General features: G+C 41.5%; 2 protein-coding genes and 1 long non-coding RNA gene across 6 annotated transcripts; 2 read left to right on the top strand and 1 right to left on the bottom strand.

The window, feature by feature from the left end:
• The first annotated feature begins 8,891 nt into the window (after positions 1-8,891).
• gabrr2a (gamma-aminobutyric acid type A receptor subunit rho2a) lies at positions 8,892-62,467 on the top strand. 2 transcript variants are annotated; one of them, XM_071471447.1, is made up of 10 exons: positions 8,892-9,264; positions 12,172-12,278; positions 31,255-31,322; positions 36,024-36,247; positions 43,088-43,170; positions 47,648-47,788; positions 49,091-49,243; positions 50,915-51,123; positions 58,008-58,296; positions 58,677-62,467. In XM_071471447.1, exons 1-10 carry the CDS (start codon positions 9,143-9,145, stop codon positions 58,718-58,720), a joined length of 1,440 nt encoding a protein of 479 aa, XP_071327548.1. In that variant the 5' UTR covers positions 8,892-9,142; the 3' UTR covers positions 58,721-62,467. The 2 variants fall into 2 exon arrangements, with proteins under 2 accessions (XP_071327548.1, XP_071327547.1); XM_071471446.1 differs by having other exon boundaries at positions 58,008-62,467.
• On the bottom strand, positions 48,955-59,389 carry LOC139614257 (uncharacterized). Of its 2 annotated transcripts, none has more exons than XR_011686954.1 (4): positions 59,250-59,389; positions 51,007-51,147; positions 50,652-50,831; positions 48,955-49,239 (listed from the first exon to the last, which is right to left on the bottom strand). It is a non-coding gene; the product is annotated as an uncharacterized lncRNA (long non-coding RNA). The 2 variants fall into 2 exon arrangements; XR_011686955.1 differs by having other exon boundaries at positions 51,007-51,134; positions 59,250-59,388.
• A 5,321-nt stretch (positions 62,468-67,788) lies between the features above and the next one.
• On the top strand, positions 67,789-133,194 carry syne3 (spectrin repeat containing, nuclear envelope family member 3). 2 transcript variants are annotated; one of them, XM_071471445.1, is made up of 19 exons: positions 67,789-67,937; positions 69,749-69,906; positions 78,891-79,063; positions 81,404-81,713; positions 83,404-83,559; positions 84,725-85,084; positions 92,666-92,802; positions 97,146-97,320; positions 102,264-102,446; positions 103,732-103,875; positions 104,176-104,310; positions 106,314-106,475; positions 111,505-111,677; positions 113,724-114,273; positions 115,413-115,556; positions 123,042-123,227; positions 123,321-123,364; positions 123,856-123,906; positions 128,361-128,510. In XM_071471445.1, exons 2-19 carry the CDS (start codon positions 69,763-69,765, stop codon positions 128,371-128,373), a joined length of 3,240 nt encoding a protein of 1,079 aa, XP_071327546.1. In that variant the 5' UTR covers positions 67,789-67,937; positions 69,749-69,762; the 3' UTR covers positions 128,374-128,510. The 2 variants fall into 2 exon arrangements, with proteins under 2 accessions (XP_071327546.1, XP_071327545.1); XM_071471444.1 differs by lacking the exon at positions 123,321-123,364 and having other exon boundaries at positions 67,790-67,937; positions 128,361-133,194.
• The last annotated feature ends 10,985 nt before the right edge of the window (positions 133,195-144,179 follow it).

Raw genomic sequence — 144,179 nt, 5'->3', positions numbered from 1 at the left:
TCATGGACCACCGTCTCACAGTAAGAGATGTGTTCCTTCTGCTCTGACAGGTCAGATAACAAACAGAACCAGAACTAGAGACCACCTGAACTTGTGGTGGGTTTACACATTTTTTCACCAGGACATTTGTCATTTCTAATGAAGGGTTAGACCAGGGGTGTCAAACGTACGGCCCGCGAGATGATTTTGCAAAGTATAAAAATGAGCTGCAATTTTTCAATGAAAGAAACTGCTGTTCTAAATGTGTCCACTGGATGTCGCAATAGCAATTCTGTTAAGCAAGCAAACTGTTTATACTGGGGCTGAGCAAGTAGGCCAAGCAAGTACAGCTAGTCCGGAGCTACCTTCTTGTTCTGCCTGCCCTACTACGTCTTCTACTTCGAACATTACGTGCTTTGGCAGCCTCATTGCCCCAAAATGTCTCTGTCAAAAAAGAGAAAAGTGGACGCAGAGTGCAGAGTGTTCCAAGAAAAGTGGACATCCTCCTATTTATTCACGGAAATGAATGGGAAAGCTGTGTGTTCGGAGTGTTCATAGCATGTTTCAGTGCTGAAAGAATATAACCTTCGTCGCCACTATGAGACTCTTCATTCCGACAAATACAACAACTTTCAAGGACAACAGAGAAGAGAGAAGGTGAATGAATTGTTGGTGGGTCTGAAGAAACAGTAGTCTATGTTTACTCATAGCCAAGAAATCAGTGACACTGCAGTGAAAGCTAGCTACCTTATTGCTAATGGAAATACAGTGGCTTCAAAACCATTTAGTGAGGGTGAATTTGTGAAAACGTGCATGTTGAAGGGTTAGGGTTAGGGTTTTTACTGCACTTGTCGGCGCGCTGGACAGGGTCGGAGTGGACTGGTCCCGTGTCGTCAGCCTGGCTACAGATGGTGCACCCTCAATGATCGGGAAAAAAGCAGGTGTTGTTGACAATGTTCAGAAAGAAGGTGCAGACTGCAAATAGAGGACGTGATTTTCGGACTTTTCACTGTATTCTGCATCAGGAGGCTTTGTGTTGTAAGTCATTGAAGATGGATAACGTCATGAAAGTGGTCGTCCAAACTGTTAATTTCATCCGATCCAGAGGCCTGAATCACCATCAGTTTGACAGCTTTCTCAGAGAGAAAGACCACAACTATGGCCTGCCGTACCACACCGAGGTGAGATGGTTAAGCCGAGGTGCTGTGCTGAGGCGTTTCTATGATTTACGAGAGGAAATTGAACAGTTCATGGAAAAAAAGGGCAAATCAGTGTTAGAATTTCAGTCCACAGAATGGATGCAGGACCTTGCATTTATGGTGGATGTTACAGAGCACTTGAATAACTTGAACAAATGCTGCAAGGCCGCAACAAAGTTGTCACGCAGTATTATGATAGCATATGTGTGTTCAAGTTGAAGCTGTCATTGTGGGAGACGCAACTGGCAGGTGGTGATGCAGCTCACTTTTCTTGTCTGAAAGATGTGTGCACGACCCAACATGCTGTGGACATGAAGTGGTTCAAAGATAAAATTACGTGACTATTGCAGGAGTTTGAGCAACGCTTTCAGATTTTTGGTGAACTGGAGAAAGACTTAAAAGTTTTTTGCTCGCCATTCACAGTGAATGCCTCTGATCTGCCCGTCAACATCCAACTTGAAATAAGAGACTTGCAGTATGACTCAGATTTGAAGGGCAAATTTGCCGCAGCTGGCTTGGACACACTTTATCGGTATCTATTCTACCCAACTTGACAGCCCTTGCTGCAAAAGTGTTATGCATGTTTGGAACCACATATCTTTGTGAGCAAGTTTTCTCTGTAATGAGCATCAATAAAACAAAGCTGTGCTCAAGGCTCACGCACAAGCACTTGAATAACATCCTGAAATTGGCTGCCACTCAGGATGTGATGCCCGATATTGATGCACTTGTAAAAGCTAAAAGATGCCAGGCTTCAGGAGCAAAATAAACAATAGGTGACCCCACTTAAAATGCTGCATGAGACACTGCACCCTGATATAGTTCTGGGAAAATGATTGTCTTCTGTGGAAATTTAAAGAAAGTGAACAGTGTGTGATTTACTGTAATAATATCAGTCACTTCAGTTCATAAGTTTGGTTTGTTGAAATTGTTCATGCATTGCACAGCTTTTATTTTTCTATCAATTAATAGTGTATTGGTATGTTGGTTGTGGCAAAATGTCATAAAATGGCGAATATGCGACTCACATCTATGTTGATTCAGATCCTGTAGTGACTGAGCTATTGTAAGTTTTTGCTATCGCTACATAGCCAATGTTAGCATTAACAGCTGTTTACTTACCAGTCTAGAAGAAACGTGAGTTCAGCATCAATTTTAATTCCTGTACTCACCAACAGCTGTCTCGAGAGGTGGAGAGTAACAAGAGTGAACTCTTAATTTGCTTCTATTTCTATCATGTCTTTTCTTTAACTGAAGTTAGCATGCTAACCAGCTAGCCCCGGTCCATCACGTCACTTTCTGATAGCGAGTCACCATAGAGTCCAGTCCGTTCTGAAGAAGTAGCTTCTCAGGGGATGTATTATAACCTCTGGAGCTTTTAGCAACCTTTATTTTTGAAGCATTGTGGGACGTCTTGGTGGGACATTCAGGCAACAGTCATAAAACGACTGTTTGTTGTGTACTGAGGGCTGAACACAGAGAGACTTTTAAAAACACAGCTTCCTCCAGCACAGACACACAGGTGAAGCTGCTGAGGAGCAGTTAAGGGTAGCTGGACTACTACAGCCTTAGCTGGGGACAGATGTAAGGTTGTAGTGGATACACATATCATCACATCCTGGCTCGGCACAGTGTGGCTAAAGCAAACCAACCCGGATGAATGGAAAAACCTGAATCGGCTTCATGTCAGGATGGTCATGTGATATTGAATGTCAGTTTGTTTATTGTAAAGCTGAAGAGATAACTGTTCATGTGCTGTTGATTAAAAAAAAAAAATCTAATGCGTAGACGAAAACTAACAACAAACTAATCCATTATGTCTTATTCCTCTAGACCATAGAGCTCTATCATTGTCTACAATGAAAAACATATCAATGGGCCACACTGTTGCACTGGGTGACCTATTCTATTAGCATGAACCTGGCTCCCTAATCACCTTTGCACCTGCCTTCCATCAGCTCATCCACCTGCAGTATATCTACCCTATCGGCCCAATAGTTGTTTTGAGCCTCAGTGAAACTAATCATTATTCCTTGTGTTCTGTTCTCCTCGTGTGTTGTATACTAACCTGCCTCTCTTGTGTCCCAGGATCATCACTTACCTGCCTGCTTGCCACTTGCCTCCTTGCTCCCAAGCTAACCACTGGGAGCCGCACTTCCCCTCACTGGGTTCTTGGTGACCTCCGTGACAAAGGTCCTTCTTACCCAGTTACTCAGTTAGGCTGGATGGCCAACTCTAGCAACACTCTGGTTCCAACAAACTCCAATGTCAAAATGATTGAGATCATGATTCTCCTGGAGACATTCAAAACTTTAGAAATTGTTTCATACCTTTGCCCTGATCTACACTATATTGCCAAAAGTATTCACTCACCCATTCAAATAATTGAAATTATGTGTTCCAATCACCTACATGGCCACAGGTGTATAAAACCAAGCACCTAGGCATGCAGACTGTTTCTACAAACATTTGTGAAAGAATGGGTCGCTCTCAGGAGCTCAGTGAATTCCAGCGTGGTACTGTGATAGGATGCCACCTGTGCAACAAGTCCAGTCGTGAAATTTCCTCGCCGGTAAATATTCCACAGTCATCTGTCAGTGGTATTATAACAAAGTGGAAGCAATTGGGAATGACAGCAACTCAGCCATGAAGTGGTAGGCCACGTAAACTGACGGAGTGGGGTCAGCAGATGCTGAGGCGCATAGTGCATAGAGGTCGCCAACTTTCTGCAGAGTCAATTGCTACAGACCTCCAAACTTCATGTGGCCTTCAGATTAGGTCAAGAACAGTGTGTAGAGAGCTTCATGGAATGGGTTTCCATGGCCGAGCAGCTGCATCCAAGCCGTACATCACCAAGTGCAATGCAAAGCGTCGGATGGAGTGGTGTAAAGCATGCCACCACTGGACTGTAGAGCAGTGGAGACGCGTTCTCTGGAGTGACGAATCCCGCTTCGTCAATCTGATGGACGAGTCTGGGTTTGATGGCTGCCAGGAGAATGGTACTTGTCTGACTGCATTGTGCCAAGTGTAAAGTTTGGTGGAGGGGGGGTTATGGTGTGGGGTTGTTTTTCAGGAGCTGGGCTTGGCCCCTTACTTCCAGTGAAGGGAACTCTTAATGCTTCAGCATACCAAGAGATTTTGGACAATTCCATGCTTCTTTGTGGGAACAGTTTGGAGATGGCCCCTTCCTCTTCCAACATGACTGTGCACCAGTGCACAAAGCAAGGTCCATAAAGACGTGGATGAGAGAGTTTGGTGTGAATGAACTTGACTGGCCTGCACAGAGACCTGACCTCAACCCAATAGAACACCTTTGGGATGAATTAGAGTGGAGACTGAGAGCCAGGCCTTCTCGTCCAACATCACTGTGTGACCTCACAAATGCGCTTCTGGAAGAATGGTCACAAATTCCCATAAACACACTCCTGAACCTTGTGGACAGCCTTCCCAGAAGAGTTGAAGCGGTTATAGCTGCAAAGAATCAGAATCAGAATCAGGTTTATTGCCAAGTCTGCGGCGCCATTTAAAAAGGAGGAATGGGGAAAAAACTAGTGGAGAGGAGAGGAGAAAAAATAACAGAACCCAAACTATACTCCTGGGGGAGGGGAGGGGGGGGGGGGGGGGGGTACAGTGTGGGATTCGGGAAAAAAACCTCAGCAACATAGGCATATATAAACAAACACATCTTACAACACAGTGACTCAAGACAATTTGCTCCAGGGGAGGGGGTAAAGGGGGGAGGAGGTGGTTCCAGTACAGACAGGCAGCCAGCCGCAGCCGCTGCCATTAAGGCGCAGCTATCGGACCCCGCCCGCCGCGCTGGATGGGAGGAAGCGGCGAAGGCGTGGGATGGGGTTGGGTTGTGAGTTGCATTTGTACATGTAAGAGGTGTCCGTGAATGTGTGTGTGTGCATAGGCCTGGGGAGTCGCTTCGTCTAGTTCACAATCAGTGCCTCAGTTCGCAGGGTGTCATCGCGATAACACAGCAAGTTGCCATGGAGACATCCTTGATCGGTTCCTGGACGGAGTCAACAATCCACAGGTGTCCGTGGAGGAGGAAGGGGGGGGGGGGGGGGTAGGAGTAGAAGCGTCTCACTGCAGCGATCTCGTGGGGGAGTTGTTCCAGCACCGGTCTTGGCCAAGGCCGGTGCTGCGGGGGCCGGAACGCAGATTAGATTATGATTGTTTGGGTTAGGGCGAGCAGTCATATTTCAATAGACACGGCTTACTCTGTTAGTCCATTCTGGTCATCTCCATCCATTCTCCTTTTCAAAGCTGAAAGCTTCTCCAAGATGTGACCCATGTTGCGATTTATGACCACAGTCTGAGCATTAACAGCTCCTTCCAAGGTGGTTCCCAAGTTGCGGTTCACAATCACAGTCTGAGTGCTTACAGCTTTACTCACTCCATCAATTATGTCGGGCAGCGTGGGGATTTGGACTGCTGTCACCGTCTTCCGAATTTTCCGATACACCAGGGCAATGCCTAATCCAATCAGCAGAAAGCCTGATATCACAGTTCCGAATATATAGAGATCTTCGATGTCCTCAACGGAAAGACTCGCCAGGCACACGACCCTCCACTGCTCCCAGGAGTCCCTCATGTAGCCAGCGGGGTACGTTCCGCCAGGGCAGACAGGTTCCCCTGAACCCGGGCTTCTCGTCGAGAAGATCCTGTCAATTGCGTTGAGAGACCAGTTGACCAATTCCATGATTTTAGATTTAGAGAGCAGTGCGGAGAGAGGCTTCCAAGGTTTAGACAAGACAGGACGAGACGTGAGATGCAAAGCAGGGAAAAAAAGGGAGAGGAGAGAGGGGGAAGATGCGTCCGCCTTCGTTGGGAGCCGGAAGAGAGAGTGGACCAACCTCATATAAAACCCTATGGATTAAGAATGGGATGCCACTTAAGTTCATATGCAAGTCAAGGCAGGTGAGCGAATACTTTTGGCAATACATGTCTCAACACAATTTTATCGTCGGTTTCTGACATACAGAGTGAATTGTGGGACCTTATTTACAGGACAGGAAGTGCCTGACCATAGTTTGGAACCACACCAATTGTAAATGTAAATAAGAGATTTAAATTGTGATTCCTAAAACTCTTAAGATGTTGTCAGCTGGAGAGAAGACATCGCACTCTGTTGGATTTGCTGGAACTAAGGAAGTACTCTGTCGACACATTGTTCACAAATTATCTTTGATGAGTACAGACGTAGTTAAGTTTAATTTCATCCTGTTATAAAGTTACTGTGATTAACTGGCTGGAGTGTTTGTCATTGTAAATAGTGAGCAATGGTAAGCCCAAAACAACAAACTGCTTCCTGAATGCTTTCTATGCTGCTCTTTGCTGAAGATAATTTGCATCAGAGCTTTGGTGTATTTTGCCAACCCAGGAATAAAGTCATTCGCATTCACACACTCCAGTTTTCATTCTGATATGCAAATGCTGCACTGTAGGTTGTCATAAGGAGAGCAGGGCTGCAACACCACTGAGGTGAACTAAACAGAATAAAGAAAGGATCAGTTTTACATTTGGCAATATGCCTGAATCAGTCCAGATACCAGAGTCTGAATTATTCAATGGTCAGCCATTATACGTCCACCCCTAAATGTAGGAATGTCATTATAAAGTAGAATAAAATGGAAATACTTAAGTATAGTACTAACATCTTAAAATTGAACAGTACTTAGACTAAATGTACTTAATTACTTTCCACCACTGCTAATACATTTACTTAGCTTTTAGCACACATATTGTTCAATGAGCCAACAGGTAAAACTCCTGAATTCCTGAGTGAAAACAAAGGAGGTGTCTGTTATAGAATCTGATATCAAAAAGGTCAAAGACTAACTAAACCACCACAGACACATAAAAGACTGTTAACATGAAATAATAAACTGTATATTGATGTCAACATGTATCAGTACAACAACTAATCCTCAACTGTCTCACTGCTCATGACTGAGCACCAGTGTTTGCTGTTATATCATATGATATTTTATATTTGTAATGAAATAACAAGCTAACACTGGAAATGAAAGGGTGTGCTATTAGCAAGCTAACATTCATTGCTAAACCATGACATAAGACTAAAGGTGGAAACTAGCTAACATTAGTTAGCTAAACTTTAACTAAAGGCAAAATTTAGAAACTACCTAACATTAGTGCTCATATACTTGCTTTATACTTGACACAATCTAATTCAGAAACTCTCAAGATAGGAAGGTAAAGTGTTAATAAGTAAGTAAATATGCTAGATAGTTAGTGCTACTCACATTTACCTACAGTGTCTGTGTGAAGCAGGAGCAGAGGCTTGAGGACAGACCCACTGATGAAATGAGGCAAACAGATGAGATGCTCAGCTAATGTCAAGGTTAAAAAATGGTATGGTCCACATTTGGGGTGTCTGAAATCATATATAAAGGTTCTTCCAGGTGTGAATATGCAAAATGTATTATAATATTTATAATTGCAGGTAGGAATTTGGGTAAAATGGGGGACGATGACCCCGTACTGGGGAAAGAAGCCCCTTGGGACCAGCTTGCTTCACGAGTCATTCTGATCTATACAAACTTGGTATTTATGTATAAGATTAAGTTTATTTTCAAATTTTCATGTTACTCTGACTTTAACTGTAACATAAATGTAAAATAATGCATTTATTTTTGAACAGTTTGATTATTTGCCATTTTCATATTAATGGGTCGAGTACAAAGAGATTTTAACAAAAACATTATTTCAACTTTATTATCTGAAATTTAAATTACTGACATTAAAATCCTGTTACATACAAAAGCAAGTGAATAATTAATGCCAGCACAGATAAGTAGCCTACACTAGTGAAGAAACTTTAATATTAACAGTAAAAAAAAAAGTTTGTATATGTATAAATACTCACAGATGCATATTTCCCACTGTCAAAATATTACATCAGATTACTTCAAAACCATTTCTTCAGATTTTGATGCTATTCAAAGATTAGGAAGGTCACTACCATCCAAGAAAAGAGCTGAAACAAAAATTGGTTAGTGTAGTCAGGAGGGGAAGGAGCGGAGGGGAGGTTAAAAAGTTTTACAGACCAACACATTGCGTTTGCTGGCAATGTAAAAAATACAGAACATTGACATCTTTTACATCCTAAACAATTAGTTTTGGTTAATAGAGTGATGATATTTTATTGACTGTTTTTTGTATAATGCACACTGTCTTCATCATGAGAGAATTAAGTGCTTAGTGCTTTGCATCTATATAGGCACAGAGGTGCAGATGCCATACCAGCCCTATAAACTGGGCTTCAGTGTGTTGCTCAAGGACACTCTGACATCTCTAAAGTGGAACTGGGAATCAAACCAGCAGCTGCCGCCAAATGCCTCCTCTTCTCCTGCGCTAAGTGAAATGGGGGTTGCGTTTAAACTGCTCCACCACGTCCCTGAGTGGAGTGAAACGTGATTCCTGTGATGGAGGTTTTATTTACAAGAGGGAGGAATAATCTGCCTCGCTTGTTGTGCCATGTCAGGCTGCAAATAATAATCCCTGTGTGTGTGTGTGTGTGTGTGTGTGTGTGTGTGTGTGTGTGTGTAAGTGAGTGAGTGTGTGTGTGAGTGAGTGTATTTTCCCTTGGAGCTTGTAGAGTACAGATGTTCAGTTTTCTCTCTCTCTCTCTCTCTCTCTCTCTCTCTCTCTCTCTCTCTCTCTCTCTCTCTCTCTCTATCTATCTATCTCTCAGTGCGTGTGTGTGTGTGTGTGTGTGTGTGAGTGAGGGGATAGGTGCAGACAGTGTATAGGATCGCACACACACACACACACACACACGTTCTCTCCCGCAGCCGTGGCAGAGTCTGATGCCATGACCAAGGACGCGTCCCTCCTCTGCTGAGAACCATGCGCTGCCGGCTGACCCCTGCTGGAATGAACCGACGGAAGGGGGCTTTCAAGGGACTCACCTGTGGATTTGCGCCGTCACGATGCCTTATTTGACCAAACCTCTGATTTTACTTCTGTGTCTGCTCGTTACCGGTGAATGCCGTAAGCACGGCCACCGGGTGCGGAGATGGACCGGTACCTTGGAGACCCAGAAGCATGGCACGTAAGTGCAGCACGCAGGGCAAAATAAACACTGGGTGATAACAGATGGCAGATAAATAACATTTCAAATGTCATTATCACAGTATTTATCAGATACATCAGACAGTGGGTGAGTGCTGGGTGATGACACCGTGACAGGGTCTGAGCAGGGATGGGATCAAGATGCTGGAGACTAGAGGAGCTGGTGGATCGTTGTCATGTTATTTTAAATGATTAAAAATTTCCAGAACAAAACAACCACTGAAGAAGAACATTCACTATGAGCCAAATCACAGTTTCTCTATCTGGCAGTGGTTAAAGATGCATCAGGGAGCATTTGTTGAGTGAAATGTATGTTTTATTAAAATGGAGTAAATTTCATATATAACTTTTTTGACCACTTAGAATTTTCGCTGGATGAAATCCTGAATGATGCTGTGGCTCAGCGAGAAGCCACAGTTCAAGTGTGAACCTGAGGTGTGGTCTGCTTTATCGCAGAAGAGTGTCCTGTTCAAAGACATGCAACAGTTTGTTAACACATGTCAACACTAAACAACAAGATGATTAATGCACTGATTGGGTGAGAATCAAAAAAATCATACGACAGGTTAAAATGAAGCAAAAAAAAAAGCAGTGTTTAAATTTACTGCAGTTACATCTGTGCACACATTCACACACACACACACACACACACACACACATCCATATACTGATGGTGGAGGATCTGCCTGTGAGACCTGCTCCTCAGTTGGAGGTGTGGGTTCAGGACTCTTCAACAGAACAACTGCAGCATCTGCCTGAAACAACCAGACAAAGACCTCTAGTGGCTGTGTGAATTATGACTGGTGTCTGCCAGGAGAAAGGTGGAGGTGACATGATGCTGATGTGGAGCCTCAGCACTCTGTAGGGTGGAGGCCAGGGTGGATGATGAGGGTTTCTGGAGACTTCTAGCCCAGACCTCCTCCACCAAGCAGTTTGTGTGTTTTTTTTAATCATGTGTGGTATGAGCTGTGTTAACACCGCTGGAAGTGAGTGACACCAAACCTCCAGTGGTTGTGTGAGTTTAGACTCCAGTTTGTCATGAGCGGAGGAGGACACAGTGAGATGTTGCTGTGGGGACACACAGTCTGCAGAGGGAGGGTGGGGGGTGAAGGACTTTTGCTGAGGCTGAAAAGAGCCTGGTTTTGTCTGAGTCTTAGTTAACCAGGTGCTCCAGTCACTACAGACAGGTAGACACTATCAGCACATATTATAATACATCATTTGATATTTGGTGCAAACCAAAACCTTTCAGTATTTGCGGTTCTGTTGCAGTTTTGCACAAAATAGATAAAATCATTTTGCACAAAATAATAACAATATATATATATATATATATATATATATATATATATATATATATATATATATATATATAAGGAAAGTCGACAAACACAGTTGTGAATGGTTTGTGTTTCCACTGAGTGATGTCCTGTGAATTAAGCTGGGTTCTCCTCTCGTGATCTCATTCCAATTAAATGTGATGTCAGATTTTCAGCATCTGCTCAGTGTTGGGACAATTGTATCCACAGCAGTAGCCTTCATAGTATTTAATCAAAAACGACACTGGAGAGTTCCTGTATTTCCATTTCTCTTTTTTTTTTTGTTTGCAGTTGCAAATTGTGCATTAAGCAGATTAATGGAAACACAGCTAATGATTCCTTCAGTATTATTTCTTTTCCAGATAAATTAATTAACAACATTTCAATATTCAATCATGTTGATAGAAAAGATAATTATGATCCCTCCCAATCTATGTGCTGTTTGCAGATTAGTTAGATGTACGTGCAGACAGAATTTGTGCAACACAGGCATGAACCTAAAACCACTGATGCTGATTCATGTCTGAACCAAACTATAACCACAGCGCTGTCAGAGCAGATGAAGGCTGTCATTAATATGTTTTGTAAGGTTTATATTGAGTATGTACGGTGGCCCTGAAACTCATTGCAACTTAAGACAACACAATCAAATTCAGAAAACATCTCATCAATTTGACACATGAGCTGCAAACAGTCACAACACAACCAACTACACAAACGCTCTGCAAGCAGCACAGGTGACAGGGGACACAAAAAAAGTGATGAACCTGACTGAGATGCACTTGTTGTTCAGTGATCTGTGAATTATGAAGGTAAAAGAAATTCCACAAGAAGTGCGTCCCTCACTTTTTTGTGTCCCCTGGAAACACTGCTGTCATTGTCTGTGCTACTTGCAGCATGTTCCTGTATTTTCATGTGCTTCGTCTGTTTGTATGTTTTCAAACAATGTTGAGCTCTCAGGGCCACTGCAGCGATGCAGTGCATTGACAAAAAGTGTTGTGCTCCCGATGAGAAACATTCACATGTGTCATTATGGAGCAGTTTTCTGTCGTTTGTCTGGATGACAACATGATGATAAAGGGCTCATGAGTTCAATCAGAAAACAGATCTGTCTAGTGTAGTTCTGCCACCTCAGAGGTGATTTAACTCAGCATGTGGTTTAAACAGCCTCACCACCATCACTGTCTCACATGCACACACACACACACACACACACACACACACACGGGGATAGTTTCAGAGTTGCTTGAACACAGGGTTGATCTCCACCTTTCTAAAACACATTTCCATCTTCTCTTCCGTGATGTGACGGCCGGTCTCTGACCCTTCACGTGTGGTCCTCTGAAACTCTGAATGAAAGAGACTGATTCTTTGATCTCTAATGCACTTGCGCAGTGAAGGTGAGAGAAAAAGAAAGCCTGCATATAAATGATCGATTGATGCAGTTCTTGTTCTCAGTTGTGTCTGCAGATTGAATCAGTATTCTCCAGTGTTGCTCTGTTGCCTTTTATCTCTTTAAAACCTGTAAAGTGGCTCATCCTCTGACGGAGAGTGTCCTCTTCCTCCAGCTCCCTGACAAAGAAGCCTCCAGATGTGACCAAGTCTCGCAAAATGAAGACAGAGCATCTGCTCAAAGTAGATGATCATGACTTCACCATGAGGCCGGCGTTTGGAGGTAGGTCACATCATTTTCCTCTTGTAAACATACAGGCATTTATTATTGATCACAAACACACAGACCCATTTACCAGCTTTCTCTGGAGCTTTAACCACAGCTCATCTGCTCAGTCAACTCCACTGACAACAACCTTGAAAATAAGTTATCACTATTGATTTCTATGTTTCCAGTGACACCAGTTTTTTAGGGGTATAAATAAAATTGATTTGACTTGATTTTGTTAAGCTTTGCTGTCAATTGTGTTAATGTGTGAGTTCACAGACAGAAACAAAAAGACAGATTCAAACTCCTTGTTCTGCCATGACAGTGGATAATGCTTCAAACATGGATGTTGCTACAAAGAAGCTACAGTTTCTAAACGTGGCTGCTGTACACACATCTTCAGCCCAGAAGCTGGAGATCTGTTCAATCAAACATCAGTTTGAAACAGCATGAAACAGCCTCTGGTGAGCGTTTCACATGACGCTGTATCTTTTTTTCTTTTCTTTTTCTTTTGCATTATTTACATAGAAACAAATATGTATATAAGTCTATATAAGTATATAATCCATGTAACAGAGACTAAGTCATATAAACTGATCTCATTTTAAATTTATTGTAAAATTAATTTTGCAAAACGCAGTGTTGTTTTCACAGTGGAGGACATTTCCATGACCGCTCCACTCATTTTATTATAGTAGCCAATACTAACCTGCAGATATATTGGCTGAGAAGATTTATTTGAGCTGCACCATGGAGCACTGACATTTTCTTAAACTGTAAAAAATCATAAACACAACAAAAGCAACAACAAAAATGACAAAATCAAGTCACGTGACCACACTGTAAACCAGCACCGGTTCTCCCAGAGACACTTTTAAATAAACTGCAACAGCAAATTCGTGTTGTAGTAAATGTAGAAGCTACTGGATCACATTCTGTTAATAAGATGAGGAAATGGTTTTAATTTGTCTGTTTTGAAAGGCTCAAATTTGCTGATACTGAATGTCTCAGTAAAATATTCACAGATGGTTTATGGTCCTGTTTTATGACCCTGGTTGTGTGTTTGGACTCATTGTCCTGCTGCAGGATGAATCCGGAACCAATCAGATGCCTCGTGATGGTGTTGCATGACGGATAAGAATCTAAGCATCTGAAGTGTCTCAGACTGTGTACAGGCTGAGTAAACTGACCTTCACGTGTAAAGTCGGTGAACTTTTAACCTTGTGTTGGATGTGATGCCAGGAGCCAGAAGTGGCCTGCATGAGGACAGGGATGGGGGGACAGGGGGAGAATTCATCCTCCCTTCAGCCTTGAAAAAGCAGTTGCATGTCAGCACCTGCGTCTGGCCTCCTGTCTCATAATTGATTGGTCTTCGGTGTCCAAAGCCCCAGACATGTTGTGCTCTTTGATGTTTAACTGTTTTGAAATATCTTTCCACATTAATCCTGCTCCATCAGCAGGTCGGCGCTGTGGCATGCAGACTTGTTTTTTGTTGCGCTGCATCACAGGAACAGCTCCATCTGAGGCTTTTGTTCAGCCTGACAATGTCACTAATCTCCTGTCCCAGGTTTTTAAGATGAGTTTCTCAGTGTGGCAGATGCTCCTGCATTAAGAAGTTGTCCCCCAACTTATAAAGCTTTTCAGATGTCCCACTGGTGCTGTTCAGTGAATGATCTAAGCCTGCTCTTGACTGGATGTTTTATATACTTGTGTTCAAACATAGTTTCTTTTTCAGGCCCAGGTTAAATCTAGAGATAGCAGTGTTTTATCACTGGACTGCCTCAGAAAGGAGCTCAAGGCCAGGTCTTTGTTGATGTGCTTGGAAGTGTTCGCCTCTTTTGTCCCTTTTGAGCAATCAAATGAAACTTGTTGGATCTGCTCAAAACTCAACTGAGCTTTTATAAAGGCATTTGGAAACTAAGATACACCCACATCTCTGCTGTGTAACACAATGGAAAAAGAATAAATCGTCTTTTGACTCGTCCTCTGAAGTTTTACTTTGTTAGGGAAGAGGATGAAACCATAATTAAATGAGTTAGTGGCTTCTCCCCCGTCACAGTGATTGTCACTTTGGAGGAAGGCAGAGCGTTTAGCAGGAGGTCACAGTGGAAATGGGACTAAAAATAGCCCAGCAGAGGATACATGGCTCTAGTCACATTAGTATAAAGAGTCTCTTACTCCCCCTGTTTCCCTGCACAGAGCTGCTCCCTCCAGATGTGTTTAAAGCCTCAGCCTTCTCTATATTTAACAGCACTTTAACATCCAGCAAAACAGAGAAGTAAGTGACTGGATAAGCTGCATCATAGTCAAAGAGGCTGAGAATTGAAAATGCCCCCCCCCCCTCCAATCAGGCAAGTCAATAACAGACTCAGCCCACAGAGCTGCTGCTCTCCAAATTACAGACTGGATGTTGGTGAGTCCAGATGGTAACCTAAACAAACAAACAAGCCATTAAAAATTGAAGATTTTTTACATCTTGTGTTTTACTTCATGACCAACAAACCTTTACCTCAATTAGAATCTGATCATAACATCATATGACATCATCCCTTATACCTTTTTGTTAGAATCGCAATCCACAGTCTGGATCTGCATCCTGTTTCTGCTCTGATTTTATTGTGAAAGGAAGTTGTGATTCAAGTCTTTCCACCACTTTGACACTTTTTTCACGCTTTTGTCACAACCAATCACACATTTAGCTTAGTTCCTATGGAGTATTCATTTGGACAGCGCTATTATTTATTTATGAGGTGCTATATGTAAGTACTTTAATTTGAAAGTTCAGTTGGTTCAGGACTGTATCTGCACTGTCCTGGACTGCAGCTGGTGACGGTGGTTCTTGTTCTGCTCAGCTAGCTGTTAAATTGCTAATAATGGGCTGGTTACTGAACTTTGGAAATTAAATATCTAAATATAGAAACTTTTAATAACATGATCTGTAGGATTTATTTGAAATGTAGCTCATATGACAAAGTCAGATTGTTTGATAACATCAGTAAATAGATCTAAATGTTATGCCCCTAGCTGCTTCCTAGACAGAGCAGTTTCAGGGACAGACACACAAACACACAAACTCTCCCGTTATAGTAGTGAGATAACGTTATATTCAGTTACTACTGAGACCTTTGAATCCAACAGCATCACTGAGAAAAGTCCAGTGGGGCAGAAAAGAACGAAAAACAAGCTTTACAAAGATCAGACAGGTTTTAAACAAACTGTTTATCTAGATCATCTGACCCACTTTATTTGAAGGTCAGACTGAAACTGATTGCATTCATAATGTCACTAATATTCACTCATTGCAAAGGGGTTTGGCTCTGAGCTTGTCTTCTGACTGGCTTACTATTTTCTGAGTGATCCAATAAAAATTTTGTAGATTTCAGGTAAACACTGAAACCAAATCCTGCAAGGTTGGATGGTGGGTCCAGGTGGGAGGGGCTCGGAGTGTGGCTGAGAGCAGTGATTGCTTTGATGTGACATCACAAAGTTCCAGAAGTCCTGACAGCTGGTTTTAAGGCTCAGTTTCTAAATACAGGCTGTGTGCATTTCTCTGTGGACTGAGGCTTTGATACTTTCACAGTATGAATATAGAACCTAGACCTGCTTTATAATCAAAAACACATGGACAGCTACCTTTAGACTGGATGGACCTTTAACCTTGTTTGTTTATTTGATGACTCGTCTTTTTCTTGTGTTTCTTTGTGTTTTCATACCCAATAAAACCACTGGAACCACTAAAATAAAACCCAAGTTGAAATAAACCCTAGTTTTCCTTTAACACTCACTGAGGTTGTAGTCAACACAGCAAACATGAAAGAAATGATGATGTAACACAGTCAGTGTGCTGTATGTTCGTGAAAGGGTTTATCTGCCAAATAGATTGTTAGATTTCTTGAGCCGAGGTGGAAAATGTGAATCGTGGAAGGTGCTCAGTGTTCATATACTGCATAATCCCTGCTGGGTACAGATGAAAGCAGTATATACCCCGAACAAGAAAACAAGCTGTCTCTTCATTAGATAGGCCTATTGCAAAATGCCAACGTGTTGACAGTCAAGGTTTGTCTAACAAAGACTTGATGGTTGAGACGATGCCTCATTAAACTCCAGGGAGCTTGAAATTCATAGTGAGTGAACTCTGTTTTTTTCCATTAAATGAAAAATGTGGTCTAACGGTGATGCTAAAGAAAAAGGTCAGAATGTCTCATCCTCCAAATGTGAGATACTCTGGAAATTAGGGCATTAGTTTTCAAGATGTTGGTCAAGGGCAGGTTGTGGCCTGGTGACGGTGCTAGTTGAAAGAACAGGGGTCCACTCAGCTTTTTTAGGGAACCATGAATCTCTGCACAAGATTTCATGACGATCTGGCTGTTGGTTGTTGAGTCATCTTGCTCAGAATAAAATGTTGGCCGGTGCTCCATCCTCAGGACCCACTTCAGGTCTAAACCTTAAAGACATAGCCCCCCTATTGAAATCACTTTTTGTTTTCATTTGAACACAACTCAGTGTCAGAGAGAACCTCGGTTGAAGGGGCTCTCTACCATAACTGAGGATTCATATCAAAAAGGTTCTGCTGGGACCCACAGTTGCAAAATGACATCATCTATTTAACATGGATAACTTGTACCTAATTCTGACTAAATGCAGACAAAAACTACAAATACCAACAGCCCAGACTCTAAACTGTAACATTGCAGCATTTTTGGTGGGAAAATATGGATACTCTAAGATATACCACGTTCAAAGATCAAACAACATGGCTGCCTCCAAAAAACCCCCCACCTTGTGCTGTATCAGACTGTTTCATGTTAATAAGGTTCATTTTAAGAACCAAAGAACCAAAAAACGGGGAAAAAAACCTCAGATTTTCTTGGTCAGAGGCTTAAAAACAGTTTAAAAGGGAGAAAAATGTTTACATCCATAACATCAGTGCTTGGGTTTCAGAGGGTTAAGTCCCTTGAGTGGGTCAACCCCATGGATGTATTATAAGACCTGGATGCCAGATCTTAAAATGGCGTCCATTCAGTTCACTAGAGTTGCTCGCCTGGTGAATATGCCGAAAAAGTTTCTGGCTTCCGGGTTACTTCCGCGTTATGCGGCCCATAGAGACTGCGCAGTATTGTCACTCCCATCGTGCCTTTGGGCAATGAGAACGAGCGAAAAACGTCCTCGATCTGGTGCTGCACGTTCACGAGTGCTCTGCTAGCGGACTTTATGATGTGTAATAGACTTCTACAGGACTGGCCCGGGGCTTTAAACCATGGATTTAAAACAGCAACAGCAACAAACAGTGAAGATAATGTTCTGAAAAGTAAAGTGGTCCTAAACCTGCAGTTGTCAATATCATGGGTAATTCATGTGTAAAGAGTTAATTTATTTGTGATGTTAGAGGGAAATGTGTCAACATTCAGTCTGAAGCTTTAGAGCCTAAAGTCACATTGGAATCAGCATTTTAAAAAATCATAACCAGGCAAAAATATTAAGTTTAAATTGTCTTTTAGGCAATTTTAAGATATGGATGCTGCATGTGACAGATAACTACAACTCACCAGATAAAGTTATTACGTTTACTTTCTCTCATTGAGAAGCAGATTTATACGGCATGCATTCTTTAAAAACAAAAAACAAAACTGTGCAGTGCTGTAGTTATGCTGTATGTCCTATCATTACTTAGCCCTCTTTCTATTTTCCACTGTTCTCCACAGCTATATGCTACAGTCAGGACTGGATGGATGTATTAAAACAGGCCGAACCTCCACATGTCCTGTCCCCTCCAATCTCTGCCTGTCAGGAGAAAACATTTATTTATTTATAGTGGAGTAAATCAAACACCTGTTGATTATTTGACTGTGTTGATTTTTCTCAGTCTTACCACTTTGAGCCACCAAAGCTTTTCAGTTTTACTTGTATTTAAATATATATTTATTTATTAAGTCACTGTTAAATACTTAATTGTATGTAATATTGTCAGTAGAATTTTATGCAAATACATGAAAGTGAAGCTGTTATTTGTGACGACTTTCTGTCAAACTGAGCCACATGTAGTTTGTAACAGCCAAACTAACGACCCCACTCTTTAACATGTTATCCACTGTCTGTGCATCCAGGCCAAAGTCAGTTATAATTTTAACACGCTGACACAGTTAAGGTCATTAAATAATCTATAAAATAATAAGGCGGTTGTTGTGAGCGGATGACAGGCTGGTGAACTGCAGTCAGGATGAGACACTGCTGGCTCACACATCACAGAAACTATCACATAGAAGCTAAATGACTCAAAACTGTTAGGGAGGTAGTTAAGAAAAATCATATCGGTGTCTTAGTGAATCCAGTTATGCGGCGAATATATCGATTAAAAATCAACATTCCTGAAAAAAAGTGTAAGAAGTGACGAATAAGTGCGTCAAAACAATCACAAAATCAATTAACCTTGATGTGTGTAGAAGAAAACTCGCCTTTGTGCCGTTTATTCACTTTTCATACTAACTTTTTCTCATCATTACGATGCTAGCAGTCACCTAGTAACCATCCTCGTTCCCGAGGCACAGCACGACCGCGGCTCGACCGTGGCTCGTGTGTGGGGTGTATTATTGCTCTTAATCCTCAGTAAAATAACACATTAAGCTTGTTGTTAATCCACACAGAAGGGGACGAGAGAGAAAGCCTGTCAGCCAAATCATTTGATGTATGGGCTGTGAGCGACTCATGTTATGATCTGTTAACTGCACCAAAGCCACTGTGTGCTTTTCAGAAAATGTGGTGGCTTAGTGGTGTTGTGGATTTACGGCAGGTCACAAAGTCAGAGGTGGGGCTGTTTCATGCAGCCTATTTCTTTTAAATATCCTCCCCCCAGCGTTTAGCAGCAGAATCAGTGAGTGTAGATCTGTCTCAGGCTGGTAGATATCCCAGAACACAGAAGGTTTAAAACCCAGAACCAGAGTTCAGGGTGCTTTCTTTCATTCAACCCCAGAGCTTTAATCATTACTTTTCTTAGGAACAATGGATCAGATTCCTGTTTCAGTCACACGAGCAGGAGGTGCAGGGGTAGAACATGGATCAGAGGGTGGAGGGATCACAACACTAGTCTCATTGCTCTGAACAGCCGAGCCAATCACAGCGATGCTTGATGCCAGTGACTCAACAAATGCACTTCAAGAAAAAAACATGAAACACCAGTTTTACTAAAAAGACAGTGCTTCAAGTGATTCAACATCTCATACACGATTATGGACAAGCTATAGAGAGCTGCAGGGAGGTCATAGGCCACCCAGGAAGTTAGCGTCACCCTGGCTCCCTCCACTAACAGCCAATAGGATTTCTCCGTTGTGTTTTGGATGATTAGAGAAAATCAGCAACAGTTTCTGATCCTGACAGGTTTTGTTCAGCAGGATAATCTTCACTAATGACACCACTTTATGATGTCTGAAGTCTAAATACAATCAGCAGCAGTAAAAAGCTCATGTTAGGCTATAAACCAACTACACCACGGTCACATGACTTCACCGTCACCACCACTAACCTTCAACCTGTAGTTTGATTTAGCTCTGAGCTCTTCTACAGAAGCCTTTCCTCTGACAGAGTTAGTAACAGTTTGTAGAAGCACAACGAGGCTGTAAAGGTGGACTGGTGAGGAGATCGGTTTTCATGTTGGACTGATGACGTTTAATGTCCCCAACAACCTCTGTCGTCTCATTTAGACTCTTGTTAGCAACCGGCCTTTTTTAACAGATGGAGAAGCTTCAAGAAATCAGGACTGAGGGATTTACTGACAGATCTGATGTAGGAGAACACAGAGACTTTAGGAGCAGGGAACAGGAAGTGATAACATGTGACTATTTTACAGGTTTTAAGACTCAGTCTACAACAGGTCAAATTGATCTATGTCTGAGTAGTTTGGGGTTATTTTAGGAGCCTGGTATCAATTACATGTGATTTAATGTGAGGGTGTAGGTTTCTGATTGTTTCAGTTTGTTCTGCTGCCCCCAAGTGTCCAAAAAACTCTACTATTGCAGCTTTACCTATTAGTGTCGACCTGAATTACTGGTTGTAAGAAGGTAAAACTGCCACAGAAGAGTTAAGTACTTTTATGGTCTTTATTTAACCAGGGGGGAGTCGACAGAGCTCTGGGTGTTTTCCAGAGATCCCCCGCTGCACCGTCATCCACTCAGTCGTTCTGGGAGTTCTGCCATGGAGCGGTTCCTAATCTTTTAGGCTCGATGAAGAGGTTAAAGGGCCACTGGTGCATCACTGAAATGCACATAAAGCCATAACAATTTCTATATTCCACTCAGAGGCTCTTAAATGAAGTGATTGAACATCCTCCCGTGCGAGTCTTAAAATAACACGGCTTGGTATCTACCAAACATCAGGGCAGAGACTGCTGCCTGATGTCAGAACAGTGTAGATTCAATTAGACGATTGTATCAACCCTGCTACATTATTTCAAATCAAATGAAATGCTGTCAGTTTCAAATGTGAGCAGAAGTGAAGGGATTTTTATGTATCAGCACAAGACAAAGCTTAGCTTATGAAACATCACGAACAGGAGTAACTTGTCATTTGCTTTATCCCTATGCACCAAAGTGACAAGCTATCCCTCTGTAAGGGGATGTGAGCTCAGGGGAACAGCGCAGTAATCACACACACAGTTTTCCTGTTTTCTGTTTTTGGAGCAGTACTTGTTGATGGCTGGGTCAGTAGCACCCAGATACCATCTGGAGAGGCTTAATTTAAGGTGACTGGAGTATAGCATCAGCCACTAGCTCTGCCCAGTGTAATTCAGCGTGCCTGCAGTGTCAGTTTAGCCTCTGCCTAGCTGCATGGCAGACCCCCTCCATCAGTGAATAGCAGATTAAGCTGGCAGCAGCTCCTCCTGCTTACAGCGTAGATTAGCACAGGCACCGGTCTGTTACGCCATCAGGCAGCTGTTACCCAGCAAATGACACCATGTCCCAACTCACACAGAGATCACAAACAGTCCAAAACTGACTGTAAAAGTACATCCAGTGTTGGCGAAGGTACGTATTAATCAACCTGGGTGTTAAATTTTATGTTTGTCCATTGTGATAATTGGTCATGCTTCTGTGGTCCCTCCTGTATTTTATTGAGCTTCAGCAGATGGGGATCTCCCGGGACTCTGTCCTGTGCTTACGTGTCTGTTTTATTACCAACAGTCATAAAGCTGGAAATGTAAGAATAACACCCAGACTGACAGATAATAAAGTTCAGCTCAGCTCTTCAGAGCCTTTTAGCCTCTTCAAGCTCAATCTCTTGTTTTTATAGCCCACAGCTCCATTCTCATCATCCTTTACTGCAGCAGATAAATCCACTGTCCTCTACCTGCCCAGCTCCAAACAGAAAAACACAGTCAGAGGTGTACCTGTGGTTGTTTTACTTCCTGTCTTCATCCAGTTTCCCTCTGTTGTGATTGTCTGCCCCATCCTAATGTGTTTCACCTGTGTCCTATCATCCCTGCCTCCCCCGTGTATTTCAGTCTGTGTCTTTCAGTCCTTGTCGGTTCGTCTGTTTTGTTCCTGTTGAGTTTTCCTTGTTTCTCCCAGTGCTTCTGTGTTTATTCCCATGTTTCGCCCACATGTTGGATTTTCTCAGCGGTGCTTCTCTAGTTTGTGAAGTCACTTTATGTTATTATAAGACCCTTTTCCCCATCAACCTTTTTTGTGTTGTCTGCATTTGGGTTCACTTTTCCTTCAAACGTGACATGATCCTTTGTGGATTTCTGTAAAAAAAAACCCAATGAAGTAGCCAGAAACCGCTTTTTTTAAAAGAGGCAGCTGCCTGCTGTTGTATTTACATTATGTTTGGTGAAGTGGCAAAGTGATTTAATCATACAGCTTTAAACTACATGCAACATGCACTGAGCAACAGCAAAGCCACAGACACAGGATGAATGGATGGATGGCTACTCACGAAAGATGAGCATGTGATGTGTTTCATACACTGCTTTGCTGCTCACGAGTGTTGAAATTATGACCTGAAAACATCACGTTGTGTAATTAAAAGTCACTGTTGTCTCAGAGCAGGCTGTGTGCTGCTGTAGAAGTGGCTCTGCCCCCTGACCCTCAGTATCTTTACCTTCTGATACAGTGCAGCTGAAAAAGGTGCTGAGTTTCATTTAATCATCAAACTGCAGCGACAGACGTAACAGCTCTGTTCAATCATTCATGTCTGTTTTTGTGTCCACACTCACCCCTCTCCTGTCACTCCCAACTGCCCTCCAGTAACCCCACCATGCCAAGTCACCTGATTACTCACACCCACTTATCCATTACCTATTCTCTCATTAGTTCCTCGGTACTTATACCATCCATTTATTCCCTGGCAGGTTATCTACTGTGCTTTACCTGCTGTGTTCAGTCTGTGGTTTGAACTTGGTCTTTTGCACTGTTTGATTTGTTCGTCTGTGAATCCTGCCACACTTTTCCCCTGGCCTTTCCCCCTTTGCTTGTTTTTGTCTGCAAACTTAAAGTAAAGGTGAACTTTTATCTGAATCTGACGCCTACCATGACAGACTCAAACAGATGTTAACATGGCCCCAGGGATGCAAGGTGGTTAAACCCAGCCTTTTAAAAAAAAAATTTTAAACTCTTCAACCATCGAACAGACTTACACACAGGAGACCAGAGAGTTCAATAATAAGACTTTACTTGAAAGCCAGAGTTCAGACACAAGAAGGAGCAGGCAAAAAAATCTTACACAATGAGTTTTCAACCAGAAACAAAGACGACTGGAAACCTGACTAACTGGTAGTGCAAAGATAAATTGGCATCTGAAAGGGGAAAGACTGGACTATATGCTGTGTCTCATTTACCGTGGAAGTCGGATAGTGGAGTGACGTCACACCGGGGTTGACCGTGTTCGGAATTCGGAAGCTTGTTATTGTTACTGTTGTTGCTTGCTTGTTATTATTAGCAATACCAGTTGATAACAACTCATTCTGTGGCTCTCAGTGACTGCACTGACCTTGGAAGGGTCCTACTGGACACTGCTGGCCACCACAAAGAAACCAGGAATCACACTGTCGTAACAAAGGTTTATTCTCCAGAATCTCCCGGACAACACAGTGGACACGCTGGACATACTCCGGTTTAGTCCTGGAAAAAATGAAGGTGTCATCCAAATACACAAACACAAATTGATTGAGTGCAGAGCACACTCTCTGTTAACAAAGGTCTGGAATACAGTGCGGTTGTTGGTGAATCCGAATGGCAAAACCAGGAACTTGTAGTTGGGTGTGTTGAAGGTGGTCTTCCAGGTCAAGTTTAGTTGAGTAAATATTGTGGCTCCTTCTAACCGATTAAATGCAGAGGAGATGACCATGATGTTATTCAGTAGTTGATACAGGGGTGCAGGGACATGTCCTTCTTGTCAATAAAGAAGAACCCCGATCTAACTGAGGACGAGGGCAGGTGGATGATTCAGTCGGCCAGGGAGCTCTGTGTGTATTGCTCCATGGCCTCTCTGTCCAGAGCTGAGAGGGAATGAAGGTGGCCTTTGTGTGTTTGTGACAACCAGTGCCAACAGTTGTATAGAGGTTTTGTGCCAAAAACACAATCCTATCAACGACTTCTGGCTTAAGTGATGCCTGGTGGCATGTAACTATATTCCCACTGGTACAAAATATTCTTTCCGTTTGGAAACTTGTGGCAGGCACACACAGATGCTCTTTTGCCAATTTTTTCAGGTTTGGGAGCATTTTCTCATGGTCCTTGCACCACTGCAGGGGATCTGATTCACTGTCAGCACCAACAGACTCTCCCTTTGTGATAGTGTGACTGTGGCAGAAGATATTGTTGCCTTTTTGAAGGAGCTTCAAAGCAGTGTCATCCTGAATCCTCCTGAATTGCCAAGATCCTGGAGTGGAAGAGTTGGAGGACTTGAGGACTTCAAGGTCTTGCCTGGGCAGATGGCTCGCTCCTGCTCCAGCACCTGCTCAATCATCTTCTGCAGGGATCCCCACCTGGTCGGAGACTCAACTGAATGACTAAAGCAGCTCACAACCTTGTTGCAAACACCAACAGTTATGGTGGATCGGTCGCTGATCTGTAGAGATGTGGGTCACATTTGTTAGCTGGTGGGCCACCTTTTATTTCACTGAAACATTCAACTCTGGCAGGACTTTCTCTGCAAAGAAACTGCAACCAAGCGATTCATACCTTGGATCCAGTGTCTTAATGAGTTTTTTTAATCCAGGTTTTCCATGTCTTTGGTTTGTTACTGTGGCTGTGATTTCTTTCCACTTTGGACTTTTTTATCTAATGGAATTGAATTGGTAAACAAAGAAGCCAGAGTCACTAAGAGACTAAGTACAATCGATTTGAACAATGTGCCTGGCACTGCGACTGTATTTTAAAATGGCAAAAGTGGATTTGAACACACCCTAACTGCACTTGCTCCATGTGCTTTACACCATGCACTTAGATCATTAAAATAGGCAGGAAGTAAAACAACCATGAACACATAAGGTATGTGATTTCAAAATAAAACAGGAAATACAACATACATAGAGTCCAATCAGGACATCACAAGTATACATTAGACCATTTTTATATATGGGGTACCAAGACTTTCAGCTATTGTACTTGTATTTGGCTTTTCAATATCTTTTATAGTTTTTGATTCATCACAGTTTAAGTTTTATGCTTTTTTCTGACAGTGTTTGAGTTTATAATGGGAGTCTACAGGAGGAGGTTAGAGTGGAGGACATCACAGGAGAGTGGAAGAGGGTGTTAAACTGTAAAATCCTCTTTAACTTGTCCTAATAGCCACAAATTTCACTCTTCACTTGTTTCATACAATGTGACAACCAAAGCTCAGTGACTTACAGAATTTGAACTATGCCCTTCAAAAGTACCATCCACCTGCCCTAAATTCACTCTAATGTAAAATAAGAGCAGAAAATCAGGAGGAAAACTGGAGGGAAAGCATTTTTATAAATCACTACACATGTCACATATTTGACGCCACAGACAAATATTTTATATCCCTGTGTTCAGCAGAGGCCCCCTTTCTCAGAAAATATAGAGCTTTAGGCAATAGTAGTTATGATCTTTTACTGAGTTTTAGAGGTGCATGTCTGTGGTGTTTATCAAACACTTTACTGACATTTCTTTCAAAGTCCAGTGACACACTGCTCCAACACTACATACAAGACAGATAGATTGAATCACTCTTCATCAGTTTTCACTGTAAATATATTTTAGTTCAGTGTTAGTCAGGAATAATTTGGCTGTTAAATTCAGTTTGTCATTCTAACTGACAGAGAGACAGACAGACAGACAGACATTTAAATGTAGGTAGCTGGAATTTCAAACAGCGAAGCTCAGCTTTAGACTTTTTTTAGCAGCCAGCAAAGCACTATAGCTTCAGCCTTTCCAGAGTCCAGAAATCCACTGTTCTTCAATGTCTTCAGCAACTGCATCATCTAGTTTATATATGCAAGTTCACAACATACATATAAAATTCCATAGGCTGGGGCACCTCTGTGGCTCACCTGGTAGAGCATGTACCATTAAGGTTTAGTCCTAACTGCAGCAGCCCGGGGTTCGAGTCCAAACCGTAGCCCTTTGCTGCATGTCATCCCCCCTCTCTCCCCAACTTTCCTGTCTTTCTCACTGTACCTATAAATAAAGGCATAAAAAGCCAGAAAAAAGAAAATTCTACAGGCTTACATATATTTTTCTCATTAATCTTCCCATTCTGGGAAAGTGGTCTCAGACTTTTGGAATCAACTGTATATAATAATAACACAGATTTGATAGGTTTTGGGATGAATTTATCTTTATGTAACATATTACTACAGTATAGTCCTAAATAAATGTACATATTTGTATGGACTAAACATATATGTCATATTGAATTATTCCAGTTTTATATATATTTTTTACATATGTGTTTTTATTTTATATGTACATATATTACATTTGTATATGCGTACATCACAGTGAACAGTAAGGGTTGGCTGTTTTGCTGCTGCCATGACAGTGCTGGGTGAAATAAAACAAGGCTAAGTGGCAGGGCTGTTAGCTTTCATAAGTCTTGAACAAACACGGCCTCATAGATATTCAGTGGTACAGCAACACTTTTGATAACATCTTTGTTTGATTGGTTGTATTAAAAAAATAAAATTAGACAGTCAGAGGAGACAGAAATACATCAGTTGTGTTTATGAGAACAGTGAAAAAATAAAGCAAACAGACAAACATCATTTTCCATTTCACAAAAACTTGTTAACACTGAAACCCCTAATCAATGCTGAAACACTGGTTTTGGGCAGTCACCGAACTCCTGCCAGTTAAATTTTCTTTTCATCAGGAAAAACACTTCACAATATGAAACATTTATTGTCTGATGAAAAGTTTTATGTCTAAGTCATAAATCAAGTTTTAGATATTTTTAAAAAATCCATCTTATTGCTACAGCTTTATCTATGCAGTCATCTCTGGGTCTGTGGCAGATTACCTCCTTGAATGCAGCGCAGCCTGATGTTTATTCTCCAGCTGCAGACAGATGTGCAGAGGTTCTGGTTGTCAGTATTGGACAATGAGACACACTGACACTAAACCTTAAACAAAATCCAGGAGATCAGCAGCTTCAGAAACACTCAGACCAACAATCATGTCACAGTCACAGGGACTCTGATGTGAACATGAACTGAAGCTCCTCACCTGGACCTGAGTTTACACACCGCTCTGCTGTTTCTAATAAAGTGAAGAGAGGCAGGACAGTCTGTATTAAATTTCATTTACTTTTTAAGAGGTAGCTATGTTTTACAGGTTGTATTACAGGTGTATCTTTTACTGCACCCACTGTCAATCAGAGGTTTTCTCTGAGATCTGTTTGTGGACCTTTGAGTATAGAAGATTTTGTCTCAGTGTGGAAGAGCCCATCTAAGCCAATCCTTCTTAAAGATATATAGTCTGGTTATGAAAGTCTGTCTCTGCACAACATCCAAACATCTGGCTTTTCCACATTTCGGCACCAGTGTTGGTCTATAAACTTTGCAGAGGGCTGTCAGGCTAGTTGATGGAGGCACACACACACACCGATACACACAAACTTCTCAGAATCACACAACACATTTCCTGGATGTTGAGTTTTCTTACAATTCCACTTATATTACAAATTTAAATGTCCATAAACCACAACTTTTAATGTGATTACTTGAGTGTGTAAAAGATGAGACAGCTGTTTATAGGAGTCTTCAGTCCTCTGAGTTTATTAAATACCTGTCACTGTCAAATAGCAGGAGTTGTTGTGTGTAGGTGGCACAGTGGCAGCGACTGTATTAATCATGTATAATCATTCATTATCCTCATGGAGACTGGATCAGCCATGATCTGGTGACCTATAATGTCATTGTGTTCTTTTCTAAAGTTGAGGCAATAAGCTGTCACACAAAGACTCTTTGTGAAAGGCAGATACAGTATTTGGTCTTTTTGCATGGTGGAGGCTCTGAATCAGAGTCAGATGATGAGGTTTGATCTCCACCAAGGACGTTGGGTCAGGATCAGGCAGAACTACTGTTCTTAAAGGTTCTGTAACATTCTCAGTCAGCAAGGTGTTAAAGAGTGCAGTGAAATCAGTCACTAAACACACAAGTGGAGGCTCAACTGAATAAAGTTACCATGTGTACAACAACAACAAAAAAACAACAATCTAACCACAACCATTAGCCTATGCTATTATTGCTGTGATGGCAGTTAGCCAGCTAGCAATAGCAACATTTACCGAACACGTTCATGATAAGGGTAACAGTAAGTCAGCTAGCATTATCATCAATGAAAATAGACATGTAACATTATGTAGCATCAGGTTTCTGACACATGGAGGAGAGTCCAGCTGGAGCCTTTAGCAGCTTGTAGCATTCTCCATCTCATCCATCAGACAGACCAGGACTGACTCCACGGTCAGACTGAGAAAGTGAATCAGACCTGGACTGATCCACTGGGACCAGCTGTGCAAATGACACTGATGGAGCTGGTAATGACACTGATGGAGCTGGTAATGACACTGATGGAGCTGGTAAAGACTTTCTGGATGTTTTGACAGTCCACTGGCCAACCAGGATTTGAGTCAGTATTCCCCATGTCCATCCATGACCTTATCTATTTAAACACGGTTTCTTCTTCAATGGAGGAAATTCTGGAAGGTCACTCACCTGAACGCTCCGTACTGCACTGTGTCTCCTCACCTGTGGGCGGGGCCTGTGTGTTTATAAACATGGGGAGGACTAATAGTTTAACATGCACTAACATGCACTAACATCCACACAATTTTGTCTCGGCTACCCAAACAAAGACCAGAGAAACTCAGATTACATCACACATAGAGGGGGTGTGGCTTCATTCCCTGCTCAGGACACCATGACTCCACTAGATCTTTACACAAAGAACAGCTGCTTGCTGCTGTTTTATTGTGTAAAATCTTGTTTACACCACAGGACCTTTAAGTACAATTTTGAATATTGCACTTTATTTATTTCAGTTTTATGCTGCTTTATATTTCTATTCCTCTACATATATTTGACAGCTTTAGTTGCTAGTACCAGTAATAGCAACTAATACATTGTTTCCTCTAAACTTCTCACATGGTTTAATTTCAATAAATGATCAAATCTAATGATGTCATATATAATAATATATAAGTCAGAGGGACCAAGCTAGTATTTTTAACTACTACTACTACTTTATACTTTAGCTACATTTTGTTGCTTAGACCTATGAACTTTAATTTAAGTAGTATTTTTCATGCAGAACTTTTACCTGTAATGGAGTATTGATGTGTTGCTATTGGTACTTTTTATTTTAGTAAAGGATCTAAATGCTTTTTCCACATGATCTCACCTGGGACAGGGGAGACAGGTGGCCGATGACGTCATGTCTGGGCGGGGCTTTTCAGAGAAAATGACCAGTGGTCATGACAGAAACGCTAAAGAGATATGAAACATTCACAGACACTGAGGTGCAAAGCAGAATGAGACATAGTAAACAGAACAGTGGAGCCTCCTACAGGTTTATGTCTGTGAAAGGATGAGCTGGAACCAGGAACCAGCTTGAGTGGACATGATGATGCAACAGAAAAAAAGCCAAGCAGAGCTTTCACTACAAAGACAGAGACAAGCTGTTGGTTTTTTGCTTGACTTTCCTCTTTTCTATCAAAAGGAGCCATTAACAGAATTCACCTTTGTACCACACCTTTGATCACTTGTACCACATCTGTGGACACACTCACTACTGATTCCTGGTTTCTTCACAATATAAATCAGACTGATGATGAGCCGAGTGTCACCATGAATTCACATAGAACTGCATAAAACTGGTGTCACTGGTGCTTTTTTTATTTTAATCCCTAAGTTTGGATCCATAAATCTGAAATTTAACATATTTCACTTAGGATCGGCTTCACTAGGAAACAAACCAGCTTTTTTCTTTGTCCATTTAATTTACAGGAGACATCAGTGGCCTAACTCAAAGATACTTTCCATATGTGTTCTGTAACTGGTCCTCCCAGTTACATCCTTCATATACAGTCTGCATCATTTTAACAGCTCACTATTTTAAAAATGCATTACTTTTGCTACATCTACACCTGGTGTCCGCATGACTCCAGAGTTTTGGAAATGATGACGTGGACACCCACAGTGTTTCCTGATTGGCTCTTATCAGCCTGGACTACCAGTGGTGAAAACAACATGGATAATGAATTAAAGTGTGACTGACCTTGTTTCATAGGAGACGATCTGCATCCTGTTTACACCAGCTCACACATGCCCAGTGTATGAATGGTCATGTGTGTGTTTTCAGGTGTGTCAGTGTGGATGGAGATAATTTCTGATACAGAGCTAAAATGCTCTGGATGGAGATCTTTGTCTTTTTAAAACAGTGTTTTAAATTGAAAATGTATTAGTGTGGATGTAGCCTCAGGTCATGGAGAGGATTTAATCCTCTTGGGTCATGGATGTGATTATAAAACACATGACAAAAGCATCAGGATTCATCCTCAGTCTCCATTGTAAATAGTGTTGTGATTCCCTGAACCAAACTAGGGATCGTTCTGATTGGACGATGGTGCGGCAGAGATCCTCAGGAGGACACCACAGACATGAGGAACACTTCTCTGCAAACTATGAATATCCATGAAACTGTCTCAGCAGCAGGAGTTGGGATTTCTCGCTCTGGACTGTTGGACAAACATTTCCATCCACAGGATCTGCCACATAATGGAAATGCAAATCACACCCTGGAAACATTCAGGATGTTCCCCCGAGGTCTAACAGCTTGGTTATTGTTTCATCTTGCAAACAGTTTAACACAACATCAGCAGATTTGGATGTTTCCAGTGAGAATGATATGAATTGTAAAGATTTTGCTTCGCTTCAGTTTAGGTTTGGATAATCAGAAAGTGTCAGACACCAACATCAAAAATTGCTGCAGGGGAGGAAGAGGCATTTCAGAAAACTAAGCTTAGGTTGCTCCAGGTTCAGGACATTGGTGAATTACTCTCTTATTTATTTTTCTCTGCTAATATATATTAATATAAATCCCCCACATACGCTATTCACTGTTTCCTATCATTTGACTCTAATGTTCCTAGTTGTTTCCAGGGGATCATCTCATTGGAGGAAAGGAGAACTGATGGTTGTTAGGTTTAAACAAATTTTCACTGTGTATTATTCACATACAGAATATTAGGAACCTAAGACTTATAGGTTTCCCATAATAAAATGATAAACAGATATGTAGAAGCATCAGGGAGGCACTTTTAGGATTTTAGTGTGTACGTACAATAAAAAAGTGCAACTTGGTTTTAGGTAGACTTAAGTAAAAGACACTGAGGAGTTCAAAAATCTTCACTGAACTGACAATTGAGAAATTCAGAAAGTTCCTTTATAAACCAGCTGGGCAGCACCGCCTCCTGTTACATGACTCTGTACTTTCACATGCATGAGTTCAAGATATGACCTTTTTTTCTCCAGGACCTGCAATCCCTGTTGGAGTGGATGTTCAGGTGGAGAGCTTGGACAGCATCTCTGAGGTCGATATGGTAAGAAAACCTGCATTTATCCACACCTGATTACAACAGACAGATTATTAGACATGATGAAATAACCAAATGAAAATAACCTTACACGTCATTTGTGCAAGCAACTCATTATGACCCATAGCTCAGGCTTTTAATTGCTGACTGACATCTCATGGTTGTGTGAGACAGCGTCAGTCTTTTCAGCAAATCTCCCCAAATGTTTTGTTCAAGTGACAAAGCCCTTCAGCAGCTGTGATGATTATGACAGCAGTGGAGGAGGAAGTCAGGTGATGCTGTCTAATTTCAGGTCTATTTTCCTGTGTTTTATGCCTGTAACTATGGTAACTATGATGATTGCATATTAGGCTCTTAGTTACTTAGAGTAACCCCCCCCCCCCCACATGCAGGTGATTTCATCAGGATGGGAGACAGTTATCTCAATTCCATGGACGCAATGAACACAGCATTAGCCTCATGGAGCTCTTTAGAAACAATGACTCTTCAACATGACAGCTAACCATTAGCATCCTGACAGGTTCTGTCAGAAAGAGCCGTCAGCATCACAGCCTAGCAACAACCTTGACTGCGACACATTGATTGATACATACAGGCCAATCCGTGTTGAATTCATCTTTGAATTCACTGTGCGTTGTTTATAGTATTTATATTGGGTTAGGTATCATTCAGAAATCTTTGATATTGGTACCGATGCTGATACCTTGACTTCGATACTGATTCTTAACGATACTTTTTTCAACAATTTAATCAAATCCATTTTTGCAAGAAGAAAATGGCAACACATAGTCCAGTAGAAAGTGTAGTTTTACTTTAGTTGTATTTTTAAGCTCGGTCTCTTTACACACTCAACCGTGTTCATGTAAATAAACAACATGCTTGGCCCAAGATCTAATAATGCGGGTGAATGACTAAGTGCTGATTGGCTCACTGACTCTGAGGAGATTTACTTGTCCTTAGGTATCGAATGACAAGACATTTCTCCATCCTCGATTATATCAAACCAATTCGGTCGGTGCATAAAAGTATTTTTCTTTTCTTACCCGGAATGCACTGGGTACCATACACAGCTTCAGCGGGAGGACACTGTTGGGAACACAGTAGGTCTACTAATACTGTGAAAACAACAAAAATCATTCACAGGAAAACCAACAGGTTCCCGATCAAGGGTCTCTGTGCAGACTGAGGGGGGAGCATCTCAGATATAGAATCTGGGACCATGAAGTTAAATCTTAAAATCTATTCTATATCAAACTGACATAATTTTTTGATTCATGTGTTTAAAGTTGTCCAAACATGAGGAAATGGAAGCATGCATGATTTAACAGTGGATTTCTGAAGCTCAAAATTAAAAGGATTCTAGTGATATTCCTTAGATGTAGAAGAAAGACTGGATCACCCTTGTTAATATCTAATTGAAGTTGATGCTGGAATCAAACGTCAGGTTTCTGACAGAATATTAAATGTGTTGCACACTGCTGTGCGAGAAGAGGATCTGGGCCAATAAGAATTTGTGGTTAATCTTTTGGAACGGGTGGAAAAGTCAATGTAGCACAACAGCATTTTAAAGAATCATACACAACATTCATATGCAGACAGTCATCTATACAATCACATACATTTTCTTCCTGTGCAGTGAAGAGTAAAATCATCTGGAAGTTTCAGTAAATTCAATATTTTGGCTTGAAGTGAGTTCAGCTCCATCCAACACAGAACAATGGATTTTTCTTTAGTTAAACTCTGAATGGTTCACTGTCTGAAGTCTTTCAGTTTGAAGATGATGTGCAGAGCTGAGAAGCTTTGAATGGATGAAATTGTTTTTGTCTGTTGGACTGTTGCCAGGCAGAATAACTGCTCCTGACATGAAGTCAGGAGGAAGGAAACAGGAAGAAGAGGAAATCTCATTAAATTCTTGCAATGAATAGACGAACAATAGCATGAGAATAATAAGTATGCTGCCAATGAGAAGGAGAAGAAAGGAAGAGGATGAAACAAATGACATGCAAACATGCAGGCGCACACACAGACACACAAGCAACAACAAAAACAACTAAATAAAAACTAATGGCTTGGTAAATAGGTAAATTGTCAGCAGTTATCAGTTGTAAAAGAAAACCACCACACAAGACTGTATGTAGCATCTGAAATATGAAATGATCATAATAAGCCAGTGGTTCTAAACCTGGGGATCCCGACCCTGACAGGGTCTAGAAATTAGCCAGTCACCAGATGGTTGTGAAGAAAATAATGAAATAACATATTTCAGACTGGGGAAATTTTTCACATCACATGCACCACTGATTTGCCTTAGAATAGATTTTATGGACTATTTGTGAGAGTCAAAGTGTGGACACACACATACACACACACACACACACACACACACACACAAAAACCCACTTTAAATAAAGATGGGTGGAGCCTCTGTGACATCACAGGTTTCTGAAGCCCCACTGTCGCCATCTTAGCAGTGCCTGACTCCGCCCCTCACTCCCAGCTGATCAAAAAATGAACAAAGAGGTGAGAGTTCACACTCACCCACCTGTCACTCAAAGATAAAATATAAACAGGTGATATATATATAAAACTCAGCCGTACAGTTGTCATGAAGGAGGAAATTAGCTCTAGAGACCAGAACAGTTTTTGTACCAGGCTGTAAACATGCTTATTTCATGTGACAAATTTATAAATCAGGAGGAACAGTGACAACTATCATCACAAACAAATCATTATTGATCATCCATTTATTAATCAGAGCATTGACAATAATCACTCAAAATCAATCTCTCTCTCTCTCTCTCTCTCTCTCTCTTTTTTATTGACTGTCCCTTCACTTCCCTGTAATGAAGGGAAAATAGAATTAGGGCCAAACCTTTCATTTACAGCCACTGTGACTATTCTGGTGGGTCGTGACTCCAAAAGGTTGAGAGCCACTGTCATAAGAAATAACACACCTCGGCTCAGTTCAGTACACTGAGGGGTTTCACAGCTACAGTCACTCAGACAGGATTTCTCACTTTATGATCAGTAAAAGTAGTGTACTACACCTGGACCTCCATCTGTTTTCTCCTGTGACGACCCAGAACTGGATGAGCTCACATGAACTCGAGACACTGATAAAAAGTTCAGCTTTATTCTTTATCCTTGGAGGAAAAACAGGAGGTGGAGTCAGGGAGCAACAGGCAGAAAGAAGGTAAAGTCCAAAAACAGGTAGGAGGTCAAACCAGGCAGACAGACACTTGAAGTGAGGCACAATAGACAATGTGGCAGGGTAAAGGTGGAAATGAACAGGTATATATCCTAGGAAGTGACTGGAGAATGAGGAACAAGTGAGCAGGTGGGCGGGGAGGAGTCAGGTCAGGTGGGTGGAAGAAAGGTTGTGGTTACTGCAGAAAGGCCAAAAGAGATTGTGATATTTGGCAAAGGCAGTATGAGAATGAAAGAGTGACTGAATGAACTGTAACATTTTCCTGCTTTTTGTTCCATTCTGCTCCATGTTAGTCAGGTTGCCTAGCAATGACTTTTAACTTTTAAGCAACCGACTCACAAAAATTTAGGGAAGTGATGGGAAATTGATTTTGCACCACTATCCTCAATTCATTTAATTATCAATGCAACACACAACAAAAAACCCACAATAAGAACATCAGACACTAAAAACACAAAAACACAACACCCTATAAAGTGACAATTTACAGGTGCAATTTGGCAGGTTATTGCAGATAAAAGAGTTTTAGTCCTAATGGTTTCAGCTCACTGTCAATGACTGTTCCAAGATATTTATACAGATCAACTGATTTAGTTGCAATTCCATTGATGACTGTCTGAGATGGGGAGTGAGACATCTTCCTCCTGAAGTCAATAACCACGTCCTTGGTCTTTGAGGTATCCAGTTAGAGGAAGGCCTCATCACACCACTCCTCCACCACTCTTCCATGATGTGCTTCAGGATGAGCCTGTCATCATGTCGGCTTCAATAGTCAATGGTGTAAAGAATGTAGAGCAAAGGGAACAGGACACAACTTTGAGGGGAGCCAGTGCAGGAGGAGCATTGTTCTGACAAACTCTCCCCCTCTGAGACCTGCATGTTCAAAAAAATCTACAGTCCAGCCCACAAAATGTACATCAAGTTTACAATAAGTAATTTGCTTCTTAGCTAAAACATTAGGATGTATGGTGTTAAACACTGATGAAAAATCCAAAAATAAGAGTCTGGCATATGCGTCAGACCCCTCTAAGTTTTTATACGTGAAATTGACTAATGGGATTGTGGCATCCTCTACTCCCATCCTAGACCTATATGCAAATTGAATGCAGTCCAGAGCATCCCCAGCCCACTCCAACAGTTTCCCCTTAACCAGCCTTCCTAATGACTTCATGATCAGTGAACCACAGAGTCCAAGTGAAAAAGTGGTTAAGGTACCTTAAACTTGGATGTGACATATTTCTAAATGAAAACTGAGTAGGTTGATAGTTTCATCAAATCCTCCAGAGATTTGATTTTAATACTCGAAGGTGGAAAGTAGTGAGCAGGAGGAGAAGCAGAACAGCTCACACAGACGCTGCAGGATTAGAACCTGGAAAATGTATTTTTTGATTTCTTTGGATCTTGAAGTCCTTGGTTTTGACTAAATGATTTTTACCGAGTAAAAACTCAGTGTTGTGTGGATGATGATATTGTTGTCTGCCTTCCACACTCTCCACCAGGACTTCACCATGACACTGTACCTGAGGCACTACTGGAAGGACGAGCGTCTGTCATTCACCAGCAGCACCAACAAGAGCATGACGTTCGACGGTCGTCTGGTGAAGAAGATCTGGGTCCCTGACGTCTTTTTCGTCCACTCCAAGAGGTCCTTCATCCACGACACCACCACCGACAACATCATGCTGCGTGTCTTTCCTGATGGACACGTCCTCTACAGTCTGAGGTCTGTAGCATTTTAGCATCACTTGAGCAAACTTCCTCGGCTCATTTATAGACATTTACATTTATTTACACACTTATGGAGATTGTTCAAATCAAATGGGTGAGCTGACCCAGTGGGGAAGACTAACTGCTACCTGCTGTGTTTGAAATGCGTTTCATCTATAAACACAAAGGACTAAATCATTTAATCAAGAGGTTTCCAATTCATTACAATTTAGTTCCAATAACAAACAGATTGGTGCGCAACCCTGTCATTCATTTGCATGCAACAGTGTTGCATATTTGGCTGCAATCCAGTATTGTTAATGAGGGGTTATCTAGTTTGGAAGCGCATGGTGCATGCTATGTCTGAACATATTTCACTGTGTACTGAAGATAAATTATATGATATTTAATATTTCTAACAACAATGTTGGTAACAGGGTAAGATTTATGACAGCGCATAACACCAACATTTTTTATTAGAATAGAGAAACTGAAGAGAGGGTTCTCACCTTCGTCCTGCTCATGCTGCAGATGTGACACGGCTACTTCCTGATTTCTGGAATGTTCCATTTGTGAAATGGGAGGGTATTGGTTTGATAACAGGGTTGCACTTAAAGTGTGGGACATAAGTTAACTTTTTAATCCATAAAGTAAACTTATTCAAAAATAGTATTTAAGGGCTCATATCTGTGAAACAAGTATTTAATTACTGATGGTCAGGTGGGACACATCAAACTTTTAAGGAGTACAGACAATGTGTGCATTGTTTTAGTTAATTTCCATCATTATTGTATTATTAATGTCACTCTTAGAGTTGCTCTTCACACATTTGTTTATTTGACATTTTGCTTTAAATGACATTTAAAGAAGTGATGGGACATAAATGACCCTCTAATTGTTACACTTTGGTAATTTAGTGGTGATTCACTGCAAGTTTGGTTTTCAAAGATGTTTGTTCCTCCACAGCTGAGTGAGTCACTTGCAGGCATGAGTGTATTTTGTGGCTTCAGGTGGTAACGGCATACAAATAGAGATATATGTGAATGATATGGTGGCTGTTATACTTTAGTGTAAAACTTCCACTCGACATAATTACAATCATATTTTGTTATATTTGAATGTTAAGTCAAGTACAAAACACATTTTGTTTGCAAACTATTTTTTGTGACTTCTAGGCAGAACTCCACAACAAGCTGAGCATGATGTACATTTAAATATGTTTTTATGGTTAATATGTTAGCATGTAGTTTCCCATTTACACATCAAGCAAACGCGTAACAACGTTAGCATTAATTTGAAATCAGCTGATGAGTTTCAGTTCAGTGTTCCCTCTCTTTTAGCTCTGCATTTGGTCTCCACCAGCTCCTGATGGTAACATCTTTCTCTATAGCTGCTAAACGCTCCACCACGTTCTCCAGCTGCTCCCTGACTGTGGCTGGAGACCAGGAGCCTGTTCCAGGAAACAGGTTTAACAAACTCACCTTGATAAGTTGATGAACCCTGAGACAGGAAACTCTGGGCTCTGGTTTCCAGACCAGCTGATCAGGGCAGTCAGCTCTGATTGTGTTGAAAAAAAAGCCATCATCAATGAGCTCTTATACTACAATTCACCATGGCAACAGGAAAATAAAGAGCAGAGTCTTCATTTCTCTATATGGACTCTATATAGTCCAGCCTAAGTCAGTTCAGAAACACTACAACCATCTTATTATGATTGGACAGTTCCGTCAATGTTGACCAATCACAGCATGAGAAATGATTATTCATTGATCACTGTCTTGTGACAGATTTTTGTTTTTAATTTTCAGTGATTAATGCACAGTAATGTTTCATGACCAGTTATCTTAATGTCCACAGAGTAACAGTTATAGACACACTGTGATTTTAATCTGAGCTGAGGATGAACCCACCATGTTTAACATTTGACTGTTCTGTTGGGACAGATATAAATGTCTCGGTAACAAATTGATATTTAACCCGGATTTTGATCTGCTGTCATTGTATTTAAAAAATGAGCATTATGGTTCTCTGATATGAGCTTTCAGCTTTGATATTGAGGAATGAAAGAGGAAATGAAGTGCTGGGTCAGAAGCTTAATTCGGAGGAGACAGAGAGAAACTTAGGGTTTGTTGAAGAAAACTGAACCCGCTTTCTGGAATCCCCCCGAGGATGATGCAGGCTGCACTGTGAGACAAAAACAAAAAGCTGAAGAGGCTGAAAAGAGCTGAGGGAGACCATGAAATACACCTGTCACATCACACATCTGATCCAGCGGTGATATAAAAATACTGATTATTGCAGCTTTAACCTTTTACCATGTGTTTATTGTTTGAGTCACTGCTGCTGTGCAGACAGCACAGTACAGATGTGTTTCAATATCTATAAAAATACTGATTCTTGAAATGATGTGACTGGTTCTTGGTAGATATTGGAGGAACATGTATTGATAGACATGAACTTCAAGAGAATCTGGTCTTTTTACACCACTGCATAGCATTATGGGAAATAAAGGCTAAGGATATCTTAGTCTCTGCTGCACAGATCTGATTGTTCATTTAATCTGTCTGACTCCCCAACTTCATAGAAGTGTTATAATAATAAGTCATTGAAGACCCCCTTAAAGCTAACTTGCTCTTGTAAATAATAATAATAATAATAATAAAAATAATGATAGTATATAATAATATAATAATAATTATAATAAATAATAACCAATTTATCTCAAGATTTTTAGATAATAAAAGATTTACCATAATTTTAATCTTAAAGGGTATTTCCTATCATGACATAGCCAAGGTATGGAAGCCCTGAAAGGCCCTGAAAGGCCCTGAAAAGGCAAAAAAAAAGTTCTGTGAAAACAACCTCCAAGAGACGAGTGGAAAAAAAAAATCTTGTTTTACAGATGAAAAAAAAAAACTAGTCTAAAAGAAACACTGTGAGTTCAGCATCAACCTTATTCCAATCACTTCTAGTCTTTGCCGCTGAACATGGTTTCTTGCTGGGGACAGGTGGTGGTGGTGGTGGTCGCTTGCCAAGAGCTTCAGCCATCATTGTGTTTACTGTTCCACTCATTGACTCAGAGGTTAGACTACGTGCTCTGGGCAGCTCCACCTCATGTTGGACTGAGACAGATTCAGTTCTATTTAAAGCCTCATGGCCTCTGTTATTGGTAAAAATGTCCTGGTTTCACAGCATCACTGCTGGATTTGGACTGAATTCAAAAGCCAATACTGAGGCCCAGCAGGTTCCATCAGATGGGTTAACAATCAGTCAGCTGCACAACTCACTAGATTTAGTCTATATGGACTTTTTATCTGTGGCTGTGGATAATTAAATGATTTGTGACTTCACATGTTATTCTTTAAGTCAAATATTCTCAGTAAGAATCTTTCCAGAAGGTTAGAAATCTGTCTGATCTGCAGTGACACAGCTCATGGACATTAAGATAACTGAAAAATGCTTTTCACTCAGCCAAATCTGAACACAAGCGACACATAGTTTTATATTCAGTGTGATATCATAATGTCTGACATCCATTATTCTGATTAGAAACCAGAGAGAAAAGACTCTTTATGAACCAGAGAATCATCAGGTTTTTAAGTGTTCTTTAGTGTAATCCAGTGACAGTTGTCTATGTATCCAGCTGAGTTGTCTGAGGGAGGTCTCACACTGTTAGACTTTGGAAGCCCCTGTTGAAGAGGTTAAAACAGTGTTTGCTTCTCTGAAGCTAACCTTGTTTTTTCATCCAGCTTTTATTGAATCTGCTTTGAAGGATGACTGAAGGCCTTTTCACCCTGGACCTGATTTTCCCTTTATTGCCATCATGAAAGTTAAAAATGGTTTCTTCAGTGTAGAGCTGAAAGCTGAGGGGCCTCTACTGCCACAGAGTTCACCGTGCCTCTGTTAAAGAATCGTTTTCTTCTTTTTATGCTGATGTTCCTGTTACTGCTCAGAGTCATCAGTGGAGTCACTGTAAAACACTGATGGGTGGCAGCAGTGACTGCAGCGATAATAACACATGAGAAGAACACCTGTGTCTTGAGGGACACGTGGGTCAGAGAGGACAAAAGACAGACGAGACGCTACACACTCTCTAAACCTGTCATCCAGTTCACTCTCACACACAAACTACGATTCACTTAGAAAAGATTCTACTAATAGAAATTTGGGACTTTTTAAAGGTCCATGTTTTACACGTCTCCAGTGTTTTATCTGAAGTGTTGATCTCCATCAGAAGATATATTTGTGGTTTTAAGAACCAAAAACCATCTCAGTGTAGTTTTACATCTCCTCGCTCAGGCTTCTCTCTAGAGTTCTAGTAACAACAGGTCAGTCAGCCAATCATAAAAGAGGCTCAGATCCTCTCTTCAGTTTGGCTGACTGTTTTCTGTGTGATCTAATAAGAAAGTAGCAGATTTCAGGTAAACACTCAGAGAAACCAAATCCTGCGAGATTGGATGGTGGGTCTAGGTGGGCGGGGCTTGGGGCATGGCTGAGAGTGGTGACAGCTTTGTTGTGAAATCACAAAGTTCCAGAAGTCCTGATAGCTTGTTTTAATGCTCAGGCTCTGAATACAGGCTGTGTGCATTTCTCTGTGGACTGATGCTTTGATACTTTCACAGTATTAATATAGAACCTAGACCTGCTTTATAATCACAAACACATGGACATCTACCTTTAGACTGTATGGACATTTAAGCCTAATAACCACAATACAGAAACAACAATTTATGTCATTATTTGAAATCCATGTATGAGACCTTCATTATTTCAGTTTGTGTTGCATGTTCCTAAATGTGTTTACACAAACCTTCATCTTAAAGTCTGCTCACAGCTTTACATTAGTGTGTTCAGCTGTTGCATCAAATGCAAATGTCCCCACTGTGGACTAATAAAGGCCATCTTAAGTACAAGATACAATGCGAAAAATAGAGTTTTTGAATAAAGTTGTTACTGATGCTCTGCAGATGTTAAATCAATGTGCAGTCAGATGTGCATATTCTGCCAGAGCAACCAGAGCAATCGGTGTGCTTTTCATTTATGTGTTAACTCATCCACTTATTTACTCACAAACTTGTTTTTCTCAGATTTACTTTCATATTCATCATCTTGTCAGACAAATTATGTCTGTGTGATGCAGCTGAGGCTACAATGAGGAGCACAGCCGTCTTCTGCTGATGTTTGAAGTTCTGTTTGTAGTTTAGCTCAAGTCCAAAATCCCCAAATCTTTGACATAGAAACTCATGAATTATTTTTTAGGCGTTTCACGAGTCATATTTGAGTCCGACAGCTCACTTTAATGAACACTCAGCAAACACCAACCTGCGAGCTCATTCAGATCAGGAATGTTTGCAGTTTAGAGATTAACTGATTATAATCCAGACCAGCACACAGCTCCATTTACACACTGTCAACATCACAGCAGCCTGTAGCATCATGCCTCATCCTATGACACTTTATTAGGAAAAAAAACATGAAGTAGACAGATTAAGATGGAACTACTTTACCAAATTCAGAGTCTGGGTCAGACTTTTTTAAGGACAGATTGGAGAATGGAGGAGGAAGAGGAGGGAAGAAGAGATCTATACGCAAAAGAAGATTTCATGGGGAGTTGATGACACCTTTAGAAAGCAGCAGAATAAGAATATTTGTCATGGTGAGAAAGGTGCAGTTTTTTAGGTGATGCATAAAGGCGGGACTTGATTGACTGAACAGTGCAGCCTGTTGCATCAGCTGAGTACAACTTTTTATTTTCTGCATCTATCAGCTCAGAGAAACTGAGCAAACTGAAGCTTCTCATCGAACCGGGTGTTTTAAAATATGTGTCATGGGAGGTTGGGGTGGATGGATGAACACCACTGTGGGTTGTATCAGAGGGTTGATGGTTGTTCAGGTTGGAGACTGGTTGGAATTATTTGGGAGGACCTTATTGTGCCTTTATTAAAGATTCTGGCAGCAAATGATCCAACAAGATGGACTTGTACTGGTGGCTGGACACTTCAACCAGTTAGAGGGTCACACTAACTTAACTGAGTCAATCATAGTCAGAAGTGTTTAGTTCTGACCTCTGGTGGCCAGAATAATCATCACATGAGTGAAGCAGGAAGTCAGGACAAAGTATAAACATGACATTAGGAAGAGGTTGACAAAGATGTTGTTGTTACCATGACGATCCACTTCACGTGCTTCTGGTACACTCCTCTGGATTGTATTATTGTTACCATGACAACAAAGGTCCAGAGTTTCTGCTGCCAGTACACTCCTCTGGGTCATGTCCAACGGGACGGACAAGCGACCTAAAGGTTGTTTAGGTTGAAGGATCACATCATCAATTATTCAACATAATATAGCATGAATGCAACATCAACTTGAAGCATCGGCTGTGCATGGTGTTAACTCCTCCTCTGTACCGTTTCCCAGCTGGTGAAGAAGAAAAGTAGAAATACTCACAGCTAACTCAGGAAACACGAGTCGTTCACAGACAGGTCATCCAGATGATCGAAACCACTTTATTTACAAGTCAAACTCAGTGTTAGGCCCCTGAAATGTTCTGTATATCCTTAATGTCCTTAAAGGCACCACCGTCACCATCACCGTCCATAGAGCCATCTGATGGGTGTAGACTGCTTCTCTGTGTGTTCATGTATTTAGGAGAACAACTGTATTTTTATCACATGACAGGAATCATATCATTCACCATGAGAAGCCACCAAAACTCCACCAGTGATTAGTTTGTCATTTAATTGCTCAGAAGTTATAATATACAGCGCATAAATGTTGATGTGATCTTTGACTGTGTGCAGCACCATGACTGTTCTCACCTGTTGTCTCTCTCTTTGTCTCTATGGTTGGACAGAGTGACAGTCACAGCAGCTTGTAACATGGACTTCAGCCGCTTCCCTCTGGATTCTCAGACCTGCTCACTGGAGCTGGAGAGCTGTGAGTAAACCTTTCACATCTGCAAACCATGAAGTGGTCCACAACAAAAGTAGAAGATGTGTCAAATGATCACACTGTTGTATCAGATATGTCAAACATTAGACAGAATTTTGGGAAAACTTGTCAGCCTAAGAATTAGGTGTCATATGAAACCAGAACACACAAAACCCCATGACAGCAAAGACTGATGGAGCAGATCACAAACAATACAATAATAAACATGCAGTTAACCTTATGTCTTGGTTAGGTTTAGGAAAAGATTGTGATTTGGGTTAAAATAAGTTCTTCCTCAACATTAGACTATCTTCATTGTCATGGTTACAATAATAACAATGAATGTTCATGGATAACAGAAACAACATAAACTGCTACTTTAACATGGGACTCGAACACCGCTCTCCTATGTCATATTATATCCCACATCACTGCACTTTTCCCTTTGCTCCTGTCATAATTACTATGACCATTAGATGTTGCCTAGCAACAAAACCTAAGTATGGGTCATAATAACCTGCTGCAGATGACTTGTGGGCTCATTTGTTACAGGAGGACATAATTAGGGAGGTCCAGAGCTCATCTAACTCTCTGGTGAACAGTAGGACATCTGGGCTTCATCCACTGTCACTCTGTAAATCTTCTTACTAATGGAAGAAGATTGTTCAAAAGTTTCCACTCAGAGAGCCCGTCACCCAAAAGACTGAAACAAACCAGGAGTCATTAGTATTTCCTCAACAAAATTAGAGTCAAGCTCCTTTGAGACACCCCCACAAACCCAGTCCCCAGCTCATTCTCACATACGCATTTAATGCTGCCAGTGCTGACTTTGGTGATGGATTGTCGTCTTCCATCAAGGTGGGACATGAAATATTTGTTGCAGCAAAACAGTAACAAAAAAGAGATGATGATAATTTTTCAGCCTCAAACGAATCACTAATGATCCTGACACCCTTAAGCAGAAACACAGAGAGCAGCTCTCCATAAATGTTTTTTATTGAAAAAAAAAAACTGGAGTAAAAGTTTCACAGTTAATCCAGATAAAATGTTGACAAAAATAGAAACTGAATTAAGGCCTGAGGCAGCAGGACTCAGTGAGTCAGTCACCGTCCACACACTGAGCAGCAGAAGAGCAGGCCATCACACTGAGGTCAGACACAATAAGACGTAAAAACTTTTATTCAAAGACATCGATTTAAATTTCAGAAAAAAAAACCCTTTAAAAGCACAAGCACACATCACAGCACGCCTCCACTGCAACATGCCAGTCATCACATGACCATCAAACAAGACCTCATTATGTCACATGTGTTACCAGGGACGTGTCACACTAGTTTATACACAGACAGTTCTGACAGTCTGTCGTACTGTTTGAAGGAGGGACACCTCCACAGGCTTCCTGATCAACAACCATTAGATAATCACTTAGTGCTATACCAGAGGCTGGTTCCTGTTTAGTACTAATTAATTAACTGGGGCCAGTTGCACAAAACACCTTAAGCTTCCTAGATTAAAGTAAGTATAACACTTAAGGTTGAATTTCTCCTCAGCTGAAGGAGTTATTTAAAGTTGTTGCACAGAATCTAAGGATTTAAAGGTTCCAGCAAGGTAACAACAATGAAAGAGATTTTACAGCTGAAAAATTCTACAGAACATTTGTTTGCTGGCATTAGTGCTGGTGATACCGGTTACTGTCTCACACAGGTGGTCTGTAGAAAAGAAAATGGCAGAAGAAAAGGAGGAAAGAAAACCAAACTGTTGAGAGGAAGAAAAGGTGAAACTTCTACAACAAAAGAACACACAGTGTTCAACAGACAAGTAAGAACAATACGGCTCACAGCTGATCAATGGACATGAAATATTTCACCAATAATTGACTCAAAAGATCCCATTACATAAAACTGCAGGGCAATCGTTCACTGCAAAACTGACTGTCAGTCAAATCTATAGAGTAAAATCAATTCTTCATCGTTGAGGGTCCATCAGGTTGTTCTGGTCTCAGAAAACCCATGTGTTCATCCTCTTCATTTATCACTTAAAACTCAGACATGTTGCTGTTCACATACAATTGGAGGTACCTCTAGTTTTTTTTTTCCCTTAGTTTGGTCCCTGAGGTCTTCTGTTACTTTAAGTGATTCATTAAGTATAAGACCAATGTTAAGAAGAAAACCTTAACTTCTTCAGTGAACATTGTAAGGAAACCTTAAGGAGAAGACTTTACGGACTTTTACAGAAACCCTAACTTGGACTTAAGGAAAATCTTAAGGTGTTTTGTACACCATCATCATCATCATCATCATCATCATCATTATCTCTGTCTATAAGACTGAGCTTCTTCACTGAGAACAACATCAGAGTCCCACAGGTAGTGATAGTCAACCTTTTCTTCTTCAGCTTATTATTATGAACTGATGCTGCTGTCCCAGTGAAGACATCACCAGCAGCAGGTTTATCACACTGCCTCCCCAGGTTGGCTCATCCGGGCTACCATACCTGGACCACTACTTCTGTCTCTCTGTATTTGTGTCAAACTGTGACATCCACTGTGTGTTGTACTTTATTATAACCAACAGCAGGGATGGCCCAATTATGGTCCAAGTTGTAATAAAGCAGAGTTATCCTTTAATGAAGATATGTGTTGACAGTTTTTGTGCTTTAATCATTGTTGAAAATAAATGTAAGCTGACAACATCAATTTCACTTATTAGACTTAGTGTTACTTCATTTTTCTTCCCTTCAAATAAATACAGTGAGTGACATGTCCTATGTAATCATCTTTAATGATGTGGGTAGTTAGCAGACAGATGTGAGTTTAATTTATTGAAGTTTTTCAATTCAATTCAATTCAATTTTATTTGTTTAGCACCAAATCATAATATACATTATCTCAAGGCACTTTACAGGGTAAGGTCAAGACCTTACTTTGTTACAGAGAAAAACCCAACAGTTCCCACAAAGAGCAAGCGCTTGGCAACAGGGGGGAGGAAAAACTCCCTTTTAACAGGAAGAAACCTCCAACAGAACCGGGCTCAGGGTGGGCGGCCGTCTGCCTCGACCGGTTGGATTTAGGAGAAGATAAAAAAGGGGGGGAGGTGGGAGGAGAGAGGAGAAAAGAGAGAGAGAGAGACCAGGAACAGCTGTGTAGGTAATCGTGTTATCAGTAATGATGACAGATAACAGTGGTTAATAGTAAAGATGAGTAGTGGTGGATCTGGATCCTGCTGCTCCAGAGGCAGAGAGACCTGCAGAATGAGGACAGAGAGAGGGAGAGAGAGGAGAAGCACAAACTACGGGAGAGAAAAAATACAAAGTTAATGGCATAAAGTAATCGAGAGAGAGAGAGAGAGAGAGAGAGAGAGCACAGTGAAGTCCAGATAACTGTCCCAGTCTCTGGTTCCTGTTCACTGCCTCTGCAGACACCTCCCCTCAGTGCTGAAGTGTTTTCAGGTGACAGACCTGAACCAGAGGGAGGAGGGGTGGGCTGGACCTGAACACAGGCTGAGTGAGAGGGACATCTTTTTTTTATTTCTATTTTTTTTTTGATCATTTGAAATGTGAAAGGGACAGTGAGAGGGGCAGACATGCAGCAAAGGGCGCCAGGCTGGATTTGAACCGGGGGCACTGCAGTTAGGACTGAGCCTACCTGGTGAGCCACCAGGGCGCATTTCTTTGTTTCTCAATTCTGTGTTTTTGAGACATCAAAGATATCCAGAGGAAGGGCCCTGAACACACCAGGGGCCATTTCACAAAGCGTCCCCATACATTTCAGATGAAAGGTGCCCCCTCCTCTGTTTCATTACTAAACTGTGAACTGTGAGCAGCTTCAGACATCAACAGTTAGGAGAAAGACATTTGGTCAATGGGGGTTTTGTACAGTGTAAAGATGAAAGTTATTCACAAAGGTACAGACCTGCTCACAGCAGGGGGGGTTTAGGATCTGTGTTCCGAGAAGAAAAAGTGCAGAAACAAGTTCATCAGATTGTTTCTTTCAGATTTTAATCAGGTGTTTCACCATTAATGTAACTAGCTAATAGAATAATCAAGTAAATATCTTCACAATAAAGATTTGGATACACTAAGACAGTTGCGTTAAATTACCAAATAGAAGGTGAAACTTGCGCTTTTCTGTCAATATATATCAACAATGTCCTTGTCCATCTCTCTGTCTGACCTCTGACCTCCCCCCTGTCTAAGACGGGGTTAGAAGGGTTAGGAGCGTGACAGCTACCCTCTTGAACTGTTGGGGCGGAGTTTGCCTTTGATAATAGAAATCAATAATCAAATATTTGATTTCATTTCATTTCCCTAAAAAAGAAGAGATGTAACCAGAGAGCAGTCACATGATTTAGTTCACTGTTGTTCAGTCCCAGGCTCCTGTGTTGTGTCATTTGTTTCACTCTTTGGTTTTAAAGCTGCGTCGAGGCCATGACTTGATGTGATCGTTGTGTGTGGTGTTGTGTGTGATGTGTGTGATGTTCGGCAGATGCCTACACTGATGAAGACCTGATGCTGTACTGGAAGAGCGGTGATGAGTCCCTCAGCACTGACGATCGCATCTCCTTATCACAGTTCCTCATCCAGAAGTTCCACACCACGTCTCGCTTGGCCTTCTACAGCAGCACAGGTACACACATACACACACACACACATACTACTATAGATAAAATGCTTTATAATATTATATGTTACTCTTGTGTACGCCATCATGATATAAGTGTAAAATGAATCATGTACAAGGACAGGCCTCAGTCACTGAACATACAATAGGTAGAGAGGAATGTTTGTGGCTGAAAACAGGGACAGACCATGAACCTGTTTTAGTGAAAGGACAACCTTTCTTCTATGGACAGCTGAAACTGCCAAAATCAGAAATGATTAAATACATACTTGCATACTTACATACATTGGGATGAAGATTATATTCTCGCTCCACAGGCTGTGGGGAGACCTCTGTGGGTGCTTTAACGGACAAACTGAATTTGAGATGAATTTGAATTTGAATTTGAATTTGAAAATAAATTTTTGAATTTGAATGGAAGAGAAGTGGCTTGAAAGCTTTAAAACGCGCCTACATTGTATGTAGGTGATGTAGTTACAGGCTGCTGGTGGGGGTTCATTGAGGTGACCGGGGCAGTCTGCGGAGGAGGTTGGGGTGAATGTGACAAAACAACAGTAGGCTTGGGCTGATATTTGATCATATGGAATATTATGATATTTCTCACCTGCTATGAAATTTTTCATAATATGATTTTTTTTGCTGTCTGCCCTGCTGCTGAGTCACACCCTCATTTTACTGCTTTGCTTACTGTACATTGTATTTTGGCATGTGAAAAAATAAAACTTTGTTCTGCTGTTTACTGGCAGCGTCACTACCTGAAACATAAAATGCAATACACATAATCACATAATTATATGTAATATAATTAGATGTTATAATAAAACACCTGAGACATAAAATACAATGATTATATAATTATAATAATTATATATTATAAAAACATGAAACATGAAATAAAACAATTTTTATTTTTTTTTTAAACCTGCGAATATCATATATCGCAATATTTGGGCTGGACTGTACCAAGATATTAGATTTTGGATATCGTCCAGGTCTACACAGCAGACAATTTTTCCAAGTTCAGCAGCAGAAAACACATATAGACATAAGAGACTTTTAATTACTGTATGAGAACAACAATTTAAAATGGACTTGGAGGTAAAAACAACAAATATACAGAGTTTGATATTTTAGCTCACAGTCTTTTATGGACTTAAGGACTTCTTCTTCTGTTTCATCATTGCCTCAGTGGTTTGTGTCAGTGCTGTAGTAATAGGATTTTTCATATGTTAATAAGTGATTAAATCAAATCTTGACAGTGTGTTGTGAAACCAGTGTGTGTGAGCCTCTCTCTTGCTGTGTTTGCAGGCTGGTACAATCGTCTCTACATCAACTTCACGTTGCGACGCCACATCTTCTTCTTCTTGCTGCAGACGTACTTTCCTGCCACGCTCATGGTGATGCTTTCATGGGTGTCGTTCTGGATCGACCGCCGAGCTGTGCCGGCCAGAGTCTCCCTGGGTAAAAAAAAAAACAAAAAAACAACCCATTTGAAATGCCCTTTGAAGAGATTGTGCCTGAGGAAAATCTGTCTGTGTGAAATGATGAAAGCTGGCTGTGACATGGCTCCACCAGTTGGGAACACACACACACACACACACACACACACACACACACACACGTGAATACACAAACCTCCCACACTCTACCACTCTTACTTTTCTTCTGATGTATTTTCTGTACTGAGGCTGTTGCAGCACTTGTCATACTGAGGTGCTCTCATGGCTTAGCTCATTGCTCTTATTACATTCAGCTGAGAGGATGGGATGTTTTTATAAAACCCTCTGACAGGTTTTTATCCCTCAACTACACATTGTGTGGTGTTTCTCTTCTTCTTTGTGCATCATTTATAGAGATGTTCCAGTGTCATTTTTACCTCCCAACACCTGAGCTTGTGTATCAACTGATACAGAGCACTGACACCATTTTATCAGACAAAATATTTTAACAGCTGCATATACGTACATATATGTATGTGATATGATTGCTGTCATTGTTGTATGGTATGGCCCAGGTTAAAGGCGTGTTTTATCTTAAGAGTTGATCTCCATCAGAAGATATATCTGTGGTTCTAAGAACTAAAAACCATGTCAGTGTAGTTTTACATCTCCTCTCTCAGGCTTCTCTCTGGAGCTCAAGTAACAACAGGTCAGTCAGCCAATCAGAGGAGAAGCCTGACTGCTTTGTTGTGAAATCACAAAGTTCCAGAAGTCCTGACGGCTGGTTTTAAGGCTCAGTTTCTGAATACAGGCTGTGTGCATTTCTCTGTGGACTGAGGCTTTGATACTTTCACAGTATTAATATAGAACCTAGACCTGCTTTATAATCACAAACACATGGACATCTACCTTTAGACTGTATGGACCTTTAATCCATTTGTAAAACATGAACAGCCATAAAAAGTAAATATAGGAATAAATAACACTTCCTATAAGAGTAAAGCCTTTCATGCTGTACATGTTGCCTTTTTACTGGTGGGATTTTACAGTGTAACATGTTGCTAAATTGCTGACATTTTGCTAAAGGCTAATGTAACACCATTCTCCAGCAATCAGTTCTTCTTTGCTGCTCTGTAACAGTAGCTTCTGGTGGTTGCACAGCACAGCATCTTAGTTTTAGAGCAGTGAAGAACAAATTTCTGAGAAAACTCCCATCAGTCCCCACTATCCAGGTGTGAAACTATAAAATTTAAAGTTTATTAAGAAATTACATGATATCAGATGTATATGTGTATATAATAAGTACTTTTGCTTTAATTACGTGAATATATTTTGATGCTAATAAGTAAAATGACTTGAATGCATGACTTTTACTGGACACAGTATTTCTACTCTGTGGTATGTTTCCGCCATCACTGATGCCCTCTCACCTGCAGGTCTCTGACTCCCTGCTGACTGGAGGTTTTACAGGACGCTGCATTACAGGGCTGCTGGACCACATTGCATCATGTTGTATAAGTGCTCATGTTCTTGCTTTTACCCCCTGCAGCTTGAGCTACTCAGCATTGGCCCAACTCCCTGATTCAGTTCAGCATTACACTGTGTCTTCACTGTCAAAGTAAAAACAGACAAACACATTTTCAACCTGCAGTTTGCCGTAGTTTAACCACAGTGTTGTGTATCTTGTGTATAGGCATCACCACAGTGCTGACCATGTCCACCATCATCACCGGAGTGAACGCATCCATGCCCCGGGTGTCCTACATCAAGGCCGTGGACATTTACCTGTGGGTCAGCTTTGTCTTTGTCTTCTTGTCTGTGTTGGAGTACGCTGCAGTCAACTACCTGTCCACCGTCCAGGACCGCCGAGAGCGCAAGATGAGAGAGAGGGCACGGTCTCAGGTTTGTTTCTGCTGAACAGAAATACTAAGAGATGTCATTTTCCCTGCACAGGAGCTGGTGGAGACCAAACCACAGCTAAACTATCAGACTAACATCCATCAGACAAACATCCATCAGGTGGACACAAACACGATGCTGGATGTGTAGCAGGCAGGTTAGCTGTTTGCTAACATTTTAGCCACACCAACTTTCTAAGCTGATGATAGTCAGTTTTGCTCTGCTGCCAATCTCCAGCTTCTAAATCCAGTTTTTACCACTGTTATCTCAGTGTGAGCCTGAGGGCTCACAAAGGATTGCATTTGTCAAGGACAAAAGAATCTGATAGGAGCCCAGCAGAGGGAGGTGCAGGTAGTGGTGGCGTCAAATCAACAGTTTCTTTCTTGCTGTTTTAGCTTCACTGCAGTAAAACATCTTCCCTCCGGAGCTTTAACAGTCCAGTATTTGTTTCCTTCTAACCAAACTAACTGGACGAGCCCTTGGACGACCTGGAGCAGCAGGTGGGAGGTCTGGTGATGGTCCATGTTGAGAGGAGGTCAGGGGGGATGGAAAAACAGGAGACTACTGTTGTTTTCCTGAGTGGAACCCAGTCAGTGTTGTTTGTTTTATTTGTGGCTGCTCCACAACCTTAACCTCTTGTTTATTATTGTAACCATGACGACAAAGGCCATACATTTACCCAAACCACCATCTTTTCCTGAACTTAACCAAGAAGTTTTTCTGTCTAAACCAAATGAAACCAAGACTGCTGCACAACCATAACCACATTTAACATGGTTACCATGACAACAAAAATCACCTATGCCTGTCACTGGTATGTTCCTCTGGGTCATATCTGAGGGCGGGGACAAATGATTCTAGGTTGCAGGACCCTGTCGTCCTGAGTCCGTTTCTTTCTCCACATCTCATAAGAATCAAAGATGTGACATCTGCAGCTACAGCATGACCTACGTGTTAGCATGACCCACATGTTAGCATGACCCCAGACCTTCTGCTGAAACTGGAAACAAATACATTCTATAATGGAAAACATATACTGTATATAAAACATTATGCACACACACACACACACACACACATAATTGTGTAAATATGTATATACATATATATATATATATATATATATATATATATATATATATATAAACAGTTTATATTATCTCCTTTTTAATTGTGTATTTATGTGAGTGCATAAGTGTGATGCTAAGAGAAGATGAAACTGTTGTTTAAAATTTTAACACCAAACTGTGGAAGTCAGATCATTGGCTGATCACTGATTCAGTCTTGTGTGTCTCTGCTGATATTGATTGTGGTATTAGAAATGAATGAGCTCTTGTTATTGGTTGAAGAAGCCTCTGTCCTCCTCATCCTCTTCATGTTTAAAGATGTCCAGACCTGCACCTGGTCTGGATCTTTATGGGTCTTTAGGTTGGTCTTTATCTCTAAGGTCCCACTGAGATTTTTCAAAGGAGCCACTTTGTGGGCATCTGGAGTCAAAATCTGTCACGTGATCACAGAAAGGCGTCGTGAAGTGATTTGATCCTGTTACCTCATCAGCAAGGAGTCATCTGTGCTGCTTACTCATGTTACACAGAGAAACACAGGCTGTTACTCTTCCTTAGTCCTCTCTCTATCGTCTTCTTCTTTCTCCAGACTGAGGTATGATGGAAACTCCCACACTGAGGAAATCCAAAGTTCATGGTCACGTTGCCTTATCATAACCTTACCTGTCACAATCAAATGCATTACGAAATCCTTAACTAATGATTTTTATTCAATTTATTATTTAATGATGGTTCTACAATGTCAACAGACTAATTATTCTTATAAGAAATCTACTTAATATATATTCAATTTACTACTATTTTTAATAAGAGGAAAGAGAATAAAAATGTATACTTAGAATCTATACAGTCAACACAGAGCTGCAGGGATGACGTATTTCTGTAGTCCAACCCTGAAGTCGTCATCACCTGGTTCCCTCCACAAACAGCCAATAGGATTTGTTGTTGTTCGCTGTGTTTTGGATGATTAGAGAAAATCAGCAACAGTTTCTGATCCTGACAGGTTTTGTTCAGCAGGATAATCTTCACTAATGACTCCACTTTATGATGTCTGAAGCCTAAATACAATCAGCAGCAGTAAAAAGCTCATGTTAGGCTATAAACCAACTACACCACGGTCACATGACTTCACCGTCACCACCACTAACCTTCAACCTGTAGTTTGATTTAGCTCTGAGCTCTTCTACAAGAACCTTTCCTCTGGCAAAGTTAGTAACAGTTTGTAGAAACACAGCGAGGCTGTAAAGGTGGACTGGTGAGGAGATCAGATTTCATGTTGGACTGATGACGTTTAACATCCCCGACAACCTCTGTCGTCTCATTTAGACACTTGTTAGCAACCAGCCTTTTTTAATAGAAGGAGAAGCTTCAAGAAATCAGGACTGAGGGATTTACTGACAGATTTGATGTCAGAGAATCAAACCTTAACATCCTTGAGTTGCTGTTAAACACAGACCAGATTTCAGTCATCACTCAGAAACACATTCAAACAACCAGAGACTTCATGACAGGGGAACGAGCGGAGCTAAAATGCAACTAATTTCCAGATTCTAAGAATCATTCCTGCAGAACTCTGTCAAAGTTACCCAGAAATAAAAGCTTCTTTTATCTAAAGTCAAACAATAACAGAATCAATGGTGCACCAACCAAAAAAAAAAAAAACCCAGTTGTTATAACACACACACATAAGATACACAACAGAGCACCAGCACACAAACAGACACACAGACATGAGCAGAGGGAAGGGGTATCTAGCCTCACTCACACACACATCAAAGTGTCTGCCAGTGCAGACGGGGGGGGGGGGGCAGAAACCACTCCCTCCTGTCACTGTTACAAAAAACAACAATCAATGCAGCCACTTTAACATTTCCAGAAATAAGGAAAGTGACCAGGTTCAGACTAACATGCCAGATTAAATCCCTAAAATCCACTCAGAACCAAAAGTTCCTGAGTGTGAACCATTATCTATGAAGAGAGAGAAAGAGGCTGCAGGCGTCTCTGAGGTATCATCAGTTTTCTTTCAGGAGAAACTGGCAGAGAGCTGTGCTGTCGTTTCCGTAGAAACAGTCGACAGGTTTGTTAGCATCCCTGTGGGACCTTCAAAATAATGTCACAGAAAGAAACGCACAGACTCTGATCGACCTGAAGATCAATAAGATTATTATTCATCATAAGAAGAGGAGGAAAAAGTCACTTCCTATTCCACCAACACACAGCCAGGAGAGACTGGGCTGCAGGGTCAGATATTTTGGATCAAGCATTTTACTGATATGTTCAGTATCAGTGTATTTATGACTTTTCAAATAAATGAATTAACAACATATGGAGCGTAAAATTCAGTTTGACCTGTAGTGGACTCACCATGTGGTGTGATGTGCATGTTTGGTTTCTGTTTCACTGGTGTGTAAAGTTGTGGTTCCCAACCTGGGGGTCCAGATGTCCCAAGGGGTCCTGGGGGTCCAGTCAGCATCAATTGTCACCCATCATGTGATTCAGGGGAAGCTGCCCTCTCTCTCTGGTGTGAAGTCACCATCATGACATCTCCACAGTAACCAGCGTCCAGCAGAAAGTGCAGTTCATTTTAGCAGAGTTGAATGAGAGGAAGGTCTGACACCATCACTGAATCAATGTCCACTGATGTTCCCACACCCACTGATCCACTGTCTGTCTGTTTAATGCTCACTAACTAACACCTCCTGAAAAACTTTGTCTGTGTTTATTATTCATGTTAATTGATCAAAGAGCGCCAAAAAAATCAGTCTAAGCAGCTTTAAATTAATAATGAAGAGCAAAATGAACTTTCTGTGCTGTGATTTTCTGAATACCAGAAAATGTTTATACAGCGATAAATACACAGTGCTTCATGATGAATGAGCTTGTGTCCCTGTGTTCATAAAACCAAAGTGAAGAAGAGCTTTTAAAAGATGAGGCAGAGCAAGAGTGTAGCCAAGGCTGGGCCTAGATAGGCCCAGACCTGGCCAGAGTGACCAAAGCTAACATCAAGCTTTTTAAAGAAACCATGGTTGGAGGATCCTCACTTGCCTAAGTGAAGCTAAAACAGCAAGAAAGAAACTGTTGATTTGATGCCACCACTACCTGCACCTCCCTCTGCTGGGCTCCTATCAGATTCTTTTGTCCTTGACAAATGCAATCCTTTGTGAGCCCTCAGGCTCACACTGAGATAACAGTGGTAAAAACTGGATTTAGAAGCTGGAGATTGGCAGCTGCTCCAACCACAGAGAAAAGAGGAGCAAACAACACACATCTGCCCTCTGTCTAAATTGAAGCTTACAGGGAAAGCCACGGGCCACAGAGTCATGGCACTGTGTTAAACCAAATGATGATGCAAGGAATATAGATTTTTTGGAGAGAAACTGTCAGCATGTTAAAGTGTTGCTGGTTGTTGTTAAGCTAGGAACCAGACTCAGGGAACACAGGGAGACAGACAAGGCTCTAAGTGGAGGGAACTTTTTCTCTGAAAAACACCATCCTGAAATAAAGAGCAGACGTAAACAAAGGTCACTGTCATGAACCTGGACATTCAGAATGAACTGCTGCAGGGTGCAGTCACTTTGTTTAGTTGGAAGTTAAAAGCAGAACTGCACAAAACCATACACTATGTAACTGTTGTGTAACACTACAACTGTATATCTGATGATACTCCTGCAAAACAAAATGACCTATGTATTCAGGTTTTTGTCTCAAGATTTATCCAAATAAAACAAGGTAAAACTTGAATTACTAGAATTCAAAACTAGAATGACACAGACTAGATTCAGATTACATCCCTGTTCATCCAGAGTCATATAAAACATTCCCCATTTGTGTGAAATTTTGTCAAAATTGCTGTGTGAAGTCTTGAGTAATGGCTAAAAGTGTTTTGTGAGGTCACAATAACCTTGACCTTTGACCTTTGAGCACCAAAACCTCATCAGTTCATCCTTGAGTCCAAGAGGACATTTATGCAAAGTTTGAAGGGAATCCCCTTTGAGGAGTTCTCAAGATATTGTGCCCACTTGGCCAATACTATGTTTTGTGAGGTAACCATGACCTTGAACTTTGACCTTTGACCACTGAAATCTAATAAGTTCTTCCTTGAGTCTAAGTTAATGTTTGTGCCAAATTTAAAGAAGATCTGTCAAGGTGTTACTGAGATATCGTGTCCACGAGAAGGGGACATGAGACGGACAACACGAAAACAATATGCCTCCACCCCTGGCTGTCGCCGGCATGGAGGAATAAAAATCACTGGTTGACCTCAACACATAAACATATATAAACCGACAATGTGCAAAAGGTGCAAGGAAAGGTTCAGGGGGCAACAGTGACAGTGGACTCCATCCTCTGGGAGGGAAGTTTCATGGGAACACATGAACCCCCTAGTTTTTGATCATTGGTCAAGTAGAAATTTTGATGATGGTGTCTATTAATAGGCCAGGTGGTCATTTCAGTTTAACGGAATTATCCCTTAGGAACAGTGACATGGCATTGACTGTAGTTAAGAATTCTTGAAATCACTGTCATCATCCGCCCGGCTGTTCTACAGGAAAGGTCAGGGTGTCACCAGTAGCAATAGATAATCATATCTGGTCATCTTCCACAGCAGATTTTAGGGAAATCCAGCTGACATTTTGTGATGGACAGTGTGTGTCAGTGTGTGAAAAGTGATGAAATGTTGATGTGAGGGACCGAGTGGTAAGGCGATGAGGAGTCACAGGTATTTTATCAAAAAAAGGTTTATTTACTCTAAATTAACAAACTTCCAAATTACAAAAAATAAACCAAACCAGTCTGGACATATAAAAGAGGTCAAAGTAACAAAACTAACTGAGGCAAAATAACCTAGAGTTCAAACTAACTCAACTGACCTCCAGACAAAGAACACAAGGGAACATATATACTGGCTGATCAGACCAGCTAAGACACACAGGGGGATAACATAAAAACCAACAATTTAACTAACAAATAAACAAACAGGACAGTTGGTCTCAAGCTTAACATAATATCTAATAAGCCTACACAACAAAAAGAAATACCCTACTGTCAAACTAAGATCTAAATAAGTAAATAATCAAACATAAGAACTCCAATCCCCCCCATATTGACAGACACTTAGTTCAGTCCTAATTAACACATCCACTATAAAAGTCTCCAGCTTCCTCAGGAGCGTCCTTTGCTCAACCCCAGCCAGAAGACCCAGGCAGCAGAGGTAAGGAGACCCCGAGCACCGGCAAAACAGAAAGAAGAATTAACACATCTTAGGGCAACTTATATAAATAAACACAAATGTTAAATGTAGAGAAAACTAACTAAACCTGTGTACTGCCAATTAAACTAAATAATAAAATAGGAAATAAACCATAAGTATACCATATGAAATAAAAAACTATGTGTCCTTCTTTACGTGTTCACATGTATGTGCTATATGAGTAAAATGTAAAGAAAACCTAAAATAACTAAAGAGATGTCAGTGCATGGGGTTACTGACTTTTACTGTGTGGCTGCACGTGTGGCCATCACAGTTGACCTCAAGGTGGTAAATGAAACCAGGTCAAGACAGTTGGGATCATCCTCTAAGGACAATGAATATTCGTAATTATTGTTGCCTGGACTAGTACTGGAGAAAACAACAAATTAACAATCACTGTTAGAATTAGGATCCACACTTATCAGACCATCTGCTAAGGACACTGATGAACTTTGATGACTTAGTTTAACACTTCAGGAACATGATGCCTGATAACCTCCCTGAACTTTGGTGCACTCCTTTAAAATCCCATACATGACACTGATTGTATTGTATATTTTCTTCCCTGACAGTCACTTCCCTGCACCTGTGGCATCTCCCAGACACGAACCATGACCATGTTAGACGGCACCTACAGCGAGGCAGACACCAACAGCCTGGCCGGCTACACTGAGGAGCCTATGGTGCCTGAGGAGGAACATGAAGAGATGCACGAGGTTCCAGAGAAACCTGAACACATGGTGGTCCATCTGTCAGTGAGCAGCGAGTCCACTACCACTAAGAAGAAGAAGAGCCTGCGTGCCCTCAACATCATCCAGAACACACACGCCATTGACAAATACTCCCGGATGATCTTCCCTGGTTCGTACATCTTCTTCAACCTTATCTACTGGTCCGTCTACTGCTGAAAGACGCTACTGAGTCAGGACTGAGGCAAGAGAGATTCATACAGAGACGATATGAATGCTGCATCACTATTGGATATTTCTGGACAAATCACAGGGGTCACGTTGTACTGTACGTGGCGGTAGATCATTAGGTTTAAGGCCTTGGACAGTAAAAGAGCAACAGTTAAGGACTGAGACGTCAGGACTGATCAGAGCACTCCTTTTTGATTTGTATTCCTCATCCAGCAATTTGAATGTTCAGTAACACACTAAGCTAAAACATATACAGTAATCATTTTTAAAGTGTTTTTAAACCACTGATGCTAATTCTCTCAGTCTGTTTCTCTTCGTCAGCTGCCGTGGAAGCTCTCTCCTCATCACTACTGTTCCTGAGATGATTCCCTCTCAGTTTTTGTATCTGACTCGTAACATTGATGGATAAGGATAAGGTACACTTTGCTTGTGTTCATGCTGTGGACTACTACTCAGTTATAAGGTTTCTGTCATTATTTTTGTTTGTAATGATCATCAAGCTGAAAATCACCATGATCATAAAGTTTTTAGACCATTATCTATCAGTCATGACTTAGTTGTAAACACTAATTACTATTTAATTTTGTCAAGGTAACAAATATTTTTTAAGCCAGTTACCTCAAAAAATGATATTATGAAAGAATTTTATTAGCTCTGTGAGGGTGAACTTAGTGGTACTTTGCTAACACTTGCATGCTGACATGCTAATGCTAGCTTGTATGCTTACCAAATTTCCAGAATGTTTCCATTTACTATGTGAATATTCAGAGTTAAAGGAGCTATTTGTAAGTTTTGCTATTACTACATAGCTAATGTTAGTATTAGCAGCTGTGTACTCACCAGTCTACAAGAAATGTTGTGAGTTCAGAAAACAGACTTTATTCCTCTACTCACCAACATCTGTCTCCAGGTGGAAACCATCACCAATTTTAACTCTTGTCTCTCTCACATCTTTTCTTCTTCTGAAGTAAGCATGCTAAGCAGCTAGCCCCAGCCCATCTAGTCACCTGAGTCCCATAGTGACTCACTGTAGCCTCCAGACTTATTAAAACCTCTTGTACACACAACGATGGCTGACGGTCTTGTCAAGTGACAATTACCACCACCTGCTCGTGTCATGAAACCACGTTCAGCATCAGAGAAAACTTACAAATAAAGTTAATCAAGATTAACAACAGGTGGGACTAATTCACTTAAGTGACATTAAATCACAAGAGGGCGCAACAATATGATGTCATTAAAAGAGGGCCAGGTAAACCTGAAAAGATGGAAGTCCATCTGTTTAATAAGACATCTTAGAATTACTATCCTCAAAGTTGATCTCTTGAGTAAATTGGATAATTAAATGATGATCTCGAGACAGACCTAAAAATATTAACAGCTGTGGCCAATCTTGACTTTTGACATGTTTAAAATGTAAATCCCACTTTATAAATGTTGTCAAGCTGTTCTGTAAAAAGACTACAATGACTTTTTGAGAAAGTGGCTTCTTGGTAAACGTTTGTGTCAAGTTGTCATTTGCACAACACAGCAGTGGATCACTAATAGGACCATTTGATTTTAGTACTAGTTGCCTTAGCATGTGACAGATACTGTATGAGAAGCACTAAACATGACTGTGGTGATAAAGTGTTTCCACTCTGTCATTTATACTGATCACTGTACTTGCATTATAATATCTAAGAAGTTTGTTTGCCAGTGGGACATTTTCTCCTGAGGTCACTGTAGTGATTTATCCCAGTTAGCAAACAAAATAAACAGAAGCTAGTGTAATGAAGCCCACTGATGAATGCAGCCGTTCATTCAGTATCACTTTGACATTAAAGTTTCATTTCATACAGATTTCAGACACTTGAATTAGCTTCTTGTCCATATTGTACTTATGAAACTAATTACTTAATTACTTAACTAAATATAAGTTGTAATTACACCTCCCAAAGTGTGAAAACATGCTTGTAATGATTGATTTATTGTAATTATTTTTTTACTGATTTAATCTCATAGCAAAACACAGACTTACCTTGTGAGCTGGATGGCCTAACGGTGACTGTACTGGATGAGACTCATGTCTCATTAACAGTGTTTACATGGCTTTCTGATTTGGTTTATCACAGTGAATCTGAGTGTAATGAACATGACTCCCCAGACCAACAGTCATTTGTACATTTGTGAATTCACCTGTATGTGCATTCAAAAGTGAAAATGTTCCATAGAGAACCAGCATTGTTTCATTTTTTATGGCTTCTTGCATCATTATTTCTGAAAAGCTCAAAGACATTACTGAGGTTTTCTGACCGTGAGTGTCTGCTGCTGTGCTGTTTGGTAAAATCTGAACATCTCATCATTTAACAGAGATAAAAGACTAATTATTTTGACAGCAGCAACCACTGCTACAGCTGAGGTTCATGGAATATATGAAGGCATAACAAACTAATCATTGTTCTAATGAATCAAGAGTGAGGTGCTCGAGTTTTATCAACCAGTACATTGATATTTTATATACTAATTTGTATTATTGTATTATTTGTATTATTTTTCAACTTTTCAACTTAGAAAGATTTACAACAGAAAGCATCCATAAGAAAATTAGTTAATAAAAATAACACTGTCCCACCAGTGGAAAAGAGTCCATCTTCAGATAGGGACAGAGGTCTGAGTCTGTATATGGTGGCCCAGAGGTGTAAAACACTAGAATTCTGTTTTTCAGAAAACATGACATTTCAAAAAGGACAAAAAATAAAACTTAATAAAACACATCAACATTTCAGAAAACTAAACTTTTATAATTCTGGGGAGGAAAACAGAAAAAAATGTTTTGCCTCCCATTAACTGTCCCTGTTTAAAGTGTAGCCAGGATGTTGTGAGTATTTAAAGTTTTATTCACTGCCATACTTGACTTTTTATTTATTCCCTTTGATAATGTGGTGCCATGTATCCTGAGTATTTGATGAAAATGAACCAAGTTCAATCAGCATTAAGGATGAGACACACAGCAGCGACGTTCCTGCTCTCATTTCCTGCTGTCATGTTCAAATGTTTTGTTTTGTTTTTTTATTTTAAATGAAAAACAAAACAAAACAAAAAAAAACACCATTATAGAAAAAAAAAGTGGTTGCAGAGCTTTGGGACCCCATTTTCTATTTTCTATGTATCAATTTTCTGTCACCACTTACCCTCTGTGTGATGAAGTTGGACATCAGCTGGCTGTGGACTCAAACTGAGGACACAACAGCGCTGAGCCTCTGTACCAGCCGAGCTGTCTGCGCATGTTTCCTGGCATTTTGTTTTGCACCGCAGGGCCACTGCACTTCTACCAAAGTGAAATGTCAAAAAATTAGAACATCCTCAATCTTAAAGCTGTAGTTTACGTTTACATTAATAGACTCCAGCTGCTCAAAGTTCAGTACAAACTGAAATGGTTTTTTGACTGGTAGGTTACAGATTGACATTTTCATGGGGTGGTAAAAATTGTGAAATTATTCCTGTAAATTGTAATATTTTTGAATCATGTTTTAAGTTTAACAAACTTATTTAAGGCTGAGCCCTTTGGAAACAAATTACACTGAACAAAAATATAAACACATTTTTGTTTTTACTCCTATTTTTAATGGGTTGAAATAAAAGTTCTATAACTTTCTAACAACACAAAAGACAAATTTCTCTCAGATCTTCTTCATAATATGTTTAAATCTGTGTCAGTGAGAATTCCTCCTCATCCACCTGACAGGTGTGGCATATCCAGATGTTGACTACACAGCAGGATTGTTGCACAGATGTGACGTGGTCACAATAAAAGGCCACTTTAAAATGTGCAGTTTTATTTTGAAAAAAGATTTTTATTAGGCACTAATAACAGTTCACTACCTAATAATAATAATAATAATTCAAAATAAAACTATACATAAAAGTAAAGTGGACTTTTATTGTTACCAGGTCACACCTGTGCGACAATCCTGCTGTGTATTTGTGAACAAAGTTTAAGGGACATAAACCCTCGGTGTGTGTGGAAAAAATTGAGTAAAAACGAAAGTGTTGCATTTATATTTTTGTTCAGTATATTTATTTAATTTATTCTTAAAGTCATTTCATATTAAAGTGACGTTTGGAACATACTGGTTGTTTTAAAGAATGTATTATAACAATGTATATATGAGCTTTAAAAATGATTTGTATATTAGTGTAGCCATTTCTAGATCAACCAAATTGCACTATGTCTAATTCAGACAAATACAGCCATTCAATTGATTCTGTAATTGATACATTTACTGACAATTGCTTAAAACTGAAAATCAGATAACATTTGATGTCTGCAGTGAAGCTTTATTCATACAAACTGTCAGAGTATGCAGATTTATAAAAGCTGTACCTTTTTGAGGCTGTTTCCATGGGTTGAAATGTACTGTAGGCCCATCACACATCCATGAGTTGCTGTTGACACTAAAGAATGTTGCAATGTATTTACTGGGGGATATTAAATATAATTATGATGAACTAAGTATGCATTTAATTTAGAGTTATTTAAATCCTATGTACAGCACACACACACAAGGCACTTTCTGTCTGTAGATTTGTAGAGTTCAGTTTCCAGACCTACATCAGGATGCTAATTGGACAAAAGGGATATATGATACAATGTTTTTTCTGGCAAAAGGCTGTTTCAGTGCCACACACTGAGGCTGATGTGGAGAATGCATTTCAGATCCAGCTGCCAAGCTGCCGTCAGCAACACAAAAATCTCTCATCTCATTTTCCAAATCATCTCCACAGAATCAGCATGTGGTGAGGCCCGAAGCTCTGGGACAATTAGGGTTTGACTGATCTGATGCCTGTACTGAAAGCTGCACAATTCAGGGTCTTATCACCAACAATGGGTCAAATGTGTCATGTGAAAGAAAAGTCTTCACAGTAATAAGCCCACAGTTATCATCAACTCTACATTTGGTGGCACACTACCTGCCCAGCACCAAACAGCAAACAGACAACAAAGCAGCTGAAGAGCCAGATATTTCCGTCAGGAGACCAAACCAGAGCTGAATGTTGGGTTTCCATTGATCAGATACATAAATATGACTCTGGGTGAATACTAATGTTGCTCTGTGTCTGTGTAGTTGTTTGCTAACATGTCAGCCACATCAGCCTCAACATTAACAAACATATCACTGCTTTTCAACTTTATCCTTGAAGACCAGTCCTTTAATGTCCTGTCCCACAGGTCACTACAGGTCCCACAGGTCCAGATCCAGACCCAGACCAATAACCACAGACTGTAAATAAAGATGGGCGTAGTCTCCATGACAAAGCCTCCTTTAAGACCAGTTCTGTAATGGCCTTCCCTTCAAGATCATCCACCTCAACCTCCTCCTGACGTGCACTTTGTTGCTCTATAAACTACATCACTGCACTTTTCCCTTTGCTCCTGTCGTCATTACTATGCAACAAAACCTAACTTGGTCATAATAAGCTGCTGCACAGACGATCTATGGGCTTGCTTTTTACAGTCTTGTAGATGTAGTTAGTTATTTTCCTACACTGTTGAAGACCCTCTTGGACATATAGTCCTGAGAGTTTGTATCAATGTTGCCTAAGGGAAAACCAAAAAGCTTGATTAAACCCAGCACTGAAGAAAGACTGGTCCAACCTGTAATAGAGAAACAGCTTCAGTCCTTTCTTTATACTGGTAACTGGAACTGAGTAAAAATGCTCGATGCATTCTTGGATCATTTTATGTTTCTGTTGTTGGAGTCCTGAAGATGGAGGCAGATGATGTATGAGAGGCTTGATATTTGTATGATGAGTGTCAGGTGAAGCAGGGTTTACCTGGCAGGAGAAAAAGTGCTGCAAACCTGTCCAATGTGAGAAGAAGTCACTACTTTCAGAGTCAATGAGGCACAAGCAGCCCTGTGATAAAGGCTGACAGAGTGTGATGATGCTTTACCATGCAACAGAGACACAGCGGAGGAATATGTATCACCTGAACACACATGGCTCACAAACAGATGTGCTTGTGGGCGAGCTGACTGGAAAAAATGCTCACTGTCTGTAAGGCAGCAGCAACAGTCAGCACACCTACACTAGAAGGTGAGATTCACCTGCAAAGTGAATGTCCTGACATTTTATTAGACCTCGTTAATATCAGCCTCAGACGTTCAGGTTTCACTTTTCACAGCTGATGTAGGGGAAGTGATGAGGATCATAGCTGAATCTTTTAAGGTGGCAGGTTGTTTGTGGTCAGTTCAGTAATTACAGTTTGTGTGCAACCTTGAAGGATTTGGTTTCTCTGAGTGTTTACCTGAAATCTGATATATTTTTATTGGATCACTCAGAAAACAGTCAGCCAAAAGAGCCTCTCATGACTGACCTGTTGTTACTAGAGCTCCAGAAAGAAACCTGAGAGAGGAGATGTAAAACTACACTGAGGTGGTTTTTAGTTCTTAAAACCACAACTATATCTTCTTATGGAGATCAACACTTCAAATAAAACACAAGAAAAGTGTTCGTGCCATTACTTATGAGATTTAAAGGCAAGACTTTTAAATATAAATGAACATCTGCTACATTCAAGTTCTTTGTCAAATCTGTCAGTATTCCGAGTTTTAAATCTCCTGTGTGAGGAGATGTGTTTCCTATGACCCTTCAGAATGTTGTCCTGTGTTGCACTGGGGTCACATTAATAGAAGTCTGGGAAACAACCTGCAGCTGTCTGTCGGCTGTGTGTCTTGGGCGTCTAGATGTGTTTACAGTGTACATACAGAAACCAGGACAGTGAGTCAGAAGGAGCAATTGTAGTGATGAGAGATGGAGAAGCTACAAGATCAGAAGTGTAGAGGAGCCTAGGGCAGGAAAACCTAGGAAGCATCCAAGAAAAGTTTGATGCTCCAGATAAAAATGAAACATACATGGATCACCACTGGTGTGGCTTTTCCTGATGGGAGACATCGACTGTAAATAAAGGTGGACGTAGCCTCTGTGACATCACCCAAAGGTTTCTGAATAGCACTTTTAAATCTCAGAGTGAGCTGCTCTGCCGTTGCCATCTTGGCAGTGTCTGACTCCACCCTCTGCACTTCAGGTTTAAAAGTTTGCTAACGTTATACTGTCTGGTAATTGTTAAAATAGTTGCACGGTATTAATTAATATTTCAGATACAGAGTTAAAACAAGACTAAGAGTCTACATGCATGATAGCAGCTGTATGAGGCTGAACTTAGGCAAAGCACTTCTCTGAGCTACATGCTAATAGTATGCTAACATTCTCAGTATCACCATCTGATGCCATGTAAACACTACGTGAACGCACCATTAGTTTGCTAGGCTGCTAACATTTGCCATTTAGCACTAACACAAAGTACAGCTGAGGCTCATTCGAACAAGATTACTTTGTGTGAGGATGAGACAAACTAAAATTGACTTGATGATGAAGTTGTATGAAAAGACACAGGCTCACCAGAGGTATTACAATTCATCCTGAGGAAAATCAAATGTGTACCCAACTCCATCCATCTGTCAGGATGATTCAGTCAAAACAACAAATCTCAACCTCACGGTGGCGTGAAAGGAAAAGTCAGGAGACCACCAAATTCAGCTGTGGTTCATCATCTAGGCACCATGGATATCTGTACCACATCTTCTAGCAATCCATAGTTGTTGATATATTTGACCAAAAGAAAATCTAAAATGTTGTCCTCTTAACGGCACCAGAGAAAAAAAGGATCAATAACATCAGTAGGAATCAACCTCTGGTGACCATGAATGACTCAATCTTATACAGTCGTTGTTGGAACAACTGACAGACACACCAACACTGTCATCCCCTTGCTGCTAGCAGGATTAACAAACTCATCAGTGCCCTCTGGTGGACAAACTAATGGAGACACTGTTGCTAATTACACCAAACGTATCTTTGTCTCGACATATACACTGAAATTATGTCTGTGATTGGTGATTAATATTGATCAGGTTCCAGTGGAACCTAAGAATATCTACGTGACCTGATGGAAATCCTTTAACCCCTTTGTCCAGGAGTTTGGGTCTATTCCTGCCTGATTTTACAGACTTCTACTTACTGTTTAATAATGGTAATTTGATGGAGACACTTGTACCATTAAATGTATAAAATACAACAAATTACCTGAAATTATAGGAAAATATAGGACTTTCTTCTGGAAAAAATAAAACCATACTTGAATGTTTTGTTTTACATGAACATACTAAAATATGAACAATAACAACTTATAATGTCACGTAATGTCTGCACCCCTGCTCTCCATTCAGTTTCCCTAGCCCGGTTACACCAACATGTTTTCATGTCATGTTCATTCTGTTTCACGCTGTGTTTAATTTTGTACAGAATTTAGTTCCAAAGGGGAAAAAAACAAAAACAAATGGCAATCCTTTTGTTGTGATTAGGATTACAACTAATTACTTCGACTTCTTTGGAGAGTGTGATGCCAAATTCTTAGTGAACTGAGAGTAAACTGTCCTGCTGCCAGTGAGGTCAGAATAATTTATTTTCCATGTTGGCAGCAGGGTGAGTCCTAATCTATGTAATCTGAGTGTCTGTTACTCCAGTCAAAGAACTGCTGTTCCAGATTTTTTCTTGCTGTGAACAAATGCCATAAAAAGACCAAAAACAGGAGTATGTTAGTCCGTCTCTCAGATAATTAATTTAACATCATAATAAATGTCAGTGGACATAATATAATTTATAGAAGGCTGGCAAATACTGCTAACTGATCTGTAATCCTATATTATCCATTCTTGTAGCACGTTCTAGTTGTGATTTAGTTCATGTTTATCGTATGTTTAAGTGAAACCCTGGATAAACTCTGAAAATCTGAATGAAAACTGGGCGGGAACTATTGCAGAACTATTGCAGGACTATTGCGGGTGGGACACGCCCTGCAATTTGAATCAGTGACTGAGAAGCTGTGGGTCAGCAGCATGGATGTATTATAAGACCAGCTGCTGTGGATATGCTCCTTCTTCTGGCTCAATCTGGTCTGCTGATGAGTTCAGGTGCAGTCGGAAACACTGAAGAACAGTATGAGAATGAGTAAAAAGTATGTACCAAAATTGTCACAAAGACAGAAACCATTTGAGCTGGACTTAGATTTAAATAAGAATAATAGCTCTTATGTATGGTTTTGATAAATGAGTGTGTTCAATGAAAGCCTTTGTAGTGTCACAGCAGATTGACACAGATTTATGAGTAAATGGATAAAATAAAATATGTAAAACCACATTATTGTTGAAAATACCACAAACATTCGTGTTGCTCAGAATTCCTGGGTAGCTAGCTGTTTGTGTTTTTCTGTAATTACATAATTTTTGTTTATTCTAAAATTGGATAGAATATACTTTTTTTTGTACAATTTTATTATACTACCCTTAGCATTTTCTTTGTATTTCCGGGTGGTTTTGTAGTTTACGAGGGGTCCTTGAAGGCAGCATGACAGAAGCTGTGTGTTGACTCCAGCCCCCGGCGGCCTCGGCTCCACTTCCTGCCTGCCATAACTTTACTGTACACAACACAGCAGGACGGCGTTGACACCAGCGGGTCATCTCACCTGATGAATACAAAGCTGTGAGTGTTTTACTGTTCTTAAACGGAACTTGACCAATAAATCTGCACCGTTGTTTAGCTTAGCTCACTGATAATAGGCCTACCTCCACCTACTAACACGGATAACTCCCTGTTGGCTCCCATGCACCCACCAGCTCTACATTAGATTACTGTGCTATAATGAGCTGCGCAGATCTACTATTTACCCATATGGGTTACGTTACCGTAAACCTGTTCGGTGCTAACGTTCAGTCCTCACTTCTAAACTAGTCTAGCTGGTAGTTAGTTAACACCAGACTGAACTTACACCTCTTAGTTAGACTGTGTAAATATGTACAAGCGTCCTTGAATTAAAAACGAGCAGGGTAACCACAGTTAGCACGGTAAGCTAACAAAACACTGAACATGACCGCTGTCAGGGGGACGTGCGAGTGAAACGGATGAAGCTTAACGTTAAAACCAGTTTACTGGGCGAGCTGTCAAACCGGGGAGGGAGGGGCTTCCCTGTCTGCACACGGACTGCAGCGGCTAACCACAAACATGTGAGTCTGTTGGGAGTCTGTTAGAGATAAAGTGGAGTAGAAATAAAGAGGTGTAATGACAGAAATGGAAACATTAGCTGCAAGAGCAAGTTAGCTGTTGAGCTAATTTGCAGTGCGCATTGTCTGCTGCACATAAACATGGCAGTATACTTACGTATATATATATATATATATATATATATATATAAATCATTTTAGTGCCATATGTCCAAGTCCTGATTGTCCATTTAGAATTTAATAATTATAAAAAATTCTAGAAATCTAACTATGGAAACATTAGAAAAAGAAATTTGCTAAAGGGGAAAAACTACAGTCAAGCTCTATCTACTCTACCTGAATGCTAGCATACCATTTTTTTTTAAACCTTTTGAAATGTAAAGATGTTTTTGTCATCTTTCACTCAGGAGTTCTAAATATTTACATGTTTTAAGAGTGTGAGGCATATCGAGCAGACACTGGGTAGAAGGAATGTTGTGTTGGGGAGAAATGAGTCATTCAGGAAAATGGCCCGTGCCATCTGCGTTTTATTTCCCCTCTCAGATATAATGTGGTGCCTCTTTGTGCTCCTGCAGAGCCAGGGCTCCTCCCTCCATACGTTCCATTGCAGACTCTTGAAGATCTCTCAGTTGTTTTTGCTCAAGATTTTTGCTCCCGGCTGTGTCTTCTGGGAGTACATTCAGTTTCTGCACAATGCAGCGCTGGCCTTAATGCAATGGACAGAATTTTGCCAATACCATGTTCTTGTTAATACACATGTATGAAATAGAAAAAAACCCCAAACAAATAAATAGAAATGGAAAAAAAATGTCTTGTCACAGGGTCCATATCTAGGAATTATGAACAGTTCAGAAGCAAAGATAAAAGGAAAGCCTCAAAAATACCAAAATTTCTTTGCGGCAGTATTTAATTTTTCCCTCCTTACTTTTTCTATAATACATCTCTTGTCCTTGTTCAAATATGTAAAGAAGTACAAAAAGCTATTCAATATGGCATGTGCGGAGAGCTGGGGACAAACAAGAGACAGATTCTTTGAAAGAAGGTCAAAATAAAAGCCAAGATATCCTGACTTTTAGGTCCCTGATAGGGCCAAGTTCCGAAAACACAGGTTCCTACATTTCCCATGATGCAATTAATATCATCTTTTTGTGAGACCACGCCTACCTATTAAATGCCCATGTCATTTAAAACGTCATGCTCCAGTTTGGAACATTGGCTTTCTTTTAGAAAATAGTTCCTGTGTACCAGGAAGTGTCAGCTGATGTAGAGTCTGACCTCTGCTCGTCTCCTCAGGCCTGGGACCGATCATGACACAGCAGGAGCAGCAGGAATTTACAGAGAGCCTGGAAGCGGCCCTCTCCTGGATGGCCCGCATCCAGGAGAGGCTGAAAGCCAATGACAACACCCAGGGGCCCCGTGATGCCCTGGAGGCCCGACTCAGGGAGACAGAGGTGAGTTACTTCACTGACCGTTTGACCCTTCATCTCTGACCCCCTGCTACTATGTTAGTCCTCATACATTAGACTCCAGACTGACAACAGCTGCAGGTTTAGGTCTTGGAGCAGGGTCCAGTATCTGTGGATCCTCTTTCAATGACATTCTAGTAGATACACAAACAAAGAAACCACACAGTGACACATCAAAAACATGATGTGCTCAGTCATTAGACATTTGAATAAACACAAATAAACACCTCAGTGCTCAGACAGTTCCTTCAGAAACCAAGTAATTGAAGATCTGTAGTGTGATATTTTAAATAATTATTAGATTATTCTTTTTTATTTGAAATCAATTATAACTAAGTGAATACATTTTAGTAATTTAAAGTATTACAGTTTCTTGGATATAGACTGTACAGTGTTTCCTGTAGGACGGAGTTGAAACAGTGGAGGTGAAACACTGTGGTGGGAGGTTTGTGTGTATCTGCTGCACCAGAAGGGCTCACGAGGTCTAAGTAGATACATTACATTTGTGCACAGTAATGAGCATTAGGAATGTCTGTCTGGCTCACACATGAGGTTTTATTGAACATAATAAAAGTTTAATCAACATTTATTGAACAGAAAATGTATTTGCTAACAGCAAGGTAGCTGTCATTCTTTCTTTCATTTCTCAATTGTCCATTTTTTCCAGCATTAACCTGCATCACCACACTGATTTGCCAAAGGTAGACTGTCAGGAGAGGCAAACCAGGCAAATGCTTGGGGCCCTAAGGGCAAAGGGGCCCCCAGTGGCCCCTCATATTGGGAGATTTATTTATTTCAACTATATACCCCCTTAAACCTCTGATAAAGACACTATACAGTCCACTGCCGACTGTGGGGCCCCTGATGACTTGTACTGTAGCTAGCATCAATGAACTGCCTGCATGTGAGGCATTCAGGGAACATCTGTAAATTGAAGTGTCTACGGATAGTCTGCATTTTACTTGTTACAGGACGTCTATAAATTGTATGTCTGCCAATAGTCTGAATGTGGGAGGGGTTTTTGATGGGCTTCTTTGCCTGGGGCCCCCCAGAGTCTAGGATCGCCACTGCACGGTAGTGCAGTGTTAATTTACTTAAATGTAATGACATTTCCATTTCCAGGAAGAAATAAATTACATTTATGATGTTTCTTTAAGGGAATCCAATCTAAATAACATGTCATGTAAATATCTCTGTGAAGGAATCTGTCAGTTGTCTTTAAGATTGACAGCTTTCGCGCATCCTGGTGACCCTCGCACACAGTAAGGCCACGAATATAACACAATCAGTGCAAGTGGAATACCTGCTATTGTTGTATCAAGATCTTCCAAATGCTGTTTATTTTTGTGTTTTCTTGTGTATTCCTATGAAATGAGTGTGTTTGCCAGGGCTTCAACGTCCCATAGATAGAAGATGTGTTTGGGACAAACAGAGATCAAACAAACAGCAGTTTGTTTCCCCACATTTGTTTATTGGATTTTCTTCAACACAAAAATTGCATTACAAGTTGCATTGTTGTGTCAAATATAATATTGAAAGTAACAGGGCATGTCTATAAAGTGCAGTGCAAACACAGAAACACTGTTAAAGCAAAAGACATAAATGATTTCAGATTAAAACAAAATTAAACTAAACACAAAATGTACACGTTGTAGTCATGTAGTCAAGTAATCGTTACATATAAATACAAAATTCACAAGATAGAAGAAAAACTGACATTGGTTGAAGCATTTGATTAAAGCTGTTACTCTGAAATAGGCACAAACATCAACCTTTCAGCATGTGTAAAGACAGTGAGTAGCAGGAGCTTGGTATCATCGGTCACATGTCGGGTCAATGTCATTATAAATCTTAGAAAACCTGACTTCAGTGAAGTGTGTATGGTGAAGGACTTTGCATCGGGTCAGACAACAGAATGACATCCCACAACTCCTCTCAAACCTCCTCCCCCAGATCTTCCTCTCACTGAGTCTTTATATTATATAAAGAGGCTGGATTCCCTGTGTGAATAACATATAAACGTGATATCAAACCCTTTGTGGAGGGGAAGGGGGTTCAAAGGCGAGGGCTCCAAGAAGGCGGCTTCTTAGCTGTAGAGACAGGGAGACGGGTCAGAAGTGAGGGAGGGATTCAATTCCATTCAATTCAGTTTGTAAAGTGCCAAATCATAACAGTCATTATGTCAAAGCACTTAATACAATCAGGTCAAGACCTGACAATATAATAGAGAGAGATCTGCAGTCCCACCATGAGCAGACGAAAAACTCCCTTTAACAAGAAGAAATCCTCCAACAGAACAAGTGTCAGGGATGGGGGGGGGGGGGTTCTGCTTCGACCAGCTGGTTGGTAATAATAATAATAATGATAATAATATAGATACCTGCAGATAAAGGGCAGAGAGAGAAGACACAAAGTTAATGACATGCACTAGTATGATGAGCGAGAGAGGGAGAGAAGAGAAAAGAAGAGCTCATGCATCATGGGAGTTCTTCCAGCAGTCTGGGTCTATAGCTGGATAACTAATGGATGGTTCAGGGCTCACCTGAGCCAGCTCAAACTATACAGTCCCTGACAAAATTCTTGTCACTTATCCATTTTGTAGAAACAACAGCTTATAACCTGACTTTTAATTAATCCATTGGTTTTAGAAATGGCTCATATGAAAGCTAAAACCCTCGCAAATTATATTTAATATACTAAAATAAATTTGCTTCACTGAAGAAAGATTGATCATTTAATGAACACTGAAAGGTCAGATTTTGGCAAGACAAAAGTTTTGTCGCCTACAGAGAGTCATGTGAAAATTGAACAAATAATTTACTTCAAATACAAAAATATGTTGCATAACATCATTGAATTAAGTAGTGGTGCTGTGAGATCCATATTTAATATCTTGTATGACTTCCATGAGCTTGAAGGACTGCATCCATGCAGTTCGACAATGATTCATACAATTTATTGATGAAGTCATCAGGAATAGCAAAGAAGGCAGTCTTACATGCCTCCCAGAGTTCATCAAGATTCTTTGGTTTCGTCTTCCATGCTTCCTCTTTCATTCTACCCCAGACATGCTCAATGATGTTCATGTCTGGTGACTGGGCTGGCCAGTCCTGGAGCACCTTGATCTTCTTCGCCTTGAGGAACTTTGATGTAGAGATGGAAGTATGCGATGGAGCACCATCCTGCTGCAAAATTTGACCCCTTTTATGGTTGGGAATGTAAGAGGTAGCTAATAGTTCTTGATATTTTAGGCTGTTGATATTGCCTTCCACCCTGCAAATCTCGCGCACACCCCCGTACTGGATGTAACCCCAGACCATGATTGTTCCGCCACCAAACTTAACTGTTTTCTGGGTGAATCTCGGATCTGTTGGGGCACAGGTAGGAGCAATTTGGTTATTGGCTTATCATATTAATGATTATCAGTGATAATCACCAATATATATATATAAATGTTTACTACAAGTAGTAACCTCGGGGCACCACCCTGTCACCAGGGACCAATGACCAAATTGATGGCTCAGAATGCAGTCTCAGAAGGTTGGTTGAAGGGTAAATTCGAGCACTGACTGTTGTGAATCCAGCTGTTATCACAAATATAGTCACAATAATCACAGACAACGACTAGTTAAATTATAACAGGATTTATTAATAAGAGTAATAATTATTCAACATAACATCACTTAATATTAAACCAATTATAATTCAACTATAACTAACACAAACATTGGTTACTAACTAGATGATTACAGGCAAAACACATATGTACAACCGTGTGTGTGTGTGTGTGTGTGTGTGAGAGAGGATGTGACGAGGTCACGTGAGTGACGTGTCAGTAGGAACCAAGATGGCGGCAGAGTGAGGTACTCGCTAGAGCCAAGATGGCGGCTGGCCGCAGAGCGTGAGTGGCGTGAACACGAGAACAAGGGGAGGGGCCTTGAGCCTCACGTGTATGACGCGATCACACTCTAGGGCCTGAATGTGAGAGAGATGTAGATGAGGTGATTGGGAGGAAAGAGGGAGAATAGAGGTGAGAGAGGAAAGAGTCCACAAGAGATCGTCACCACAGTTAATAATCACCACAACATCACTACACAATAACGGAGCCAGAGAACCGAGCTCGTCTGGTCGGATATTGGTCCTTTAACTAGTGATATTTGGCTTATTAAGCTGATCACAGTGAACGATCTAAACAACAGGATCTGCAGCACTTATAAGTCAATAGCAACAATACAACAGCTACACTAACTGTGTCTCTGCCCAGACATCAGCCTCTTACTGTGAGCTGCTCCGGTCCTCCGGAGTCAGAACAGAAAGTCTCTGGGTCTCCACAGCTCAGTCCTCGGCTGGAGCTCGGTCCTCGGCCGGGAGCTCGGCGGGTCGTGTCTCGCTCTCCTGGCGGTGACAGTGATGAGTTCCTCGGCGGCCGCGGGAAGATCACAGGTGAGGGACGGTGAACTTTGTTTGTCTTTAACAAAGTCGGCGCTCGTCCTCACAGGACGTGAAATCAGCTGACTGCACAGCGATCTACGTCGGGTCCGAGAAGAAGAGAAACACAGCATCTGTGCGCTCGGCCTGCGGGTTGGAGACTGTGACCTGGGCTTGAAGAAGTTCTGGAAAAGGTCAGATGTTGGCAGATTGCTCCCTTTCAGCAGCCGAGTCGCGGAGAGAGCTGGAGTAGCTCTCTACTGTACCTGGTGCACGGGAATGAAGCGCAGGAGGAGGGTCGCAGCGCAGCTTTTATTACCTGAGTGACGTCACCGGGGATCCCTGCTGGGAATGCCTGGCCTCAGCCAATGCCGTTGCGGAGTTTTCTTTCAAACTCCAATTTTACACCTAGGTGTGAATTGTGGGGGTGGTTTTGGCCCATAGCCTGGAGGGAAATGTAGTCCACTCCTTTGTTCTCCCCACGAGGCATGGCTCGAGTCAGGCCTCAGGAGAAGCACGCGGGCCTCTCTATTGTTCCCTTCAGGATGCATGGTTTGACACTCAGGCCTTGGAGTGGCTTGTAGGCCTCTCCATTGTTCTTCTCAGAACTCATGGCTTGCGATCCCAACAGATCCATGCGGGCTCCAGTAGGTCTCCTGCAATATTTGCAGCGGCTGTGATGTAATTCAATCGAAGATTCATCTGAGAAATCCACCTTCTGCCACTTTTCCAGCATCCATCCTTTTAGCAGGCTGTGGGCCTTGGCAAATGCCACACGTTTTTTTAATTGCCTTTTGTTTAGTGCTGGTTTCTGGGCACTGATTCGACCATGGAGGCCATTTCGAGACATAATTCTACAAACTGTTCTGGTTGACACGGGGACTTGAGGTGACCAGGCCTGGTGGAGCTCTGCTGCAGTGGAAAAGGGGCTGGCCTTGGATTTTCAAGCCAACAAACGGTCCTCCCGAGCAGTTGTCTTGCGGGGTCTGCCGGACCTGGGCTTGTCAAAAACATCTCCAGTCTCTTCATATCTTTTTCTTATTCTTTGTACTTGACGCTGAAACACATTGAAGCTGTGAGCCAGCTCAGCAGTGGATCTGGTCTTCAGCCTCTTGATAATCAATGCTTTGGTCTCAGGGTGAATCTTAGGCATGTTGTCAGAGGTCAAGTTGCAGTTGATGTGAAGGTGTGCTGGGGTTCTTTTTATACACACCCACTAATTGATTGATCAATTATTGATCACAGGTGAGGCTGTAATCTAGGATTGGGTGCATCATATGACAAGACAACAAGACTTTTGTCTTTGCAAAAACTAACTCAGTGGGCTTTTCCAAGCTGTGAACGTTAGAATGCTTTTCAGCAGTTTCGTTTGGCACCAAAACATTATTTCAAAAGCTGTTGGGATTGAAATTAGCCATTTCTTGTAAAAAAAATTGATTAGACATATATTTGAGGGGCACTTAAGGTCAACTTGTACCCAAGCGACAAGACTTTTGTCAGAGACTGTAAGCTTTATCAAAGAGGACAGTTTAAGGTCTGATCTTAAATGTAGAGAAAGTCTCTCCCCCCAAAGCCAGACTGGGAGCTGGTTGGTTCCACAGGATAATAAACATGATTTGATTAGATCAGATGTTAATTAAAGGTGAATCGTCCCAGAACTGTCTAGAATCAAATAATCATCAACTAAGAAAAGTCAATGGTTTGGATGAAGAAACTGTTGAAGTTAGCTCAGAGAGATCTACAGGAGAGAAGGAGTCCAAACACAGAGCAGGTGTTACAGTTGATGCTAAGGTTACTGCACTGTTCAATACACCTGCATGTCGGGGGAAGGAGGTGATGAATTTTATTTTCTAATAGTCACAGCTGTATTTGTAAAGAAGCTCATAAAGTCATTACTACTGATGGTTAAATGAATAGATGGCTCAATAGAGCTGTGACTATCCGTCAGCCTGGCTACACAGCTGAAAAGGAACCTGAGGTTGTTCTTATTTTCCTCTATTAATGATGAATAATAGAAGGATTTTTTTTATATGATCAAACTATCTGTCCAGGCTGGGTTGGAATTCCTCTAGGTTGAATTGTACCACAGTGCTAGCCTTCTCTGATTCAGAGAGGCAACAGTGCTGAGTGTTGTATGCAGTGCAGCTGCAGCACTGTCACCAAGATCATGAACCTGTGTGGGAGTTAAGCTGAGATAGCTGTCCTTCATTATATTGACACATGGCTGTGGAGTTGTAAGCACACGTGTGTCCACCCTGGTCATTTCTGCCTGACACATCCCTGACAGTGCCATCACGCGAGCTGTAGGTTTATCATCTGTGAGTCACCTGTCACTGATGATTCGCTCCTTTAATCCCACGAGGTAGTGGAGCAACAGTAGGGATGTTTCCCCACTGGCTCCTGCAGCCAGACCTAGGGTCCTTGCCTTCCCCATGCATGCCTCCATGATTTTTCTCTGGCTTATGCAGGACCAGGTCATGGTACCAACCACACTGACCCTGTGTCAATTCTGCCTTGCAGCCAGAAGGGATGTGCTGTAAGCTCAGTTTCTGGGAGTCACAGAGTTGGCAGGTCTCCTCTGAGCTATACCAGTGGTATAGGTTCCATGGACTCTACGTCGCCCCACTGAGGAACCTCAACCTCACTTGGGGCATCCTCCACATATCTGCCCACATAACAACCTTGTTGATCAGAGCCTTCTAGGTTCACCAGCTCTCTTGCTGCTTTTGGCTCACAGCTCTGATTTCATAGTTCTCTTCCTCCATCTTCACACCTTCAGAGAACACCACATTTTTGGTGTTGTTCCCCCATCCAAAGCCCTTCCTGCGTGCAGCAACCCAACGATCTCCTGGTGTTTCAATTAACTGATGGCCTCATTGGAAGATTCTGGGTGTTTCTGTCAAACAGTGCTGTGTCGGAAAGACATCGAGGAAGGCTCAGTCATTTACATATGTTGTCTTTGGCTTTTGAGTCCATTTTCATAGCTTTTAGCAACTTAAGGGGCCACATCAGACAGTGGTATAAGGCGTACTGGTAATAGTAAACCTAGATTTTCCCTGGTAGGAAGGTTTGGTCGATCTTGCTCAAGCCATCCAAGAGCTGGGATGTGACAGAGGCTGCCATGTGCTTTTTGGCAAGTCGGCCATGTAAAGCCCTCCAAGACTTCACACAGGTTGGCCTGCTGAAAGTGTAATTTTCTCACCATTGACTTGAGAAGGAGATGTTGTCATTCCTGACCCCTTTCTGGACTTGGGGACTTAGCTGGTTTAGCTTCTCAGGCCTTTTCAGGAAGATTGCATGAAAACTAGGGTTGAAACAGTTGGTTATTTTCCCAGGTTAGATAGAGAGAGATTGTCAGACACTACAGCATCCTCTCAAATATCCTCCCATTACAATACTTTCCTCAGCTTTATTTGCTGTCTAGTTCAAGGCTTTTTCCAGATACATTCTTGAAAGTTTCTTATCATTCCCTAAGAGTCCAGATCTCGTGGCAGGCCAGAGGTAAACTGTTCAAGGTAGTACAGGGGGTTACTGTCGAACATGGCAGTCTCCCTTGCATGTAGTAGAGCCAATTCCTGCTGTGAAATAAGTTCAGCATTGTCACTTTGTCTTAAAATTACCACGTTCCTGTCGTCATGAGTAATGTGATTTATAGTTTGATTGTTCAAACTGCTGCTGTGTCTCAAATCAGTAGTGTGTGAATTTCAACAAGGTAGAGTCGTCCCAAGCCAAACACTGCTCATGAGCACTCACTGTAAATGATGACCGCGATTGTTGCCCACCTGCCGGCTGCTTCACTCACTTGACATCCAAGTAAACCTTTTACTGTCCTGTGTGTGCCTTCTGTGTCATACCACATGGAAAGTAATTTCCCATTGGCACTGCCGACGTGTCCTCCATCCCTGGCCGTAGTTTTTACAAGTTTGTTTGTTGGTAATCCCTTCCCTTCCACTGCATAGCCAAGATGGCGACCGTTGGGGGTGAAAGGTGTTCATTGTTTAACACTCAGTCTTTTTGACCGTTTAGATTGAACCATCCACGTACTTGTGCACTGCATGTTGATGTACTTGTCAATGTGAACACACTAATGCACTCAAAATAACGTCAGTGTGGATGTATTCAAATTGAGACAGGCCCAGACTTAACCCAACAGAACACAGAGATGTCAGTTCACAGACACTTCCCATCCACTCTGATGGAGCTTTAGAACATCTTCCAGGAAGAAAGGAATAAACTAAATAAGCTAAATAATTCTGTGCAAATCCAGAGACTTAGCCAATAAGACTTGGAACTGTAATTGTTGCCCAAGGGGTTTCTACACACCAAAAAAACCTGTTTTGACTTTGTTATTGTGTGTTATTGAATGTAGATTGATGCAAAAATGCAAAATAAAATCAATCTCCTTTTGGGTAAATCGGGTCATTGGTGCAGCAAACAGGAGAGTATAAAGTATCTGTCAACGTGTTTATTCTCATCTGTCAAAGATGCAACTATAGGTACAGTTTTATGGACCGAAATGATAAATATTGCTCCCTGTGCAGAAAATCCATCAGTCGGAGCATGAAGGACGTGTGAAAATGGACATGGTGCTGGTGGCAGCCGAGAACCTCCTGCAGAGCGGAGACGAGGAGCTGCGGAACCACACCCACGCTAAGCTCAAAGACCTGAAGAGCCTGTGGGAGGAGACCTGCACCTACATCATCCACTGTCACAGGTGCTGCTCCGCTCAGTCACTTAGACCACTTCAGGTGTACTGTTGTGAGTTGTAGGTGTTTGACACCTGATGGCAGCTTTGATCCACAGTTCAGCCTCGAATGCTGTGTTTTGAAAAGCCACATGAAGCATCATCAATGTCAAATTAATGTAAAAGCTGTATGTTTCAGTGACAGTGTTTACCTCTGAGTTTTGACAAATATTATACAAACCAAAATTTGCTAAACTGTGAAAATATTGGCCTTTTTTCAGGTGATTGATTCACTTATTATCACAATGATGCTTTTGAATTTTAATGTTACTGTGAGGCTGCAGACAGCGTGTTTTAGGACACAATAAGTCTAATAACAGTGAAAATGCTTTCACATTCTTATTTGTTTTTGTTCAACCAACAGTCCAAACCCAAAGGTATTTAGTTTACCATCATATAAATTAATATAAATTATAAGATAAGATAATGTTCTCCAGTTCTTATTTGATTAAGGCCCATTCCATTCATTATCAAACTGTTGATAGTATAATTGATTAATTAACTAATTCCTTTTGCATGTCACAGTTTTAGAAGGACTTCAAAATATCTTATGTACCCAGAAACAAAATTGAGGCAGCAGTAAGTCACTGGAATAATTAAAGACTGAGGTTAATTATAATGAATTAACTACACAAAAAAAAACCTTAACTCAAGGTCCACTTCATAGCTTCTCATGAATAGCTTTTAATTTCCATAGCATCAGAGGATGGAGTTGGCTCAATTGCTCAGTATCACTCAGTATCAATTATTCGTCCATGGACTTCTGAACCGTCTCTGTGATCTGTGACAATAGAGCAGACACACGTGAGACTTAAAACTCAAAGTTATTGAGGCAACCTTGAGTTGAGTTTTCTTAAGATACTTTAAAATGAACTTTAATGCTCCATTTATAACTTGATAAATTTATGTGTAAACAGTGCAGTAGTACTATAGAACCATGTCCAGTGAACACAAGTTACATTGATTTAAAGGTCCATACAGTCTAAAGGTAGGTGTCCATGTGTTTCTGATTATAAAGCAGGTCTAGGTTCTATATTAATACTGTGAAAGTATCAAAGCCTCAGTCCACAGAGAAATGCACACAGCCTTAAAACCAGCCGTCAGGACTTCTGGAACTTTGTGATAGGGCTGGGTGATATGGCTGAAATCTGTATCACGGTACAAGTGTTTCATATTTGTCGATATCGATAATTATTGAAACATTGTATGACCTATTTAAAATAAGGACCAGGAGGGAAAAATACTAAATGTAAACATTTTTATTTTAAACTTAACCTTCTGTTCAATGTTACAATCACAATGAAAACTGTACTGTACAGGTGAGCGCGGCTAAGATGGTAAAACAAATTGGTGGTATTACCACTCTTGGTCGGGACCACGTTCTTGCATAATTTGCAGACAACATTTGTCTGACTGCGATCAGATTTGTAAAATCCAAAAAACTCCCATACTGGTGAGCTGACCGTTCCGTTCTTATCCACAATTTCCTCCTCGCTCGTTGCAGCACTCATCTTTCGTTTCTTGACCACACTGTTTCTGCGACCACGAGACAACAAGATTGCGCAATCAAACGTGATACTGTTACATGATTGGCTATTAGCCTGTCACTCACGTCGTTGCTAGGCACCAGATAGAGGACGAGTGCCTTTGCTCATGCAACCAAGCTTGCTTCGCAACAAAGATTCAAGCGGAGCTAAACCTACGCCGGTTTCTTGAGGAAAAAAAAAAACATTCTATCGAAACGTTCTATCGAACGCATTTTCTATTGATATTGAGTACGTGTCTATTGAGATACATATCGTTATCGTTTTATCGCCCAGCCCTACTTTGTGATGTCACAACAAAGCAGTCACTGCCCTCAGCCAAGCTCCAAGCCCCGCCCACCTGGACCCACCATCCAACCTTGCAGGATTTGGTTTCTTTGAGTGTTTACCTGAAATCTGCTGTATTTTTATTGGATCAGTCAGAAAATGTATCAAATGGCTTTGATACTTTCATAGTATTAATATAGAACTGAGACCTGCTTTATAATCAAAAAAGACATGGAGATGTACCTTTAGACTGTATGGGACCTTCAAAGGTTTGACTGATAGCACATTATTTCATCAGTGAAATGTTATACTTTGATAACATCAGCTAGCCACGTACCAACATGCTGTTGTTTACTTCTCTGGTCTCCTGTCTAACATTTCATTTTTAGACGCTTTGCTCTGGAAGTAGTTTCAGATTAGTTAATAAGATTAGCAAGTAGGGGTCTGTTTCTTATGCATGTGGCTATGTTTGAAACAAATTGCTCCACCTCACGTCCAGTCGGATCGAGTGGGTGTGGCTCCACTGGAGTGAGTACCTGAAGGCCAATGAGGAGTTTGAGCTGTGGCTGACGAGGCAGCAGCGCAGCCTGGACGTCGGGGTGGAGCTGCAGCTGGGGGGGAAGGAGAAGCTTTGGCAGGTGGACCAGCAGAGGGTGGTGGTGAGCGATATCCATGGCCAGGCGGCACTGCTGGAGAGGCTGCTGGATGAGGCTGCTGCGCTGCACAACAGAACCCAGGACCCCAGCGTGGAGCCCCAGGCCCAGGAAAGGCTGCAGGAGGCCTACAACGATGTCAGGGACAGAGCTGAGGTGAGGTCTGACTCTCCTATGCTCTTCACTGCAGCCTGCACAGTCCCACAGGGTGTGTAAATGGTGCAACAGCACATCTGGTTACACATTCATGAGGAACATAAAACATTCAGCCTAGTATCAGCTGGTTTCAGTCTACTGTCAGCTGGTTTCAGTCTAGTATCATCTGGTTTCTGTCTAGTGTCAGTTGGTTTCAGTCTAGTATCATCTGGTCTCTGTCTAGTGTCAGCTGGTTTCTGTGTAGTATCAGCTGGTTTCAGGCTGGTATCATCTGGTTTCTGTCTAGTGTCAGTTGATTTCTTTGTAGTATCATCTGGTTTAAGTCTAGTGTCAGCTGGTTTCAGTCTAATATCAGCTTTTTCTGTGTAGTACCATCTGGTTTCAGTCTAGTGTCAGCTGGTTTCAGTCTAGTATCATCTGGTTTCTGTCTAGTGTCAGCTGGTTTCTGTGTAGTATCATCTGGTTTAAGTCTAGTGTCAGCTGGTTTCAGTCTAGTGTCAGCTGGTTTCTGTGTAGTATCATCTGGTTTCAATCTAGTGTCAGCTGGTTTCTGTCTAGTGTCAGCTGGTTTCAGTCTAGTGTCAGCTGGTTCCTATGCTTGTGTTAGCTGCTGACTAATGCAAATACTGAAAATATAATCGTTTTTAACATTCGTATGTGTTGATCCTGTTCTTCTTCTGCAGCCTCAGAGCTGAGTCAGCCCAGTGAGGATGATGAGACAGGGCTGGGAGGAGGTAGCAGGAGAACACAGCTACAGGTGTGAACACTGCCTCTGCACAAGTGTAAAAGACAGGAGGCAGTTTCTAGAGGCGAATAGTAATATTGTAATATATAGTAATTACTGCACCGCAGAAGACTGTGGCTTGTATAAACTGCTCACAGATCAGCCAGTAGAGTATGTTTGTGTACGAAATACTTCTGAAGGCTGAGCACAGGAGGAGAGAAGGAAATAAAAAGAGCTAAACGAATAGTTAAAGTGGAGCAGAACCATGAAATGAAAGTGCATTTGTCCTCTTGACTGAAACTAAAGAGAATCCCTTTGTTTGAATGAGGAACAGAGTCTTTGAAACAGGAAGTGTCGGCCCTCGAGAAACACAGCAGTTGCAATAGCAGCAATTGTTGTCTCATTCTTCCCAACCACCACCACACACACACACACACACACACACACACACACACACACACACACACACACACACACACATATCTATACACACACGTGTAAATGTGTGTGTGTGTGTGTGTGTGTGTGTGTGTGTGTATGTGTGCGGGCGTGTGTGTCATTCAGCTGCACATTGAGGCTGCTCTTCCTCTTTCCTCTCAGACAGCTCGTTCAAACATCACTCAGATTTAACCGCACACCCTTGTCAGTCTTTACCTCCATCATGAATTCACATGAACGAAAGCTGTGCTTCTGATTCCAAATGGGAGGATTGTGATTTAAATAAAGCTGTGTTTTAAGGCCTAATCTTCCCTGGAAGCACCTTCCACCTGTGAACTAAAATTCTTCAACGTGTGGTTGAAGTCGCAGACAGAGGAGAATCTCACAAGAGGATACAAACCCACGTTCACGGTGGAGCCGCTTGGCTCAGATACCCGACTGTGGTGTCTGTGATGTGTACTGAAAAAAAAAATCTGTGAACAGTGTGATGCTAAAAATTACCACAGGGTGTGTCTCCTGCCGCGCTAGGAGCGTCTGTCGCTGCTTCAGAAGATCGCTGAGGAGCACCAGACGTACCAAGGCTGTGTTCAGAGGTTCCAGTCCTGGCTGCTGTCAAAGACCAAGGAGCTGACTGATCTGATGGAGAGGGAGGAGACAGCTGAGAACAAGCTCAAAGCCTTACAAGTGAGACTCTCTGAAACTGTTGTTGCCATGTTCCCAGTCTCAAAGCCTGTGTGTTATTTTCAGCTGTGGAGAAGGTGGAGTCACCTGTGTAACATGTACTTTTTATACTAAAGGTACCAAACAAGTGAAAGGTAAATATGAATATAATCAACATCTGCAGTGGTGACAACAGCACCTGTTAGGATGTAAAGACAGATATACCACTACATTATAACAGATTATTATTATACATTATTGCTACAATGATTTATGTAATTATTTGAGAGTGATGTTCCAGCTGCTGTGTCCCACAGACTTTATAAGTTCATCACTTAAAACTTTGGCGGCTCAGATACAGAAAAGTCTTCCAGCAGGGGTCATTGCTGCCTTTATCCCTTTGTAGCCTGGGTTAGCTCTGTTTAGACAGACATCCTCCCCAAACTGTCCCACCTTTTTCAGTGGACACCCATTTTTATCCCCCAGTATATTTTTTTTGTAAATTAGATGGTTCAGTCCCTGGGTTTACTTGGAGTAAGAAAGCCACTGAACTTCATAGAGAGCTGCTGCAGAGGCCAAGGTCTTTTGGAGGTTTAGCTTTGCCTAATTTTAGTTTTTGTTACTGGCTGCTAACCTCAGAGTAGTAGGCCCTTATTCATCTCCTCTATAGTTTCTCTTCCCCTCCTTAGTATAAAAATGCTACTATGAGGATTTGGAAACAATTCAAACATCATTTGTTCATCATTGTTCTACAGACCTTTTCCTTCTTAGCTCCAATATCAGCTAATCAAGTATTTCATCCTTCTCTGATTGATAACGCCCTCTCCTCTCCAACTCTGACCTGTACATTAATAACAACTTTGTGGAAGTTTCATCTTGTGATCTGGGCTGCAGCTCTGTGAGAAGTTATTTTACACACAGACATTCACACATTCACACATTAATCAATAGAAATTAAATTTGATTATGCTTTAAAACTAGTAAAAAAATTAAAATTTAAGGTAAACGTGAAAGTAGGAAATTTAATTTATTTTATTTATAATGTGTGATGTCAGACATAAATGTTAGTGTGTGAGGCTTCAGTCAGTCATTAGGTTTCATTTGCTTGGTGTTCTTTATTTGTTTCAGTCGTTACAAATATGTAGTGTGACAGGAAAATATTTTATAGCTGATCTACTTCCTGTGCCAGGCTCTGGACGACAGCGTGGCTGGCGAGGAGAAGACCCTTCAGCATATTGAGGGCATGGCGGAGATGGTGAGGGGCAGCACCTCTCCTGCTGGGGCGGAGGTGGTGGTGGAGGAGGCAGAGGAGCTGAGGCTAGGCTGGCAGAGGCTGAGGCAGGGCCTGTGCGAGGCCGAGGAGGGCCTCCGCTCCAGTCTGGACTCCCATAGTCAGTACATGGCCCGGTGCCAGCGGCTGGGAGACAACATCAGCCGCCTCAGGGTGCTGCTGCAGGGGCTGGACCAGGAGCTGGTGGATGGCCGCGAGGCAGGGGACTGCAGCGACCGCACCGAGGAGCAGATGGTGGGCCAGTGGAGGAAGTACACGGTAGGTTCTTGAGCTTTTATCAAGAAGGGTTGTGGTCAGGATGCAGGAAAGTCTTATTGTGGTCCTTGATTGAGCTCTCCTCTTTTATTTGTAATAAAAAACAGACACACAGGTCTGTTTATTTTATCCATTAACACACTGATATTGGTAATTTTAAACTGTGGATGTTTCATTAATGAAGTCAAAACAAGTCAGGTTTTATAAATCAGAGCAAAGTATAATGCAGCTTCCACACAGAGATATGTAGTAATAGCAATAATAAGTGGGTGTGGAGCAGGATGGGGGCATTAGGTGGTGTACAATAGCAGATCTTCCGAAGGTGACAGTTAGTAACATGTATGTAGGAAATGAATGAGTACAGAGGGAGAGAGGAGCCCAGTGCATCATGGGAAGTCCCTCAGCAGTCTAGACCTATAGCAGCATAACTAAGGTATGGTTCAAGGCAAATCTGAGCCTTTAGAGAGTGAAGTGTTGTGTTAGGATAACAAGGAACTATAGGCTCTTAAAGATACGATGGTGTCTGACCATTAATGTCTGTGTATGTGAGGAGGAGGATTGATCTCTTCTGTTGGTTCTAGTTGGTACTGAACCTACAGCATTTTGGATCAGCTGGAGGCTTTTCACTGAATTACTGGGACATCCTGATAATAAAGAATCACAGTAGTCCATTCTAGAGGAAACAGATGCATGGACTAGTTTTTCAGCTTCCTTTAGAGACAGGATGTTTGTGATTTTTGCAGCGTTACACAGGTGAAGAAAGGCTGAAGTTTGTTTGTATGTGGGAGTTAAAGGACATATAACTGTGAGACTGAGTGAGGCTGGAGTACAATACAACAAATTCAGTTCTGTCTGAGCTTAACAGCAGAAGATCACTGGTCAGTGCCCTTCAAGACCTTTTTGGCTGCACCACAACAGCAAGGCCTTAGAAACCTGACTGACTGACTGATGAAGTTACACCATTGGTCGGCTGACTGATTGCTGGAGTTTCCATTGGCTGTTGCTCTTTGAACTGGTGAAAGTGAACTGGTGCAAACAGTTTCTATTACATCATCAGGAGGCATTTACAACCAGTGTTTGCAACGTGGCCCTATGTCTAGATTTACCCATTTTCTTCAAATATAACACAGTGACGTCATGAATATGATTATTAGTGTTATATCATTTAGCTACTTACAGCAGCTTTAGCTACTTTCCATTGAAACTAGTTGTTTACATTGTTTCCTCAACAGTTTTTAAACATGTTCTCAGTCTCACACATTGACCACACACGGTCCAGACAGACTCCAGGTTGTGACATATTTAGAAAACTAAGCCCAAGTGTTCAGGTGAACTTTTCCTGTATTTTCCTGTCTTCGGACATTTTTCTGTTTCTGAATACTTCTGATTTTGCCTTAATATACCAGGTTGAAAAATATTCACCGTACCAGTATTTAGTATCTTTTTTTCAGTACAACTTCACCTATATGACCTAACAAATATTTTTTCACTTTGACATACTGTATCGACATGTTGGACATACAAACATACAAAACACATAAAATTAGATTAGTGAAATTTAGTGTTTTTACTATAAAAACACAAACATGCTCAATGAAGCAATCTGAAGACTTGAATTGTAAACACATGTTGCACAGGTGAAGATAGAATGATAAAATAGATATAAAAATTAAGGCAAATACAACTATTTACAGCAAGAAGCATGAGTGGCCATAGGTGTTCATTCTTTCTCTGTGTTACTCTTCAGAACAGTTTGTATACACAATAAGACAGAGAGCTACATGAGCCTTCATTCTCACAGTGAGTGGTTTGCAAAGAAAAAGAAAAAGGTAAAACTGAGACAAAATCAAACCGTGTTTCCTTCATTTTCTCCCACACAAACAAATCTTCCAGTAACTAGCTCTCTCTGTCTGTCTCCGTCCCTGTCTCTGTCTCTGACTCTGTCCCTGTCTCTGACTCTGTCTCTCTCTCTCTGTCCCTGTCTCTGTCTCTGTCTCTGTCTCTGTCTCTGTCTCTCTCTCTCTCTCTCTCTGTCTTTGTTCTCTGTCTCTGTCTCTTTCTCTTTCCCTGTCCCTGTCCCTGTCCCTGTCCCTGTCCCTGTCCCTGTCTCTGACACTGTCTCTGTCTCTGTCTCTCTCTCTCACCGGCTTCTGTGATGAGTTATTTATATGACAAATGTAACTCCAGCCCCAGACGGTAATGCTCCATGTGACTTTGTTTTTACGCTGTGATGTCTTGAACCAGCCACGTGATCTGATCACCCTGGTGTGATCAGCGACTCCTGAAGGTTAAGGTTATAAATCTGATCAGATATTTGACGCCAGATTCAGGACCTGAGAGTTTTAGATAGTTTGGACACATTGTGATCAACAGCAAAAGAGGATGGAGGGTTTAACATTGAGTCATAGATTTGGATCCTGTTCACTCCTGCTCCTGTCCAGCACACCAACATAGTTTGCATTCCACTTGTCCTCTGCTATCTTTCTATCATCCATTGTCCTCTGTGGTTGCATGCCTTCATTTAGTTTTTCTCTTCCTCTCTCATAACATCTCATAACAACGTTCCCTCCAGTCCTTCTTAGAAGTGATATAACCTCTGTGCCCTGACTTGATGAGTCTTGACTGGAGTCTTTATCTCATCATCATCATCATCACAGTATATCTAACACACATGGAAACTGAACCCTGCAGCCCTGTCAGAGAATCAGCTCCATCACTTCAATGGATCTACTCAGGAGCTCAGTGAGGTGTACAGCAGTCAGATTATTATTTCTGTCTGGATGCCTCACACTGTGACATATTCTGGTTTCATCCATTTCACGTCTCTTCACATCAGTGTAGCAGAAAAATGGGAATAAACGTGACACTTTGCCTCTGCAGAATTTAGTGTGTTTTACATACACATCTGCAGCATGTGACAGAGACTGGTGCAGAGGGTGAGCTGTGGAACTGTGGAGCTGTGGAGCTGCCTCTGCTGGGTGTGACTGGAGTGCAGAGTGATGTGCTGGACTCATCTGTCTGTCAGCTTCTGCAAATCTCGACATGCTGTCACCTCGCTGTGACACAATCTGCTTTCACTTTTACTTTCAAATGAGAAATGGATTGTAAACAACTCAGTTTCATCTGCTTTGCAAACACAGCATCATAGCCAAAATATTTCACTACCCAGAATCCACGTGGGCAGGTCATAAAGAAATAACTACAGAGCATGATCCACTAATGGTTCTCACTCTAAAGAAAATACTGGATGCTCTGATAAGATAAGAGCATGTAATGACTCATGAGAGCACATTTCAGTCGCTGGAAAGAAGGCATCCAAAATATTTGGCTTCAGTGAGAAGAAGTAATCAGATCTGTGTCAAATGCTCTTATACTTTCCTTAGTTACACCATATATCAGAGTACTCCAGTGATCTGGACGTCCTCTTAAAAGATTCCACTTTGTGAGTGAGTGAGTTATTTTTCTGAAGAGATGAGGACTGAAAGGCTGGTGTAATGAACTCATCCTAGTTTTGTTAGATGTGAGAACATTGTGCAGTAAAATGTTGAGTTGCATATGAAATAAGTGTGATTGTATAACCTGCTTCATGTGTCACACGTTTTTGTGAGAGAAGGAAATGATGAACAGCAAAGGGCCCAAGCTGGACTTGAACCCAGGCGGATAGGGTTGAGTATCCTTTGAATTTTATTGATTCTGGTTCTTATCGATTCCCTATTTCAATTCCAAGACGGTTAAAGTGGTAAGATGTTTAGAAAAAAAAATCTTTTAATCCAACATTCACAAAATAAATCATATTTCTATCATAAAAACGTCTGATCCACAAACACATGCGTTACAAAATGTTAAATAACAGATACAGATCAGTGTGGATCTGCTTGTTGTTGCTTTATTTTAGTGGTCTGGTGACAGACACATGAATTTTTGTTGGTCCTGTATTTTACTAGTCAAAGACGTCACACACTGTCCCCACTGTCAACACAGAAACACCTGGTCCACAGGTAATTTTAACAGTCAAAACCAAACTGTAAAGCCAATGTAACAGAGATCATACTCTTGAATCAGGTGTTTCAAGAAGAAAATCATCCTCTGGAAAATATTTCAGGAGTTAATATTTCAGTTAAATTGTGATCAGAAGTGAATCCACACCAGGAAGTGAAACGTGAGAGTGAATTTGGAACTGTTCTTACTGAACCAGGTGAACTGATCATGGTCTGAGGCTCAAGAGCTTCATGTTACAGTGAGACAGCAGCAGCTTCAGACACAGCTCCATCTGTAGATCGATGCAAATCTGACTGAAGCTTCATTTTTGATCGTTTACCTCCTATTGTTCACACTGTTGAGACGTCAGCCATTTATGCTAGCTCGTTTTTCACTGAGTTATTGTGTTGCACAAGTCTTAAACAGCTGGAGCTGCTCTGCTCTCCCTCACCTGATGCTATGTTTGACTTTGTTGAAGGATGTGGCTCATGAATTTAGAGGATGCTGCTGTTGTATTGATTTGTGACATAGAGGTCCCGGAGGATAGCCATGTACGTCATCATAGATGTGAAGGAACCTGAAAGCAGAACCAAAGTTTAATGCTGTTTTCTGGTACTTGGTCCTTGGTGTTTTGGAACCGGTTCAGGCTCCTGCAGCAAGGTGGTACATGTTCTACCTGGTGAGCTACCAGGATGCCCCCAGAACCAGCTGTTTTAAAGTCAACAGTCATTATTCTCTTCAGTGAACTGGATTTTTGACACTACTGATAAAAATGTTCTCACATCACAGAGATTTCTGTTTCATAAAGAAAAGAACATGAATGAAATCATTCAGACACAACCACACTTGTTTGGATTTGTGAGTGAGGTGTGGTCTGATGTTTTTCACATCAGTACAGCTCCACTTTTCAGAGCAGGTAATCACAGCTGCAGCTAATTAAAGTAATTACAGCGACATTTTAATTAATCGTATCAATTAGCAGCAACCCACAACACGGCTAATACCAACAATACACAAGCTTTCCTGTTGACACACCTAAAGAAAACTCACTCATGGTTCATCATCTGCATTAATCCCATTAGTAATGACAGCAGTCGTACATGTGCTGACTTCCACATGTAGAGAGTCATCATTAATGTTGTGTTGTTCTGTTGTGTTGTTCTCACTGTGACTCGCCATGATGTCGACCACCAGAGAGCTGTGTTGTTCTGAAAGGGAAATACAACAGGCTGCTCGACGCTGAAGGAAAAGTGGAAGATAGTAGTGAACAGATAGCTCACAACACATGGAGAGACACTAACACAGACTCACACAGCGTGTTTTAAAGACGCATTTTTTAATTGTCATGAACTGACTCACAATTCAGACAAAGGAGGAGGAAGAGCGCACAGGCTTGAAAATCAAACCACAAAATTCATTTATTAAAGTACATGTTGAATCAGGAAAATCAGTAGTACGTGGATGAGTGAAAGTATTGAGGTCAAGAATGAACCAAACAGAGAAGGGATGTCACTGATGGGAGACTGAGCATTAAAGCTTTTAAAGAGCTGCCCAGGTGAACCACTTCTGGCTGACGAGCTCCGCTCTGATTGGTTCCTTCCTGAAAAGGAGGAGGAGAAAAAGGTCACGCAAACAGGCCAGACAGAGCAAAACAGTGTTCCAAGTCACATTGATCAGTACATATTTTGCACTACAGAGATTTAATTTTATCTTAATAGGATTCATGTCAGTACTTGATACTTTAAAGTATCAGTGCAGTTCCTTCCAGTCATGAAGCTCAACGTGAAAACATGAAAAACCTGACTACTGGAACTATTTGGCACCAGCTACATACATGCAAAAAAAGCTCCTGTTATTTCCACCTGGCAGTGGTTAGGTGGTACTCAGAGGTGGTTACACACACTGCTGGCCCTGCAGTTCGGTTTGGGCTGATATTTGATAATACTGAAAATCACCATATGTAATATTTTTCATATTATCAAACTGTTTTTTTTGCAGTTTTGCACAGTCTCATTTCGCTGCTTCTTACTTAGTACCTTGACATGTAGAAAATATAAATTGGAGCTGCTGTTTAGTGGCAGCATCGCTTATACCTGAAACATAAAATACAGTAATATAATAATGTATTATCAAAAAAACAAAACAAAACCACTCCACCACAGTAGCTGTTGTATTTATTCGAAAGCGATGAGGGCGTCTGGTGCATGTAATGATGGAAAGGTAAAACCCTTATATCTGGCAGCGGCCACATACCAGGGAGTTGTAGAGATAATTGTCTGCAGTGTTTTTGGATGTCGTGTGACTATAGTCATGTCATGTGACTTAAATGCTTTGTTTTGTCAAATAGTCTGAAAAACCACCTCCTGTGAGTAAATCTCCTGTGAGATACATTATTTTACTACATTTGGGTTTTTTTCAAAATCCACGTTTCCATACCTCAGAGTTTCAAAGTGCACATTAAGCAGATTAATAGAAACACAGCTAGTTTTGAATCAGTCTAATGCTCAGGTCTGTCCACCTTAATGACCATATAACTGGGAATCCACATTGGAAATGAGATGTGAGTGCTCCTGAAGTCATCCATTTAGCCCACCAAGGCTGACCTCTGTCTGGATGTCTGTCATCAGAAGCTGCTGTCTGTCCGTTAGCAGCTCCAGAGGAGCAGAGAGAACACCAGGCCGACTGACGTCAGAAACTAACTGGATAAAAATAGGTTACATGCAGGAAGAAAACAGTGTTGCTTATGTATTGATCCAGTGATGTTATTTCCTTTCCCACCGTCACTTGGAGCCTTGAATGATCTTTACGAACACCATTAATCTTAAAGTCAGATCATACAGTTTAAGATTTGTGTGACTGGAGATTACACTTCATTTCTTTCAGACAGTGTCAGATATTAAAGATGTCAAAAATTCTTCCATTCAGAATTACAAGTAAGAGGCTGATGCGTTCATGGTCTGAATCATATGATGTGAACATGGGCTGTTACTTTTAATTGGTTTAGTTTGTAGTAGTTCACCTTGTGGTCCAACAGAAGGTGGTGTTAAAATCCACAGCCAGATGGACCTGTTACTTCCCTCTTCACTTATCAGCAAACTAAGCTAACAAATACAAATGGAGGAGGACACTAGCGAGCTAGGCTAGGCTAACCAGAGAACCACGACTCTGACGCATCGGAGAATAAGTGTGTGGGAGTTTTTCAGTGTAGTCGAAACGTCATCCATAAATATGAGGCTCTTTGTCCACTTAGTAAAAGGTGCTGCCAGCAGACCTGAGGACTCACCTGTTAGTGTGCCACCATAGTGAGGTACGGCAGAGACCAGAAACCAGTGAAGTAACGTCACCTGTACAACCCGGGCAGCCACACTCATCCTCAGCACTCTTGATGCTCAGTAAAAGGGCGTCATTCGTATGAAGCGAGATCTTATTCAAAGATACATGGCCCCGTGGTTTAGGTTGGATATAACGTGCCCATTCAAATTTGTTCAAACTTAACTTTTTGAAACGGTGACATCAACAAGTGTGCGACTCAGCTAAGTGTGGTAAAAACCTGCTGTTGTGTGGAGTCATCATTGAGTACCTTGTGTGTGTGTGTTTGTGTTGCAGGGTGTGAGGAACACTCTGGCAGGGGAGGAGTCCCAGGTGGAGCTCCTCAAGGCTCAGCTCAAGGAGCTCTTCAGGTTCTCAGTGGACTCGCGACACCTTTCTGATGACGTCCTGGCTGTTGTCAAAGAGCATCAGAGGTATGAGACAGGAAGTCTATCACTGTTGTGGTTACATGTAGACCACATGATATGTCCTGTTAAACTTATCAGGACAGTTTCCATTTCTGTCATTCAGTTCTCATGTACTGAGAAGGGCCCTTTCTTGATTGACATTGATGTGGAATGTGGACGTGTAACTCGCAGCACTCACTCTGTTGATACTGTAGATACCGCATAGTTTGAACTGGAGGAAGGTGGTCGAGCCAGAAGATCAAATCACAGTATTTTTAGCTCCAGATAATCTTCACTAATGACACCACTTTATGATGTCTGAAGTCTAAATACAATCAGCAGCAGTAAAAAGCTCATGTTAGGCTATAAACCAACTACACCACGGTCACATGACTTCACCATCACCACCACTAACATTCAACTTGTAGTTAGATTTAGCTCTGAACTCTTCTACAAGAACCTTTCCTCTGACAAAGTTAGTAACAGTTTGTAGAAACACAGCGAGGCTGTAAAGGTGGACTGGTGAGGAGATCGGTTTTCATGTTGGACTGATGACGTTTAACGTGCCCAACAACCTCTGTCGTCTCATTTAGACTCTTGTTAGCAACCGGCCTTTTTTAACAGACAGAGAAGCTTCAAGAAATCAGGACTGAGGGATTTACTGACTGATTTGATTTCATAGAATCAAACCTGAAAGTGTCTTGAGCTGCTGTTAAACACAGACCAGATTTCAGTCATCACCCAGAAACACATTCAAACACACAGAGACTCAGGACCAGGGGACAGGAAGTGAGGACATGCAACTGATTTCCAGGTTTGAGGACTCAGTCCAGCAGAACTGTATTAGCTGGGAGGTTCACAGTCTGTTTCCAGCTACACTGTCAAAGTTTGAATGATGTTTTCAATATTACAAGAACAACACAACGATTTATGTGTCATTAGTTAAAATAAATTGTGTTTGTTCATGATTGTAACCTGGATGATGATATGATTTATTCTAGGACAAATTTCTACAATAATTCAGGTGATTCCCCAGTGTTCACTTTCTAGCTTCCTATTCTCCATCATTTCATCCAGCTCTCCCTCTTTACCTGTCATCTTGCCAACATTTAAAGTTCCGACTCTTCCTCCTCTCCCGTTGGCTCTGGACATGCCTTCTACCTCTTTCTCTTTCACCCAACAGTCAGTGCCGATTGTAGAGTCTGGTAGCAAAAAATTACCAGGGGCCCCCTCCAATCAGCATTCATCTCCATGATGTAAAAAATAATCTGTCACCAACAAAAATGTGGTCATTCTAAATATTTTTTATCCCAAAAGTTCATGTTAGTTGAAATTTAGATATAACTTCAGTGTTGTCACATTGTAAATAACCCACATTATCAGACCAGAGCTCATCAACACTAAAGCCCCTTCAAGGAGGTTTCTTTTTTTTTTTTATTTTGCCCAATTTGAAATACACAGAAAGTGACAAAGAAAATAGTACACAGTGCAGGGAGAAGCGAAAGTCTCCACCTAAGTAATGTTGAAAAATCATGAAAATATAATTTTTGTATAATACAAAAATGAGAATACAAGAAAATAATGTGACTACATCAAAATGATATGAAACTAACGGATTAAAAATATATATAATAAAATAAAAAAGGGTAATAACAATAATATCACAATAAGAGCAGAAAATGTGAGAATGTTATGTGTATGAGTTTAACTCCACGAGCAACAGTAATAGTACATGTCAATATGAGCAAAAACTAATAAAACAGTAATACATGGGAAAAAAATAGATTAGAACAGCAGTAAAATGGTGTTTTAAGCATCTTTTATAACATTTTATAGAGGAACAGTTCTTAGCCAAATGGAGAAAACCATTCCATAATTTGAGACCTATAAATCTTACTGAAAATTGACCTCTGCAAGTGAGAAATTTAGCAGGATGAAGATCGGAAGATTGATGAGTTGAATGAGATTGGACCTGTGAGTTTGTTTTAAAATAAGTCTGGAAGTGCTTGGCAATATTCCCTTTGATTGAATATATCTTATAATAAAAATATATATTTGATATTAATATCATAAATAGTGACAATCTGTAGTTTCTGAAATTAATATGCGATTCTGATTTGGTTGCAGTCTTAACAAAATGTTTCTGGATAACCAAGATTTAGAGTAGCAGAAAAAAAAGCTAATTATATCGGTGGTTACAGTCTGTTTAATTAATTCTATGTATGTGCAGCTTTACTGAAACACTGCTTCTGAGATGTTGTTGCAAATCATCCAGGGAATGACATAGGGCCCCCTCAGGGAGGTTTCCTACTGAGGTGTCATTTGCACATCGTTGATTGGCTGTTTAAGTTGGTGAGAGCCACATTTTGAGTCTTTGATGTGGAGTTAATTTGTCAGCCCTGGAGGGCGATCTAGTTTATGGTCCGTGTATTTGATTTGGCACAGGTTGTACACTGGATGCCCTTCCTGACACAACTCTGTCCTTTTATCCGGACTGGGGACCAGCACTAAGAATGCACTGGCTGGTGTATCCTCAGTGGTTGGGTTACAATGCAAAGTAAAAATATTTATGAGGTAGTGAATTCCCGTAAGACACCACTATCCGCAGACTCTACCTAATAGTGACGAACAGAAATGAATCAGATTACGATTTATTGTGTTTGTCTTTTAACAACATGAACTACTTCAAATGAATAAATATCCCCACATCTGAATTCTGCCTCCCTGCAGCAGGTCATCCTATGAAGCTTTTAATGCTGCTCTTAGAGATTTGTGGGGCTTAATGAAGTGCTCCAGTCTGGGATTTTGAAAACCCAGACACAAGTTTGTTTTTTTGAGCCACATATTCCTTTAAGCTGCGAATAATGATGATTTAAGTGGGAATTTGGTTAAAAAGTCTAAAATAAAGTCATGTGAAGACAAGTGAGACTGTTGGGTACAACAAACCATTAGGCATCCTGTTGTAAATGTTGTGGCTTTGATGCCCTCATTAAATGCTCTAGCCCTGTTTGTCCTTTGTACTAATAAATGTCAGGAACACTGTATTAAATGGGTCCATTGCTTCTTAAGCTTTCTAATAATTCATTGAGTTTCCTGGAAAGAGCAATAGAACAGGCTGCAGGGACCAAAGTCTCAGGAAAAAAGAGTTTCTGTGGCTGCTGTGGTGGAAGCAACGCAACATCAGACACCAGTGGATATTTTTTGGACTTAATACAGCATCGCAACCCCTGCACCCCTTTATCTGGACTTGGATTTCACTGACCTGGTTCAGGAAGTTTAGATGGTGGATGTGGACGACGGAGCCAGAGACAGCTGAGATGTCATTTCATTTCATGTATCTGTCACATGGGTTTCTCCACCTCCCTGCCCCTTAAAGAGACCAGAGTCTGTTCTCTCCAGTGGGAGAAGTGAACATGATCACAGATTATGATTCTTTGTTCAAAAAGTTAGATAAACATCCATAATTTGTGAACATGCCACATACATACATAAAAATTGTTTATCTGCTGGAGATGCAACTGTTGGACAAGATGTCTCCTTCAGAGGACACAGTCTGTGAAGGTCTGGCCCTTTGTTGCCGTCATAGACCATAAAGGCTGAACTGAAATGAGACAGTCTGGTCTACAGAGGATTTTTCACTTTTTTCCACAAAAACTTGAGGCTTTAAGGCTGTTTGTGGGACAGCCTGGTGGCGTCGCTGTCATACAATTGATCTTCAGAAGCAGACTCTGAATTAGAAAACAGCTTCAGTGTCTGAACTCTTCCAAACCAGTGGTGATGTAATCAAATCATTCAGGTACATCCAGCTGTTAAACTTCATATGAGCAGAGAGAAACTTCAGTAGATGAAAACAAACCCACTCATACATCCCTCTGCTGTGTGAAACTCTGACATCACAGTCAAAGAACAATGAGCAGACACATTTGCGACCGGAGGGACAGACTCTGACAGTCCTTAGTGTCTGTGACGAATGCTCTTATTAAGTGAAATAGATGAGAAAGGTTTTATAAATAACCATGTTGTTTTACTTCATCTTTGAATGTACCAGTGAAATTGTTCTTTTAAACATGAGACTCACTGTCATCACTAGAACACGTATGTTCTCATCTCTTTCATATAAAACGAAGCAGATTGTCAAACCCGAACTGTTTTCATCCAAGTCTTCCTGAGGTTTCTGTTTTCTTGACATGTGACTGCCACCAGCTGTTACTCTGATGAATAATGTGAAACCAGCAGAAATGTGGATCTCTGTTTGTTTTTTATGTGAACAGGACGACAAATAAAACAGGACGTATAAATAAAAAGGTTTTAGTGATGATGTCCGGGGCTGTGATCAGTCTGTTGTAAATCTCTTGGTGCTCATGTTGCAGTGTGAAGACCAGAGCGACCAGGCTGTGCTCAGAGTCAGAGTCCGGCCTGAGGAGCATCCTCCAGGACCCGCTGCTGGTCTACACCCAGTGGAGCCACATGGTCTCTCAGGTGCTGGAGGCTTCTGCTGAGGTCACAGACTTCTCCCACATTGCCATGCTGGTCCAGAGCATAGAGGTAACACACACACACACACAAGTCATGACCTTGAATCAAGAGGAGTAAACATGAACATCACATGACCTGACACAACACATTTCCTATTCAACAGGTCTGATGTTAACTTCTCAGTTATTAACATTATGTATAAATATATCAACAGGAAGTAAATCACCACTGGTCACTAGAGTGATATGATAAATATTTTCATACTAATAGACAGAGGAATATTAATTTGTTACACAATAATAATGGAAAATGAAACTGTGTGTTATTGTGTAACTAAACATGACTCTCCACTGGATGAACAAACATTATACTAACACTCAGACCACTGTTGGTATGACACCATGTTACACATAATACAACACAAATACCAACACACTCTGACCAGTCACTGTGAATGAGATGATAAAACAGGTGTGGTGTTTGATAAGGCGACACCTTCCTCCTTCTGGTGCAGACAGGAAGTAATGAGAGTTAATAACTTCCTGTAGGAAGGAACGACAGGCGGGAAACACATTCATCAGACAGTGCTGGTGAGGTCCTGCACTGTCTGAACTCACTTTGTCACTGATAAGAGAAAAGCTCTGCACTCACATCCTGATGTCCATATGTGTAACCATGGTTACTTCACAGTCCTGTATAATCACATAAAAGGCCTCTAATGGTTCACAATGAACAGATTATTTAACAGTTTAGCCACTGAATTCCTGCTGCAATCACATGCAGAACCTTTTATATTATTATTGTCATTATTTACTGTATATTAAACTACTACTAATGCAAGATGTGTTAGACATAATAAACTTATACAATGAATATATAATGAATAAATATGTGATAAAATGAATAGTTAGATAAAGTAAAATCATATGGGTAAGTTAACCCTCTGAGGCCCAAAGGAGAGTATACACTCATACATATCACGTTGTCTTTAGAGCGTCATTACTCCGTGGTGGGTTGAGTGACAGACATGTGTTTTCACACTTTCCAACAAGCCCCTGTTTCTCTGTTTGAGTCACTGACTCCAGTCTGAGAAGTTAGAAGAGACTTGGATTAGTCTTAACATTTCCCTGGAGCGTTGTTGCTTTCCATCTCTATGTATATCGATTGATTCTCATCTGCCATTTTTCTAAAGTCATGTGACTGAATTGGACACTCATATTGGCTCCATTGGGTTCTGTCACAGCCAATCAGAGTGTCTGATGCAGAAGTGTGGCTGAAAGTTGCTTGTATACCCAAACTGCATGGGAGCAAATCTGTCTTATTCTGAACTCAAAGTGAGGAGAAGTAGCTCAGAGTTTATTGTCATGGCGCCAGTGAAGCTCGAGAGAATGAGAATAACTCATGAACAGATAAAGACAGAAACTTCAAATCACCTCTAGAACAATCCAAACAAATGTGTTGAAGTTTTCTTTCAGGTTGCAGTGTTTTTATCTAGAAAATATGGAAAAATTCAAAGTCTGTTTATTTGCTACTATCCCCTATTACAGTGTACAGAAGTCTTTACTGAGTGACATGTATAATTAGCTGAGGTTGTGTTCATTCTCAATCTGGTGAAACTTTAAAAAATGACAACTTCATCAGGCAAAACACGTATGAAGAAAACGTATGAAGAAATGTCTTAATGTGGGTTTCAGAGGGTTAAAGACAGATGCAAAATGTGTGTTTAGCTGATGTTTAAAAAAAAAATACAGAATTAGTTGTGTGGATTGTCAGTGTGATGAAATCCTGTGATTGTGTTGCGAAAGCAAAGCAGAGCAAACTGGACCAAGACTCAAGACTCTTCTTCATACCATGCTAAATGAATGAATGTAAAACAGTGAGATCTTGTCTCTGATGGCAGGAAATTTTAAATGTGTCACTGTCACAAACACGATACAACTTGTTTCAGCTGTTGTTTTAATTTGTTTTCACATCAGTCTTTGTGGAAACCTCAATACGCTCCGGCCGCTGTTGCATCAGAGACTCAAATCTAACGAGTACACTCATGAAGCTGTTCAGCAGGCACCTCTGCCGCACGTCAGCTTCAGTTTTCTGTTAAACTATCACATAAAACAAGAATAAACAATGTCACTTAATACGCAGTCTGGATGTGGATAAATGAAAAAATTAAACCAGGGGGATAGCAACAGTGCAGGTCAGGAAATAACTTTATTACTCTCTAATTTAAAGTCTACCGTAAAAGAAATTTCAAAGTCGAAGCCTGTGTAAGAGTTGCGTCACTGTGGCAGTACTGTAGCACAGACATAAAAGTTCTGTATGAAATTCTGTATGAAGTTCTGTATGGAGAGATTTGATCTTAAAACTGTGTGTGGGGAACAAACCCAGTAAATATCTGGCACGGCGGCTTAACCTGACACAAACGCACAATACAGCAGGGATTAGAGATCCAGGTGGGAAAAGACACTTTGACAGCAAAGACATTAATTCCATCTTTGCATCATTTTAAAAGTTATTTTATAACTCTGACAACAATAGCACCAGAGAGGAAGCTGACAAGCTCTTCTGTAAAATTAAATTACCAACACTGACAGAAGAAGAACAGAAATATGAGGAGAAACTCAGGAGATTAAAATAATAGAGACAGTTGTCCAGTGGGAAACCCCTGGGTCCAGACGGGTTTCTGGTGGAAAGGTTTAAAATAAGCCTCCTCCCTACTCTACCCTACCTACAGGTTTAATACTGCCCTGCATTTACTGGAAACAGTGTCTTCAGCCAACATCTCTTTCATTCTGAGAAAAAAAGACAAGCACCCTTAAGATCCAGCATCTTCCAGGTCTGTATTGCTCATTGATGTAGATACAAAGATTTGGGATTCTGAGGCTTGAACCTCTAATATCAGTACTTGTAAAACCTGATCAAACAGACTTTATTTAAGGAAGGAAGAGTTAATAATATAAGGGGGCTTCTGAACATTTTACAGCGAGCCAGGGATAATGATGAACAGGGTTTGGTTTTCTGGATTAGTTAAAAGCATTTGAAAGAGTTGAATGGGAGAATTCAAAGTAGGTGCAGAATTCATTGATCATCCCCCAAAGCAGATTCTTCTCCCTTAGAGCGAGGACACTGTCTCTTGAGCCGTCTTCTGTTTGGCTATCAAACCCTTAGCAGAGCTCATTAGATCTTCCTCTTTTATTAGGGGCTTTAATTGTAAAGGACAGTACATAAAATTTATTTTTATGCAGATGATATCATGCTGCACAGATACTACCATCCATTGTTTGTTTGAATGTTTACAACAGTTGGACTCATATCAGAGTTTAAGGTGGACTTATTTCCTTCTGGAGTAACTAATAAGAGGAACAAGACAGTTGGAGATTTTGATATAAAATGGAATTATTTTATGTCAAAATGTTATTGTGAACAGAATGAATAGGCTTTGGTGCTTAGACAGTCCATGGGCGTAAGGTGCTTCCAGTTACAGGAAACTTCCCCCAGAGCCAAGACACTGGTGGTGGTGATGAGGAATGGAACTCAGGGATGGGACCATCTTCATGAGAGAGAAGCTTCTGATTGGATGGTTTTGATTGGAGATGGTTGGGCATCCATGGTTGAGGTGGTGAAGGGGAGCAGGTCGGTCACAGATTCTTCACGGTGCTGAAAGACAACAGAGAGAGAGAACACTTTGACAGCTTACGAGTGATTGGTTAAATGCCAGCGTGTCAGGTTGTGATTGTATGAGGACAAGACTGAGCTGATGGAGGTTAGAGATGGGGGGAAACGGTGCTTGTGAGATAGAACACATGTGCAAAGAGATAGTAATCCTGAGCTAAATGAATAACAGAAGCTGTGCTCATTGATTCTCTGGCAGGCTCTGCTCCCACTAGCAGCTTTCCTGTCTACTGGTCACCTGACGAGATCACATACCTCGGAATAAGAATTTGTTCTCTCTCTTAAAAAACTGGTTAATCCAATCATGATGCACCTCAAAGAAGACTTACATAGGCGGGACATCCACCTATGTCCAAGGTTTTTGCGGAAGTTGCCCACAGCTATAAATGTTTACACAGTTCATCTGGGAGGGTAAAAACGTTCAAATGAAAAAAAGGTAAATAACAGAGCTTTACTATTAGGCAGCACAAACATGGTACATGTGTGAGTGGGTGAATCCAAATGCTACAAATACATGGATTCATATGGAATCTTGAATCTGTGGTGCACTGACACTAAAGGACTGCTCTTCTGCTCTTGTTGTGAACACACTGAATACATGGAACCAGGTTAAAGTCTGCTTCAAACCTAAAAATCTTTTCTCACTTCTGGCTCCCTTGTGGAGAAATTCAGATTCCCTCCCTCATGTCAGGATTTCATGTTCAGGCTCTGGCAGGAAGAGGGTCTGCACCAGCTCAGGAACAACAATGGGGTCACTCGAGGGCAACCTGTGCCAAAGATTAATTTGTTATATATATGAACTCTTTGGTTTAAATTTGAATTATTCTGCTAATGAAATTGGAAAACAGTGGCAGATTGATGTAGACAGTAAAAGAGTATATCTGGGTATTAATTATACAAAATACACTCACTGTTCTGAGCTGTGATACTGACAAAGAGACACAGTTTAAAATATTACACAGACTTCACTGTACAGCATTGTTGAGAGGCTCTAAGCTCTGCTAAATGGATTAAATCAAAATCAGAAATTAGCACGTCTGCATGTGTGTTTTGGAAATTTGCAAAGATGGAGAGCAGAGATGCTGGGGTCTGTACCAGCATGTTCCCTTACATCTGTAGAACAGGATTAATAGGCCTGGGCATCTCTGTAGCACCACTATGCTTTTATATTTCATTTATAAAGGTATGCTGTGACTCATTTCACCTTTTTTTTTCTTCATCAGAAAGATTGCAGCTCCTTTGAATTGTATGTTGCACTTGACCGTATTGAGAAGTCGATAATGTTTTGAAAATCTAAAGAGCAACATACTGAACGTGTTCTCCACTTCTGTCCTCCATGGTAGCGTCTGCTGAAGGACAGCGTCCAGCTGCAGGAGCGCTTCAGTCTGCTGCAGGTGAAGGGGGACCTGCTGGACTCTGTGTTTGGTCCTGAGAGGTCTGACGGTCTGCAGGGCGAGCTGAGCGCTGCCATCAAAAACAGAGAGCTGCTGCACACACAGCTGCTGCAGAGGAAGAGCAGACTACAGGTACCGACATGTTGTCCATCATCTTACATCTGAATATAAACTGTTGACTTTTATTTTGAAGTTTTGATGCACTTTCAACTTTTAAAATTGTACCATGAAAAAAAATCACTCTGCTGCTACAAGCCTGATTCTGGACCCTGAAATCCTGAACATGCCCAGAAAAGGCTGGTTCTCAGAGTTAGACTGAGAACACACAGCTTGCATGCGTGTGTGCATGGCTGCTGCGTAGCTGACCTGTTGCAGCTCACACACGTGTGTGTTCACACCGGCTGTGTGTCTGATGCATCGCTGCTATTTTAGTCTCTAAAACTCCACTGTCTCCACATGCAGCTGCTAAAATGTGTGTAAAATATATTTATATTTTACATGTCTTTGTCATATTCAGATTCAGCCTGGACATAGACAGCTGTAATGTTGCTGTATGATGTCACTATGACATCAACAGGTCTTTTCTCTGTCTGCTTTTGCTGGGAGTTGCATCACACGTGAAAAACAGGTGAGATGTTGAGTCTCTAGATGATGGATGCAGCTTTGTGGACACAGGCAACGTGTCTGCTCGAACCCGTAATTGTAGGTGCCGATATGGAAAATATAAGGATAAAATGAAGTGATGACATTTGATATCCAAAAAGTCAAAGGTCAACTTCACTGTGACACCATATTGTTCTACGAAAACACCTCTGACCATTATTCAACGCTGTAACTCAGGAAGGAGAGACTGTAACTTGGCTGGTGGGTAGAGGAAACAACCACAGGCGGGGACTCTTGTTGTGAGTAAGTTATACCTGATAGTTTCAGATGGAGAAGAGGAAGAGGAGCGACTGATGCTGTCAGGTGTAACAGTGAAGTCTCTGCCGCCTCCTCACCAGTTACCATTGTACGTCATGAAACGTGGTGAGCTGATTGGTGGAAGTTTAACATAGATGTTCTTATCTCATGTCTCTGATGAGTCACAGCAGGAATGAAAGACTCATCTTACACAATGAAACCAAACTTCAGACTATGATTATCACTTTCAGAACCTCTGTGAGGTCAGTATCTTTCCTAAAGTGTCACTGAACAATACATGTAAATGCAAATGAATGACAGAGTAATTTTAGAGCATCAGACTAGATGCAGGTAGGATCTAAAAATAATGCTCCACCTCCTCTAGGTTGACAGACATAATAATTTGTCTTTGCCACATCCAGCTCATAATCACATCCTGCACATCATCAGGCCTGAGTCAGAGTTACCACACAAGAAGATCTGACAAACATGACGCTCCCATCTCTCCCTCTGTCAGGGCTTAATCTCCAGAACCAAGGACTTTGGTGATGCCTACGAGCTGATTCGCTCAAAGCTGGCCCAGCTCCGAGACCGGTTGGTGGTGGCAGATGGCCTCCAGCCCGACATCCTGGCCAAGAAGAGCCAGTCAGACCAGTTCAAGGTGAGTTAGACTGTCATGTCAGCAGACTACATGAAGCATGCTGTAGTGTTGTCCTGTGTGTCCGGCCTTCATGCAGTTGTTGGTTTGAGTTCATTTCAGTTCACACAGAATCCGATTCCAGTCAGGTGATCAATCACTGTGAAGACGGTGTCAGAGTGATTGATTGATTCATTATAAAGCATGATCATACTCTATGTGGAATCAAAAGATGAGTCAGTTTTTAAATCAACTTTCACTTCCTGTGTTGCCTGAACTGAAAGTTTGTTGTGACCTGCTGTCACACACACACTTTGTCCTCAGGTGATCCAGAAGGACCTGGAGGACTGTGAAGCCCACATCACAGCACTGGAGACTCTGGTCTCCTCCAGCCAGAGCAACAGGACTCAGTTTGAGAGGCTTTATACTGACTGGAGGCATCTGTACAAGGTGGTCCAGGTACGAGGGGGGACGGGGGGTCTAAAACAGATCTTGAATCATTTCTCTCTGACTACAACTCGCCCTAATGAAGCCTCCTCACATCATTCAGTTATTTGTTTATATTAATGATGGTTCATATTACTGTGTAATGTGAAGGGTCGATCCATGGGACACACAGCGTTTTACAGTCTTTCCGCTCATTGTTTTACTTCAGTCTCATCAGCCCCAGAAGCAGCAGGTAACTTTATAATATGTCAGTGATAATATGTCAGTGTTAAAAAGAAGATGCAGCCGTGTGCAGCTGTAAGACTTTCAGACTCATGATGAATTAAAATTGATGCAGTGAAACCACAGATATTGTCTCTACATGATCTCCCCCATAGTCAAAGGAAGAAGGGTTAACCCTAACCCTAACATGAAACTTGAGCACTTGAGTTATTCTATTAGCAGCTGATGTAGCTTGGAGCTGTTTGCCTCAAGCAGAGGAGAGGAGGGGGCTACAGAGACCTGCTAACTTCAAACTCCTAGTCTTCAGCCCCAATGGACGCACACTCACAGGACATCATGTGAGGACATCTATCAGACTTCACTCAACTCCCCCTGGAGACACTCCCCCAAGACCTGGAAACAGACTTAGCATGAGTGCAACTGCAAGTGCTGATCAGGAGGTGTTGGGTTCATGGAGTGTGTGTAGCAGAATGTAAATCACAGGGTGTGGTGATGAGGAGATACTGATAGTTACCACATGTCTGTAGGTGTGAATGGTTGATAGAGTACAGAGCAGGTCAGCTCCACCCCTCACTCCTCCTCACCTCAACCCTCTCTTCCAAATATGGTTTCTACTGGTTTCAAAAAACCAAGATGGCGACGGAGAAATTACAAACTGGTGACGACCAGGTGACGTCACCAGTGGGTGACGTCACCTGGTCGGTTGACACTTAGTCTTTATGTGTCAGCCCTGTGATAGACTGGAGACCTCCAGGGTGAACCCCACCCTCGTGTCAGCTGGGATTGGCTCCCGCCGCCTTGCAGGGATAAGCAGTATAAATAATGAATGAATGAATAAAATAAGGACACCGCAGGATGATGAATCACCATTGTCAGTGGTTTATTTTTGTATATCAGCTAGTAAAACAAAAGATTTGCCACAGCAGAGCTTCAGCATGCCGTCCTTCCCCAGAGCATGAGGCTCCAAACTAAACTGAACTTGGTGCCTTCTCAGACTGATCTGTAACGTGACTGTGAGGAAACACTAGTTTTAAGAAGAAAACTTCCTCAGGCATAGCATGGAGCAGAGGTATATAAGGACTTAGTTTGGTTTAAAATACCATTGTCAAACCACTCGTGGTTTAAAATGTGGGGGCTGATAGTTGAGTGGTCTTTGGTCTCTTTGCCTCAGGTCATTCCCGTGGTCTCTGTCTCTCTTCACTGTCCTATCTGACAAAATGCCCCAAAAATAACTTGGATTGTAACATGGTCTTCATCAGCTGTACATTTAATGGTCAGCCTCACCAGACAGAGATGCTTCAACCTCTGTGGGAACACAAAACACAGCAGGCAAACACTGGACTATACTAAAATTAACACAGTTTTTATAACTATTTTAAAAATATGTGGCTGTAACATTGTTGACCAAATGCAGAAGTCAGTGTGTTGGAGGATGTTTGTAGAAGTTAGTCTGGTAAACGACAGCTGAACACTTTGTCTGTGACATCTCACCAATATGATTTCATGTGGAACGTACCGCCAGTGTAATACCGGTTGAAGTTGTTGGTGGCTTCATGTGAAACAACATGGCACCAACTGCACATCCCTGACCCTGAACAGACCAGGCTGCTCTGATGCCAAACTGACCGAATACACACATCATTTACTCTTTATTAAATAATTACACAAGTAAAAAAAATGTCTTAGTAAAATTGACAGCTGTTGCAGATATTGCCACTACATTGTATGAATTTTCACTTTCTTCTCGCTGCCATTGACCGTCCTCGTCCTGCTGATCATTGTGTTGTTTGCAGCTGAAGGTGCTTGAGAGTCAGGAGAGCATCGCAGATCACGAGAGCTTCCACGACAACCTGCTGAACATAGAGAAGTGGCTGATGATCATGAAGCAGAAGTTGGAGTCCTTCCACAACCCCTCAGGAGAGTGGAGCATCGAGGGCCGTCAGCATGAAGCTCAGGTCTGTTAGTGTGTGTCCCTGCACTCTGTGCTCACTATCAGTCAGTCCTTCTGTATCAAAGGGTTCAGTTTAACACCAGGATTTGGGGGGGGACCTTGTTGTGTGTCCACAGTGTTTGTACTCTGAAAGACGTTAAAAAATTAGCCTGTTCACCAATGTGTTGTGTTAAAAGGTAAAATTGTGAAAACCAAAGGCCTTAAAGGTAAAAATGTGTGAGATCATGCTACTTACTCCACATCCTTAGGTGGCAGCATTTCACCTCGTCACCCCCTCCTTCCCTGTCGGAGCTACTTCTTGTTCATACCATGTGCAAGAAATGCATTATTCAATAATTGAAGTGATAACATTGTTCAAGTGTAGAGTAGAGGCATTATAAACCCTGAAATCTCCCCACAAATGTATAGGCCTAGTTAACTTTAAATCCTGCCTAATCTCTTACAGTAATGTGAAGTGGTTACAATATGGTGAACGTCTGCTGGATCCATACGATCTCAATGTACAGTCATCAGTTATAAAATAAGCCTACAGTCACTGAAGTAATGAGCTGGGCAACAGCCGGTAAGGAAGTGGCAAAATTCGACTAAACTGCTAAAACGCAGAGCCTGTCCACAACATCAGTATCATAAATTTATGCCATTTGGAATGTTTGTCCGTCTGGTTTGTCGTTAGTTGTACTAAAGATTCTTTACACTAAAGAGCCAATGTGAGATGTTACTCACTAGAGATTTACCTGGTGCTTTGCTTCACTTTACATTGCTTTTTATCTTTGCTGTTGAATGTAGCTTGTTGTTGTGAGCAGTTCTTTGGGATAAATATCGCTTTCTAGCAGCTTCAGCTTCCATCTGTGCATTTCTCTGACGCTAGGTGAGAGCTGTAGCCTAACTTCAAGCTCTGGAGGAAGCTTTAGAAATCTTTGAAATACGATAGATGGAGGTCTTAGTCATGACATCTTCACCGTGGCTCCTTCTCACACTATTGGTAGTTTTAGTTCATTTTTGAACATTTTGAACCAGATTTCCAAATCTTACACATTGCATCTTTAAAACCTCAAGTTTTTGTGAAAAAAAGTTTCATGTTGTGAAGGTTGCTAGGCAACAGCAGCTGCCCTTTGTGACTCAACGGTTGGCACAGCTGGTGACGTATAGCCAAAATCCTCTGTAGGCCAGACTCTCATTTCAGTTCAGCCTTTGCACTCTACAACGGCTACGAAGGGCCACACCTTCATAGACTACGTCCAAGGTTGTGGCCCCTGAATGGATGGCATGACAACTTTGTCAGGTTGTACCTGTGTACCTGCAGGACAGAGCTGAAATCAGAATGGACTGTCACACACGTAGGTTCATCCACTGCATCACTGCAGCCAGTGGGACCCGGAGCAGCTGTCTGTTGGTTCCAGAGGCTGGGTGTGCCTTTCATTCTTATGCATTAGCTGTGTTGAGCAAATTTCAAGGCTCCGGGAGTTGATTTTGAAAGCGTACTAAAATGAAGTGAAACCAATGAGCCTCTAGACGAAGAAGGTAATCTGCATGAACTTGGAAATGGTTTTCATTAATGTCATTTGTAAGCACATAAAATTCACTGGGCTGATGGAAGGGTAAAACCCCCAGTGTAGTTCCTCAAGTCTTCTTCCTCTAAGTCATCCATACGAGTTTGAGAAGCAACATCTCTCCAGTCTGTTTCTGTCTCAGTCTCCATGTTTTGATTCATTGTTAATTAGGAGCTTTGGTAACACTCTTGTCTTACTTGTAGTGAGGAAGTCCAGACCTGCAGGTGTCGGGGTTCATCCTGGACTCATCAGGCTCATCAGCTCATTCAAATCAATGCTTTTTGATTTAATATCAGTGACATGAGTCGTCCTTTCCAAAAGGACGAGCTGCTGTCAGCTTACTGACGTGTTGGCCTCAGTCATGAATTTTAATGGAAAGACCACAGAGACTCTACATAATTACACTGCTCATTACTACACTGACCTACCTGCCAATCTAATCACCGGCATGAGCTGAGACTCTTCACCTCTGCATTTCATTAACTGGGGGCGTTGTTAAATGTGACTGTGAGACAGATTAGAGGCTCTGCTCTGTTAAATCATACAGTGGATATCAAATATACATAAGAGTGTGCAGGAAAGTTTCAAGAGTTCAGATTTTTATGAATAAAAAACAAGCTGGGCTAACAGAGAGCACGATTTCATTCCAGCTAAATAGCAGTTGCCTCAGTGTGTTTGCCCACTTTAAACAGCGGTTACAGATGAATGCCTTCACTTCACCTCAGACGGGAAATGATGTTTTGGAGCTTGGCAGAAAAATTCATCCTTCTTATCAAGCAGCAAGTGAATACAAAAAATCTGCGTTCAACAAGCTGAGACCTTTTGGTGTTTCTGTGCTTTAAAGCATCACAGCTGATACATCCTGGCAGCATGTCACCTGAAATATGATTTAACCCAGTTTTACTCATTAATTATGACAGCGGTGTTTCCAATGTCCATTGATCCACTATTCATCAGTATATGTAGTCCATAAATAGTCAGAAGTTTACATTCACCTAAGACAAATATATTTAAACTCAATTCTGCACAGTTCCTGACATTTAAAGGTTCTGTAAACAATCGTCACTCCCACTAGATGTCACGCTAGACCACCAGCATCTCATCCCAAAACAAACACTTAGTTGGCCACAGCCCCCCACGACCCCCACCCCGTCACGTTCTCAGTCAGCGAGGTGTTATGAAGATGAAGTGATAGCGGCCACTAAACACACAACTAGAGGCTTAACTGAATAAAGTTACCCTGTGAGCACGAGCCAACAACAAACAAACTAACACAACCATTAGCCCCGCTGGCATTGCTGTGATATCCTCCACAGTATTGCTAACAGTTAGCCAGCTAGCAATAGCAACATTTGCCAAACAAATACATAATAAGAGTAACAGCAAGTTAGGTAGCATTATCATGCTACATTAGCCTCACTAATGAAAACAGACATTAACATTATGTAGCATCAAGTTACTGACATATTTAGGAGGAGAAAACCAGTTATCTGCAGGGAGCAGCCGCACAAATGACACTGATGGAGCCAGGAAAAACTGTCAACACTTTCTGGATGTTTTGATGGTCCACCAGCCAACTGGAAATTGAGCCAGTAGTCCTCATGTCCAGTCCACCTGTGCTCTGGTCTCATCTCTTTCTTTGTCAGAGCCTTTTTAGAAGAAAACGTGGTTTCTTCTTCAGTGGAGGAAATTCTGGAAGGTCACTTTCACCTGAACGCTGAATACTGCTCTGTGTCATCTCACCTGTGGGCAGAGAAACTCAGGTTACATCACGCACAGCAGGGGTGTGGCTTCGTTCCCTGCACAGGACGTCGCAACTACACTATATCTTTACAGAGAAAACAGTTGTTTACTCCTGTATTATTGTTTAAATCTGTTTTACAGAATCTTTGATCCTAATAAACTTTACCTGTCTCAGGTAGAATATCTTCTTAAGAATGTGAAATGTCAGAATAGTAGAGAGAATGATTTATTTCAGCTTTTATTTCTTTTATCATATTCACAGTGGCTCAGAAGTTTACACACACTTTGTTGGTGCCTTTTAACTTGTTAAACTTGGGTCAGCGTAGCCCTGATGTTCCACCGCAGGACATTTCTCCACAAAGTAAGATCTTTGTCTCCATGTGCAGCTGCAAACTGTAGCCTGGCTTTATAATGGTAGTTTTTTAGCTGCTGAGCATCCTCTCAGGTTATATTGACTCATTATATTGACTCATCTCACTGTAGATACAGAGACTTTTGTTCCTGATTCCTGCAACATCTTCACAAGGTCCTTTGCTGTTGTTCTGGTATTGATTTGCACTTTTCCTACCAAAATGAGTTTACCTTTAGGAGATGGAACACGTCTCCTTCCTCAGTGCTATGACACCTGCATGGTCCCATAGTGTTTATTGTCTACTAATATCTGTAAAGATAAACATGGAAATTGCTCCCAGTGATAAACCAGGTTTTAATAAAAGAATCCATTTCCTTTCAACAGCCCGTTACTGGGTCGTGGTCCAGTTCTACTTGCTCTCAAGGCCCAAACTTTCCAGACTGTGCAGGCCGTGGAGCTTAAAATGTGCATATAAAACACTTGTGCCTTTCATTTTATAATTGTATTGTTTGGTTCTTAAATTAAATTTGTTACCTGTCTCCCCCATGTATAACCTGCCGCAGGCTTTGTTACGGTCAGGGTCCACATGTTTGTTTGTGTGGTCTTGGCTGATTTCCCATGATGTCAAACAAAGAGACACTGAGTTTGAAGGAAGGCCTTGAAATGCTTCCACAGGTAGAAGCTTCTAAAGCCATGACACAGGCACAGTCAGCTTAGTGTATGTAGACTTCTGACCCACTGAACTGTGATACAGTGAATTAAAAGTAGAATAATCTATCTGTAAACAACTCAAGGAAAAATCTTGCGTTATACACAAAATACAGTAGATGATGACCTTACTGACTTATCAGAACTATAGTCTGATAACATGAAATCTGAGGAGTGGTTAAAATGAGTTTTAATGACTTTAACCTCAGTATGTGTGTAAACTTCTGACTTCCACTGTAAACACATAAAACCTCAGATGTTGTTTCATAAGCATCATGAGTTTCCCTCAGTGTGAAAAGTCTTTCCTTCCTTTTGATGGTCTTTTTATTTCTGGGTCTGTGGTGTCTTTACCTCCAAAAATCCCCAAGCAATTACATAAAACTTAAAATAAAGACGCATGCACGCACGCACGCACGCACGCACGCACGCACGCATGCACACACACACACACACACACACACTGATGATAGGAACCAATCCTGTGATTAATGAACTCTACCTCGTCATCCACAGCCCCTCCATGTATAGAGCCACTGACCTGTATCTCAGGAGCTTAACTCACTCTGAAAATAATCATGTCTTCATGCCTTCATATTCATGAGGAAAATCAAACAAGCCAAGGGATCTGGATTATTGTCACTGATTATAATCTGTAAGATTTCTCTTGCCTCTGTCCACAGAGAGCTCTGGGAGAGTTTCCAGAGAAGGAGCTCCAGCTGCAGCAGATGGAGGTCCAGGGTCAAGAGGTTTTGGAGAGGACTTCAGAGGAGGGACAAATCCACATTCTGCGAGACATGAAGCGGCTTCGAGAATCCTGGTTGGCCCTCTACAACATGAGTCTCAATCTTCACAGGTACCTGAGACATCAGGAGGAGGGCTGAGGTTGTTTTTTCCAGTTTGGCTTGCTCAGTGTGTAGTCATGGTTTCACTGCTCGCTCTGGCTCCTTGTCTGCAGCTCATTAGCAGCAGGGTCAGTCCATCAGTGTCAACCAGTGTGGGGCAGGTTACTGGGAAAATATAATCAGTGACTCATTACACATTGCTCACTGAGAGAGTAATTACATCGGGGCGCCCTGTTAGCTCACCTGGAGCGAGTACCTCATGAGTCTTCACTGCAGCGCCTGGACCCTCTGCTACACATCACCCCCCTCCATCTCTCCTGTCTCTTTAATGTCCCTATGAACATAAACAGAAAGGCCAAAAAAAGAAAAAGTAATTACATTCATTTACTAATCACTCAGCTGGAGAGAGGAGCAGATGAATGAATGTATTTGATTTGGTGTGACATGTATGGATGTGGTGTGAGGCCGTGGTCAAACCTGAAATGAAGAATGTGTAAGGAGTATTTGGCGATTAAACCCCATCGTGATGTCAGTCCATGGTCAGGAAAATCCCTCCCACCTCACCAGGGAGCAGCAGATTTCTAGATAGAGTTAGTCTGTGATATGACACATCTGATAAAGGGAAACACAATCAGGCCAACAATCACCAGAAAGAATGAATAAGGTCAACAATGATCAGAATAAGGGCAGAATAAAATCAAATCAAAGGGAAAAAGGCAGCAATAGGAAATAATGAAAAGCCAAATCAACACCAGTGGTTGTTTGTATGAAGGTATTAAGGCTTCAGACACATTTGATTTGGAAGAACAGTGTTGACACAGAAGAGTTTCATGGTGCAGTTTTTGAAGAGAGGTAAATTTAATGAATGCTTTGATTGAGAGTGGAAGCAGCCAAACCTGTCCTAAAGGAATGTCCTGAGTATTGAGGCGTCGCCCCAGGTGACAGCTAAACCAAGAGTCTTACGGAGGAGTGTTTCCTCGACTGAGGAGTCGAGGAGGAGATGAGCAGGTGATGGGGTTGTAACAAATGAAGCCTCAGTCTTTATGAAACAGCACAACAATAGAAGTGCTCACGTTCTGTGTTCTTCCTGAGACAGACCTCTTTGTTACAGTTACAGTTACACATATAAAGTTATATAACTCCATTCTTTACATGGCTCATTACTCTTCATTAAATCAACCGTACACTAATAATCACATAAACACCTATGATTTTATCTTACCCATTTAACAGGTCAATCAGGACAGATTCAGCTCACTCATTCACATTGATTAGCCATAAAATTCACTCTTAGGCAACATGAAAGCTTTGCTCATGAAAGAACACAGCTCACACACCAAGATTTTCTTCCACTTAGCAGAGACAGGTGACATGGGAACAGAATAGATAGCATTTTAAATATTTAACTCCACACAACAGCCAATCTGGTTCAAATGAATCAAGTGAAATTCTTTCAATAAAAAGTGATTTGTTAGGTCACACTGTCCTTGACCATTGAGCACCAAAATCTAATCAGTTCATCCTTCAGTCCAAGTGAATTTTTGTGACAAATTTGGAGAAATTACTTCATGGTGTTAGTGAGATATCGTGTCCACTAGAACGGGACGGACGAACAGACCACCTGAAAACAACAGCCAGAGCCGAAGGCATGCTTGGTACACATCTCACACAGAAAACAGGGCTCTGATTGGAGGGTAAGGTACATGATTACATATGATAGTATTGCGGGTGTTTGCCTGAAATGTCAGATTTCAGAGCTGATTCCACTCCAGTGTCACCTGAAACTTTACATAGATTTCAAACACAGCACATGCACCTCACTCACATGACTGAGACTGGTTAAATGAAGGAGATATTGTGTTTATAGTCAACTCCTAATTTATGTGTTAGATCGCTGTTCTAGATCTTTCCGGTTGAGGCGTTGAGATGAGTGTCTGTGGTACAGAATATTAATGTCCAGAAACACTCCTCTGTTGTTCAGCCGTTTCCTCCTTGTGATGGATGACGACCTGGACAGCCATGAAAACACTGAACCCCTCTCTGTGTGTCTCTCTCAGGCTGCTGAACAGCTCCACAGAGCCGGCGGAGTCTGACTCATTGAGGGTTGGAGGCACCTCCATAACAGCAGAGCTCAGTGTGGGGGAGGAGGACAGCCAGGTCAGGGCGGGAAGCTCCAGGAGCCAGAGAGGCCAACGACAGGACCAGCCAGAGGTGTATGGAGGAGGAGGCCTGGAGGGAGAGGCAGGGGAGGGGGTGATGACGGGGCAGGGTGGGTGGGTCCAGGGCCGAGCTGAAGGTCACGTCCTTCTGTCCAGACAAGTCGATGAACATCTAAGTCCATCGAGGACAGACAAGGACAGTGGGCGCTCCTTCAAAGGAGACGAGGTAGACTCCTCTCCTTGCAGCAGAGCAGGCCAGGGAAGAAGCCCTGACAGCCATAAGTCAGCAGGGGAGGGCAGCAGCATCCTGGTTGGTGACAGGGGGGGGGCAGCATCAACCATGAAGGTGAGCTACAGTGAAGAAGCGAGAGTCAGTCCTGGAGAAGGAGCTATGGAGGGCAGGGATCCAGCCAATCAGACACCAGCAACACCAACTGAACACACAACGGTGACGTTTTCATTCTCTGTAATTTTAATGACGAAGTTTACTGTCAGTGATCCACACAGCAACACCGGAGACGCCTGGATCATTCACCAAGCTTCATGGTGACAATGATTCAAGCTGCTGAAGCTCAGTCATTTTAATTCATATTAATCAACTGAAATCAAGAATATGATTAGTTTAATAAGTTGTTCAGTTGTTTTGTGTGACTCTGATTGACCAGCAGTTTATTTTTGGGACAACAGGATGAATTTTCTCTCTGTCAACAGCCACACACATTAAAACTGACCACAGGAAAAATGAATACGACATGTTCCATTAAGGAAGCTGCAGCTGCCTGAGAAGGCTAAATCATCATCAGGACAAAGGGGCACCTGCCCAAGGGCCCCAGACTTGTAGGGTCCCCAGAAACCCCAGCTGCACTGTGTGTCAGCTGGATTGAATTTGATTTGTGTGTGTTCATCACTGAAGCTGGAGGATTTGATTCTTCTTTGCTCTCATAATTGTCACATCAGCTCAAGTTTAATCACCTCTCTGCAAGGCCACAGATCAATGCTCACACTGAACGTCTGCTGTGAATACAAACAAGAAGAAGAAAGAAAATGCAGAGACGCTGATGGCAGGGAAGAGACACAGCACAGTGTCCAGGATACAGAGGCCACAGCATGTTAAACACTAGTCCAGTAATAAAACAGATGTTTAGCAGCAGCCATGTGACAGTTTGGCCATGGAACAGCTCGAACTGCCAGCCAACATGTCCAACCTGCCAGTCACAATCCAGCAGCCAGATCAGAGATTATATTGGCATGTACACATCACAGCCCATTTGTAGACTTGAAGGATAAAATGCAACATATTAATTAGCCAATGAGAGAAGAGTTGGAGGAGCAGTAGTGACCCACAGCTCCCCTCCTCTCCTGTCCACTTTCTGCAGGCTGACAGCTGCCTCCAGGGTCTGCACAACAATCCCCATTGAATGAAAAGAAAGACGCACAGAAATGTGCTGACAGATGATTGCAGTGGTCAACATTTCCCTCTGATGGATGTGTTAACAGCCCCCCCACCCTCACTTCAGACTCAGAGAGAATATGAAAGGACTGTTGCCTTGTTAACAGTGTTGGTGTGTTTGTTTGGGGCTTCTGCAGGGGGGCACAGGACACTACAGATCCAGGAGGAGGGAGTTTGAGGCCTGGCTGTGCAAAGAGAACAAGCTTCTCTCAGGGATCCTCAGCATGAAGGGGGCAACACTCAGTGCCAAAGAAGTCCAGATCCGACAGGACACACTCAGAGTGAGTTTCGGGGGGGGGGGGGGGGATCCTTCAGTGTCAGTGGTTCAGGAGGTTTTGACCTGGAGCTGAATTCTCCACAGAGGTCTCCTCCTCTCCACAACAAACAGAGCAGCTGATTAGAACCGGTAAAATCTCTGAATCAATAAGGTTCACAGTTAAAGTCAGTGATTGGTCGATGCTCTTCAGTGACACAGGACGTCTCTGAGCTGAGCAGTCTGACATTCCCTCAGCTTGTTTCTCTGAAAACTTCAGATCCAGACGTCCGACGACTAAAATCCTTCATCTAGTTCAAACACAGAGCTGAAAACCACCAAGGTGGAGAAAGAGGATCTCAAACATGAGACAAAGTGGATCAAAGTGTATTTGAGTTTCTGTCACACAAACAACACTGACACATGAGCAGAGAGGATATGACATCACTGACAGGCGAATAATGAAACGGAGCGTTACCATGATTAAAGTCACATATTTCTGTTTGGGAATTGATGGAAACATTAGTGATGATGAAGAACACAACTCAACAACATGTAGAATAGAGGTCTGGTTGTTTTTAGACATCTTTATGTGGAACAGTTACAGGTTCTACTGCTGACACCAACCAGAGTGTGTTAGATTTCTCTGTGTATTTTCACACCTGTAAAACAGACATTTCACGTTATTAATACAATTCATTAAAAGCAGTTGTATGTTACCAGTCCAGACGACATGTTGTGAGTTAAGCATCAAACTTTTCAGTTCAATTTATTTTGATCCAGACAGTAATCAATGAATCAATCAATCAGTCAAACTTTATTTGTATAGCACTTTACATACAAACAATGTAGCACAAAGTGTTTTACAGAGTAGAGGCAAGCCATCCCAAGCCATAATAAAATATTAAAACAGAGGATGTGTATTGAGGTGAGTAAAACCATAAATAAAATCTAGGCTATGAAAAAAAACTAATAAAAATGAAGACAAAATAGTAAAGATAAAATAATAAAATGCTAAAAGAGAGGAGATGTTTGGAAGAGAATAAAACCAGAAATAAAAGTAGGGTATTAAAAGGAAATAAGTCCAGAAAATAACCATAGAATGAAAGGGCATACCAGTAAAACAACTTAAAATATATATATATATATATATAGAAAGATAAATAAATCAAATTCAACTAAAAGCCAGAATAAAACGGTGGGTCTTGAGTAACCACATAAAAAAAACAAAACACACCAACAACGGCAGAAAACGTGGAGGCTGAAGCTACAGCTCATTACACCTACACTCTCTACAGAACACTACATAAATCAGTGACCCTCTCACTACAGGTCAGTGTGTAGTCAGAGAAAACAGGAACAAGGAGAAGCAAGACAGAAAGAAAGTTTTCACCATGAAGACTGAAAACTGTACTACTGAAAAAAAACAACTTAACATGAATCAAGATTAAGAGTTTCAACATGTCAAGCATACAGAGACCAAAAGAAGAAAAATATGAAAAGAAATTCAAATTTAAAAAAGGCTTTCGCTGCTACATTTGCTGCTGCATACATTCATGATCATTAACATTTATTAATGTTAATGATCATATCTCAGTTTTATATTCATTTATCACCATATTTTAAAACATTTTTTTTTATTTACCAAGTGAAGTACACATCTTTAATTCATTATCATCACAGATTTACCCTTTTATTCTTTTTATATTTGTCCTGACCCTGAATTCAGCCACTGAATTCAGTTTAACAGTAAATAATTTTGTGCTTTACACATTATCTGTGCAGTTTTAAAGTCAACCAGATCATGAAACTTTAAAGCCTATGAATGAATAAATAGTGGGTTGGTTGGTTTATAATAATCTGATTGATTGATTATTCTCATAACATTTCTTCTGCAGCATGAAACTTGAATTTGAACTTCATTCCTTTACTCAGCAACGGCTGCCTCCAGAGGGGGAAAGAAATCCCAATGTTAACTCTTGTAGAGTAGAGTAATGTGAACAATAAAAACAGAATCAAATATAAATGTACAAGTAAAAGGGCAAACCATAAAAATCGATTAGGGAGAGATAAAGTTGTCTCAGGTTTTCAGTAAAATTAAGTAAAATTGGAAAAAGCTGTACAATAAAAGTTTGTTTTAAGAAGAGATTTAAAGAGGTCACTGATTCTGCTGAGCTGATTCTTCAGGCAGCTCAATCCAGAGGTTCAGGCTCTCACTGTAAAACCTGTCTCCTCTGGTTTTCACCTTTGCCTCAGGAACAATAAGAGACGTCTGCCGTGGGACCTCAGGCTATGAGCTGGCTCATAAGCTGTTCAGAGGTCAGATGTATGGAGAGAGGTTGTGAAGAGCGCTAAAGTCAACAGCAGGATCTTAAAAGCAGTTGTAAATTGTTGGACTGGGAGCCAGTGTAAAGAGGCTGAACTGGTGTAATGTGGTGTAACTTCCTGACATTTGGTTGAGGCAGGTGAGGAGGCGGTTGCTGTAGTCGAGGCGTGAGGAGATTAAAAGATAAAATAGATTGAAGACTGCACATGTTTTGTTGTGTGCTGCTCAAAACTGAAGTTGCTGTCAAACCAAACACGCTGTGTTCGAAGTGATCCAACCACAGACTGTAAATAAAGATGGGCGGAGCCTCTGTGATGTCACCCACAGGTTTCTGAAGCTCAAGAGTGAGCTGCCCCACTGTTGCCATCTTGGCAGTGCCTGACTCCACCCCTAACTCCCAGCTAATCCAAAAATGGTCAAAGAGGTGGGCCGTGTGTGGAGCTGAGACTTCGGTGCATGATGGTTTGTGGCAAGCATACACTCACCCATCTGTCACTCAAAGAGGCCACACCCTCAATTCTCTATCACTTTAGTCCTTAATAAAATGGAAACAGGTGAGTTCTATAAAATTCAGCCCGTACAGTTGTAATGAAGGAGGAAATTAGCTCTAGAGACCAGAACAGTTTTTGTACCAGGCTGTAAACATGTTTATTTCTGCTGTAAAGTTGGACATTTTAACATGGGAGTCTATGGGGACTGACTCACTGTTGGAGCCAGACTCTAGTGGTCATTAGAGGAACTGCAGCTTTTAGCTCTTCACTGTTGATGCTTTATGTTTCAGACCTGGAGGTTGATGCTTGTTTCCAACAGGACACACGCACGCAACAGGATCTTCTCTGACTGCTGCTGAAAACCAATCAGAGCAGTCTCTGTCGTACTTGAGTTAAGTTGCAGGAAGTTTTGTGACATCTAGTTTTTGACATCACAGAGGCAGTACAGTGATGAACTCAGCCTACAGTAAGTGTTGTGCATCTGTAATCCCAGATGTTGGAGCCCAGCCTGCACAGCAGTGGGTGTCTTCATTGATTACTTAAATCTTCTGACACCAGAGCAGGACCTGCAGGAACTGAGCCTGTGTGCATTTTGTTCACACTCATGATCTGCTCCAGGCAGAGAAGTTAATACAGGGGAGTGATTCAGAGTATATCTGACTTTTTTTTCTCACAGCAAATCTCCAGACTCCATTTCCTGTGAATAATTAGAGTCCGAACAGGGCCTGCATTTATCAGCATCGCTCAGAGGAGCTGCTCTGAGAGTGAACCCGGGGCTGAAAACACTCCTACATCAGAGTACAGCTGAGTTATTTATGAAACATCACACTCCTCATTTCAATGAGGAGGAGGAGGAGGAGGAGATAGCAGTGCTGCTGTTCACAACACTCACAGCCAGAGGAGACACATTATGATGATGCGTTACAATGTGAAATACTAACTTTGTAATAATATACGGCACATAATGTGCACAGATCAATTAACACTCAATATTTAAAAATCTGTCACTTCCACAGCAGCTGTAGGGAAGCTGCTTTTGTTGCTTTCAGCATAAATATCACCTGCAGGTGAATTAAAACAGATTTAATTTGTCTCAGCTCCACACAGACTGCAACACACACAGTGATAGAGGTGAAAATCTGCTCCCTGAGGAACATGCAACAAAATAAAACAAACACACATTAGAATATTTTAGTTTTAGTCTGTTCTACCTGACGACCCTCATGCTTTTATTATTAGTCAAAGATCAGAGTTTGGTTCTGAGTGACAGAGTTGTTGCACAGCTTTTTTCTAGCCTCTCTAAAACATTTTTCTTTAATAGAAAATCAACCTTCACAACATTCAAGCTTCTAAATAGTACAGGTATTTTCATAAATTGATAAAATGCTTTTACTGCAGGTTGTAAGCATTGGACACAGTATGCCTCACTCTGAGAATGTAATGATTTCCTGCTCTAAAATGGTTGATAAACGTGAGCCCTGGTATGTCGGCAGGATTATTTCAGTGTTTGCAAAATGAGCTGTCAGACAGTTGACTAGCCAGGTCTATGCTGCCACCTAGAGAGAGTTTGTTATCACTGCATGGTGAAGCAGTTAAAAGAGCAGATTTAACAAGTCTGTAATGTATCATGACACAATAGTGAGGTGATTTTGACTGATGTGAGAGCAGACATGATGTTCTCTCTGCTGGATAACCTGCTGTAACTGATACTCTTAACACTGAAATGAATGGATATGAGTAGAAGGCTGGTATAAATGATTAAAGGTCCATATTTCACATTTTTTGAGTGTTTTATTTGAAGTCTTGATATCATAAGATGATATATTTGTGATTTTTATGAACCAAAAACCATCTCAGTGTACACTGCAAAAACAGTCCTACCAAAAAAGTCAAATATTCTTATATTTAATCAAATTGTCTTGTATAGAGCAAAAAAATCTGTCAGTGGAGTAAGCCAATTTTGCTTGACTAGAATTCTTAAAACTAGCAAAAAGTTGTAGCCACTTAAAGACCTTAATGGGCCGTAAAACTAGAAAAACATAAATTCAAGCAAATAGATCAACAAACTTGTTGTCGTTTCATAGGATTCTTAAATTGAGAAGTTGTACACGTTTTCTTACTCTTAGAATAAGGAAAATCTTGTTCCTCTGCAGGGATAATATGTAAAACATTGTATAGTTTATTATTGGTTCAAATTAGTTTAATGTTAGCTGGGATATGTTATTAAGACAAAGTTATTTTCTTAAAATAAGACTTTTCTAATTCAAAACATGCTTGACAAGATTTTTTTTTTTTGACAAAAAATAAGACTAATTTCCTGGAAACAAGGCTTTTTTACTTTCTTGAAATTACTTTTATGCAGTTTAGTTTTACATCTCCTCTCTCAGGCTTCTCTCCTGAGCTCTAGTAACAACAGGTCAAGAGGCCAATCAGAAGAGAGGCTCTGATAATATAGCAGATTTCAGGTAAACACTCAGCAAAACCAAATCCTGCAAGGTTGGATGGTGGGTCCAGGTGGGTGGGGCTTGGGGCGTGGCTGAGGGCAGTGACTGCTTTGATGTGACATCACAAAGTTCCAGAAGTTCTAACGGCTGGTTTTAAGGCTCAGTTTCTGAATACAGGCTGTGTGCATTTCTCTGTGGACTGATGCTTTGATACTTTCACAGTATTAATATAGAACCTAGACCTGCTTTATAATCAAAAACACGTGGACATCTACCTTTAGACTGGATGGGACCTTTAATAAAACCTATAAAAACTTCAGTTTGCTTAGAATATTTAGGTAGTGATGTGAAGTATAATTTATAAATGTAATTCTAGAATACCATAGAAAAAACATCATGGTCCTTTGAGTTCCCTGATGTAACCTGTGAATGTTGTCTTTGTTGTCATTCAGCATCGCGTTAGTGTTGGTTCTGACCTTGAGCAGTTGTTAAACACATGCTTTCAGTGTAGGTCTGACTTGAACATCAGTGTGAGAAGCCTGCTCCATTCCCTCCACATTATCACTGGTCTGTGTGTTACATCGTCAGTCAAATGTTTCCATTCATCTCTCGGGTTTGATGAGATGTGGTTCATTGCTGTTGGAAGGTCGGGTCATCCCACTGTGTGTTTTCAGTTGTTCTGTCTGGGTTGTTTGTTTGTTGTTATTTGGTTGAATTTGTGCACACATTATTATGAATAATTTTATTGTCATTTTTATTGTCAGCAGTAACAGAAGAATGCAGAGTGGTGTCCTGTATGCTTGTGTAATCCTCAGGCTCTCATATTATACTGCCATCTTATTTTCATTACCGGCACACAATGAATCATGGGATAGGTTGGACCAGGAAGAGAAGGACGCATCAGAAGGAGCCTGTGAAATGGGATAGTGTAGTCATGCTGCTGTGACGGTCTTCAAATGCTGCCTCTGAATTGGGATGCAGCTTGTAGGTATAAAAACAAGTAGCTGACAGTGTTGCCATGAAGATGTTAATTTGTGAGTCAGTGTGCTACAGTTCCACTCATATGTTTGTCTGTATAAATGTGTAGACTTGTCCTGATGCCTCCGATGCTGCTTAATATACTCAGTGAGCTTGTGAGTCTATTCACTGATCTGATTCCATGTAACTGGATAAAATGGCCGTTCTCCCAGAAATCAATTCTTCCTCGCTGCTCTAAAACAGTGGGTGCACAGTGCAACTTCCTGTCTAGACGACTGTTTTAGACCAGAGAAGAAGAATAGGTTTCCAGTAAATAGTGTAACATTACTTGTTAAAAATCAGTGATTTAGCAACATATGACACAATGTGCTCAGTATGGACTCTTCAATGTGGAGGAGTGGCTCCAGTGTAGAAGCGTTTTATTCCTGGAATGATTTATTTATGACTGATGTATCATCATGTTTTACAAAGGGTTTAACCTGAGTCATACAACAATCAGCACACAGGGTCAGTGGTATACAGCTGTTAGAATGATTTTTTTAATGGATTGGTATCAGATCAGTTCTCACTATCTTGAATGTAAGTAGGTTAGAGTAGAAAACAGTAAAATCCAGGCACTGGTGAATCAAGCTGCTCATGTGACAGTGAAGAGATGTGGTGACTCTGGTGCTGGAGTCTGTTTGTTGTGAACATGCTCCCACAGTCTAAAATGTGTTTGTTGCAGAGGGAAGCTGTTATTGGTTTTCTTGGTTATATTTTATACAGCTCAAATTTACTGTGTTGTTTTGTATATATCAGGGATCAAAAATATTTATAATACTTAAGTCAAACAGTGAAATATGTTGTACTATAATTACCTGTGACAGAGAGGTGATGTTTTCACCTGTTTATGTATCAGAAGGATTACAGAAGAAAAAGATGAATTATTTAAGGTTATTAATGTTCTGTCTTTTGTCTATAATGTTGTCAGCAAACGTAACTTAGTTGGGCCAAACAACAAAGTAATTAACCAATAGGCATAACCGTCTGTCTTCCCCCACGACTGTATGTACCCATGTTTATTCCAAAGGTTTGTTTTCCTGAGGATTTAGAACAACTGAAGGAACTGTTGAGTTAGAACAGTGTTTTTGATTGAGCTGAAAACAGCAGTGACTCTGACCTTCAGTGTTAAAGTTTCAGTTCTGTTTCATCTCATGTTTCTTGTCAGTAAAAAACCTCTGAACCAACAGCAGGAAGTACCTTCACTCGGAAACCCTTTGCTGTGTCCAATGCAGGCTCTGCGAGCAGGAGTGACCTGGGGTCAGGAGCAGTTCCAGCTGTTGCTCCAGGAGCGTCCGAGCAGTGGATCTGGTTCTGGGTCAGCAGAGGATGTGGACCTGGAGGAGCTTCGCTACCGATGGATGCTCTACAAGTCCAAGCTGAAGGATGTGGGAGAGGTCCGGGCCAGGACCAGGGCTAAGGTGAGAGGAGAGCTGCCTGAACCTCAGTGTAAAGATCTTTGATGCTCACTGCAGTCCTGAAGGGTTTAGAGTAATCTCATGTTCTGGTCTTAGGGAACTAGACTTGGACATCTCCTGGACCAGAGTCTGTATATCAGGCAGGTTTCCATGTTCATGAATACACTGATACAGAAATGAAAAACATGTCATTATTGTGCTTGATAATGAAAGAATTAATAGATACTTGTTGCTAAAAGCCAAAGTCCTTTGTTAACTGCTGTCTCATTACTCTGATGGTTTGTCACCAGAATCCCCCTTTAACTGCGCGGTTGTTTTTTCACCACAAGGTGGCAGTGTAGTATCATAGAGCACTGCCTGCACAGTGACAGTCACATCTATACAGCAGCTGCTGGGAGACTTGATTCTAATTGGATGGCGTTCTTCAGGTGTGAAGAGATTTTTAAAACTGATCCACGGGGCTATGCAACAAGTCAGACACTGAAACTCACCTGTCATATCAACAGTCAGCGTCTGAGTCATCAGTCATTAGTGGTTTGAATGTAGTGTGATTATCCAGAGAATTGGGGGGGGGGGGGTTCTGAGGTTCTGAACAGCATTGTGAATTGACTGAAGTATTTTGTGTCTGCAGAGAGTCCAGGTCAAACCAGAGGAGCCAGATGTCACAGCAAAGGTACAAAAGGTAACAACAAAGTGTTCAATATTAAGATTCATAATGGTTGTTCCCTCTCTGTTGGAGAACATGAACTTGTGACTCACACTCACACCAAACCACAGGACCCAACCTACAGACGTTCATACAGAGATCCTGTTATACTGCTGTGGAACAGTGTAACATGTTCCCTTTCTTATTCACACTGAGCCAAACAAAGACAGTATAATCCCACCTCAGTGTGTGGTTATTAAAGACACAACCATTCCGCCTTTAACAGGCTGTGTAGAACAGGCTGGTCTGCGGCTGACTGTACAGGTAGGTTTCCTCAACTGACTGCACCAACAAATTTATTTAATCTCATTTTTAACCAGTTGTGTGAAGTGCTCATTGCTGTTGATGTAGTTTTTGGTGGGGGTCTAATAGGTTAGAGGACAATTAGAGGTTGAAGTTCTGCAGATTAAACAGTTTGGGTCTTAAACCTTCAGCACTCAGTTGACAGTAAAATCCCCTGGAGGTCTTTGGGCTGTGGAGAGCCAAACCCCCAACCTGGTCACCCAGGACAAGCATCAAGTCAAGCATATCGAACCAACCCCCAAACTAACCATTCATTCAGGGAGCAGAGACCTGACCACCCTGCTGACCCCTCAGACACCACAGCACTCTTTACACACAAACAAGCTATTCTGCTCTGGGTTGTTTTAATCTTCAGGAGGGGGGAGGGGGTCTCATTGTTTCACTGAGACATGTCGTTCTTTTTCTTTTCATTCAAAATCTACTCATGAAGAGATGGAAAATCTCTTTATAAACCTTACAGTCTTGTAAATGAAGACAGTGTTTATTCACAGTGGACTGACAGAACATCCTGTCTGCTCTGCTACAGCTGAGCTCTGTGTCTTTGAGCTGTCACACCTGGAGTTGTAGGCCAGTTTACTAGCTGCCTTTTACCTTTTTATTCAGTGTTTATTTGTCATTTCCAACCACACACCTGCCAGTATTCTCTCTTTTGTCCCTCCTACGTCAGAAACCTCTGTAATAGTGACTTATTAACACAGTGAAAGTTAGTCATAAAACACACAATACACTGATAGATAGCTGGCAGCACTGCTAGCAGCTCTGTGAGGCTGTACTGAGGCATAGCAGTGATCTGAGCCAAACGCTCAGTCGGTATGAAAACATCCTCACAGTGACGATGCTGACATGCTGATGTTTACTGGAGCTGTGTCCCACTTCAGGGACCATGTCCTGCATTTAAAGGCTGACTACCTCACAGCGGCGTGACTAGACGGTCCCATTTCAGAGGCTCCAACAGGTGAATCCTTCGTGGCCCAACCTATGCTAAGATGTGCACCAGTAATGAAAATAATAAGGCAGCAGACAACAGTAAAAAAAACGACAAATAAAAACATAAATATTGTAAAACTTCAATTAGAAGTCAAGTCCCAATTAAACCCTGAGTCCCTTTTACTGTCCTGGTGTGGCTTCACATTATATCAAATAAAGGCAGGTTTCAATTAGATGCCAGGGTCTCTCGATGTACTGTTGTGAGGGCGAACATTCATCCATTTATTTTCTGCTGCTTATCCGGGTTAGGGTTAGGGTTAGGGTTAGTTGTTGTGGCAGCAGGTCAAGCAAAGTACTTCCTCTCCTCAGCAATGCTTTCCAGCTCCTCCTGGAGGATCCCAAGGTGTTCCCTTCCTCTCTTTAGCATGTTCTGAGGTCCTGGGAAACCCAGGAGGCATCTTAACCAGATGCTAAGTCCGTACACCCTGCAGAGGAAACTGACTTCAGCTGCTTGTATCTACAGTCTCAGTCTTTCAGTCTCTACCCAGAGCTTGTGACCACAGGTGAGGGTCAGAATGAAGATTAACTGGTAAACTGAGAGTTCCACCTTCACTACAACAGTCTGGTACAACACCCACTTTACTGCAGACACTGCAGTGATCCACCTATCGATGTCCTGCTCCATCCCACCCTCACCTGTCAACAAAAACCTGAGATACTTGAACTCCTTCACTTGGGGCAGAAACTCCATCCCAACCTGAAGAGAGCAGTCCACCGTCCAGCAGAGTGGCATAACTTCAGACTTGGGCACAAATGTCCACTTGGACTCAGGGATGAACTGATTATATTTTGCTGGTCAAAGGTCAAAGGTCACTGTGACCTCACAAAACATGTTTTAGGCCATAACTTACAAATTCATTCACTAATTATGACATAACTGAACCCAAGTGTCTATAAGGATAAAATGAAGTGATGACATTTTTATATCAGTAAGGTCAAAGGTCACCTTCACTGTGACATCATAAAACACCTCTGGTCATTATCCAACACTGTAGCTCAGGAAGAAGAGACTGTGACCATGTTTCTTGTAACTCAACTGGCTGTTGGAGGAAACAACAGAGGAGGTGACTGAGTTATTAAAAGATGAATTTTGATCAGATTCACATCAGCCCTGCTCACAAACACCTTCAAGTTTCTCCTGGCTGATGGACTAGTGTTTGATGCTCTAATGTTGTTTTATTTCCACTGAGTCTGGGCGACAGTGTTGAGAAGGTGAAAGATTCACGTAGGTGGGAAACATGATTCACAGAATAACAAGTCTGAGAGACCTGGTCTGGAGTAGAGACCTGAGCTGAATCAGTTCTCTGTGGTACATGCTGTTTCTGACTGAGTGGGTGGTTCATCTTCTTACTGCTCACATTCCCTTCATTTCCCAGGCTTTCACACTGTGACAAGAAAATGAGACATGTTTCCTGTGTTTCTGAGCAAACATCGTTTTCATTCATCCTGGATCTCACACACATCGGGATAAAAACTGCAGCAGAAACTTAAAAAAGCAGCACACATGTCCACACAGTGTTAACGCAGCTCTCACAGATGTCTTCAGATCATTAAGGGAGAAATTGTAGTTTCTAAGCAGTTAGTCATGTTTGTAGTCCAAGACGCAGAGGCAGAAACCGACTAATTTGTACATTTGAGGCCTATGCAAGAAAATGTACAACATACAAATACAATGAAATTTAACCTCAGGTCCACAGAGGTATAATAGTGATAAAATCCCATCGCTGAGTCAGCTTTATCTTATGCTTTTACTGAACAAGAACCGGTGTCTGAGGAATGATGTGTGTTATTTGTCTCATGTAGCTCATATGTTATTTGAATGTGATATTACAACAGCTGGAGTCAAACAGTGTGACTGTTGACATGTCCAGAGTCCTGCCCAAAACAAACAGCTGGGCTCTTCTTCTTCTCATCTGGGCTGGACAGACATGTGTACTGAGAGAGCTGAGGTTACCGTCACTTTTTTAGTTTACATGGTAAATTCAGTAAGACAAGTTCATTTCCACAGCAATATTCAGACACATTGAAAGAGCTGTACAGTGGAAATACATTCACAAGGAATCATTAAGACGACATTAAAATACAATAAAAACACATTTGAATAAATAGAAACATGTATAAAATCAGCAACACTTTCTCCACAGGTGCAACCTCACTGTGGGTTTTATCTTTCATCAGCTAACCACTGACATCAGAACTAAAATGAAGTTCAGCAGAGATAAAGCAGCAGTGACGGTCTCGGCAGAGCTCAGGTGTTCAGGTGAGGAGCTAAAAGCCACTTCACCTGGTTTGGTTCTGACTCTGGGAGCACTGAGTCAACCTGTCCCAGGTGACCTGAGGGTCTGGATGCTTCTCGTAGATCAGAGATTAGAGATCAGAGTATAATCCTTGGGCCCACACTCATCACTCTGCTGCTCTGTTTCCACTCATTCCACACTCATTCTTCCTTTGCCACTTGTTGAGTTGCAGTCAGTGAAACACTTCCTGCAGCGCCCTCACATGAACCAGTCACTGGATTTTTAATGTGGAAAGTCTGTGGAGGAAGTATAGAGATTCACTGATGGTAGCCTGACAGAAGGTCAGATGAAATGCACATGTAACAGTTGTTGGATTTGTTGACTTTTTGTATCAATAGCAAATTAAAACAGGAGCAGGTCAGATGTTTGTCTAATATTAGTGGCTTCAGGAAGTCCTCGGACCACTTCAAGTTTTACACACTTTCTTTTGATGTAATTTCACTTTAAATGGATGAAATTGTCACTCAGTCACTCATAACAATCAAGTGAAAATATGTTTCAAAAAATGTATTAAAATCAAATTTCTCTTTTACAAGTTCAGACCATAAAAACTGTGGTCAGCTGCTTCCTGTTTGCTTTAATTATCCTGGAGATGAGTCTAGAACGTGACCGTGACCTGAGCAAATTGAATAATGATTAGTGCATGAGGAAAAACAAGCAGCAGGCTCACAAAAACACTTTCACTTTGTCACTGTGGACAGTTAAATCTGCAGCACAATAACATGTTAAAAAGTAAAGAGGTCTACACACTGAAGTGACTGTTTCTGTCACTGAGGTGCTATGAGTAAAGGCCTCACCAGGATTTCAGAGACTGTGTGTAACGTGTTGTCATTGTGGTTGCAGAAGCCCGGGCTGATGCAGCGGGTGTGTCGGCTGGCTCTTCCTCTGTGGCTCCTCCTTCTCGCTCTGCTGCTCCTGGCCTTCCTGCTGCCGCTCATGGATGAAGGCAACAGCTGCTCCCTCTCCAACAACTTTGCCCGATCCTTCAACATCATGCTCCGCTACGAAGGACCTCCGCCCACATAGGAAGCCTCCTCTGACGGCACAGTAACACCTGATCTCACTCCTATAATAATGGACCATGGTTTATGTAGGACATGTGGGCTGTACTACTTGAGATCCCACAATCCCCTGCTCCTTGATCATCATGCATGACTGGAACAGACTAGAAACAAGACCACACAACCTTTAGTTGAGCCTAAAGGGTGTGCAGCTTCATAGCCACTCATATCGTCTCAAATACTCATCTCACTGTCCAAAAGCTTCACACCAGTCAATCATTCACATACTTAATCTAAACTAGGTTAGAAACCACAGCCGAGAGTAGCACGAACATCTGCAGACGTCAGATCCAACTATCTATGCACTCTGCATGTCAGACTACTGACCACAAAAAAACAAGATTGCAGTTGGACTACAAATCCCATGTTCGCTTTAAGACTTTCCACATACTGTAACATATGATTTAATGTCTGTAAGCCAAAGTCATTTTCAGTGCCATGACTTCCTCTCCATGTTAAATGTGGTCATCAGCTTTAACTTCTGTTCATCAGAACTTTACTTTAAAAATCCCATAATCACCTGCAGCAGGAGTCTAATTTACAAAAACACGTTTCATCTTATTACAAGTTGTTTGTCATGTTTTAATTACTATTACTACATATCAGTTTTATTCTTACATATCATTTTAATGAGACTCATTATTACACAGAGTCAACAAACCTTGTTACAACAAAACATGTCTCTAGTTTTAATGACACACCAGCTTATCTCATTAGAAAAGAAACGTTTCTCATTATGATGTGATCAGCTGGTGTTTTGTTAAAGCTGAAACAGAAGAACATTCTGACTGTGAGACAACTGTCATCTACAACAGCTGGAAACACTGACAGTGGTTTTCATGGTCAGATTAAGATTCAGAAAACAGTTTAATTCCTCCAGGGCTCTGTGTAACAATGAGACCAGCTCATCACGTTGTCATGAATCTGTGTTTTCAGTTTTAAAAGATCAAGAGCTTTTGTGACAGATAAAATGATGATGTTATCGTGAGGACCATTATAACATATACTGGTAATAATTTGGTAAGGTTATCTTACAACATTAAATTATTATAATGGGGAACTAAATCTCCTCTGCCTGCCAGACTTAGACCTAATGTACGGTGGCCCTGAGAGCTCAGTACACTGCATCTTAATGAAACACCATCAAATTCAGGAAACATCTTCATCAATTTGACAACACGTGTTGAAAATACTCACATCACAACCAAAGTGTTTCCAGCAGACACAAAAAAGTGACAAACTGTATGAACACAAAGTCTGTTGGTCTGTGGATACACAGAGAGGATCCAATCCAAAGACCACAGCACAAGAGCTGGTCCTGATACTGAAGCTAACACTGTATGTGTTCGTGATCGCTCCCTTCATGTGCTCCAGTGCTCCTGCACCTCTTCAGCTAATCTGGTACAAATGATATGTAGCAACTTTGAAAAGAAATCATGTTCAGTCTTTTTATTTTTAATATATGAAGGTAAAAAAACAACTTTTGTTCTTAGTGCTATGAAATAAACCAGGACTGTCACCGATAGTGACACTGAGAGCAACCTGGCTAAGGCTAATCCTCCTGCTCTGAATGTGAGCAGATTGAGTCTGTGGTTAGAGGCCCTTATCATCATCATCATCATCATCATCATCATCATCATCATCATCACCATCATCACTATTATCATCATCATCATCATCATCATCATCATCATCATCATCATCATCATGTTGACTCTTATCATGTTACTGATTTAACAGTTAGCAGTCAATTAACAGTAAGTTAGTGGTCATTTAGCAGTCAGTTAGCAACTAGATAGCAGCCATTTAGCAACAAGGTAGCAGTCAGTTAACAGTTAATGGTCAGTTAGCAGTCAGTTAGCAACTAGTTAGCAGCTTTTTAGCACCTAGTTAGCAGTCAGTTAATAAACAGTCAGCAGTCAGTTAACAGTTAGTGTTAGTTGTTAGTGTAGTTAGTTGGACTACTTTGGCCCCAGTCACACTAACACAGAGACCGGGTCCTGACACACCCCAGGACCAACTGATGTTTCATCATGGTGACATTACTTTTTTTTTTTTTTTTCCTTCCCTGTCAACACAAATTGACAAATCAACTGCTCTAAGACCTGACTTTTACAAACATGATTTAGAACACGGTTTTCTTCTGACCCCCTGAACAGAAACCAGACACTCCATTAGTTCACCTCTGCTCTCTGGGAGGCAGCATGTTCCAGGCCATGTACACAGACTGATGACACTTTTAGAGACTGTTCTTAAATAACCAAACTCAAACCAAAGCTCCAACCTTTACACAACAAAATAAAACCAACTGTAACAGGAACCTGTCGGAACTGCTGGGTGACACAGTCTTTATATTGATTGATGATCATTGATCATGTTGATGGTCATGTTGCTCACAGTGTGAACAAACAGGTCGACTGAGTCAGTGACAATCAAACAAAACAAATCATCAACATGGCAGAGTGAGATCTTTATTCTCATTGAAGGATGATTGTGTGTGTGTGTGTGTGTGTGATCCATTACCTCATCACTTCGTTAACCACAGTCTCTGCTCTGAATTAGAATCAACTGTTAATATTTACAGACTGAACTTTGAAGAACCAAAACTTCTCCTGTTTGATTCAGTCTGTTTGATACTTTCTGTTCTTACCTGTAAGAACCCTCACCTGTGTCAGGAATAAGGAGGCGTGTGTTCATGCATTATGAAGGTTAAATAGGTTTTCCATTGTTCTCTCTTTTTAACTGTTCAGTCATGTCATCAGAGCTGGTTCTTTTCTGAAGGAGTTATACTGGCTTCAGCACAGAGATTGGTCTCTGGCCTCGGCTTGGCCTCTGACGTTTCCCTGGACCACAGTTTTCTCATGATGCCAGCGTCTGAACTATAAAACTTGGCAATCTTTTTTTTTTTTTTATCCAAAATAACCTGCACTCACTCTTTTTATCCTACACTCTCTCTCTCGCTTCTCACACCACGTACAGCCCTAAAAATACACACAAACACCTCCACACACTTTCACAGTTACTTTCCCTTTTTTGGCTGTGTTTATGTGTATTATTGATTCATTGTGTTGCTATGGCAACAGTGGCCAGATCAGATTTCTCTGTTACAGATTCTTACACAACAACAGAGTTTTGGTTCACGGAGACTACCGCAGATTGACAGAGCTCAGGTGATGTCAGAGAGAAAACCTCCGGCAGTTTAGACGTTAAAGTAAAACACAGCTGAGCATCATCAGGTTCACCAGTTTGGACCACATCTGTTCAAGCTGGAAGGTCGTACCTGTGGAAGCCCAGTTAGATGATGTTCTCACCTGTAGCGTTCTCTAACCCTGAGCTAACTCACCTTTATGCTGCCTTTAAATCCTTCTCTCACCCCAGCTGAGCTCCGCTAGCTCGCCCCACTGGCTTCATCTGAAAGCTGTGGCCCAAATGGTCCCAAATCTGTGACTGAGCAGGAACTGAACTGTCTCTATGTCACTGTGTTCATATCACGACCACTGAGAATATGTACCTACTGACGGGTGTCTGTTCAACCTTTAAATCAGGTGTCTCATAGATAGTTGATGATGATTGATGACGTGTTGGTGAAGAAGTTTCAACTCATGTTGACAATAACTTTTAATGTGTAGAAATGCTTCATGCAGCAGCTTTAAAGGTCCCATGTAAAACACTTCTCCAGTGTTTTATCTGAAGAGTTGATCTCCATCAGAAGATATATTTGTGGTTTTAAGAACCAAAAACCATCTCAGTGTAGTTTCACATCTTCTCTCTCTGGGCGGGGCTTGGGGTGTGGCTGAGAGCAGTGACTGCTTTGTTGTGACATCACAAAGTTCCAGAAGTCCTGACGGCTGGTTTTAAGGCTCAGTTTCTGAATACAGGCTGTGTGCATTTCTCTGTGGACTGAGGCTTTGATACTTTCACAGTATTAATATAGAACCTAGACCTGCTTTATAATTAAACACACATGGACATCTACGTGTAGATGGGACCTTTAAAGAAACGTGCTCACAACATGTACCAGACATTACTGAAGGCGTTCAGTTATCATGGCCTTAAAGCTTCATATTAATCAGCTGTTCTCTGTGCCATAACCATATGTATTTATTCACAGTCAGCTGTATAACAGTTATATAACCAAGTTAAATATAAGGTGTGGTCCTGTCATGTGTGTTGATGTTGCATACTCAGTAATGAGGCTCCATGATTCTGCTGCTGATCGCACTGCTCTTCTCTGTCTATATTATGCATGTGTCCCTTTAGAGAAGCCTATGCAACCTACGCCTGGTCAGAGCCTCCATGTTACTGCCCACTGATACTTTATGCAACATGTAAAACAACTTGAAGCACAGCTGGTCCTGAGGAAGAGTCCACTCTTTTTGCTAAAATGTCCTGAACACCAGTGTGTGGTGTCGATCATGAAAAGGCACAGATTAATATTGACAAGTGAGCTTTTTTTATAAGTGATATAATTCTATTTTATTAAGGTTTAGAAATAGTAGAAATGCTTCATATTATTCAACAGAGCTTGTATTTAACCACTGTTTTGTTTTGTTTTTCCTGTTCTGATGAAATAAAAACATAATTTGAGTCCTGGAAGGATTCACTTCAAACTCTGAGCTGGAGTCTGTGTTTGTGTGTTTTGTTTCAAGATTAAACGATAATGTGGTGCCTCTGTTCTCAGTCGTCGTCATACAAGATGAAAGGATAAGACGCCCTCTGGGTTCAGGTCTCAGTTTTTACAGGTTCCATCTGCTTTTAGTCTTTGTGTAAAAGTAAACATTTAACCCTTCTTCACATAAGGGGCCTAAGCTCTTCTCACTGAGACCTGAGCTCCTCCAGAAACAACTAACATGCAAGTCTGGGCTGCTTTCTTCATGTCATCTGGATCCTGCTCAGCACAGACCAGGCTGGGAACTGGTGCCAGTCCATGTGGTCTTGGTTACTAGTCCACAAACACATGATCAGATATGAATATGGACTTTCTTCAAAATCTTTTAAGTGAAACAATGTCTGCTAACAATTATATTCCAGTGTGACAAAACAGAAACGGGTTCAGGTTCTCCTATAATTTTTGGTTTCAGGCAGCAGCATCTTTCCCTCCCTCTCCTCCAGACACCGACCATAGTTGTGACATGGTTTTATGACTTGCATATTAAAAGTAAAGCCATGAAGGGGGTATGCACAGTGCATACCATTTAGTTTCAGTCCTTGCTGCAGCAGCCTGGGTTCAAATCTGTTTCAGACCCTTTGCTGCATGTCACCCCCTCTCTCACTGTCACTATTGTAAAAAAGCCAAAATGGCCAAAAGAATAACTTTTTTAAAAAGCATGACATTTTTTTTTACTTTTGATCAATTAACTTAATACAAAGACCAGTAAACAGAAAAAAAATCAGTATTTGCTGTGACCCCCATAGACTAAATAAAGATGGACATAGCCTCTGTGACATCACCCACAGTTTTCTGAAGCTCAGAGTGAGCTGCTCCACCGTCACCATCTTGGTAGTGTCTGACTCTGCCCCTAACTCCTGGCTGTTCCAAAAATGGACAAAAAGGTGGGACATGTGTGAAGCCAATGAATGCCAGTTGTGAATGCTAGTTGGGTGTCTTGCTTTTATTTCTTCCTCACGTTCGGTTTGTTAATTAACCAACAAGTCAAATTATCTGTCTGATATTTACGCAAAAATTCCTCCAAAACACCACAAACACTGTCACATTCAGTCAATTACCTGAGGTGGTCAGTTAGCATTTAACCTTCTGTGATGGTAGCCACCTGTCATTAAAAAATCAATCTCGCCCTCAATTCTCCATCACTTTAGTCTTCAATAAACTGGTGAGTTCAGTCAAAAGTCAAAGTCAAAGTCAGCTTTATTGTCAATTATGCTACACGTACAGGACATACAGCACATAAAGTGGCTGGTGCAGAGGTGGACAGTCTGTAGGGGTGGGGGCAGGGGAGAGTTATGTGTGCAAGGGGGGGGGGTTGAGCCTCCTGACAGCCTGGTGGATGAAGCTGTCCTTTAGCCGGCTGGTTTTGGCTCGGAGACTCAGCAGTCGTCTTCCCAATGGAAGCACGCTGAAGAGGCAGTGGGATGGGTGGGTGGGGTCACCTGCAATCCGGAGGGCTTTGTGGGTGAGGCGGGTGTTGTAAATGTCCAGAATGGAGGGGAGAGAGGCACCGATGATCTTCTCCGCTGCTCTCACCATGCGCTGCAGGGTCTTGCAGCAGGACATGGTGCAGGCGCCATACCACACAGTGATGCACCTGGTCAGGATGGACTCGATGGTGCCCCTGTAGAAGGTGAGCATGATGGGGGCTGGGGCACTGGCTCTTTTCAGTTTGCGGAGGAAGTACAGGTGCTGTTGGGCCTTCTTGGCCAGTGATGCAGTGTTCTTACTCCAAGTAAGGTCTTCAGAGATGTGCACACCCAGGAACTTGGTGCTGCTCACTCTCTCCACTGCAGCACCGTCGATCGTTAGAAGGGCATGCTGGGTGTGCACTCTCCTGAAGTCCACAACAATCTCCTTTGTCTTCTCCACGTTCAGGCAGAGATTGTTGTCTTTGCACCACATTCTATAAAATTCAGCTGTACAGTTGTCACGAAGGAGGAAATTAGCTCTAGAGACCAGAACAGTTTTTGTACCAGGCTGTAAACATGTTTATTTCTGCTGTAAAGTTGGACATTTGAACATGGGAGTCTACGGGGACAGACTCACTGTTGGAGCCAGACTCTAGTGGTCATTAGAGGAACTGCAGCTTTTAGCTCTGCACTGTTGATGCTGCATGTTTCAGACCTGAGGTTGATGCCAGACCATCTGGTGCAGGACTCTCTCTCTCTCTGAAGATGGTTCTTTAAACAGTGGATTAAATGTTTGCACAGTGTCTGTGCTGTTTTTATTGGGTTTGTTGAGAATGAGAAATGAGAAATGTATAAATGTAAATATACAGTACACAAATACAATTATACACACTTTTGTGCATATGTGTGTGTGTGTGTGTGTACCAGTTAAATCAAACTGTGATACCTCTGGTGAAGATATGTTCACTGGTGAAGTTGGAAAAGCCTGTGGGTCACCTGCTGGAGTCATATGGTCAATATTTATCATTATGTTAATGAAGAGGTGTATGTATTAGTTTAACAAGGCTCCAGCTTCCTCTGTGTGTTTTCATGATGTTTCCTGTTCCTACCTCCTGCTACTACAGTCCACTTCCTCCATCATCTAATCTACAGGGTCCATGTCTGTGCCTGTTTGTATGAGTGCTCTTGTTGAGTGTGTGTGTGTGCAGCCTCCTACGCTGCTCTCACCTTGGCCGCCCAGCCAGGCCCACCGAGCTGTGCTGCAATCTGGAGCTCACACTCTGCCAAGAAAATGGAGCAAAATCATCAGAGGAAGCTTCTCAGCTAGAGAAATTTCAGTCCTCATCAACCTGCACTGTTCTCACAGATACATGGTCTGAGATAGTGCAGTCCTACATGAGTCTGTGTTTCCTTTACCCCAGACGCCATAAACCCCAGAGAGACTGTGTCTGCCCCCAGACCACCTGAATGTATTATTAGAAGTAAACAGAAGACGAGTCATTGATACAAACCTAATAAAGAAACAGAATTACTACCTTGTGGTTGTATGCCTCTGTGATTCAGACTAGTTTCAGATTACATCCCTGTTTATCCAGAATCATGTAAAATATTAACCATTTGTTAAGTTCATCCTTGAATCCAAGTGGACATTTGTGCGTAGTTTGAAGGGATTCCCTTGATGAGTTCTTGAGATACTAAGTTCACAAGGCCAAAACTGTTTTGTGAGGTCACCACAACCTTGACCATTGACCTCTGACCACCAAAGTCTAATGCAGGGGTGGCCAACCATATGTAAACTTTAGTCCCCCTGAATCTTTCCTGTCTTTCAGTTTTTTGTTGTCATGGTGAAGAGTCTCTGAAACAGGCCTCAGACCTCCAGGTGGAATAAACTCACAGTTTATCCTCAAATCCTGGATTAAGTCCAGTCGTGACTTGTTTTTGATCAACTGTGTGAAACACTTTTTTGCTGCATAGCCGGAAAATCCAGTGAGAAAAACAGATCTGCTGAGGAAACAGCTCAAACACCTTTTAGTACTATTCATGGTGCTGCTCTGTGTTAATCTGCAGAATACTGACGAAGAATACTGGCGCACAGTCTAGGACTCAAATCCAAAAATGTGAAGATAGACTGATATGCACACATTATATCAGCGGTACTCAATAGGCTGCCCCCACCGAACTGTTATTTCTTCAGTATGTGTTTTGGTTGGGTCAACACGTATACCTATCGAGACTTGTCTCCATGCCAACGATACACAGACAGCATTTTTAAGTTTCACTTTCGCGTTTGAAGCCGTTCGCATCGTCACTTTGCCAGAGAGCAGGGGAGGAGCCTAGATTGCGTACGAAAAAAAAAAGGTTGCACGAAAATGGCGTGTTCCAAATTGAAAATCACTTGCAACAGTGTGTTGGCCTGACCATCACACCATTTGAGCCAAAGTTCCAAAGACTGGCAAAAGACACAAGATGCGATTTCTCTTATTAAGCTGTGTTTCACACTGACACACTTAGAATGTAAAATAGTTTTTCATTCTATTTGATTCCTGAGATCTTGATATGTTTGTTTGTTACCTGTTATGACTCTATGGAGGTGCTGATTTATTTTTGTTAAACTTAATGGTAAACTGGCCTGACCGACTTCAATAAATGGACCTTTGAGTCACTGAAAATCATCTTTGTGGCCCTTGAAGATTTGTATTTGAGTACCCCTGCTATAGAGGATCATTAAAGGTACATCTTATCTTATCTTATCTTATCTTATTTTAATATAATGATAACAACCCTCATATTGTAGATATGGTACACAGTGGTAAAATATAGTTTTCCGAATCAGCTCCTGTGTGTTATTTACTGTTCAACCTTAAGTAATAGCTCTTGAATTATTGAGTTTTTGTACACATCCAGGTCTGTCTACAGGATATCCATACACACACACACACACACACACACACACACACGCAAACAGTCCTGCATTAAATCCTACCTTTAGAAATGTTAAATGTTCAGTTAGTTGAAACTGTGTTAATGAGGTGTTGAGGTGCTGCCATCCTACAGTCTCTTCTCTGACTCACAGCTCCTCCTCAAAAATCCCTGGAACTTCCTTAAATCCTTCTTCAGGACTCCTGCGAGTCAAATCAAGGACCTCAGCAACTTTCTAAAAGACCCTGGACCTTTTCAGACCAATGTGACCAATGTAGTGAAGGTGAGAACCTGAGATCCTCCTGAACATGCTCTAAATTCTGTCTGCTGATATTTTTCCCTTAGTTTTAAACTTGTCACTGTTTACGTCCTCTAACAGAAACCCTGTCTGGACCCTGTGTTTTGAGCAATTTTAGACTCGTCTAGAAGCTGCCATTTTATATCTGTCTCCTCACGACTAGTTTCTTTCATGAACAATAATCAGAATTTAGAGAAAATTCAGTCTGGTTTTCGCTCTCCCCACAGCACTGAGGCTGATCTTCAAGACTTCATCTTGTGTCTTTTGTGCTTGGAAATTACTCCTCCTTTTGTGTTCCTCTGTTTCATGGTGTCCCCCAGGGTCTAATCTTGGTACCCTTTTATATATATATATATATATATATATATATATATATATATATATATATACATATACATATATATTTGCCTTTACCAAACACTGAATCCCTGTGCACTTCCAGCCCAGTAACGTCCTGATACAGAAGACACAGGAGACACAGGAGAGCCAGCTCCTCTTGTCAGCACTCAGCAGTCCACCTACATTTGAAGGACAAGGGACACTGCAATGTTCACATTTTGTGAGGAACGATGGTTTGAATGAAGAGTAAAAGAAGAGATCTATGTCAAACTGGACTAACCATCACTAAACAGAGGAGGTGGTCTATGACACCATTTATCAGCCACTTACAATGCAGTCTGGAGAGGCAACTTAACACCGGTCCACATTATTGCTGTGTCCCAATAAGGGGCCACATCCTTCAGAGGCTGTATCTGACGACCAATTGCATCACAGCAGTGCGACTAGACTGTCCCATTTCAAAGGTTCCTTCAAATGCATCCTTCTTTTCCTGGGCAACTAAGGCCACCTGTGGGATAAGCCCAACCTATCCCAAGATTCATTGTGCACCAGTAATGAAAGCAAACAACACCTACAAAGAGTCTGAGGATTACACTTTTAAATGGAAGTATTGGTTTTCAGTTCAGTTGAACAGCTGACGATACAACTGTTAAGACCAAGTTTTTGTGAAAAAAAGTTACATGTTGTCAAGGTTACAGGGTGACAGGAGCGGCAGTTTGTGACACAGTAGTAAGGGTGTGCACAGCTGGTGACAGAAAGCGGAAATCCTGCATAGACCAGAGATTTCGGTTCGGCCTTCGTGGTTTACGACAGCTACAAAGGGCCAAACCTACGAAGACCATGTCCTCAGATGGATGCTGAGTTGGGGCACAGCTCATGACTCAGGTGATATTAGAATCAGAATCAGAATCGCCTTTATTGTCATTATACATAGTACAACGAAATTTGAGCGCTGCTCCCTTGGTGCAAACAATGGTAATTAAATAAAATAAAATAAATAAAATAAATAAAAACCTAATGAGAGCACAAAATTAAAAATAAAGGAGGTATAAAAAGGCAGGTAATATGTACAGATATTTACATGTGGTAAGAATGAAAAACCCGATTATTGCACTTTAGGCCCAGTTTTATTGCACAGGTAATTGGTAGTTATTCAGTGTCATCATCCGGTCAACCGGATCTTTATGTCTTTGTTGACTGCAGTGATAGCCCTCGGGAAGAAGCTATCCCTGAGTCTGATGGTCCTTGTTTTGTGTGACCTGTACCTTCGGCCCGACGGTAACAGGTCAAACAGGTGGTTACCGGGGTGGGAGGGGTCCTTGATGATGTTGCCAGCTCTGCTCAGATAGTGAGAGTTGGCAATGTTCTCCAGGCTGGGCAGAGAGCAGCCAGTGATCTTCTGGGTTGTGCAGACGACCCTCTGTAGTGCTCTCCTGTCAGCTGCTGAGCACCCCACGTACCACGCTGTGATGCAGTACGCCAGGATGCTCTCTATGGTGGCTCTGTAGAAGGTCACCAGCAGCCTCTCCTCCAGGTTGTTCCTCCTGAGCACTCTCAGGAAGTGGAGACGCTGCTGGGCCTTCCTCTCCACCGCCGAGGTGTTCGCAGTCCAGGAGAGGTCGTCGGATATCTGCACACCCAAGAAACTCATGGTGTGGACTCTTTCCACACAGTCCCCGTGGATGTAAAGTGGGGCCGGGTCTTCTCCGCCCTTCCTGAAGTCCAAAATGAGTTCTTTAGTTTTTGTGGTGTTCAGTTGGAGGTTGTTAACCGAACACCACGCGGTCAGTCTTTTGACCTCGTCTCTGTAGTTGGACTCATCCCCCCCTTGAGATGAGTCCGACCACGGTTGTGTCGTCCGCAAACTTTATAAGGGTGTTTGAGAGATGTGTCGGGGAGCAGTCAGATGTGTAGAGTGTGAACAGTAGGTGACTCAGAACACATCCTTGTGGAGAGCCGGTGTTGAGTGTGATGGTGCTGGACAGGTGGGGGCCAAGTCTGACAGTCTGTGAGCGGTTTGTCAGGAAGTCCTTGATCCAGAAGCAGATGGGGGTGGAGAGGCCCAGGTGGATGCTGAGTTGGGGCACAGCTCATGACTCAGGTGATATTAGAATCAGAATCAGAATCGCCTTTATTGTCATTATACATAGTACAACGAAATTTGAGCGCTGCTCCCTTGGTGCAAACAATGGTAATTAAATAAAATAAAATAAATAAAATAAATAAAAACCTAATGAGAGCACAAAATTAAAAATAAAGGAGGTATAAAAAGGCAGGTAATATGTACAGATATTTACACGTGGTAAGAATGAAAAACCCGATTATTGCACTTTAGGCCCAGTTTTATTGCACAGGTAATTGGTAGTTATTCAGTGTCATCATCCGGTCAACCGGATCTTTATGTCTTTGTTGACTGCAGTGATAGCCCTCGGGAAGAAGCTATCCCTGAGTCTGATGGTCCTTGTTTTGTGTGACCTGTACCTTCGGCCCGACGGTAACAGGTCAAACAGGTGGTTACAGGGGTGGGAGGGGTCCTTGATGATGTTGCCAGCTCTGCTCAGATAGCGAGAGTTGGCAATGTTCTCCAGGCTGGGCAGAGTGCAGCCAGTGATCTTCTGGGTTGTGCAGACGACCCTCTGTAGTGCTCTCCTGCCACCTGCTGAGCACCCCACGTACCACGCTGTGATGCAGTACGCCAGGATGCTCTCTATGGTGGCTCTGTAGAAGGTCACCAGCAGCCTCTCCTCCAGGTTGTTCCTCCTGAGCACTCTCAGGAAGTGGAGACGCTGCTGGGCTTTCCTCTCCACCGCCGAGGTGTTCGCAGTCCAGGAGAGGTCGTCGGATATCTGCACACCCAAGAAACTCATGGTGTGGACTCTTTCCACACAGTCCCCGTGGATGTAAAGTGGGGCCGGGTCTTCTCCGCCCTTCCTGAAGTCCAAAATGAGTTCTTTAGTTTTTGTGGTGTTCAGTTGGAGGTTGTTAACCGAACACCACGCAGTCAGTCTTTTGACCTCGTCTCTGTAGTTGGACTCATCCCCCCCTTGAGATGAGTCCGACCACGGATGTGTCGTCCGCAAACTTTATAAGGGTGTTTGAGAGATGTGTCGGGGAGCAGTCAGATGTGTAGAGTGTGAACAGTAGGTGACTCAGAACACATCCTTGTGGAGAGCCGGTGTTGAGTGTGATGGTGCTGGACAGGTGGGGGCCAAGTCTGACAGTCTGTGAGCGGTTTGTCAGGAAGTCCTTGATCCAGAAGCAGATGGGGGTGGAGAGGCCCAGGTGGGACAGTTTCTGGATCAGGATCTCCGGGATGATGTGGTTGAAAGCAGACTCACATGATGACCAGGTGGGTCAACAACTCTCTTCAACAACCCTCAAGGTGTTAACGACTCCACAAGAGATTAAATACCTGGAACTCCCCACTTGCCAGTGAGAACTGAAGAAGGTGTCCAGATGAGGGTCTTAAAGAACCTTAAGTAAGATCAGTTTCCTTCGTACAGCTCTAAGAGATAACAGCAGTTGTGTAATATATCGGTACTAAGCCCCAACATACTCAGCATAGTGATAACACACCACCACAGAGCTGAATAATTGGTATGTTCCTGTTTCCTCTCTCCACTATCACTAACAAAACAGATTGAGCAAGAGCAGGCTCCAAAAACAGGCAGCTGTCTCTGTGAGGGCAATATTCAGTGTTTGAAAGAGGCGTTCAGGGACAGCAGTGATTATTTGAGCAGAGGAGAGTCCTGGGCGAGGAGCTGTGATGAGGCTTTAACGTTCAGATTGATTTGTATTGGACTGAAGCCGAGTGGAGTGACATTGATTAGTCAGAGAGCTTTCAAAAGCCCCACTGCTGCAGACAGCTGAACAATGCTCGACAAATCTCTGTTAGCACCATTATGAAGAGATAGAAGAGCACTACTATTGACTCAGTGTGAAGAGAAATCTCCAGCTCAAATAAAAGCCTTCTTGATAAGGGAGGATAATCATGTTTTTAGTAGTCACTCAGATTCTTGCTGAAAGACAACAGTCTCTGAAAACTTCCAATCCTCTGAGTCCTACAAATGAAATGGAAAAACACATAATGTGTCTGTTTCCTCTAGAACAACAAGTAGACATGTTTTCTGGTCAGACGCCTCCACTGGCTGTGACCAAGTACCTGCAAAACCAACCAAAGATAGTGAACATCTTACACATTATACTTGCTAAACATCAGGATGTGATGTCAGATAAAATAAAACTATGTGACTTTTAAATGTACAGAGGATTCAGTCATGTAAAGAAAAGACGATGTGACACACCCTACACAAATGTCCATTTTGATCACTGCAGCCTATGTTTTTTTAAAGTTTTCAGGTATGATCATAGACTGTCTTTAAACCTGGATGTAGGCTCTGGGTCTTAGAAGTGAAGCCAGTGCTGAAGAGTCTTCAAGCTGCATTCTATCTAATGACCATCAGGGGGCAACTCCACTGGTTGTAAAAAGAAGTCTGATTGAATTGAAGTCTATGGGAAAATGTCTCTACTTTTCACTTGATTTATTTCCTCAGTAAATGTTTCCCTGATGAGTTTATGGTCTCATTCTCTAGTTTCAAGTCTTCTTCAATACAACATGATGTTCATTTTTTAAATTATGCTCCATTTAGAGGAAAATAGACCATAAAGCAGGGGATGCATTAGGGCGGGGCTACTGTGTGATTGACAGACTGTACCACACACAGCGACCTGCCTGACAATCAGGACAGAATACAGAGCAGGTCAGCTCCACCCCTCACTCCTCCTTAGCTCAACCTTCTCTTCCAAACATGGTTTCTTCTGGTTTCAAAAAGCAACATGGTGACGGAGAAATTACAAACGGGAGGCTTCAAAACAGCAGCTCAGAAACCAATGGGTGACATCACGGTGGGTTGAAACTTGGCTATGACCAAGTTGGTAGAGACCAAAAACAGAGCTAAAACAAAGAGAATATTGGATACTAATGAGATGTCAGTGTTCACGGTGGTTTTCATAGGTTTAATAAAAAAAAGCAGAGGTTACACATACTGAAATTAGCGAGCTCCCCGAAGTATTTATGAATGCAACAGTACAAGGTCTTCCTCAGGCAAACATCCATGTGAACAAAGAGCAAAGAAAATATGACAGCCCCACCCACAACTAGGATATCATATGATGCAAAATAACTACCATAACTATTACATCACATTTACTCATTTATCAGATGCTTTTATCCAAAGTGACTGAAGCTTCAGGTCCGTAGAGACCTCGGTGTCAGGACTCAGTTCTACATCTGTGGAACTGAAGTGAAGGAGATCAGGTAAAGAAGTGAAGTCAGAGTCAGAGTCAGAGCTAGTTAGACATGTTAGGGTGTTAGAGGAGTTAGGAGAGGAGGTGCTCTCTGTAGGGAGGAGTCTTCAGCAGGGTCTTGAAGATACAGAGGGACGCCCCTGCTCTGAGAAACTTCAGGAGCTGGTTCCTCCATCAGGGAACCACGGAGCAGAAGAGTCTGGACTGAGACTGTCTGTGTGCAGGGATGATGATGACAGACCACATTCATTAGAGGAACACAGTGGAGGAAAAGGAGCATCAGGCTGAATGACTGAGTTCAGACCCAGAAGTCTCTCTGACTCAAATTCAGTCTAGTGGTCATGGGTAGTTAGTGGAGGTCGATGGGGAGCAGAGTGACATGTAACCTTTTATTCTGATCTAAGACCAGACAGGCTGCTGCATTCTGGACCATCTGTACAGATTTCACTGTGAGTGAAGGAAGGTCACTGCAGTAGTTGAGGTGAGAGAGAACCATGGTCTGAACCAAGAGTTCAATGGAGGACTGAGTCAGGTGAGACCGGATTATGTATCATATTGTTTTCAGATGTCCATCCCATTCTCATAGACATGATATCTCAGTTACACCGTGATGGAATTTCTTTAAATTTGGTAAAAACGTTCACTTGAACTCAAGGACAA

Source organism: Trachinotus anak, unplaced genomic scaffold (assembly GCF_046630095.1).
Source record: "Trachinotus anak isolate AG129_WGS33_773 ecotype Australia unplaced genomic scaffold, CSIRO_AGI_Tana_v1 ptg000033l, whole genome shotgun sequence".
Taxonomy (NCBI): Eukaryota; Metazoa; Chordata; class Actinopteri; order Carangiformes; family Carangidae; genus Trachinotus; species Trachinotus anak.
This window is presented reverse-complemented; position numbering and strand designations above follow the sequence as displayed.

What these genes read in the sequence shown, in the direction of transcription:
- gabrr2a (XM_071471446.1), top strand. Translation starts at nt 9,143, where the DNA reads ATGCCTTATTTGACCAAACCTCTGATTTTACTTCTGTGTCTGCTCGTT. An exon ending in CTCACTGGAGCTGGAGAGCT is followed by an intron (nt 43,171 to 47,647) that starts GTGAGTAAACCT and finishes GATGTTCGGCAG; the next exon opens with ATGCCTACACTGATGAAGAC. An exon ending in GCCGGCCAGAGTCTCCCTGG is followed by an intron (nt 49,244 to 50,914) that starts GTAAAAAAAAAA and finishes TCTTGTGTATAG; the next exon opens with GCATCACCACAGTGCTGACC.
- syne3 (XM_071471444.1), top strand. Translation starts at nt 69,763, where the DNA reads ATGACACAGCAGGAGCAGCAGGAATTTACAGAGAGCCTGGAAGCGGCC. An exon ending in GCCAGTCAGACCAGTTCAAG is followed by an intron (nt 103,876 to 104,175) that starts GTGAGTTAGACT and finishes CTTTGTCCTCAG; the next exon opens with GTGATCCAGAAGGACCTGGA. An exon ending in CACCAACTGAACACACAACG is followed by an intron (nt 114,274 to 115,412) that starts GTGACGTTTTCA and finishes GGGCTTCTGCAG; the next exon opens with GGGGGCACAGGACACTACAG.